This window comes from Lutjanus erythropterus, chromosome 3 (assembly GCF_056507025.1).
Source record: "Lutjanus erythropterus isolate fLutEry1 chromosome 3, fLutEry1.hap2, whole genome shotgun sequence".
In the NCBI taxonomy this organism is placed as follows: domain Eukaryota; kingdom Metazoa; phylum Chordata; class Actinopteri; order Lutjaniformes; family Lutjanidae; genus Lutjanus; species Lutjanus erythropterus.
Genome location: NC_139319.1, coordinates 8,349,306 through 8,470,833, shown reverse-complemented (window position 1 = coordinate 8,470,833; position 121,528 = coordinate 8,349,306). Strand labels below are relative to the sequence as shown.

The 121,528-nt window shown below is 38.9% G+C and overlaps 7 protein-coding genes and 1 pseudogene across 9 annotated transcripts; 4 read left to right on the top strand and 4 right to left on the bottom strand.

Moving 5' to 3' along the window:
* Positions 1-465: 465 nt before the first annotated feature.
* Positions 466-43,994, top strand: mslnb (mesothelin b). The gene is made up of 108 exons (XM_084714443.1): positions 466-582; positions 1,010-1,209; positions 2,623-2,726; positions 3,839-3,951; positions 4,082-4,333; positions 5,295-5,369; positions 5,509-5,744; positions 6,025-6,106; positions 6,210-6,353; positions 6,523-6,725; positions 6,829-6,932; positions 7,237-7,355; positions 7,452-7,628; positions 10,044-10,190; positions 10,341-10,546; positions 11,743-11,837; positions 11,952-12,070; positions 12,181-12,357; positions 12,450-12,481; positions 12,581-12,678; positions 12,989-13,011; positions 13,117-13,138; positions 13,229-13,256; positions 13,368-13,452; positions 13,567-13,713; positions 13,790-14,001; positions 14,129-14,232; positions 14,385-14,503; positions 14,615-14,791; positions 14,884-14,915; positions 15,017-15,114; positions 15,399-15,421; positions 15,522-15,543; positions 15,642-15,669; positions 15,781-15,865; positions 15,980-16,126; positions 16,203-16,414; positions 16,544-16,647; positions 16,818-16,936; positions 17,048-17,224; positions 17,317-17,348; positions 17,450-17,547; positions 17,832-17,854; positions 17,955-17,976; positions 18,067-18,094; positions 18,206-18,290; positions 18,405-18,551; positions 18,628-18,839; positions 18,965-19,068; positions 19,218-19,336; positions 19,448-19,624; positions 19,717-19,748; positions 19,850-19,947; positions 20,232-20,254; positions 20,356-20,377; positions 20,468-20,495; positions 20,607-20,691; positions 20,806-20,952; positions 21,029-21,240; positions 21,368-21,471; positions 21,624-21,742; positions 21,839-22,015; positions 22,108-22,139; positions 22,241-22,338; positions 22,858-22,885; positions 22,997-23,081; positions 23,196-23,342; positions 23,419-23,630; positions 23,756-23,859; positions 24,009-24,127; positions 24,238-24,414; positions 24,507-24,538; positions 24,643-24,740; positions 24,891-24,913; positions 25,015-25,036; positions 25,126-25,153; positions 25,265-25,349; positions 25,459-25,599; positions 25,674-25,885; positions 26,054-26,157; positions 26,912-27,030; positions 27,136-27,291; positions 28,129-28,418; positions 28,471-28,556; positions 28,817-28,953; positions 29,053-29,178; positions 29,260-29,450; positions 29,567-29,655; positions 30,204-30,331; positions 30,457-30,584; positions 30,879-30,996; positions 32,668-32,886; positions 33,020-33,190; positions 34,365-34,514; positions 34,603-34,667; positions 34,790-34,919; positions 36,217-36,302; positions 36,407-36,536; positions 36,680-36,870; positions 37,673-37,763; positions 37,874-38,003; positions 38,088-38,278; positions 39,016-39,177; positions 39,268-39,404; positions 40,983-41,125; positions 41,235-41,329; positions 42,430-42,718; positions 43,799-43,994. Exons 1-108 carry the CDS (start codon positions 529-531, stop codon positions 43,885-43,887), a joined length of 12,579 nt encoding a protein of 4,192 aa, XP_084570569.1. The 5' UTR covers positions 466-528; the 3' UTR covers positions 43,888-43,994.
* A 385-nt stretch (positions 43,995-44,379) lies between these two features.
* Positions 44,380-48,145, bottom strand: LOC146329609 (lipopolysaccharide-induced tumor necrosis factor-alpha factor homolog). 2 transcript variants are annotated; one of them, XM_084714886.1, is made up of 4 exons: positions 46,646-48,145; positions 46,106-46,135; positions 45,324-45,456; positions 44,380-45,233 (listed from the first exon to the last, which is right to left on the bottom strand). In XM_084714886.1, exons 2-4 carry the CDS (start codon positions 46,128-46,130, stop codon positions 45,125-45,127), a joined length of 267 nt encoding a protein of 88 aa, XP_084571012.1. In that variant the 5' UTR covers positions 46,131-46,135; positions 46,646-48,145; the 3' UTR covers positions 44,380-45,124. The 2 variants fall into 2 exon arrangements, with proteins under 2 accessions (XP_084571012.1, XP_084571013.1); XM_084714887.1 differs by lacking the exon at positions 46,646-48,145 and having other exon boundaries at positions 46,106-46,622.
* Positions 48,146-49,069: 924 nt separating this feature from the next.
* LOC146329608 (E3 ubiquitin-protein ligase TRIM21-like) lies at positions 49,070-52,287 on the top strand. The gene is made up of 2 exons (XM_084714884.1): positions 49,070-49,369; positions 50,234-52,287. The coding sequence occupies exon 2, from the start codon at positions 50,236-50,238 to the stop codon at positions 51,880-51,882; it is 1,647 nt and encodes a 548-aa protein (XP_084571010.1). The 5' UTR covers positions 49,070-49,369; positions 50,234-50,235; the 3' UTR covers positions 51,883-52,287.
* A 4,330-nt stretch (positions 52,288-56,617) lies between these two features.
* Positions 56,618-70,599, bottom strand: txndc11 (thioredoxin domain containing 11). Its single transcript, XM_084714885.1, has 13 exons — positions 70,283-70,599; positions 68,150-68,246; positions 67,844-67,963; positions 67,366-67,463; positions 66,048-66,177; positions 65,840-65,933; positions 65,443-65,555; positions 64,882-65,085; positions 63,002-63,719; positions 60,063-60,250; positions 58,847-58,959; positions 58,495-58,575; positions 56,618-57,315 (listed from the first exon to the last, which is right to left on the bottom strand). The coding sequence occupies exons 1-13, from the start codon at positions 70,405-70,407 to the stop codon at positions 56,787-56,789; spliced, it is 2,610 nt and encodes an 869-aa protein (XP_084571011.1). The 5' UTR covers positions 70,408-70,599; the 3' UTR covers positions 56,618-56,786.
* Positions 70,600-71,904: 1,305 nt separating this feature from the next.
* On the bottom strand, positions 71,905-81,152 carry LOC146329606 (bifunctional apoptosis regulator-like). Its single transcript, XM_084714883.1, has 8 exons — positions 80,857-81,152; positions 80,340-80,438; positions 79,394-79,487; positions 77,468-77,640; positions 76,620-76,764; positions 76,045-76,224; positions 74,247-74,443; positions 71,905-73,213 (listed from the first exon to the last, which is right to left on the bottom strand). The coding sequence occupies exons 1-8, from the start codon at positions 81,135-81,137 to the stop codon at positions 73,021-73,023; spliced, it is 1,362 nt and encodes a 453-aa protein (XP_084571009.1). The 5' UTR covers positions 81,138-81,152; the 3' UTR covers positions 71,905-73,020.
* A 7,469-nt stretch (positions 81,153-88,621) lies between these two features.
* LOC146329605 (uncharacterized) lies at positions 88,622-107,506 on the top strand. The gene is made up of 12 exons (XM_084714874.1): positions 88,622-88,771; positions 95,712-95,886; positions 95,997-96,427; positions 98,162-98,351; positions 98,773-98,825; positions 100,980-101,127; positions 101,227-101,319; positions 101,525-101,599; positions 101,711-101,797; positions 104,404-104,475; positions 105,196-105,438; positions 106,376-107,506. Exons 1-12 carry the CDS (start codon positions 88,763-88,765, stop codon positions 107,134-107,136), a joined length of 2,337 nt encoding a protein of 778 aa, XP_084571000.1. The 5' UTR covers positions 88,622-88,762; the 3' UTR covers positions 107,137-107,506.
* Positions 107,507-111,320: 3,814 nt separating this feature from the next.
* cfap45 (cilia and flagella associated protein 45) lies at positions 111,321-117,187 on the bottom strand. 2 transcript variants are annotated; one of them, XM_084714880.1, is made up of 12 exons: positions 116,954-117,187; positions 115,762-115,869; positions 115,315-115,433; positions 114,966-115,110; positions 114,698-114,862; positions 113,618-113,796; positions 113,015-113,144; positions 112,758-112,904; positions 112,529-112,642; positions 112,213-112,406; positions 111,869-112,093; positions 111,321-111,755 (listed from the first exon to the last, which is right to left on the bottom strand). In XM_084714880.1, exons 1-12 carry the CDS (start codon positions 116,954-116,956, stop codon positions 111,689-111,691), a joined length of 1,596 nt encoding a protein of 531 aa, XP_084571006.1. In that variant the 5' UTR covers positions 116,957-117,187; the 3' UTR covers positions 111,321-111,688. The 2 variants fall into 2 exon arrangements, with proteins under 2 accessions (XP_084571006.1, XP_084571007.1); XM_084714881.1 differs by having other exon boundaries at positions 115,315-115,373.
* On the top strand, positions 116,955-120,055 carry LOC146329603 (zinc finger protein 711-like; annotated as a pseudogene).
* Positions 120,056-121,528: the final 1,473 nt, after the last annotated feature.

Here is a 121,528-nt window from a genome sequence, read left to right as displayed (position 1 = left end):
CATGAAGCAGCAACAAATAGCTAAGCATTACATACAGACATGCAAAGCAGTCATAGACCAAAGACATAAATAAAAAATAGTCATTATGCTGATCTTGATAAAATTTTAAAAGATGCAGAAACGTCATGTATTATACCTTTAAATCTACCACAGAGAAAAGAAATATTGCTGGTATTTGTTATGTAGGAGCCAGAGATGACTCATGATGAGACAACCAAATGCTTCATCAGACAATCAGGCACAGTCAGAATTTACTGCTAAAAAATAGCATGCGATGTTCCAAAAGTTATGAAGTGATTATATCAACTCAGTGGCCGACTTATGACCTCTGTTTCAGTATCAGATGTGTGAATGAAGCACTGAAGAAGCTTTGGAGCAAAGCTTCTGATTCGCCTTCAAAGCTTTATGTCAAATTGTTTCCTCGCTGCTCACTCGTCCCTTTTGTCATCCAATTCAAAGGTGCCGGGTCCGACCTCGCACTTCCTCCATTGTGTGGGACTGCCGTCAACAGACACCGGGAGAGACCACATGCGGAGGCTGAAAGGAATGCTTGAGGCGATGATGGACATGTACACCTTCATGGTACGGCTGGTGGTTAACAGCAGGACAGGAATGTTCTTCAGTTGGCACGTAACGGAAGGAATGTTGTCTTAGATTCCAACCAAACTAGTTTGTGTTGTAATGCTGCGTTTGTTGTTCATGGATATTCAGACCGTGACAGATTAATAGTGTGGTGACTTTTACACAGACTACTCCTTAACTGAGTATTAAAGGGATAGTTCACCCCCAAATAAAAAGCACATATTTTTCCTCTTAACTGTAGTGCTAATTATCCAACAAGTCCTGCCAGTTTCGGAGATATCAACCGTAGAGATGTTTCTAAAAACAGGAATGGGACAGCATTTTGCAACACATCACGTTAAAAAGTCACATGTCTTTTTTTTGACCACATAACATAAATACATTTCAACAAACCATCTTTCTACCCCTCTCTCATCAACAACCACAGAGGTCCAGCATGACCGGAGTGCCGATTCTCAGCCTGCAGGGGGAGCTGTCATTAAACCCCAGAGTAGACCCTCTCCAGAACGAGGCCCTGGTCCAAATGTGGATGGAAGTCAAGATAAAACCGCTGCTGAAATCCATCACCAAAAACTTCCTGTCCTGCCTCAGCACCAAGAACTTCAGCTGCTCTACCTACCAGACTGTGTATGTTGTTTTTATTCCTACCTTTCAGATAGAACCTCTGCAGTCACCATAGACAATCGCACATCTTCCAGGACTCAAATTGCCTGTGGTTTACCGCACGGTTAAATTTTAGGTCCAATTTTATTTTCTGTTTATATGCTTCTGCTCAGCCAGATTATCCAGCACCACAATGTGTCTTTCCATTGCGATGCAGAAAACACTAGGGATGGTCCTGACGACAAATTTCCCCTTTGATTAAACGCAAAATTTGATTTAGACTAGTCGAGTAGTCTAACAGTAAGAAAACACCCAAAAGTGGATCAAATTGAGCACAGTTTATTAATTGATAATGTTAAACACTATCTGAAAAAAATTAAGAGCCATTTCAAGCCGTTAATCACAGACCACAATCGCCACAATGCCACTGAAATGTGTGACACTTTATGCTGTGCAACACAAATGTTACACAATGACCTACAAAACATGACAACAACTCACTTAATGCTTAAACTTTTCAGACCGAAGAGGATCACAGTGGTAAATGACCCGGAGCTGACGTTAGCCGCCAGCCTGCTACCATTAGCTAACATTAGCAGAGCTAGCAGCAGCAGCTGCTCTGCTTGCAGGTTAACGTCCGTGTCTGTGCTCAGTGTGGTCATATGTTGCTCCAGTCAAGTGGTTGTATACCAGTTTATTCTGTCACGGTCTACAGTCAATATTATTTCCATTTTCTAGATTAAAACACTGACAAACCACGCTAGTTTTACGACTTTGCTGATAAAAACATCTGTGGTTCCTTGGGCCACTCTGCCACCAGAAATCTAGGACTAATATTCGATTCAGATCTCAGTTTCCAAACAAACATCAAAAAAGTGGTCCAGTACAGTTTCCTCCATCCGCGAACCATTTCTGTTTCCCACACTCTGACCTGGAAAAACTCATCCACGCATTTATATTCTCCAGACTCGACTGCTGTAATTCACTCTTAATCCAAAATCACTCTACCACCTCCAGCTACTTCAAAACGCAGCAGTTAGGTTTTTACATGATGCCGTCTCTTTTTAACATATTTGAATCATATTCTTTTTATTTGTACTTATACTGACATTACATGATGCTGTCTTATTTCATTCCTCTTATTTACATCATTTATATTGACTAGATAATATTATATAATGTCTCTGCCTTCTCCTCCCTTTATTTTCATTCATTCTATGTTTTTCTTGATTTCCTGTTATTATCTTTGCTACAGTTCTGTCTTATTTTTGCTTGTGTCTTAGTTTTGTTTCAATTTTGGCTTTATTTTTTCTTGCTCCTTTTACTTTGTCTGACAAAGCTTATTATGTCTCAGTCTACCCGCCTGTGTCAATAGGCAGGTAGACTGACAACAACATATAGACAACAATATTTTCATGATCCTGTCTCTTCCTGCAGGGTGAGGGAGCTCAGTCATCATTACTCTGAGATGAGTCCAGCCAGACAAAAGTGGATCTACACGTTCTTTATGTACCCCTTTCTGTCTGGAGACAGAGTAGCTGGTAATACTTTGTTTGTGTTTATTTCAAAATTATAATTAGCTTGAAATGACTGAGACGGCACATACCTCCACTAAAGCTGCACCTTCCACTGAATCTGTTGATGTTGTAACAGCTCCAACACTTGTAGGAGAAAAAAAAGCAATTTTATTGTGAGGCTGACTTGTTTCAATGCTGGATTGTAGCCTTCAGCACAAGTCAAAAAGCGCCAGCCTCACAATGACGTTGTTCTTTACATTACAAGTGTTACTGGAGTATGAACTGCTTCATGCACCTTGGAAGAAGGTGAGGCAAGAAAATCCCTACTCTCCATTCATTTTAGTAACAGAAAATGTTTTTTTAATCAATATGAAAAGTGGCTTTGCTAACATCCTCCAGAAATGTGCAGCTGAATCAGGCGCTTCTCAGAACAAACCCAGTGTTTCTGCACTATTTTGTCTTTGTCAGAAATTCAGGTGCCAAAATGAAAAGTGACACTATCCTTTCCAAATTTTTTCACATATTCCAAAAGCTCACAGGAGCCATTTTTTTTTTGCCTAAAAAATAGATTGGTCCGTAGCTGAAATTATTAAATTCTCTATTTTCCTCCAAGATATTTCTTTTTATGGATTTTTACATTTGGAGAATGTAAGATTTACTTCAGGCCCACAACAGTGATGCATACAAATTAAAAAAAGGGGGACAAAAGAGCCTCATGTGTCTCTGGTGCTGCAGGTTGCAGACCCCTGCACTAGACCTGTGTTATATATTTTGCTCAGTTGTGTATACTGACAGTATCCCAAATGTTTCAACAATGTTCAAAACCAGAGAAACTTTATTCAAGCTAAGGATGTGTTTTATTTGGTCGCTACTTGCTATAACTTCTGGGTAAAATCGAGCGATTGTGACTAAATTTAACATTAATTCATTATCTCGTCTGTGAACTCCTACCTGAGTCATGTCAAATAAACTTTCAATTTTCAGTCTTCTGATATTGTTTTAATCTGAGAGAGACTCCTAGGAGCAGAATTATGTGTTGTGTTTTGAACTGGCACATTAAGAATTTTAGATGATTATAAATTATTATCTAAATTATGTATATATGCACTAACTCAGTGTGTGTAATCTCTGTACAGGCTGTGTGAAGCGAGACGAGAGCAGTGAGGAGTGGCTGATGAAGAACTTTGGTGCCTTCAGAGCCATGGCCCGAATGAAGGACTTTTCAAAACTCAACATAGTCTTCAGTGGAGTGAGTTCACTTGAGTTTCCTTCAGGATTTATAGAATTTACAATATAAGTCAACATCAGAGTTGGGGGAGTTCAGTTCAAGTGACACAGTGGATGACTCCTGTGCTCCATTGTTTTCTTCTCCCCCACAGCTGGAGGTTCTCCACCTGCTGTCTCCAGCGCAGAAGGCCGAGCTGCTGCTCAGGCCTGAGGTTGCAGGTTTAGACAACGGCACCCTATCCCTGGTCTTCCACAGTTTGTTGACAGGCGGCTCTGGCCCTCCCCCCACTGCCAGCCCTGGAGGGGGCCACACCTGGACAACCCCTGGATTCGGTCCAACCTATTATCCACAGACCCCGTATAACCCGTACCGACCACCGTCCCCACAAAACGGCCTCAGAGAGGTACTGCAATGTAGCATGGATGCATAGATACTGACTTTAGATTCAACAATACTGTGAAGAATCTGGAAGTATTCCATTTTATAGTCTGCTGTTAGTCTAACTCCTGAGTAAGCAGTACTGCTCAACAAGGTGTCTGCAGATACCTGGTATTTTCATGTGGTCATGGTGTTGCAAAACTTAACCTTTTTAAGCCACATACTGATGGATGCATGCATGCAAACTCATGTTTTGTCAAGTTGCCGTGTTGTGGAAATCCAAAAGTTTCCAAATATGCAATGCATTTTGGTGATATATAATATTAGCATATAATGTCAGGTGATGATGCAACCATACATCAGATTATTTTATTCCACATCATTAGAGCTTCTATGAAGTTTTGGAACAGAAAGAGAGACAGAACAATATAGTGTCTGGTTTTTATTTTAATATTGTTCTGATCAATATGCTTTGCAGCTCCATGGAGCATTTTAACACGTGTAAATTAATTATTTTGGTGTTATGGCTATCGACGTTACTGTTTTGGTTCACTCTCATCATACAACTTAAAGGAATAGTTTGACAATTTGGGAAAAACACTTCAGAGTCCAATTTTGCAAACCCGCACCCAGTTACCCACAATTACCTCAAGTCAAGTCAAATCCGGACCCGCCCGGAACTGTTAATATAAGTCCTGTACTCCTGCAGCTGTCTGTGTGTTTCCTCACTGATGATGTCCATAGCTTGCAGCTGTCAAAAGCTAACACTTTTTGGCACTTTTCACAAGCAGAATTCTCCCAAAATGTATTGTCCACAATTTGGTATTCAACACAAGCTTTTCCTTCATGTCTTTATTTTAGCTAGCAGCAAAGATAATATATTAGTGTTCACATGATTGTGATGCCCCTACAGGCTTTACTGTCTTTATCCTGCAAAACCTTGCGTCTAATTTTAGACTACATCACCTTTTTTGTCACACTTACAGGTTGTAAATGGGTTCATGACAGCCTTCAAACCCATCGGGAGCTTCGTTCACAACTTTGTGTCCTTCACAAAAGAGGTACAACCTCTCTCTCTCTCTCTCTCACACACACACACACACACACACACACACATGCATTAAATTGACATGCAGATATATGTATGCATGCAGTTCATCTGCCAAATGAAATGACTCCTGACCTGCTGTGTTTCTCCAGAGGGACATATCAGAAATAAGAGGCACCTCTCTGACCCAGTTCCTGCTCAACTGGACTCTGGCTGAGCTGGCAGACATGTACCGGCCAAAAAACACATCTGTAGCTCCAGAGAGGTTTGATGTGACAAACGTGGAGGACTGGTACCGGCAGGTCGTGATGCCGTTGTTGCGGAGGTTCTTGCCCAATGAGGCGGCCCTGATGCACCAAAACATCACACTCGCCTTCCATCAAGTGTTGTACGTCACATTAACACTTTTGATTACCATTGTCCAGTATTCATCAAATAAAGGTGCAAGATTTGGGGACAGGTTAGCTCTCCACTAATCTGGTCAAAATCCTGTCAAACCCCTAAGCTCTAACTTACATCAGTCATGTCCTACTCATAAAAAGAATGTGGTTTTATTTAGTGTAGAGTTCTCATTCAATCCACCACATGTCAGTTAATATGTTTCTGTGTTTGTAAGATGGTGTTTTATAATGTCTTGTAATTTATGTTTATGTCTTGTTTATGTGCAGCTATCTGGACCGTGGTATGAACAATGAAACCTCTGAAGAACTGGATGTCTGCAGCATCTCTCTTGATAAGGGACCTTGTGGGGTGAGGCTTCTATGTAGAATGTTGTTTGACAAATTAAGTTTTAAAGTTTAATAGAAATTTGACCTGATCTGATCAAATCTGACCATTTTTTTCACCCTACCAGCTGACTGATGCGGTGGTAAATGTAGCCCACGTGTTGCACTGTGCTGCTCGTACCAACCTGACGATGTCTGAGGCGACGATCATGAGACTGATCGTAGAGCTGACAGGACGTCTGAACTCACTGATCAAAGAGTTGTCCACAGTGGTGAGTATATCAGCTACTCTACCCATTTCTATCTATCTACCTTTTCTAATTCTAACTTTCTACTGTCACACATGTTTATTGTAAATTACTTTTTATATACTCTGTTTACTTTCCTGTTCATGTCACTACTCATTTTAAAATAACTCTTTTGACTCTTTTCCTGGTTTAGGACTTCAGGGAGCTGGGATCGGAGTTTCAGCAGATCTTTCGCGAGTCGGAGTCTCCGTCTATGACCCAGGAGCACCTGAACGACCCGGAGTTCATCAAGCTGTGGTTTCAGGTCAAACTGCTGCCCCTCCTGCCTGACGTACCCACGAGCCTCCTGTCCTGCCTCAGCACCAAGAACTTCTCCTGCCCAGTTTTCCAAACCATGTGAGTCCACAGGCCTGAGGACGTATTAGTTTTGTCACACACACACACACACTGCATGGTGTCTTAAATGTAATTTCTGTCTTTTCTTCTTCACTGTGTGCAGTGTGGCAGCTCTCAGCAAACATTTTACAGATGCTGATCCGATGCACAGTCACAACATCTATCAGCACTTCATCTACTCCTTCCTGCTGCATCACAACACCTCTGGTAAGTCAGCTGTTAGCAGAAAGAAAAGCCTTTAAACAGAAAAGCAAAAGGACAACAAAATAATTAAAAATCCTGCACTGAAAAGGTGAGGCAAAACAAGGTGGGTAACCCTGCTTGTTATCTATTAATGAATGCTTATTACTAGGACCTTAATATAAACTGTTATCACAATTTCAAAGCTTATAATTAGGTTTCTAATTTACTCAGGTAAAGTAAAAAAAAACAACTTAAATTTGTACTTAGATACAGTAAATATACTAGACAAAAATAATAACTATACATTAAATTTGCATGTATGTTTCAGACCCCCAGTGTGTGTCCTCAGCCAATCACAGTGCAGAATGGCTGAATGAGAACTTTGCTTTCTTTGCGAGATTCGCCCCCATCACCAACTTCTACCAGCTCAACCCAAACTTCTCTGGAGTGAGTCTGAAAATCCTGAAATGCTTCGTCTGTAACCGACTCAACTGAAGTCTTTATTTTATCGTAAATCGTTTCTTCTCTTCGTCTCCCGTCCAGCTGGATGTCCTTCGCCTCTTGACTCCAAGACAGACAGCAGAACTGCTGCTGTTACGTCTTCCTACTCCACCTGAGAAAGACGTCGTCGTCAACAGAGTGTTTGACTTCCTGCTGGAGTCCCCTGAAGACAGGAAGTTTAGGGAGGTGCTGCACCACGTGGTCCTGCTCGCCAAAGAGGTAACAGCTTTGTTATGATACAGTAACTTAAATGCTTTTGGAGAACTTTTAACTGTCCTGGATAATTAATTGTAAAATATTCAACTTTTCAGGTCAATCCACCCTGCGGTGTCTACAGACATATGTGAGTAACTTTATTTTGTTTTCTCTGTATAAGCCCAGTAGACAGTTTTTCACAGCTGACAGTTTGATGTGTCAAACACAGGAGTCACTCATAACTTCTCTAAACTACAGAATATCAAAAATCCAAAATACTAACTTCTTCTGAGTTGGTGGCAATTGCTCCAGATTTGTAGGAGGAGTGTCAAGGAAAAAAAGAACAGATTTATTTGTATTGTTTTGTTTTTTTGTTTTTGGTGTTTGATGTTTTAAAAACATTATTCTTGACATTGTGAGACTGACTTTCACATGATTTTCACAACTCTTGTATGACCCGGTGCACATATTTGAATGAAGAAAAAATACCACTCCTATGCAATGATTTTTTATCACTATGTTTATTTTGATGCAGAAAAAAAGCAATTAAGTTGAGGTACAGAAGCTCTAAATGCTGAATAAATGATTTTTCTCTCTATCTGTGTGTCAGTTTTGAGAGACTGTACAGAGCCACACCATCTGTGCCACCAGATGTGGAACCTGTCATCTGGGCTGCCATAGATGACCTGATAGACGTCGCACCAGAGGGTCAGTCTCTTTCTCTAACACACACACACACACACACACACACACACACACACACACACACACACACACACACACACCTTCTGCATAGAAGCATTTGGATTTTTTTATTGCAAGTGTTATGATGTGCAAACAACAGCTGACTGAATATTTTTTTATGTTTTGATTTGAACAGAGTGTGTCCCAGCAAACATCACGGTGAGATTTCTTTAAATCTAAATTTTTTTCTTTTTTTGGTTTAAGCTAAACTTATATTTACTATAAAATTATTTTACCTATATTTTCTATCTTGTGTTTAAATTTTACTGATAAATTCTTTAAATGTTCCATAATTCTTTAAAACTCTGTCATTCACAGTGCCCAGTGACCCAGTACAATGGTAAGACCAGACTAAAGTCTCATTTAATGACTCAATACATGACTGTAAGTTCTTATATAGAGCTAAAATCATCTCTGCTCTTTGACAGCTACTAAGGTCTGCAGAGGAGTAGACAGGTATCCCATTTGTTTCAGTTTTTTTTTTAATCCAGAATTGAACTGTTTGAGTTGTGTGCATACTGATGTGTGTTTGCTGTTTTTAACATGTATCCACAGCTCTGGCCTGAACTCTCACTTGAACACATCCACGGACGTTCCCTGCAATTTTACCTTGGAGACATATGCATGTGCACAGGTGACTATCTCATTTAAAAGAGAAAAAAAGTCAGATTTGAAATACAAATATTCATTTCTGAGAGTGGTTTCTATGCAACATGTCTTGTGCTAAATGGTTAAATCATCTTCAACATCACAATAATTTATTTTATTTAAATCCTTGGAAAATAAATTGAGGGAGAGCCTTCATTTACGATGCTGCTAAGGTGCAAACATACAATAAGAGCAGACGCAACTAAAATCATCTAAGAAGTCCTCAGTTTTGCTTGATCATTTTAATGTGATGCAACTCAGAAAGAACTAAGTGAGATCACATATCTGTGATCAGGGTGATCAAATGTTGCTGAAGTCCTGATAATCCAATTTATAGGGATATAACAACATATCAAATACAGTGATATCACAATAAAACAATCTTCCAATTAAATTTCTTTTAATTTCTTTTTTTTAATGAAAGCAGAAGCACTTTAAGTTAAAAGGAAAAGCATATTTTATACAAACAAAAAATACTGTACACATCAGGTCAATTATTTGATAAAGGATATTTTTTTCCAGGTTGTTATTTTTCTCTGTTTTTTAATATTGCAATAAATGCCTTGTACTTATTATCATGATATTATCATACCTTGAGTTGTTAGTATATTTCCATGCTCACTAATTTCCCAAGAGAGAGCATAAAAACAACCTACCAACTGTCAACAGGAACCAGAAAAAGTGAAAGGGTAAATGGGTACAAGCTTTGATAACAGCAACTCGATGTGGTTCTTATAATAGACCTACATTTTAATATTTAATATTGCACCAGTCTATTATGGTGTCATCTGCACAGTGAATTTCAATCAAAAACAACATACATTTCGTCTTAGCACAGTTTAGAACCAGTTTTAAGAAGAATAGAATAGAATAAATAGATGAATAAATAGAATCTGTACAGGAATAGAAGACGGTATCATCTGCAAAGAGGCAGAAATTGTGGGTAATTTTTTAAATAAAGTTTAAAATAAGTCCGGTCCAAGGACTGAACCAGGAGGAACTCCCTTTGTATGTTGTAAATGACCACTTCCTGTCTCACACACGCAGCTGGAGAACTTCACAGCCAATCAGCTGGTGTCTCTTCTGAAGTGTAATCTGCCTGGAAACAGCAGCCACTCCAAAGTGCTGTGGAAGATGCTGCTGACTCAGCTGTCCTCTGTCTTGGACCCAGCTCTGGACATGCTGTCTAACATGGTCAGTGTCTTTTTAACCCTCTGATGAACACACACGTCTTCAGCTTCTTTTCAGGATTATTAAAGTGAATAATGCGTTACGTTCCGACAAGGGAGAACAGCTCCCGTTATTACGATCTTTAATAATTCGATCAAGCGATTTCTCCCACAGACCATGGTCGTCCCGTCAGCGTCCCAGGTTTTGGATGTGATTGGTGAGATCAGAGTGTCGATGCTGACCGACGAGCAGCTGATGAACGCCAGCGTCATCAGGACGTGGTTCCACGGCCGTCTGAGCGGGTTCCTGCCGTCTGCGTCAGGAGTATTTCTGCGCTGTCTGAGCAGCAAGAACATCAGCTGTCACTCATACCAGCAGATGTAAGTGACTGTTCACAGACTGCCTAACCTGACCTTACAGATCCTCCTTCATATCAACATGCATGTTACTGTGGTTCATTCGAAATCTTTGGCTTAAGAGGTCAGGATTCGGTTTAACCTTACTGTGAACGTGAAAAACATGTTAACTCTTCAAACTCTGCTTTACTACTACGACTGTTTCAGATACTTGTGTAAAAAAGTAAAAGAAAGTATCACAGCTGAAAAGTATAAAAGTAAAAAGTCCCTTTTACTCAGTTTTTTGTGTTGTTACACCTTTGTCTTTTTCTTGTTCGTCCATTTTGTTATGTCTTATTTGGCGTTTTTGTCTTTTTATGTCTTTTTCATCTTATTACATCTTTTACATTGTTTTTTTGTGTTATTTTTTGTATTGTTACGTCTTCTACATTGGGTTCTTTGTTGTTACTTCTTTTCGTCTTGTTACCTTTTTTTGTCTTGTTGCATCTTTTATGTCATTTTTCATCTTATTACACCTTTTCATGTTTTGTTACATTTTTAATGTTGGTTTTTTCTTGTTACATCTGTTTTATTCTGCTACTATTTTTGCTCTTTTTATGTTTTTATGTTTTTTTTTCTTACGTCTTTTGTGTCATTTTTGTCTTGTTAAGTCTTTTTTGTCCTGTTGCATCTTTTACGTGGATTTCTTCCTTATTACATCTTTTTCATCTTATTACACAACTTTTGTTTTGATACATAATTCATGTTGGTTTCTTTCTTGTTACAACTTTTTCGTCTTGTTATGTTTTTTTGTCGTTACATCTTTTATGGAGTTTTTCATCCTGTTACCTCATTTTTAGTCTTGTTTGGTCTTTTTTGTCTTGTGTCATTTGCATCCTTTTTCTCTTGAATGATGAAGCGATGATGAGTTCATGTTCAAAAGGTCAAAGGTCATCTTCACTGCAACATCATAATGTTCAGCTCTCTATCAGTCCTCTGTAAAAAAAAAATATTCTCTAAGTGAAAACAGCGTGTTTCTCACTGGAAGTTAATTCCTGGAACCATTTTTCCAAAAAATACACGTAATACCTTTATTTAAGTCTTCAGAACATATAATTTGATTCTGAACTGACATTGATGTAATGTAATTAGTTGCAACCTCATGATTTTTAGGCCACTTTTATAATTACATTACCCTCATCACGTAATACTTCTCATTCTTCCCTTGGTTTTATATTCAGACTGCAGGTATTTGTCCACCATTTTGACAACATGACCTCAAAACAACAGCACGTGGTCCTGAAGGATTTCATCCTTCGTTTCCTGGCGCACTCAGGTACTCGCTGCACCACCTGAATGACTATAAAGACGTGACTATTTTCAAAACTATTTCAGATTTTTAAACTTGTAGCATTTACAGATATCTCTTTATCTTCATGTCTTGTTCCAGGTCCAGCCTGTGTGTCTCTGTCCAACAGCAGTGCAGAGTGGCTGATGGAGAATCTGGGTCCATTTTCAGGATTATTGTCCCTCAAAGAGCTGCTCCATCTCAACCCACACTTCAGACCTGTAAGATTTAAATTATTCTGACATGAAGAATTTAGAAAAGTGGCCAGTGCTGTTTTTACGTAGTTATTTTCAGTGTCAGTAAACTTTTTTCTTCTGTCTCTTCCATCCAGCTGGAGGTCCTTCGTCTCCTGACTCCAAAACAGACTGCAGAGCTGCTGGTGTTGACTCTTCCAACTCTTCCACACAAAGATGTCATCATAAATAAGATCTTTGATGACCTGACTAAATCTCCTGACACCAGGAAATTCACAGAGTTCCTGTCTGCTCTCGTCATGGTCCTCCCACAGGTAACAAGAGAAACATGATTCCTCTTTACTCAAAGTTTAAACTTTGCATCACTTGTTGAAGGTAATAATCTTTTTGTTTTCTGTATTTGAAGGCAAACCTCTCCTGTTCATCATACAGAACACTGTGAGTTTATATATATATATATTTGTGTTTATATGTTGATTGTTTATAATCATATGAAGGATAATACCGTGGCGTTAATCCCACATGTTGCTGTTTTAGGTTGAACAGACTGAACTTGGCTCTGAACACAGTTCATCCTGATGTAGCTTCACCCATCATATACAGCAAGATGGCCATTTACAAACGCCTACCGCCAGGTGAGAAGCACAGTCTATAACATATTCATACCATTTAGAATATAATGATATAATAATTACTCTTTTTGTTTAAGTACTTTTCCTTAAGTGGACATAGTAGTATTTCCTTCAGGAGTTGGTGGAGACCAAAACTAGAGTTAAAGACAGTGAATATTGGACCTATTCATTATTTAGAGCAGAATCTGTGTCGTTTCCAAGTTTGTTATCTTACCCGAACATGTCTTTATCTCCCTGCTATTGTGTTGTCATAGAAATTAGCAATTTAATATGCACTTTCTGAACTATACCATAAATTTTGCTTTTATTATAGGTTGCATCATACTCACTGGACAGGTAATTAAATGTGATTTTTTTAAATATATTTTTAAAATATTGTTAGTGACATATTGGTTTTGTGATAGAAGATGCATTAATATCTTGATATTTTTCTCCCCCAAGTGCAATGTTACCATGATAAATGGTAAGTTGTCTCACTAAAAACAAGTTAATTTATGAGATAATTCAGTATTTTAATATTAATAATCACCATGAATTCATTTATTTTTCACAGAAACAGACATTTGTGTTGGAGTGAACAGGTGAGAATTATCAACCACTCCCTTGAATCTTACTTTGAGCTTGTTTAAACAGTTCATGTATTAATATGTTGTCAATAAATGTTTGATGGTCTTCTTTTATTTAAACTACAGCACAATGCTGCAGCTCCACCTCGACAGCGGATGGATGAATAGAAGTTTGTGCAGCTATCCTGTTGAGGAATTTGCTTGTGCCTCGGTGAGACACCAAAACATTTCAGACTGACTGTCCTGAAACTTCTGTTGTGTCAAATTGTTTCATTGTGATCATGTGATTATTGGCATGTTGTCATTCTGTTCTTTCATCACACAGCTGTCAGCGCTGAAAGCGAAGGATCTGGCGATGATGTTGATGTGTAATCGCTCCTACAGCCACAGCAGCTCACGACCCGTCTGGAAACTTCTCCTCCTAAAAGCCTCACATGTGCTGGATGAAGCTCTGGATCTTCTATCCAACAAGGTATCAATCAACAACAATGAATCAGTTACAGTTTTCTGATCAGATCTCCACACTGAAAGTTTCTTTTCTCTTGTAGACTCTGGACCCCAGAAACCCCGCCCTGTCAGTGATTTTGGATGTTTTACAAGAAATCCGATTGGACTCACTCAGCGTGGCCAGCCTCAATAATGCGACCATCATCCAGCAGTGGTTCAACCACCGGCTTCGTCCATTCCTGCCCGCTGTTTCGCCTCACTTCCTCTCATGTCTCGCCTCAAAGGGACTGAACTGCAGCTCCTACCAGCACATGTGAGCTCACACATTCACTGTCACCTTCAACCAAACTCTTCTGATATTAGTGCAGATCTGATTCTTTCTCGTGTTGTCAAGGTATTATTATTAACCACATCACCCCTTATTTCCTTTCTGAACTCAGTGTGAAGATTTTGAGTCATCTCCAGCCTCACATGACGCTCCACAGGCAGAGATTTGTCTACACACACTTCATTAATGTTTTCCTGACCAGTAATAACACTGCAGGTAAGTTGTCAGACTTTGAGTATGTTTATTTTTCATCACAAAATATCCTATTCGTTGGGTCATGAGGAGGAAATACTTATTGTTGGATGAAAGATGAAGAGACAACTTTGCCATCATTGGATCCTCATCTTTATCTTCATGTCTTGTTCCAGGTCCAGCCTGTGTGTCTCTGTCCAACAGCAGTGCAGAGTGGCTGATGGAGAATCTGGGTCCATTTTCAGGATTATTGTCCCTCAAAGAGCTGCTCCATCTCAACCCACACTTCAGACCTGTAAGATTTAATTCATGCTGACATGAAGAATTTAGAAAAGTGGCCAGTGCTGTATTTACGTAGTTATTTTCAGCAGCAGTAAACTTTTTTTCTTCTGTCTCTTCCATCCAGCTGGAGGTCCTTCGTCTCCTGACTCCAAAACAGACTGCAGAGCTGCTGGTGTTGACTCTTCCAACTCTTCCACACAAAGATGTCATCATAAATAAGATCTTTGATGACCTGACTAAATCTCCTGACACCAGGAAATTCACAGAGTTCCTGTCTGCTCTCGTCATGGTCCTCCCACAGGTAACAAGAGAAACATGATTCCTCTTTACTCAAAGTTTACACTTTGCATCACTTGTTGAAGGTAATAATTTGTGTTTTTTCTGTATTTGAAGGCAAACCTCTCCTGTTCATCATACAGAACACTGTGAGTTCATGTCTATGTGTTTATTTTACATCTTTTATTGATTGTTTATAATCATATGAAGGATAATACTGTGGCATTGATCCCACATGTTGCTATTTTAGGTTGAACAGACTGGACTTGGAGATGAATACAGTTTATCCTGATGCAGCGTCATCCATCATACACATCAAGATGGTCTTAACCAAGCACTTACCACCAGGTGAGAAGCACAGTCTGTAACATTTATTAACATTTGTTATATAATGATATTATAATTACTTTTCTTGTATGATACTTTTACCATGAGAAGAAGTAGCAGTTTGTCCTTCAGGAGTTGGTGGAGACCAAAAACAGAGCTAAAAGAGCTGAAAGTTTTTATCCTACCTGAACATCAATATGCCTTCATTACCTTTTTACTATGCTGTCATACTGTAATCTCATCATTGAAATGAACATTTTATGTCATGTGAACTACATTATGAACTTATTTTTCTTTTATTATAGGCTGCATCATTCTCAGTGGACAGGTAATTAACTGTGATTCTTACGTTTTTTTAAATATTGTTAGTGACATATTAGTTTTATGATAGAAGACTCATTAATGTCTTAATCTCTTTCTCCCTTAAGTGCAATGTTACCATGATAAATGGTAAGTTGTCTCACTAAAAACAAGTTAATTCATGAGATAATTCAGTATTTTAATTAATTAATATTGATAATCACCATGAATTCATTTATTTTTCACAGAAACAGACATTTGTGTTGGAGTGAACAGGTGAGAATTATCAACCGCTCCCTTGAATCTTACTTTGAGCTTGTTTAAACAGTTCATGTATTAATATGTTGTCAATAAATGTTTGATGGTCTTCTTTTATTTAAACTACAGCACAATGCTGCAGCTCCACCTCGACAGCGGATGGATGAATAGAAGTTTGTGCAGCTATCCTGTTGAGGAATTTGCTTGTGCCTCGGTGAGACACCAAAACATTTCAGACTGACTGTCCTGAAACTTCTGTTGTGTCAAATTGTTTCATTGTGATCATGTGATTATTGGCATGTTGTCATTCTGTTCTTTCATCACACAGCTGTCAGCGCTGAAAGCGAAGGATCTGGCGATGATGTTGATGTGTAATCGCTCCTACAGCCACAGCAGCTCACGACCCGTCTGGAAACTTCTCCTCCTAAAAGCCTCACATGTGCTGGATGAAGCTCTGGATCTTCTATCCAACAAGGTATCAATCAACAACAATGAATCAGTTACAGTTTTCTGATCAGATCTCCACACTGAAAGTTTTTTTTCTCTTGTAGACTCTGGACCCCAGAAACCCCGCCCTGTCAGTGATTTTGGATGTTTTACAAGAAATCCGATTGGACTCACTCAGCGTGGCCAGCCTCAATAATGCGACCATCATCCAGCAGTGGTTCAACCACCGGCTTCGTCCATTCCTGCCCGCTGTTTCGCCTCACTTCCTCTCATGTCTCGCCTCAAAGGGACTGAACTGCAGCTCCTACCAGCACATGTGAGCTCACACATTCACTGTCACCTTCAACCAAACTGTTCTGATATTAGTGCAGACATGATTAATTCCCTATTAGTGTCAAGATATTATCAATAAACACATCACCCCTTATTTCCTTTCTGAACTCAGTGTGAAGATTTTGAGTCATCTCCAGCCTCACATGACGCTCCACAGGCAGAGATTTGTCTACACACACTTCATTAATGTTTTTCTGACCAGTAATAACACTGCAGGTAAGTTGTCAGACTTCAATAAAGATGTGTCAAAGTCAGTGAGTAAAAGTACAAAGGTGCATGTTGAAAGTGGTGACACATGAGGATGAAATACTTATTGTTGGATGAAAGATGTAGAGACAACTTTGCCATCATTGGATCCTCATCTTTATCTTCATGTCTTGTTCCAGGTCCAGCCTGTGTGTCTCTGTCCAACAGCAGTGCAGAGTGGCTGATGGAGAATCTGGGTCCATTTTCAGGATTACTGTCCCTCAAAGAGCTGCTCCATCTCAACCCACACTTCAGACCTGTAAGATGTAATTTATGCCGACATAAACGATTTAGAAAAGTGGCCAGTGCTGTTTTTAAGTAGTTATTTTCAGTGGCAGTAAACTTTTTTTCTTCTGTCTCTTCCATCCAGCTGGAGGTCCTTCGTCTCCTGACTCCAAAACAGACTGCTGAGCTGCTGGTGTTGACTCTTCCAACTCTTCCACACAAAGATGTCATCATAAATAAGATCTTTGATGACCTGACTAAATCTCCTGACACCAGGAAATTCACAGAGTTCCTGTCTGCTCTCGTCATGGTCCTCCCACAGGTAACAAGAGAAACATGATTCCTCTTTACTCAAAGTTTAAACTTTGCATCACTTGTTGAAGGTAATAATTTGTGTTTTTTCTGTATTTGAAGGCAAACCTCTCCTGTTCATCATACAGAACACTGTGAGTTCATGTCTATGTGTTTATTTTACATCTTATATTGATTGTTTATAATCATATGAAAGATAATACTGTGGCATTGATCCCACATGTTGCTATTTTAGGTTTAACAGACTGGACTTGGAGATGAATACAGTTTATCCTGATGCAGCATCATCCATCATACACATCAAGATGGTCTTAACCAAGCACTTCCCACCAGGTGAGAAGCACAGTCTGTAACATTTATTAACATTTATAAAATAATGATATTATAATTACTTTTCTTGTATGATACTTTTACCATGAGAAGAAGTAGCAGTTTGTCCTTCAGGAGTTGGTGGAGACCAAAAACAGAGCTAAAAGAGCTGAAAGTTTTTATCCTACCTGAACATGAATATGCCTTCATTACCTTTTTACTATGCTGTCATACTGTAATCTCATCATTGAAATGAACATTTTATGTCATGTGAACTACATTACGAACTTATTTTGCTTTTATTATAGGCTGCATCATTCTCAGCGGACAGGTAATTAACTGTGATTCTTACTTTTTTTAAAATATTGTTAGTGACATATTAGTTTTGTGATAGAAGACTCATTAATGTCTTAATCTCTTTCTCCCTTAAGTGCAATGTTACCATGATAAATGGTAAGTTGTCTCACTAAAATCAAGCTTATTTATAAGATAATTCAGTATTTTAATGTTAATAATCACCATGAATTCATTTATTTTTCACAGAAACAGACATTTGTGTTGGAGTGAACAGGTGAGAATTATCAACCGCTCCCTTGAATCTTACTTTGAGCTTGTTTAAACAGTTTGTGTATTAATATATTGTCAATAAATGTTTGATGGTCTTCTTTTATTTAAACTACAGCACAATGCTGCAGCTCCACCTCGACAGCGGATGGATGAATAGAAGTTTGTGCAGCTATCCTGTTGAGGAATTTGCTTGTGCCTCGGTGAGACACCAAAACATTTCAGACTGACTGTCCTGAAACTTCTGTTGTGTCAAATTGTTTCATTGTGATCATGTGATTATTGGCATGTTGTCATTCTGTTCTTTCATCACACAGCTGTCAGCGCTGAAAGCGAAGGATCTGGCGATGATGTTGATGTGTAATCGCTCCTACAGCCACAGCAGCTCACGACCCGTCTGGAAACTTCTCCTCCTAAAAGCCTCACATGTGCTGGATGAAGCTCTGGATCTTCTATCCAACAAGGTATCAATCAACAACAATGAATCAGTTACAGTTTTCTGATCAGATCTCCACACTGAAAGTTTTTTTTCTCTTGTAGACTCTGGACCCCAGAAACCCCGCCCTGTCAGTGATTTTGGATGTTTTACAAGAAATCCGATTGGACTCTCTCAGCGTGGCCAGCCTCAATAATGCGACCATCATCCAGCAGTGGTTCGACCACCGGCTTCGTCCGTTCCTGCCCGCTGTTTCGCCTCACTTCCTCTCATGTCTCGCCTCAAAGGGACTGAACTGCAGCTCCTACCAGCACATGTGAGCTCACACATTCACTGTCACCTTCAACCAGACTCTTCTGATATTAGTGCAGATCTGATTCTCTCTCTTGTTGTCAATGTATTGTCACTGACCACGATTCCTCATTTCATTTGTCAACTCAGTGTGAAGATTTTGAGTCATCTCCAGCCTCACATGACGCTCCACAGGCAGAGATTTGTCTACACACACTTCATTAATGTTTTCCTGACCAGTAATAACACTGCAGGTTGGTTGTCAGACTTTGAGTATGTTTATTTTTCATCACAAAATATCCTATTTTGTGGGTCATCAGGATGAAAATAATGTTGGATGAAAGATGAAGAGACAACTTTGCCATCATTGGATCCTCATCTTTATCTTCATGTCTTGTTCCAGGTCCAGCCTGTGTGTCTCTGTCCAACAGCAGTGCAGAGTGGCTGATGGAGAATCTGGGTCCATTTTCAGGATTATTGTCCCTCAAAGAGCTGCTCCATCTCAACCCACACTTCAGACCTGTAAGATTTAATTCATGCTGACATGAAGAATTTAGAAAAGTGGCCAGTGCTGTTTTTACGTAGTTATTTTCAGCAGCAGTAAACTTTTTTTCTTCTGTCTCTTCCATCCAGCTGGAGGTCCTTCGTCTCCTGACTCCAAAACAGACTGCAGAGCTGCTGGTGTTGACTCTTCCAACTCTTCCACACAAAGATGTCATCATAAATAAGATCTTTGATGACCTGACTAAATCTCCTGACACCAGGAAATTCACAGAGTTCCTGTCTGCTCTCGTCATGGTCCTCCCACAGGTAACAAGAGAAACATGATTCCTCTTTACTCAAAGTTTAAACTTTGCATCACTTGTTGAAGGTAATAATCTTTTTGTTTTCTGTATTTGAAGGCAAACCTCTCCTGTTCATCATACAGAACACTGTGAGTTCATGTCTATGTGTTTATTTTACATCTTATATTGATTGTTTATAATCATATGAAAGATAATACTGTGGCATTGATCCCACATGTTGCTATTTTAGGTTTAACAGACTGGACTTGGAGATGAATACAGTTTATCCTGATGCAGCATCATCCATCATACACATCAAGATGGTCTTAACCAAGCACTTACCACCAGGTGAGAAGCACAGTCTGTAACATTTATTAACATTTATAAAATAATGATATTATAATTACTTTTCTTGTATGATACTTTTACCATGAGAAGAAGTAGCAGTTTGTCCTTCAGGAGTTGGTGGAGACCAAAAACAGAGCTAAAAGAGCTGAAAGTTTTTATCCTACCTGAACATGAATATGCCTTTATTACCTTTTTACTATGCTGTCATACTGTAAACTCATCACTGAAATGAACATTTTATGTCATGTGAACTACATTACGAACTTATTTTGCTTTTATTATAGGCTGCATCATTCTCAGTGGACAGGTAATTAACTGTGATTCTTACTTTTTTTTTAAATATTGTTAGTGACATATTAGTTTTGTGATAGAAGACTCATTAATGTCTTAATCTCTTTCTCCCCCAAGTGCAATGTTACCATGATAAATGGTAAGTTGTCTCACTAAAAACAAGCTTATTCATAAGATAATTCAGTATTTTAATGTTAATAATCACCATGAATTCATTTATTTTTCACAGAAACAGACATTTGTGTTGGAGTGAACAGGTGAGAATTTTCATCCACTCACTTGAATCTTACTTTGAGCTTGTTTAAACAGTTCATGTATTAATATGTTGTCAATAAATGTTTGATGGTCTTCTTTTATTTAAACTACAGCACAATGCTGCAGCTCCACCTCGACAGCGGATGGATGAATAGAAGTTTGTGCAGCTATCCTGTTGAGGAATTTGCTTGTGCCTCGGTGAGACACCAAAACATTTCAGACTGACTGTCCTGAAACTTCTGTTGTGTCAAATTGTTTCATTGTGATCATGTGATTATTGGCATGTTGTCGTTCTGTTCTTTCATCACACAGCTGTCAGCGCTGAAAGCGAAGGATCTGGCGATGATGTTGATGTGTAATCGCTCCTACAGCCACAGCAGCTCACGACCCGTCTGGAAACTTCTCCTCCTAAAAGCCTCACATGTGCTGGATGAAGCTCTGGATCTTCTATCCAACAAGGTATCAATCAACAACAATGAATCAGTTACAGTTTTCTGATCAGATCTCCACACTGAAAGTTTCTTTTCTCTTGTAGACTCTGGACCCCAGAAACCCCGCCCTGTCAGTGATTTTGGATGTTTTACAAGAAATCCGATTGGACTCACTCAGCGTGGCCAGCCTCAATAATGCGACCATCATCCAGCAGTGGTTCAACCACCGGCTTCGTCCATTCCTGCCCGCTGTTTCGCCTCACTTCCTCTCATGTCTCGCCTCAAAGGGACTGAACTGCAGCTCCTACCAGCACATGTGAGCTCACACATTCACTGTCACCTTCAACTGAACTGTTCTGATATTAGTGCAGACATGATTCTTTCTTGTGTTGTCAAGGTATTATTATTAACCACATCACCCCTTATTTCCTTTCTGAACTCAGTGTGAAGATTTTGAGTCATCTCCAGCCTCACATGACGCTCCACAGGCAGAGATTTGTCTACACACACTTCATTAATGTTTTCCTGACCAGTAATAACACTGCAGGTAAGTTGTCACACTTTGAGTATGTTTATTTTTCATCACAAAATATCCTATTTTGTGGGTCATCAGGATGAAATACTTATTGTTGGATGAAAGATGTAGAGACAACTTTGCCATCATTGGATCCTCATCTTTATCTTCATGTCTTGTTCCAGGTCCAGCCTGTGTGTCTCTGTCCAACAGCAGTGCAGAGTGGCTGATGGAGAATCTGGGTCCATTTTCAGGATTATTGTCCCTCAAAGAGCTGCTCCATCTCAACCCACACTTCAGACCTGTAAGATTTAATCTATGCTGACATGAAGAATTTATAAAACTGACCAGTGTATTTTCAGCAGCAGTAAACTTTTTTTCTTCTGTCTCTTCCATCCAGCTGGAGGTCCTTCGTCTCCTGACTCCAAAACAGACTGCTGAGCTGCTGGTGTTGACTCTTCCAACTCTTCCACACAAAGATGTCATCATAAATAAGATCTTTGATGACCTGACTAAATCTCCTGACACCAGGAAATTCACAGAGTTCCTGTCTGCTCTCGTCATGGTCCTCCCACAGGTAACAAGAGAAACATGATTCCTCTTTACTCAAATTTTACACTTTGCATCACTTGTTGAAGGTAATAATTTGAGTTTTTTCTGTATTTGAAGGCAAACCTCTCCTGTTCATCCTACAGAACACTGTGAGTTCATGTCAATGTGTTTATTTTACATCTTATATTGATTGTTTATAATCATATGAAAGATAATACTGTGGCATTGATCCCACATGTTGCTGTTTTAGGTTTAACAGACTGGACTTGGAGATGAATACAGTTTATCCTGATGCAGCGTCATCCATCATACACATCAAGATGGTCTTAACCAAGCACTTACCACCAGGTGAGAAGCACAGTCTGTAACATTTATTAACATTTATAAAATAATGATATTATAATGACTTTTCTTGTATGATACTTTTACCATGAGAAGAAGTAGCAGTTTGTCCTTCAGGAGTTGGTGGAGACCAAAAACAGAGCTAAAAGAGCTGAAAGTTTTTATCCTACCTGAACATCAATATGCCTTCATTACCTTTTTACTATGCTGTCATACTGTAATCTCATCACTGAAATGAACATTTTATGTCATGTGAACTACATTACGAACTTTTTTTGCTTTTATTATAGGCTGCATCATTCTCAGTGGACAGGTAATTAACTGTGATTCTTAATTTTTAAAAAATATTGTTAGTGACATATTAGTTTTATGATAGAAGACTCATTAATGTCTTCATCTCTTTCTCCCTTAAGTGCAATGTTACCATGATAAATGGTAAGTTGTCTCACTAAAAATGAGCTTATTCATAAGATAATTCAGTATTTTAATGTTAATAATCACCATGAATTCGTTTATTTTTCACAGAAACAGACATTTGTGTTGGAGTGAACAGGTGAGAATTATCAACCACTCACTTGAATCTTACTTTGAGCTTGTTTAAACAGTTTGTGTATTAATATATTGTCAATAAATGTTTGATGGTCTTCTTTTATTTAAACTACAGCACAATGCTGCAGCTCCACCTCGACAGCGGATGGATGAATAGAAGTTTGTGCAGCTATCCTGTTGAGGAATTTGCTTGTGCCTCGGTGAGACACCAAAACATTTCAGACTGACTGTCCTGAAACTTCTGTTGTGTCAAATTGTTTCATTGTGATCATGTGATTATTGGCATGTTGTCGTTCTGTTCTTTCATCACACAGCTGTCAGCGCTGAAAGCGAAGGATCTGGCGATGATGTTGATGTGTAATCGCTCCTACAGCCACAGCAGCTCACGACCCGTCTGGAAACTTCTCCTCCTAAAAGCCTCACATGTGCTGGATGAAGCTCTGGATCTTCTATCCAACAAGGTATCAATCAACAACAATGAATCAGTTACAGTTTTCTGATCAGATCTCCACACTGAAAGTTTCTTTTCTCTTGTAGACTCTGGACCCCAGAAACCCCGCCCTGTCAGTGATTTTGGATGTTTTACAAGAAATCCGATTGGACTCACTCAGCGTGGCCAGCCTCAATAATGTGACCATCATCCAGCAGTGGTTCAACCACCGGCTTCGTCCATTCCTGCCCGCTGTTTCGCCTCACTTCCTCTCATGTCTCGCCTCAAAGGGACTGAACTGCAGCTCCTACCAGCACATGTGAGCTCACACATTCACTGTCACCTTCAACCAGACTCTTCTGATATTAGTGCAGATCTGATTCTCTCTCTTGTTGTCAATGTATTGTCACTGACCACGATTCCTCATTTCATTTGTCAACTCAGTGTGAAGATTTTGAGTCATCTCCAGCCTCACATGACGCTCCACAGGCAGAGATTTGTCTACACACACTTCATTAATGTTTTCCTGACCAGTAATAACACTGCAGGTTGGTTGTCAGACTTTGAGTATGTTTATTTTTCATCACAAAATATCCTATTTTGTGGGTCATGAGGATGAAATACTTATTGGATGAAATATGTAGAGACAACTTTGCCATCATTGGATCCTCATCTTTATCTTCATGTCTTGTTCCAGGTCCAGCCTGTGTGTCTCTGTCCAACAGCAGTGCAGAGTGGCTGATGGAGAATCTGGGTCCATTTTCAGAATTATTGTCCCTCAAAGAGCTGCTCCATCTCAACCCACACTTCAGACCTGTAAGATTTAATTCATGCTGACATGAAGAATTTATAAAACTGACCAGTGCTGTTTTTACGTAGTTATTTTCAGTGTCAGTAAACTTTTTTCTTCTGTCTCTTCCATCCAGCTGGAGGTCCTTCGTCTCCTGACTCCAAAACAGACTGCTGAGCTGCTGGTGTTGACTCTTCCAACTCTTCCACACAAAGATGTCATCATAAATAAGGTCTTTGATGACCTGACTAAATCTCCTGACACCAGGAAATTCACAGAGTTCCTGTCTGCTCTCGTCATGGTCCTCCCACAGGTAACAAGAGAAACATGATTCCTCTTTACTCAAAGTTTAAACTTTGCATCACTTGTTGAAAGTAATAATCTTTTTGTTTTCTGTATTTGAAGGCAAACCTCTCCTGTTCATCCTACATAACACTGTGAGTTCACATGTGTCTATTTTTACTTAAGATTCATCATCATTCATAAATCATTTTATGAAAGATAAACTTGTTATGTTAATCCCACATATTGTTTTTTTTAGGTTTAACAGACTGGACTTGGCGATGACTACAGCTTCTCTCGATGTAGCGTCATCCATCATGTACAGCAAGGTGGCCTTATCCAAGCACTTACCACCAGGTGAAATAAAATGCTACATTTATAATATAATGATATATTTCCAGTTTGTATAAGATCTTCATCTCCAGTGGCTTTACGGTGATGTAGATGTTGCAGCTGCACCATTCAGTATCATAAACTCACTGGTATATATTTGTGCTTTTATTGTAGGTTGCATCATATACGGTGGACAGGTAATTAAATGTGTTTTCCAAATCGTTTTTTCTGAATATTTAGTCTCTTATTAGTTTTATGTTAAAGACTTATAACCATCTTTTTCTTTTTCTCCCCCAAGTGTAATGTTACCATGACAAATGGTAAGTTGTCTCTTTAAAAAAAGTTCTTGATTCTATATTTTAGTGTTAATTATCACAGTAAATGAATTTCTTCTTCTTTTTTTCCACAGAAACAGACATTTGTGTTGGAGTGAACAGGTGGGATTCATAAAACACTCTCTGGAATCTTACTTTGAGCTCATTTAAACATTTTGTGTGTTAATATTTTTCCAATAAATGTTTGATGTCCTTGTTTTCTTGAAACTACAGCACAATGCTGCAGCTCCACCTTGACAGCGGACGGATGAATGGAAGTTTCTGCAGTTTTGCGGTTGAGGAATTTGCTTGTGCTTCGGTGAGACACCAAAACATCTTGGATCAATAACCAAGTGGCAGTGGGATGATTTCATCAGAAGGAGTGAGTCAGAGTGTAATACCTGCTGTTCTGCTCTCTTATCACACAGCTGTCAGCACTGAAAGCAGGGGATCTGGCAATGATATTGGCGTGTAATCACTCCTCCACAAGTTCAAGACCAGTCTGGAAGCTTCTCCTCTCCAAAGCCTCACATGTGCTGGATGAAGCTCTGGATCTTCTAGCCAACAAGGTATGAACCAGCAACACTCCTCACATTAGTCTGTCTTGATCAAATCTAGACACATGTTTATTCTTGTTTTGCAGACTCTGGACCCCAGAAATCCTGTACTGTCGGTGGTTTTGGATGCTATACGAGAAATCCGATTGGACACATTCAGCGTGGCCAGCTTCAATAATCCTGCCATCATCCAGCAGTGGTTCAACCGGCGGCTTCGTCCGTTCCTGCTCTCTGTTTCCCCTGACTTCCTTTCATGTCTCATCGCAAGGGGACTAAACTGCAGCTCCTACCAGCACATGTAAGCTCACACATTCACGTTTACCTTCAACCAAAATGCTCTGATTTCACTCCAGACATCAACTTCATTGGTTATGCAGTAAGGCACAAATAAAACACACAACCACAGGATTATTTCTATTGTGTCGTCAAGATATTGTCAGTAACCACATGACCCTTCTGAACTCAGTGTGAAGATTTTGAGCCATCTCCAGCCACAGATGACACGCCCGAGGCAGATATTTGTCTACACACACTTCATTACTGCTTTCCTGACCAGAAATAACGCTACAGGTAGGTTCTCACGTTTCCATAAAGATCAAGTGTCGATGTCAATGAGTACAGAATTACAAAGACATAAAACACATTTTATAAAAGACCATGCAGTTACCTAGAATAAATCAGCTGTACCTCATCAGTCATATTTGTATGTAGTGTTTGTTGCATGCTTCCATGTTGGCAGGACACTGCAGGAAATGGCATGTTATTTACACTGCCACTCCAGTTGTCATACATATCAGTGGAACCAGCTGTAAAGACGCTCGTCAAACAAGCTGTGCAGGCTCAAAAATAAAAAAATGTTTGGGTTGGAGCACTTCCTGACCTCAAAACTTTGCTTGAGGTGCTCTTTGGGTAATCACAAAAAACTCCAAGGCACTCTCTTTTAAAACAAGTTTGTTTGTTGTTGTTTTTTTTTTCGACTTCCTGACAAAGGCTTAGTGCTGAAATACATCAGATTCGGTTTTTTTTCAAGGTCTAACATGACCATGACAATAAAGGTATTTTAATAGTTTTAAAAGACTTTTTTGTGACTTTGTTTTTTTAAGTAAACGGTGTGCGCTGTAAAATTTGTTTGTAGTAACATATTTTTATTTGAAGCAGCTATGAAGCAGCGCTAAAAATGTAAAAAATGTATCTATTTTCTTTAGATTTCTACAGAACTTTTGTTCTCCAGTACATCACATTAGAAATCTGCGTTATCTGTACAGAATAAATACATAAATTACACAGTAAAGCTGAATTTGTTGTGTGTGTTTTTGTGTTTCAGACCCCAGCTGCAGCTTACACATTAACAACAGTGGAGTATGGCTGCAGAGGAACTTGGGAGCTTTCTCTGTCCTTGCGTCCTTCCGCGACCTACAGATGCTCTATCCCAGCTTCGCTCCGGTACTTCCTGTTTCCTGTTGTGCCACCTTATGTTTTATGTTTTATTAGCTTGTTTTTCTATTTTGTCTCATCTGCGTTGTTGTGCGTATAATTATCTGTGTGCAGATGGAAGCGTTACCACAGCTGACAGTCAGACAGCTGGCAGAGGTGTCCTCCACACCCGGCCAGCTCACCTCACCTGCTCAGGTTGCCATGGTGATGAGACACGTCCCCAACCAACACCTCGCAGCCTTTTTTGATGACTTCTCACCTGTACTAATGGTGATATCTTTTATGCCTGTTTATGTCTTGTCATGTCTTTTACATCTTGTTCTGGCTTTTTTGTCTTGCACATCTTTTGCTTCATTTTATGTCTTTTTCATCTCGTTACATTTTTAACTTCTTTTTATGTCTTGTTGCGTATTTTTATGTCTTACTACGCCTTTCCATCTTTTATGTCTTGTTACATCTTTTCTGTCTCTTATATCATCTTTTTCATCTTGTTATGTCTTTCATTTCTTTTCTCCTCTCTGTCTTCTTCTTATGTCTTTTACATCTTGTTTCGTCTTTTTTCATCTTGTACATCTTTTCTGTCATTTTACGACTTTTTCATTTTGTCATGTTGTTTTCATTTTTCTTGTCTTTTACATCTTGTTATGTCTTTTATGTCTTGTCACATCTTATTACACCTTCACATCTTTTACAACTTTTTACGTCTTTTTGTCTTGTTATGTCTTTTAAATTGTTTTTGTCTTGTTCCATCATTTACAGCTTGTTATGTCTTTTTGTCCATCATGTGTAATATGTGTGCACAAATAAATAATCAATAATTTTCCTCAGATGCCTCAAAACAAAGGTAACAAGCCTATTTTGAAAATGTAATGAGTAGAAAGTACAGGTATTTGCAAGAAAATGTAGGTAGTAAAACTAAGAAGTTGCCAGAACAATAATACTCAAGTAAAGTTTGGGTATCTGAAAACTCTACAGTACAGTAATGAAGTATTTGTACTTAGTAACTTCCCACCTCTGCTAACTAAAGCCTGTTTCTAAATGGTCCACTGTCTCTTTCCTTGGTTGCTTTTCCTTATTTTATTTCCCCATATTTTGTTTTTCCTGCAGGCTCATCAAAACATGTTCCACAGTGCGGTGAGGGCAGCCATGTTGCACGTTGTGTTTGATCGCGCAAACCTCTCAGATCACTCAGTGGGTGATTCGGTCGTTTCGCTGTGGCTCCGCAACCGACTGCGCCCCCTGCTGTTCAACCTGTCATCGGTCGATGTTGCGCCGTTCTTCGCCATACTGACGGGAAGAAACTGCAGCATCGAGCAGCAGGGGCAAGTGTTGAACCACAAGGACCAAACTAATTTTTTTGTACCTCATCTCTCAAGTTGCCTGAATGTAGCCATAAAACTGAAATTAAAATAATTGATTTCCTTACTTTTTATTTATTATTTATTTCAGAGTCAACGACCTGAATTCAATAATCTCCTCGCTCAATGAAGATACACGGAAAGAAATACACAATCACATCATTCAGAACCTCAAAGGTAAAGAACTAGTTTTACAAAATAATGCATTACTGTAATCTCATCGCTTTTTTGTAACGATTAAAGACGAAGCTGTGCTATTTGTTTGTTTTTATGATCAAATAAAAGGTAAAATGTACAAAAAGACATGAAAGGAAGGAACTGCATCCTGTCCATCTGCTACAGTTTACCCAGTAAAGCTTAAAAACTTTATACCCTTTATTTCCTTCTCTTCCCTTGCAGACATAGCTGACTTTCTCTTTCACTCTCCCTCATTCTAGGACCAATACCTCTCCACTGCTACGGTGACAACTTCAACCACAGTTTCTACACCTTCCTGGAGGGCTCATTCCTGGGATTCCAGTTCCCCAACCTGACCACCTTCCTGTCCCTCATCCCTCACAACAGGACGCATCAGGTGTGTGTCCAGAGAGGATTAAAAACAAGTTTGGGAGGGTTAGTTTTAAGGATGTGAGGAGGAAGAGGATGACTTATTTAACGTTTTCTGTCTCTCTAGCTGGTGAACTCAATGCCTCCGTCTGATCTTGGAGATTTTCTCCGTCGGCCTGATGTTGTCGACAACGACGCAGAGCTCTGCGTCCTCTACAACAACTACATCCAGACGCCGCTGTTCCTGGAGACTGTACGTCCCACGCACAAAAACACAAAGAAATGCAAAAACATATTGATGATGCAATAACATTACTGTGTATATTCACTACAGGAGTCTCTCCCGGCGGCGGTGCGGCGGCCAACACTGCCTTGCGTCTGGCCCACGGCTCTCAGAAGCACCTCGAGGTCGGATGTCAACGCCTGGTTTGACCGACGTCTCCACAACTACTTGGTCTTCCTCACAAAGACACTGATCAGTCCCAGCAGCACACAAAACGCCTCCTGCTTCGCCTTCCAGAAGTTGTATGTGTGATTTACACAACGCTTTATGAAAAATGTAGAGCTTCTTTTTTTTTTTTTATCTCATGTCATTTTGGGTGTTTTCAAATTGTGTGTTTTTGTTTCATTTTGATTTTCAGCGTTTCAGTTCTTGGTGAATACAACTACACCGCTGCAGACTTTACAAGGCGAGATGTGTACGACACCATCCAGTCCTACCTCACCTCAGGTCAGTCCTTCAAGTAACAAGTAACTGAAGCCCTCTTAAATCAAAACTACATAAGAATTATTGTTTTAAAATGTGTATTTTGATCAGCATTAAGAGAACTCTTAACTTTAAAAGACTATGCTGTGAAATGAAAAAAATAACATTTTGCCAGTTAGGTACACATTTAATAAAACATAAATCACTATGAGATTTAAGATTTAATCGAGTATAAGTTTGATCTTTTAAAATATATTTTTTCCATCATAATTGAAGAGTAAAAGTTTTGTCCCAAATCTGAAAAATGAATGACGCTTATCTAGTCTGCATGAATTAACCAGAACTGAGAAGAATTGTATCTGCGTGCACACAGCATTTAGTAAAAGCACTCGATGTTGTTGCAAATTGTCTTAAAAGAGAGTCTTTGAGTCTTTTTGTGATTTTTGATTCAACTGTAGTGAAGTTTGAGCTGCCGGCCACAGCATCTGACATGACAGATGCTCTTTATATAAAAGATGACACCATGACACCATTACCATGGTTACCATTTACCATTTACTTTGTCGTTGTAGCGTCTCAGCCACGGTGCTACAATCCCAGCAACCCAGAACTAAACTCTACAGCCTGGTTTGCTCAGTACATCGGACCTTTCATGCCTTTCCTCACTCTGGAGGCATTTCAGACATTGGGATCAGCGCAGGTACTGAAACTAATTCAAGAAATTTTAAACTACAGGTCGAGTTTTGTTCACTGATTGGAAACAGACTGATTAATGATGTAAAAATCACCTTTTCAGTCTTTATATCCCCTTTCTTCTCTGTGCAGTTTCTCCAGGTGTTCACAGTGAACCCTCTGAACATCGCTCTCCTCAACCACTCCGCCTTACCTGTCAACCTCACCAACTACTACACTGAGCTCGTTTATCAACAGAACAGCAACTTCAACCCCCTGCTGTGAGTCCAAACCCATAAAATGTCTCTTACCTTTCAGCCACAAGCTCACGAACACGTATCATCACAAATACACACCTGCAACTATAGATCACATATCATAATTGGACTGCTGTGCTCACTTCTGAAGACGTAATTGCTGCATATTGGTCCTTCAAAGTAAAATTTTACTTGTAGTGTATTTCACAATGTCGTATTAGTACTATTTTTACATAAAGGATCTGAGTGTTTCTTCTACCACTGCATACCTGAACTATACTAACTGTATGTAACTGACTCGTCTCTCTTCCTCTGCAGTCTTCCTCTGTTGTGTCGGTGTGTCGCTCCTGGTCCAGCGTTCACCCAGCTGACTGCAAAAGAAAGTATTGTAGTTCTGCACAACCTGACCACTGTCTGCACAGACCTGGACCCACAGGTAATAAACACACACAAAAAAACACACATTTCTGTTGCAACGTACATTTTTCACAGTCAGTTTAAAGGAGAAACAGCTGTGTGTTTGGCTGAGCCAGGTTCTTTATCAAACATACCGTGATCACTGGTGGGAACCTGGTGAGGGATCTTGTCCTTTTCACTCCTCTTGAAACTTATCCTGGTTAGTTTGGAGGGATTAGCTCATAGGAACTTGTCAAAGTTGTAATTCAAGGACACATCAAATTGTATTGTTGTCTATTGAATCGTCTGTTCTCCATCCTGCAGAAGGGGGCGCAGCCATTACCCTACGGTCACATATTAAGTTAGCTAACATTAGCAGCATTTTGCTAATATTAGCTATCAGATGTAACTTGCTAACGACCGATAACCATCTTCTTTATTTGGTTTTCTTTTCAAGACTGACAAGACTAGCTCATACTGTAGCATATGTGCATTACGATCGCCTGGTACGTCCCTGTGAAGTGGACTGGAAACCGAAGGGAGAAACACATGCACAGTTCAGAGGGATCTGTGAACTATGCAGGGCAGCCATTCACAAAAACTTCAGACTGCTACGGCCCAAATCTGAAATCTGAAAATCTTCTGCAGCCCACTCAAACCTTTAATCACAACTCTGATCAACAAACAAGACAAATCATACCAATGATGAGATATGAGATGCATTCCAGTGTTGATGTGACTGGTCACCAAATATGCTGCAACACCTGTTAAACCGGGTCTGATAAATGAAGACTAACACAGAATTTAACTCCCACGGCTTTGTTTTATTGATTCTGGTAACTATTTTAAAAATTATCTGGAATGTTTTATGGTAATTTTAAGCTTGTAAAACTGAAACTTAAAAACTTTTTATTTACTTATATTTCATGACCTCTCAAGGCCCATCCACAGGGCCACGACCCATACTTTGGGAATCACTGGTGTAGGTAATACCTTCTTTACTGGAGGTTAACCAGCAAAAGGTTACACATCAGTCATTGTGCCAAAAACAATGGATAACACAGAGGAGTTTATATATGTCTTAAAGTATTTTCATTGTAACTCACATTACCAGTTATAATTATCAAGGATGACATAATTTAAGTAATTAAATAATAATAGTCTGATGTTATTATATATAAAAAAGCACAATATTAATCTCTTTAGGAATGCTGCTGTACATTGAATTAATCAAATCACATTTATTTACAAGTTACATACACTTCATTAGAATAAGTTTCGTAATGGTATCAGTTTTTGTTTTGTTTATTTTATTTCATTCAGTATTTTATTTTAGTTACATAAAATTTCCACAGTTGCCGCAGCACAGCCCACAGGAATGATTTCAGCGTTGGTGGTGATGTTGCAGCCGAGTTCCCTGAACTGACATTCCCTGAGCAGGAAGTTCTGTTTATGTCCACTGCAGAACTGAAACACAGCTTAGAGAACAGGAAAAGATTCTTGCTCAACTGATATTGAAGCTACTGAAGGGGCAGGACATAGGAAGTGTCAGTTGTTTAGAGGGTATGAATGGTAGAGCTACAAAACTGACTTGTGAGTTAAGGGTTATATAGAACTGCCCCCTAACATGAGCTTTTGTACTCTGTATACAAACACTTTACACAAAAATAGAGCTACAACTGACAACATTTTTGCGTTTTTTCCTCTGTAGATTTCTGCAGCTTTGGCGGGTAACCTCGGTGACAACATTGATGCCACGGCCATTACTGCCCTCGGCAGCGAAAGCACCGGCATGTCCACTGGTCAGATCAACATGATAAGGCCTCAGGACCTGTTTGCCGCCCTCAGCACTCTCAGCGGTGTGACGGGCTGGAATGAAGGTCAGGCCAGAGCCATTATCATATCTCTGATGTCTTCAGGGATGATGCAGGTAGCTGTCTGTCTGTCTGTCTGTCTGTCTGTATGTCTGTCTGTCTGTCACTCTGTGTTTTATTGAGCTCAGATTTCATTTGAGTCAAGCTGTCTCACGTGTGTGCTGTTTCCGTCTTCTTCCTTCCTGTCAGATCAACAGTGCGTCGTCGCTGTTCATGCTGGGCTCTCTGGTTATGGGTTTACCCACATCAACATTCAGCAGCATCAGCGGCACCCAGCTGATTGCTGCAGCCAATAATAGTGCATTTTTGACAAACTTAATGACAGCTCCGCAGATTGTCCAGGAGACCTTTGTTACTCAGGTATGACAGCTTCATTTCTGTTCAATATTTGATTTATATAGTTGCAAACAGAGGTGGCCAAGGTACATGCATTCTTTACTCAAGTAAAAGTACAGATACTTGTGTAAAATAAGACTCTGAGCACATTTCAAAGCCTGTACTTTTTCACTTTCACTTGAAGAAGAAGTGAAATCAGTACTTCCACTTTTGCCAAAGTATAAAAACTATTTTAAAAAGTGTAAAAATTAGCCGTACATTTCTACCAACTGTTTCTCTGCAAAGCCGCCTGCAGCTCACCTTTGACTCCCTCTGCTTCACCTTGTGACATCTTTTCTGTCATTTTTGTCTTGTTACATCTCTTACGTTGTTGCAGCTTTTTGTGTCTTGTAACACCATTTTCATTTTGATGCGTCTTTTATGTAGTTTTTGTTTTTCTTTTTTTTTTTTTAGATGTTTTACATCGTTTTTGTTTTGTTGCATCTTTTATATAACAAGACATAACTAGACGAAAAAATGACATAACAGATGAAATTAAATGAAAAACACAAAATAAGACAAAAAATGGCATAATGCAAAAAGATGTGACTAGATTGACATTGAAGATTGAAAATGAAGACAAAAAAATGAAAAAAAGACTAATAAAACCAAAACTGAAATAACAAGACAAACGAGATTTAACAAGATGAAAAACGACATAAACATAACAAAAAAGACATGACAAAAAGAAAAACCTGTACCAAAACAAAAAAAAATGGTAACAGAACTAAAAACATCAACAAAAAGATACAACAAGATGAAAAAGATATAAGACAAAAGATAAAGTAACAAGACCAAAAAAACAATGTAAATATCAAAACAAACTTGAATGTGGAGAAAAAAGGTGAGGTTCAATTAGCTTTGCAGATATACAGCTGGAAGAAATGTTCTTCAGAGGGCGACTTTTTACTGAATCAATACTTCTACTTTTACCAGTGTCTTTTTTTACACATGTATCAGTATTTATACTTGAGTAAAGGATGTGTGGACTTTTGCCTCCTCTGTTTAGAAGTTTACTTCATGACTCCATGACGTATCTGTGCTTCTGACCGCACAACGATCGATCAGTGATGCTGCGTGCGGTCAGAGGTGAAAAAGACTTTTAACCAGAGATGGCAGTGAAACACACATTGAACTAATGTCCCACAACCTCACTCAGATCATATCAGTGAGCACCAGCAATGTGGCGATCATAGAGAACATTCCAGATGATCTCGCCACTGAGATCCCTCGTGTTCGGCTGCTGGGCTTCTCAAGTACCAACACTGTCATCAGAAGACTCAACAGGAAGAAATGGAAAAAGCAGCAGGTAAGGGGATGCAACTCTGAAACACTGCAGCACACACAACTGCTTGAAACTATGTCATCATGCACTGTGTATATTTTTTTTACTGTAGGCTGAGTTGTTCTTTGAAGTCATAGCAGTGGACACTGCGACTGCAGAACTGGGAAGTCCAAACAAGTGAGTTTTAAAGAGGCTTTCATTAAAGCAACAGTTTACACAAAATACCCAATCAGGAAATGTTCTGCAGGTGGGTTTAAGTTTATGCAAATGATAATGTGTGTCTGTGTGTGTGTGTGCAGTTTGTCATCCTCAGTGCTGCAAGGGTTCACGTGCACAGGAGTGAGGACTTTCCGAAGGGTGCAGATCAACAGGTTGATCAAAGCCTGTCGGAGGAGAGGCAGGAACAAGGTCAAACTGGTGGAGACTCAGGTGAGAGAGTGACAGAGTGTGTGTCTGCGTGTGTGAAGCAGGTCATCAGCGTGTTTCTTAACAAAGTCATTGTTGAAACAAGATATCTAGGTTATACTCAGGGGTGAAAGTAGGCCTCAAAAATTAGAAGATGCAGGAGGTGACTGCCAACGCCACACACAACGACCCGTCATGATCACATTTCAAACAAGAAAACAAACATGATAACATTAGGTCAACATCAACAATCTTGTAATTCACTTGCCCGGCTAATTTTGAAAAATAAAAAGCTATTAAACTACTCAGATAATGGAAAATGTTTTCAGCATCTCAGCATCGCTTTTCTTCCTTTATTATCATATTAAACTGAATTTCTTTGGGTTTTGGGCTGACAAGAAAAGACGTTTAAAGATATCGCCTTGGAAAATCTGGGTTTGATGTTTTTCACTTTATGTGGCATTGCAGCCCGAGATTAAACACGACAACAATGCAAACCAGTGTGACAGGGTTTGACTCGGCACAGACAGAAGCGCGGATGGAAAAGCCGCACACTTGCAGACTAAGATGTGAGAGGTAATACCAAAAGTAGGTCGAACTGAACCATCCCTTCGTCGTGTCATGCGTGCAGTGACACAGACAGTCGCTGCAGGCATGACGTGACAGGAGAGGAGAAGACAGACAGTCGGCACGGAGACAGAGAAGCTGAGCAGCTGATGGTGTCACAGAACAACTCTCTGGCTCTTCAGGCTGATGTTAGCCAGCAGCAGACTGCTGCTAACTGACAGAAGATTAAAATCTCACCTCCTGTTCTGGCCAAAGAATAAACAACCCGTGTTGATGCGTCTTCTCAAACATTTTCTCATCCAGACTCGTTTAACTTCTGCTTCTGCACTTTTGGTGAAAATGTAAAAGTTATCCACTTTAATTTTACTTTAAAAAAAAGTTACAAAAATGTTTCTGTATTCTGTCAAATAAAGTTCTAAGAAAATTCAAACACAGCAGATGTGTAAACTGTTAACTATTGATTAATGTATTGGTAATTTTCTCATAATTAAAAAAAAAAAAATCCCAAATTGTTATGATTGTGAAAGTTTTGTCAACATGCACACATTATTCTGTGGCACTTAAACAATTAAAATAAATCATTTTCTATATATGCTTTTCTTTCTACTCGTGTGCTCAGGGATTCAATGAAGCAACCCATGATTTAATTTTTTCACTGCAACATCTTTTCACCTGCAAATCACTGCTTAGTGGAACAATAAAGGAGATTCGTATATAAAGAAGTGATAACAGTTTCTGCTTGTCTCACCAACAGCTGACCTGCATGTACAACTACATCAGAGTGGACTCAGATGCCACCAGCTTCAGCCTCTATCCTCCTGATATGCTGCTGTACTACGAGTGAGTTTAGAATCATTTGTGGACCAACATTAAAACCAGGATTTAAAGGTATATTAACTGTCAGAACAGTCTGTGTTAGCTCCTGTCTCTTTGTTTCTCTGCAGTTACTCTCTGGTGCCACAGGCCAGCTGCAGGTCGTATTTTGAACAGCTGGCGGACGCCAACTTCTTCGTCTTCTCCACCGCCCTCAGCTACAAACTGTCCATTCTGTTCAGTAACGCCAGGAGCTGCCTGGTGAGTCCCGAACAACGAACGATGCATACGTCTCAAATGGCCTGTTTTCCACCTTCCCGGTTTTTCAGACGCTTTGTACGTCTTTTCTTTTAATATTCCAATCTGTACATTCATATCTGGTTTTCCTGTTTTTATTTTCTAAGGGTATAACAAACACAAGTTTGACTAAGGATAATGTATCAGTGTTGGGAAACATGTGCTGCATTCTGGCGGGGGTCTACATCAAGAACTCTGACCCGTCCATCTTGGAAAAACTGAAGAACTGCCCAGGCCTCACTAGTGATCAAGCGGCCGCTGTTCAGTCCCTACTGGAGAGCGGGAGGACGCAGTACGGGTATGTCAACAGCAGCAACACATCTATTTTCTGGGGGTTTTCTTGTTTTTGTTTTTGTTTTTTTTAGAAAAAGAATCATCTCAAACCTCTTTATTGTATGTCCTTTGCAGTACTAGCAGATTTATTTCTTACCAGCAGCCTTTGGTGTCAAATATTCCCCTATTTTTTCTGTTTCTTTCCTAAAAAGATCTTGGTAATGATTTGCAGTAGTTACTGGGGAACAAATGAGGAACTAACTGCAAGTAAACCATTAGTAAAAGGTAACTCCCAGAAAACAACATGAAAGAAACAAATGAGGAACAAATCAGAAACAACTTGTATAAGTACTTCTTTACTTGAACAGACTCAAAAAGAGTAACTAATGGACATGTAATGATGAAGTAGTGATTAAGTAATCACTAACTACCCAGTATTATGTATAATTTTACTTGAAGGGACACAAAAAGGGTAAGTAACCATACAGTAATGAGGGAATACTTAGTAACTACTCAGTCTTATGCATCGCTTCAGTGGACACAGAGAAAGTAATCATAAGATAATGATAAAGTAATGGAGGACTACTTAATGATTACTCAGTATTATGTATCAGCTTACTTTAGGGGACACAAAAGATTAAGTAATTCTAAGATAATGAAGACGTACTAAAACTTAAACTCATCATTATCTCCTACGTAATGTTACCAAAGAAAAGAAAAGGGAAGAAAAAGAAAAAGAATAATGTAGTGACCAGTTAAACTTGGGTTTTGTTTCAGTTTCAGTTTGATACACTCTCTTTACACTCTTTATGTTTTTTGATAACCAGAGCCGTATCGACATGGAACGAGCAAACTCTGCGGGACCTCGGCATGTTACCGCTGTATTTGACTTCAACCTTCTATGAAAACTTTGACAAAGTGAGTAACACGTGAATGCATGTATTTCACCAAAAATAAAAAGTGCCTATTTCTTTCTGGTGTTGAATTGAGAATGGAAACATCTGCGTCTGTTTTATTCCCATGGGCAGAGAACAAAGAAAAGGTTCCTGAGGTACTTCCTGAAAGTTCTCAGGAGAAACGGAGTGAGCAAACAACTGAGGAAGAGGCTGAAGAAACAAATAAGGATGTCCATCAAAAAGAGGTCAACGCGGTCTGTAGGTGAGTCTCCCGCCTGGAGTTATCTGCTCTGTTTGTTATTACTCCATGAATTTAATATTCTAACTTTTTTTTCATATGTTTTAGGAAATGAGTGCACTGTGGGAGAGATTACCCAGGTGACCATCAGCGACGAGGCGTTCCCCTTCGACTATGACGACATAAACCAGTTCAACTGCTGCCTCAGCGCCACCACTGTGAAAGACAACTTGGACGCAATCACGGACAAGGTGGACGATGAGGACTACCTCAGAATTGTTCTCAGCAAGCTGAGAGAGGTAGGTGACGGGAACTGGTGACGATGAACTGAACAGTATAAGTTCAGGCCTGTTCACGGTGGCGCTGGTTTGATCAGTTTATTGAAAGAGCAAAAGTTGACCACAGTGTTTTACAGAGAGATGACAATTACAGTCAGACAGAAACAGAAAAATTATGTTTGACCAGTTGTTGTTTGCTTTTATAGACATATTATTAGTGGTTTACTTAAACAACAGTAGCAATACTGCAATGTAGAAATACTCTGTTACAAGTAAAAGTGTAAGTGTAAGCATCACATTAATGTTGCAGCAGGTAAAGGTGGGGGCTTGTTAATTTCAGCCCACAGATCAATAAAGTCGTATCTAAACCTGTAAAAGTGCATCATAATTCTTTGTTAATTACATTGTGTGTTATTAATCTGAGCCTACAAAGTAACTAGTAATTAAAGTTTTAGATGTAGTGTAGTAGAAGCATAAAGTATAAAATGGGAATACTAAAATAAAGAACGAGTACCATCATAAAAGCTGGCCAGGGCTTTAGGAATTCGACAGTATTTTTTAATGTTAAACATTGACAAAAATCAGATTTACAAGCAAGTGTGGAGTTTTAACGGTAAATGAGACACGAAGTGAAAAGAAAAATGGAGAGAAAACATAAATGAGTTACTGATTATGAGTCAGAGAACTTTTGAACAACTGACTCTGACTGTGATTCTGTGCTCGGTGATAATGTTTTTGCTCTGTCCTATTATTTATAGGCCTACGCTGCCAACTCTACCATCCCAGAAAGTCAGGTCCAGGTCTTAGGCCCGGCGTCCCGTGTGGCCACCATCGATGACATCAACTTGTGGAAAATCACTGAGATCGACACACTCTCTGCTCTGATGGACTCGTCGAACGGGGAGTGGGACCCGAGTCTGGTGAGCAAACGACTGAACAATGAAAATGTGTTGTGTGCGTAGACATATACGTGTGTGTGTCCTCATGAATGAATGTTTCTTCTTGGCCAGGCAAAGGCCATCATCTCTAAATATCTGAGTAATCAAGGGAACGCACTGGGCAGCGCTGAGCTGAATGCCATCGGAGGAGCCAACCTGTGCTCCATGGACGCCAGCGTTTTGCAGAACATTTCCCACCAAAGCCTCAGGTGAGACGTCACGTCACACTAGTATCATGACATCTAAGTCCAAACAGAGTTTCCCATTTTTGCCTGTGAAACTATGAGTTCAAAGGTAAATTTCGTAGACAGAAGGCTTCAAAGTGGAGGTTAAGATTGAGTCAGAAATCTTCGAAAAAGTTTCTGAAACTATATAAAATGCAAAACTTGTATTCACATTAATCTAGAAAATAACTAATTATGATGACATTGCTTTATGTGTGCTCTTAATAATGGTAGAAAAACAAACAATGAGAAATTCTATGAAAATTTTGGCATTTTTAATGTATTAATGCACTAAGCCTACTCAAAATCACATTTGGTTTCATACCAGCTTAACATCTTTTCTAAAAAATAACTCTTAACTGTCTTATCTTTGATTAAAGTTAAGTCATAGTGTCTTTAGGAAAATATATACTGTAAACCAAAATGTAGATTAAACTAAAACTAATGCAGAGGAGGAGGAGGAGGGTGTTTAAGCCTGAAGATGGTCTGCAGGTCGTGCGGTAAGGAAGGAGAGCCTGTATGTAGCCTGAGAGGCAAAACCCAGGCCAAAAAAACGACTTGAAGGTGGCTCAGATGAGTTCATCTACATTTTTATAAATTTTTATTAGATATCCTCTTCTCTCATGGATTTTGGCAGCAGGACAGTCGGAGGATAAAGCTTTGAGTCTAAAAAAAAAAAAAAACAGTCTGAGCTGTGCAGAATCACATAACCAATTATTAAATTCATATAATTATATACAACACATAATCACAAAACTATCCAGTTATAATTCAATGCTATGTTATTATTAGACAGTATTTAATATTACTACAGACAGAGAGAAGATGTTAGACGTGATGGACAGATGGTTTATCCAATCACCTGCCGAGAGTTTTTTTTTTTTTTTTAAAGTGCCTGCCCTTTTCCAAACTGTTTCTAAGGACAACTTTCTAGATGGTTCACTGTAACTGGAGTGTCAGGTTATCTATTTCAGCCACACGTCACCCATCTCCAACCTAGGGAGGACAAGAGACTAATTAACGTGGTTGGGAAAAAGCAGTGCCTTTTATATGATCCACAGCAACCTTTTTATAGGAATATCCTCAAAAAAGATGAGGTTTGTAAGGAAGAAAGTAGTAACAAGTAAGTAAACTGTCCTCCAACAGTATAGAAACTGAGGCTGATTTAAGAAAATGTTGTTAGTAGTGAATAAATAACGTATATGTGGACAGTTGTTTGCTTGCATCGCTTCTACTTAGGAAGCGGTGTTACTTGTTATCAACTGTGGCAAACCAGCTGAGATTCATTGTAAAAGGGACTAGAATTATTCATTATCATGATAACAGTAAGCTCTTGCTTCATAACTTGTGATTTAATTTAATAATTAATATTAATAATAATAATTTAATGGAGTCTATGAATGACTTTGTGTTAAATCAATCATTAACTGACGTTAATTTGAGCAAATATGAATTGTAGTCAAGCCTTCATTCCAAATGTTGTCAGTTTTTTGGTATCTTGCACCTCCTGTGCCCAGTGTTGCCTATTTCTTGTCTCATTTAGTGTGTTTGTGTCTCCCGCAGAGACGCAGAAGCCCTGAACATTTCCAACTGCACTTTAGAGAAAAAGCAAGTAATGTTCAATATCGCCAGACAAGCATTTGACACAAGCGCACGCACTGCAACTGTCTCCGCCTCGACCTACCAGCTCATAACACCTTATCTTGGTAGGCAAACAGACCCACACACACACGCGCATCCATACTGCATGCAGAAAAAAAAATTTATTTGGACAACAACAGCTGACAGTGAACTCACTGTTCATTTCTTTTGCAGGGGGTGCAAATTCAAGCTATGTCCTCATATTAGCAGCCTCCAACATCAGCATGGATTTGGCAACCTTCACCAGCCTGGATGAGAGCGTTATACAGGTGAGGGGCGTGTTTGTTTGTGTGTTGGCAGTCTGTAATTGTTTTTTTTTTATATCTTTGCAGTGCTCTTGTGAAGTAGGAGTCTTGGCTTAAAGCACATATATTACTTATGAGAGGTTTTATGAGAGGACAGCAAAGGTACATATAGATAAAATGCTGCTACCTGCATGTGGCAGGTGGGTGGGTTCACAATTTTTCAAGTCTGGCAGGTGTCCATGTGCACAGACCCTGCTGTGTTTTCCTGGTTAATACGGTTTGTTTGGGCTGGTGTTAAAGCCGTCAGTCAAACCCTGAGGACTGAGACCGCTTGAACAAGTGGGACTCTGGTGTGGGTCATTTTGTGGTGGGAAAGCAAACGAACCAGCCACAAGATTTAAAGATAGACACGTGATTTAAGCATGACTGCAAAACTACAAATAAATTCACCTGCTGATGGTGAAATCTGTTCAGGAAGTGGTACGAGCCATATATAGGCTACGCAAATTCATGCAAATCATTTAAAACCGCATAAATAGTCACTGGCCCAACTGCAGGCTGTCAGCTTTAAAGGGAAAGTTCACTCCCAAATCAAAAAACACATACTTTTCCCCCGGTCTGTAGTGCTATTTATTTATTTAGATTGTTTAGGTCATAGAAATGCCTGCCTTCTCTCCAGTATAATGGAACTAAATGGCACTCGGCTTGTAGTGCTCAAAGCAGCAGCAAAATACATTAGAAAAAATTATAACCAGTGTCTCTATTCAAAAATCATGACCTGCTAATCTACTAGAATTCTCTTTGGTAGAAATTTGGCAGAGACACCCACATAAAAATGTCAAACTTTATAGCTGCTAGTCACTGCATAGCCAGTTCATTTGGCTGCTTCTGCTACATCTATGCTCACCTCCTTGCCCATCTTAGCTAGGAGTTAGCAGAGCCAGGAAGCCAAGATGGTGACGGCTGGAGCCACCACACTCTGAGCTTCACAATGGTTCTTCAGTCTTCACAAACCGTTGGGTGGTGTCATTGAAAAACTTGAAAAACTGTGAACTTTTCCTTTATATAAGTGTTTATTTGCATACAAATATAACATTTATCTGTTGTTTATATGGTCTCCCTAGACCCTGACTGTTAGTGATGTTCAAAGTCTTCTTGGCACCAACTTGGCGGATTTGAAGGCCTATGAAAACCAAACGACGGTACAGAACTGGATCAGAGCGCAGCGCCAGTCAGACCTCAACACACTGGACCTGGGGCTCACGGGAGGCAGGGTCGACTCGACAACCGCCACCATCCCCGTCTCCAACTCTCCAGCAGCCACTGGTGCCCCATCAGCAGCACCTGCCACCAACGCACCATCGGTAACTGTTGGGTCCAGCAGCTCCACGGCAGGATCTGCTACCACCACAGGTGAATACAGGTTGCATGGTGTGAAAAACAGTATTCAGGAAACAATTTACTGCTAGCTGTTCCCCTGGACAGCATTTTTTAAAGAAAACTTTGTTTAGTCAGATGATTTCATTGAGATTGAGATTTCAAGAGATTCCTGAGAAAAAGAAACAAAACAGGAAGTTCAACAGGCACAGCAACAGTAATAAAGGAGGGCTAGGATTAGCAAAGTGACAAATGACTTTTCCTAATGTTGCCCTCATATAGAAATTTGACATGGGAAGTCATGCACCCAACGCGTGAACGCAGAAAACTTGGAATGCTTCCACTTACAAGGTTGAGAATGCTACAAGAGGGGGGAAGTTCCTGTGCAACCCTCACTTTAAGGCAAAAAGTCTGGCCCCTTTTGGATCCTTGGTCAACTTTCTTCTTTCCTGTTTCCTTTACTTATTATGTGCATGTGGAAAGAAAAACAAAGTTTAAAGATGGTTAAACGATGTTTCCAGGATGACCAGTAAAACCTGCATAGTCACATCATAAGTTAGCTAATATTATATTAAAATGATCACTGATCAAAACGCACCTCTTAAGAATTGCTTTTAACTTGTGATTAATGCAGTGATTTATGCTGTATATTATCTTTTATATGTATATTTTTAACCCATGAAAGCGCTTTATAAATATAATTTTTAATTATTTATTTTTTTAGCTATGATGTAAATTAGCGAGCTAGTAAGCTAGCATTTGCTAACTGATGTAACTAACTAGCTAACTATTGTTATAGATTAGTTAGCTAGTTAGCTTTGCTACAAAGGAAACACTAGCCAACCAGCTACCTAATCTACATCAATAGCTAGCTGGCTATTTAGCTCATGTTTGCTCTGTAGCAAACTCTTGCAGAACTCTATTAGCAGGCATTAATAAAGGGAGGCACGTTTTCTAAAGTTTTCTAAACAAAATGAGGAGCTGCTTTTATTCAGGAAGTTCCGAATAACGTCTTTCATGTCACCACAGAACAACGAGGACACCAAATGCTGATCTCAGTTAACATTAGACTGATGACTGATGCCTTAAGTGAGTTTTTGTTTGTGTTTGTTTTAGGTGATGGATCCCGCATCAGAGCAGACGCCGGCTTCTCCTTCCTTGTTCTCCTTGCACTTCTCGTCGCCTCTCCGCTCTTTCTTGAATGAAGAAACAGATGGCCCGTTATTGTAATAATATGATAAATAATATGTCTACTAATAGAAGGAAACACTGCCAAAGAGATGATGCAGACAGCTGCAGTTACCTCAAACTATAAAGGAAAAAAGTAAAATGGGTATTTGCTATATGTTTAAACTGTATTGCTTACTATGAAGAATTTATGTGGAGTAGACGTGAATAATGTATTCTTGATTAACTGATCCTTGAGTAACAAGGATGTATGCTCTGAAACTTTTTTATATATAACTTTGAGGCTCATATTGTTTCTTAACTTTGTGTTTTTTTTCCCTGGTGGTTCAGTTGTTTTAACTGTTAAAATGAAAGGTTAACAGAAGAATGAAGGTGACAGTTTCTGCTGTATTTTTACTGATGTAATCACATTTATCCATTCTGGAATAGCACTTTCTTCAGGCAGACGCACCTTGAAAATTAACGGCCTGCCAAGCTGTATGAGATTGATAATAAATGCACATTGTACGTAGACGCACAACCTTTGGTTACAGTTTAATAATATTCAAGGGTTTGACAGAGTCACATCTGGATTTCATCTGCACAGTAAAACCAACACCAACAACACATTTAGTGACAAAATCAGCATGCAGGTCTGAGCTGTAAGTGAACAACATCTGTTCCTCCAGTCTGACTCGGTAAAACTCTTAAAGGAGCAAATAACAACCGAATAAGAGGCACGAGTGGAAGTATAACAGCGTCAAAGGCAGCCTTCATCACCGTCAGATTCACTGTAATCACATTTTCTGAATTCAACAGTGCTTCATTCAGGAGGAGACAGCTGTCTGTAGTGTGGCATCCTGATGGATGTGCTGGAAGTTTAACCCTATAACAACGATACTATATCAGTGATGGCAACCACTGGTTATTTTCATTATTGATTAATTATTTTTAATTCTTAAAATGATTTTGTTACCATTATTTTCTCAGTTAATTGTTTGATAATTCTGTCTATAAAAAGTCAGAAAATAATGAAAAATGCCCTGTATAATTTTGTGAAGCTAAAGGTGACATCTTCAAATATCACGTTTTATCTGACCAACAGTCCAAAAATCCAAAGCCTATCACTTCACAATCGTGTATGACAAAGAAAAAGATCAAATTCACAAATAAGAAACATTAAACCACCAAGTGTTTGTTTGTTGTTGTTACAAAACAGTTCTTCTCAGGATTAAACTTCTGTAAACTGACTAATCGCTGAAGCTCTGTTATCAGTTATAAGCGTTTATACACGCCAAGTACAGTCTTGCAGGTAGGACAGGTGTGCTTCGCATCTCTCAGCCGGTCCACACAGAACGGGATGAGACAGCAACCTAAAACAAAGCTGGAGAGGACAGCAGCTAATGTCAGCATCATCCACTCAAAAAATATACATATGTATATGTATATATATGGAGCAAATGACGCTACTTACCCACAGAAGAAGAGTCCTCCACAGAACAGGTAGGTGAGCAAACCAGGTGAGTAGTCCACCTTAGAGAGGACTGTCTGATGACATTTAGGACAGGCAATCTGAACTGGACTGTCTCCCAACGGACCGACTGTCACTAGACCAGATTAGGATGGAAGAATTAGGAGAAAAATGGTGATTATTAGTAGGATTTCAATTATAAAACAAAGACATACCACCATGCACAGTGCACAGTTCATTATCATGGCTTCACTGGGTGGAAATTGCATTAATCAGTTAATCAATCAAACAATAAATTGCACACATCAATGGAAGGAACAGCTGAACAAACTAATAAACCAAACAACGAACATAAAACACTTACAGCTGCAACGATTGACCCATTTTTAATCAGCTATTAAATTAATCTGCATCTATGTTGATAATCGATTACTTATGGTTTCTTTACTCCTCTCTGACAGTAAACTGAATATTTTTGAGTTGTGGACAAATCAAGACAATTGAGGATGTCATCTTGAACTTTGAGCAACATCTTTCACCATTTTCTGACATTTTAATGGAGGAAATGGTCGACAGATTAATCGATAATGAAAATAATCGTTACAGTGAAGACTTGAAATATAGATCCAAACATATGGAGAACACAGACGTACGTTCACGTGGACATATTTTTCAAGTGACAAGATTGTGACAGGATTAATTGTTGTTAATTGTTAATTAACACTGTAAATGTTAATTGTTGTAACTGAGCTCCTCAGAATCACAGACAGACAGTACAGACTCACCAGCAGGCACTTGTACATTTGCCATGGTTCCTGCAAACAATTCATATCACAGATGTCAGTAAATACAAGCTACAACATGTGCATATAAGAAACAAAACCACAATACACAAATAAAAACAACTAGATTTAAATGTGTATGATTATTTGCAAATAAATTATGGTGATCACAAATGCATCTTATTCAACCGCTGATTACTGTCTGCCTCTGTCTTCACATAACAACAAGAAACTTTAATTTGAACCCAGTATGAGGAATGAGTTATTTTTCAGCTGTGAGTTTTTTGTGTATTTGTTTGTGTAGAGGAAGATGCATTTGTGATCATAATTTACTCACAAATCTCAAACTCTCTTGTTTAAACATGTATTTACCTGTAGTACTGAGACTTACAGATTAGGAGTCAGTATCATTGCTTGGTCTAAACAAGTTCATACTGTAACACTGACAACTGTCTAACAGATGCCAACTAAAGTCCTATAAATACCAACATAATCAGTGTAACAAATTAACTGTAACTTTTTCAAATAAAGCAGAGTACTCACAGTGTGTGTAGAGGAATGTCTGACTGCAGAGAGGACAGTTTTCCCAGTGCGGGCTGCACCTTCCCTGCCAACCTTGTTGACTTCCACAGGAGTCATGAGATGCTGGAATTGTCTGTGTGAGCTTCACTGACCCAACCCTCGTACAAACCCAGTGAGCGAGGAAAATATAAATACAACAACCTTCCACAAGCGTATTTTTCATATCTGTGAATGAAATCAATTCTTTAATATATTGTCTCCTAAATGCAATTTGACTTCTAACGTGATACGGATTTATCATAGTTTTATCACAGTAAATTGGGTGACTTGATGATTTTTAAAAATCTTTTCTATATTTCTGGGGCTTTTATGCCCTTAATTTACAGGAAATCTGAATATGTAACAGGACAGAGGGAGAGAGAGTAGGAGAATGACATGCAGCATGCAGTTTAACAGACAACATCACATCACCCCAATCCTGGCTTCCCTCCACTGGCTTCCTGTATGTTTTTGAATTGATTTTAAGACTTTACTGATCACTGTTGAAGCTCACTTGGGTCTGGCCCCTAGTTGCATAGCTGAAATGTTAACCCCTTATGAGCCACTACGCAGCCTTAGATCCTCGGCCGGGGCCCTCCTGGCTGTTCCAAAGTCGAGGCTTGAATCTAAAGGTGACCGCGCTTTTTCCACCAGGGTCCCTCGACTTTGAAACGACCTGCCCGAGGACATAAGGCTTGCAGAATCTTTTCGTAACCTTAGGAAAGATGTAATATTGTCATACTGTGTAAACTGATGTTTAATGCACACATGTAGATCTACATAAATGCAACGAAAGTAATCTATCCATCTAGATTATTTTGGTGTGAGTTGGCAAGTTTTGGAGATATCAGCCTAGAGATCTCTGCCTTCACTCAAATGCAAAAAAAGCTTTAAAACTAAACAGCAGTGTCTCTTTTCAGAAATCATGACCTGGCAAGATAATCCACAGACCTTGTTGTTAGCAGTTTCATGTAGGAGCTGCTTTCTTTCTACTGAACTACACCCACCAACAGTTTGACCGAGCAGAATGAAGCGTGCATCTACTCATGGATGAGAGGCTCGCCCTCGCAACAGTGAAAAACATGTAAATATTAATGGCATCTTCCTGTGAGGTTAGTGGGTGTAGTTCTGTAGAGAGAAATGAAATGAGATGAGATATGAAACTACTCACAACAAAGTCTGTGGATTATTTTGCGTAACCAGGTCAGGATTTCTGCAAAGAGTTCTAGTTACATTATCAGACATTTCTATGGCTGATATCCCCAAAACTCGGGGTCCTTTTACATATAATTTAAGAACTAGGGAGTAAGGGAAAACACTGTGTGCAGTCTTTAGTGTTTTTGAGAATCGCAACAAAGATGTAAAAATATCTGGTAAACAGAAAAACATATAAAATGTCTCTGTGGCTGAGAGACTTGCACTACATGAAACTAAAGACAAATAACCTTCCATTCAGACTGAAATTAACAGCACATGCTCCTGCTGCTCCAAATTAGATCTGGCATTTAGCTCTGCTGAACATAGTGGCACCGTTCATGGTGACACAGTAGGAATCCACCATCAGTCTACGGCACAGCTTTAAAGGATTTTCACATTTTTATATTTCACTCAGTCTCATGAAAAGACAATCAGCACCAAGCCCATTGGCTGCTACAGAAAATGTAAATCTTAAAAAAAAAAAAAAAAAAAAAAGGTCACAAATATAAAGTTTCATTTTCATCTCTGCCTGCCGAAAGTTTGTGTGTGTGTGTGTGTGTGTGTGTGTGTGTGTGTGTGTGTGTGTGTGTGTGTGTGTGTGTGCCCACGCACTTGTGCTACTGAACCGGTTTTGTGCACATTTATGTCTGTTTGCTCAAGGACATCTTGTGGTTGTGACTCACAATTTTTGAAAAAACTACACTCTTACAAACAAGGGTTCCATAACGGTTCTTCCTGAAGCCTGAGGTTCTACCGAGAACCATTTGCTTCCAAAGAACCCTTTCTTGAAGGGTTTATCAAGGGTTCTTTGTAAGACTAAGCGTTCCATTAAGAACTCAATTCATCCAAAGATCCTTTTTGGAAGAAAGGATTGTTGAACCCTTTCACCAAGGGTTCTATGTACTATAACATAAAAAGATTCTCTGTAGAACCCCTGGGTAGGATCTAGAAAAAACCTTGAGAATATAAAAAGAACACCCTTGTGGATTCTTGTTAGCACTTACAGAAGGTGCAAAGGTTCTGGATAGAACCCCCAGAAATGGTCCAGGATGGAACCATAGAAGGGTTCCCTGTAGGACCTCTCAGAAGGGTTCTGAGTGTAACCTTTCACAGATGGTTGTAGGTATAGCACTTTATGTGTGGTTTTAGGTAGAACTCTCTGAAAGGGTTGGAACCTTTATAAAAGGTTACAGTTACTGAAAAAATATGTAATTAAATTACAGTTACTAATCAAAATGTTGGTGATTATAAAGAGTTACATCCAAATATTATTTTTATTCTGACCATGCAATGCCCTTTCACAAAGCTTACTCCTCCCACCTGTTAGGTAAGTACCACCTTTGCTCCGTATTTATCATAAAAAATCCCAGGTACAAGAGATAAGGGAGGAAACCTCACCAACACTGGCACCCACGCAGCAGTCAAGACAGGTCTCTGTTTCTCTCGCCAAGAAAATTCAAGTTCATCTGGTCTTTCCCGACAACACAGCAGAGTCTCTGCCAGATACTGGTGAGTAAAGCTGATCATATCATTCAACACCAGGGATTAACACAAAACTTTGCTCAAGCAGGAAGTGTCACTCTTCTGATGCCATACTTTTGACCTTGGTTAAAATATAACTACGGCTCTTTGTTCACAGAGCCACTTCAGTCACCCACTTTAACTGCTTTAAACTTTATCCGTGCGTCAGCTCCAGTAAGCAGAGCTTTGTCAGCAGCAGTATTCTTTGATACAAATTGGTCTACACCACACGATATGGGTATATTTGATGCTATTTTGGCAGAGTAGTGAGCTTCAGCATGTCAGCATGGCTTAAGTGGTTGTAGGTACTTACAGATTGGCTTGGTTCAAGTCAAAGCACTGCGTATATTCATTCATTCATTTTCTGTAACCGCTTATTCCCGAAGGGTCATGGGGGGCTGGGGCCTATCCCAGCTGACATTGGGCAAAAGGTGGGGTACACCACAAGTCAACAGTTCATCGAAGGGCTGACACATAGACAGACAACCACTCACACTCACATTCACACCTACTGGCAATTTAGAACAACCAATTAACCTAGCATGCATGTCTTTGGACCGTGGGAGGAAGCTGGAGAACCCGGAGAGAACCCATGCAGACACGAGGAGAACATGCCAACTCCACACAGAAAGGCCCTTCCCTAGCCAGCTGGGGGATTTAAACTCAGGACCTTCTTGCTGTGAGGCAACAGTGCTAATCACTGCACCACTGTGCCGCCCCCAATGCATATATGACTCAAATATTACCAAATATTATGTTATACTGAAAAGAACAGCAATCACACTTATTTCTTTTAGACAACAATTTTGAACTGTTTTGAATAAAAGTGTCTCTTTCCTACTACATCTGTAGATATGGCCTCTGCGAGCAGTCTGCTATCTGAAGATCAGTTTCTGTGCTCCATCTGTCTGGAAGTGTTCACTGATCCAGTCAGCACATCATGTGGACACAACTTCTGCAAAAACTGCATCAATGAACACTGGAATACTAATGACCAGTACTCATGTCCGCTGTGCAAAAAGGTTTTCAACAGAAGACCTGAGCTGCACATCAACACTTTCATCTCTGAGATGGTTGCTCAGTTCAGACAGTCAGCTCAAAAGAGAGCCAGTGGCAGCAGCTCAGACCTTCAAGCTACCACACTAGGAGAAGTTCCCTGTGATGTCTGCACTGGAACCAAACAGAAGGCTCTGAAGTCCTGCCTGGACTGTTTGACCTCCTACTGTGAGACTCACCTGGAGCCTCATCAGACAGCTGCAAGTCTGAAAAGACATAAGCTGATCGACCCGGTGGAGAACTTGGAAGGCAGGTTGTGTACAAAACATGATAAGCCTCTTGAGCTGTTCTGTAAGACTGACCAGACATCTGTCTGCATGCTCTGCCCTGTTTTAGACCACAAGACCCATGAGTTTGTTCCTCTGAAAGAAGAATATGAAGAAAAAAAGGCAGAGCTGGGGAACACAAAGGCTGAAATTCAGCAGATGATCCAGGAGAGACGACTAAAGATTCAGGAGGTCAAACATGCAGTTGACCTCAATAAGGAAGGTGCAGACAGAGAGATGGCAGAAGGTGTTCAGATCTTTAAGTCTCTGAAGAAGTCTGTTGAGAGATGTCTGAATAAGCTCATTAACACAATCAAAGAGAAGCAAAAAACAACAGAAAAACAGGCTGAAGCTTTCATCAAAGAGCTGGAAGAGGAAATCTCTGATCTGATGACGAGAAGCACTGAGCTGGAGCAGCTCTCACGCTCTGAGGACCACCTCCATCTTATCCAGAGTGTCCAGTCTCTAAAGTCTCACCACCCTCCACCAACCAAGGACTGGACAGAGGTCAGTGTCCGCTCACCGTCATATGAGGGAACTGTGGTGAGAGCTGTGTCTCAGCTGGAGGAGACATTCAGAAAAAAGATGAAGATGCTGCTTGCAGCTGAGCTGAAGAGGGTCCAGCGGTATGCAGTGGATGTGACTCTTGATCCTGAAACAGCACATCCACAGCTCACCCTGTCTGATGATGGGAAACAAGTGAATCATAGTGAGGTAAAAAAGAATCTTCCAGACAACCCAGAGAGATTTTCTACCTGTCTCTGGGTTCTTGGAAAGCAGGGTTTCTTTTCAGGCAGATTCTACTACGAGGTTCAGGTTAAAGGGAAGACCAAATGGACTTTAGGAGTGACCACTGAGTCAGTCAACAGGAAGGAATCAATCACACTGAGCCCTAAGAGTGGTAACTGGACTCTATGGTTGAGAAATGGAAATGACTATGAAGCTCACAACAACCCTGCAGTCCATCTTTCTCTGAGGTCTCATCCTCAGAGGGTGGGGGTGTTTGTGGATTACGAGGAGGGTCTGATTTCCTTTTATGACATAGATAATGCAGCTCTCATCTACTCTTTTATTGGCTGCTCCTTCACTGAGAGAGTCTTCCCATTGTTTAATCCCTGTCTTAATGACGGTGGTAACAACTCTGCACCTCTAATTATCCCAGCTGTCATTAAAGACTGATATTATTACTGATTTATTTCCATTCCAGTGTACATATTTTGTTGAAATGCCATATAGTTTACATGTTATTCTCTACAGAATTTGCTTACTGTTGTGAATGATTGATTTTTTTTTTTTTTACATACATCCAATTTCATGGATACCACATAAGTTTGATGCACTTACTTTCACTTCCAGAAGAAATGAAGACACCTTATCAAGATGAATTTTCACAATTTCTTCCTCAAACCGGAGGAAGAAATGCTGCACAACATCTGTTTTTTTTATAATCAATAATTGTTAGGCCAAAGAAAATATCTATCTATCTATCTATCTATCTATCTATCTATCTATCTATCTATCTATCTATCTATCTATCTATCTATCTATCTATCGTGTCAATCAAATACAGTAGTTAGTAGTTAAAAAGTTTAGAATATATTCTAATGACGTTATCTATTTTGTCTGAAAAGTGGTTTGGTTAATTACCAGTCTGTATTTGTTTTTGAATACTTGTAAGATGGATTATGAGCCAAAGAAATCTGTAAATATGTGATTCTAAAAAGAAAACTGTAAAATAAATTAGTTGTTGAACTGAACTGAACTGAAACCCTGAGTAAGCACTAAACAGAAAAACTCGGTTTACACTTAAGTTGTGTTTCATTAGTAATAAAGTTTTAAGTTGTAATTAGGCCTGGGTGTTATGTATTTTTTTCATACCCTCATGCCTTTCAGACACTTCACTTGAGCTGCTTTTTGTAGGCTACTTCTGCTGTGTTTCTACTGCAGACGGTACCCCGTCAATGCAGGTGGAGCTGATCATCATTGTTACACTAATCCAGCAGGAGGGAAACAACACACAGGAGCTTTAATGATTTGTTTTTCTGTTCATCCTTTCTTCCTCTTAAATTCACTTTATTATCCTTGGTTCCTTGTGTGTATTACATTAAATCAGCTGAGGTGTAATTACAACAGAGTATGAACTAACTAAACACCTGTAGCTACCAAGTGCTGCCAACCTCTGGATCTATTCGTGAATTTGTGAATATTTTACTCCAAAGTGCAGTCTGTCATATAAAAATCTATAGAACACATTTTAAATAATGACCAGAAGAACAGTTAACTCTGAAGCACTCAACTATTGACCAGTTGTTTTAGTGCAATTTAACACCTTAACATATCATTTTCAAACCAATTGGAGTGAAAATCTGTTGATGCCTTTAAAAAGCAAATCAAAGATTTGTCTTTCTAGCCTTTTTTAGGCTTTATGTCTTTGGAGTGTGCATTTTACCTTTTCCTTTTTACCCATAATTGTAAAGCACTTTGTCACATCAGGACAAATATAAATAATCTTTCCTTACCAGTCTGTAAACATCCAGATAAGTCTTAAAATTGAAGCTGATGCAAGGAACTTTTATATTTTGTTAATTTTGCAGGCAACTGTGGACAAAACTGGTAATGATTCCACTGTAATAAACATGAAATATAATGTAAAAAATAAAAGAAAAATCTCCTTCTTTCTAACTGGCTTGTTAACTTATATACTATAGGTCACCTAGAGTCCTCAGTACTAAACTGAGACTGTTTACTAACAGCTAAAACCTCCTCGTAGTAGCTTTAAGAATAGGTGGAAGAATTAATTTGATGAAGAATCATGACTGAAATTCAGACATTGCAATGATTTTTAGACATCTTTAAATTAAAATCTGGAAAGCTACACCTTGTTATGTGAAGGGAGAAAACATAACAGTGTAGGAGTCATTTGTTGAGTATGAAGAGGAGGAATTATCAAAAAGAAAAAAAAAAAGATCAGGTTGAATCTGTATTGATTGCATGGATTTATATGTAAAACAATCCCAGACATCAGCCACCGAAGACAATAAGTTGTAAGATTTTTAATCAGTAAAAACAGGTGCAATATTTCACATGTAAACAATTGCAGCATCTCATTCTTAATACCTGAATAGTTACATAGAAATAATATTTTAGTGACTCATGGATTCCTGTAAAAATAGATCAGTTTACCAAAAGAACTAATTCCCCTTCAAAAAGAAAAGAAAAAGACAGAAAAATCTTGCGAATTATTCCAAGTGCTCTTAGGCTCGCCTGCAGATCGGTGAGCAGGTGCCACATCTTCAGTATTAAATAAGTCTCAGCTTCATTAGTAGCCCTCTCTTCTCTCCCTGCAGCCAGATTCAGCATCACTGACCTGTGCTCATGAAGGTGAGTTCATACTGCCTACTCTCAATCAGAGAAACAAGCCTTTGTTTCTAATATTTTGCAAACTCAAAACTTTCTCCATGTTTACCTTTTGTCCTGGTAAATTTAGTGTAATGTACATTTCCACAGCACAAATGCCATGACTACAGCCAGTCACATCAGGCGTCCCACTTTGATTTTTTTTCTCCTTAAATGATTTTAAAGGCATAGTCGGGTTATTTGATGTAAGACTGTATGAGGTGCTTATTGATGGTGAGTGTATTACCTACAGTAGATACTGACTGGCATGCTTCCAATTGGGAAAAGCAGAGAAGCATACTGGAAGCAAAGGAATGAACTACTGTGGACAGCAGCAGGAAGAGACATTTTAGGTGCTTACAAAAATATATATTGGTTTGAGTTTAAGCTGTGTTTAGAATAATTTCACCGCTTCACTTTGCTGTTAGACAGCCTTTTCTGACAGGAAACTGCCGTTGCACAAGCCAAACATCACTCTCTCCAAACCAACCAAACCCCATAGGCTAAATCTGTTACTTTACCTTACAGGACACAGGAGTTGCTGGTCTACCGCTGCCTTACTTTGCTGGTTTACTTGTGTTATTGTGTGACTTTGGTGCTATAAAAGGATTAGTCTGGATTCATCAAAGTCACACAATAACACAAACAAGGCATCAGTAGACCAGCAGCTCCCATGGTCTGTGAGGTCAAAATCACTGGTTTTGCCTATGGAGTTTGGTTGGCTTGGAGAAAATGATACTGAATGGCTTGAATAGCGACGGCTTCCCATCAAAAAAAGGCTGTTTGATAGCAACATAAAGCAGCGAAAATACTCTAAACATGGTGTTCACTTAAACTGATCGGGCCTTAAAGACATTTTGTTGATGACTCTGTCCACAGCAGTTCATTGATTAGCTTCCTTGCTGGTGCTCCTGTCTGCTTCTCCAAACTGGGGACGCGTTGACTGCCATCTACTGTGGTGAATACACAATTTACAGGTAAGTACCTGATACAGCCCCGCTTCAAATAAGCCAAACTCTCCCATTAAGCTACCATGAATAAGACCCAGCACTTCCTCCAGCGTCTTACCTTTAATAGTTAGGCTTGAGTTTTATTGATGGGAGCTTCAAATCGATCAGGCGAACAGCAAAGAGGGAATGACTAGAGTATGAAAAAAATATTTCTGTTAAAAAAGTGAGACAGAGAGCAGCAGAGTGGTGAGTACACTGTAACATGATTCTGTCGCTGTACTGATGGAATTAGTGCTGTGAATTTACCATGTGAGCTGATAAAGTCAAGTACAGGTGAGTTCAGCCACCTCAGTGTTTTTCTTTTAACCTGACCTTTATTTGTTTCTGCAAGCCACAAACCAGGCTATTATTAGAGACTTGACCATTGAATATATTAATTGTAATTCAGGGAAAGTTAAGAATTTGGCTGCAGGGTCTGGGTAGTACGATTAGAGACATTTCACATTATTTGAAGAGGGGTTGTATGAGGTACTTATCAATAACGAGTGCATCACCGACAGTAGATGGGAGGCAACACGCCCCCAGTTTGGAGAAGCAGCAGGGGTACTGGTGTAGGAAGCTAAGCAACGTACTGCTGTAGACAGATCCAGCAGCAAAACAAATTTTAGCCACTTGAAAAAAGGTCCAACTAAAAAAAAAGTATCAGTTTAAGTGTACGCTTTATTTTCACTGCCTTACTTTGTCGTCAGACATCTTTTTCAGACAGGAAACCGCTGTCATAAGACCAACATCGCTCTCTCCAAAGCCACTAAACTCAGGAGTTGCTGATCTGCCACTGCCTCGATTGGTTAGTTTCTTTGTGTTATTGTGTGACTCTGGTGAATTCAAACGAAGCCTTTAAAACATCAAAGTTACACAATAACACAAAGCGGCAAACCAGCAACTCCCATGTTCTGCAGGGTAAGAGAGAGCAACATGTAGCTCATGTAATGGCAGTTTTATATGTGAAAATGTTGTCTAACAGCAAGGTAAAGCGAAGTGAAAAAGTTCTAAATAAAGCATAAACTTTAACTGATATTGATTTTTTTAGCAGGCTGAAATAAATTTTGCTGTTGATCCTGTCTGCAGCAGACCATTACTAAGCTACTCCTGCTGCTTCTTCAAACTGGAGGCGTGCCGACCACCATCAACTGTAGGTAATACGCTGACTTTGGAGAAGTACCTCATACAATCCCACTTCAAACAATCCGAACTGTCCGTTTAACTCAGGTTACGTCTACGCCCTTCAACAGACATTACATTTTTGCAAGCGCAGCATCAGAACTGAGTAGTTTTAATTGGACAGTTGGCACTTAATTTTCATACTAACGTGTTCCTACGAGTGGATAATCCCACTACGATCACAGCACTTTAGATTATTCTGTCCGACAAACTCTGCCGTTTACCTCGCTACTCATCCGTGTTGTTCTCTTTGAGGTGTTTCCTTACTTCAGTCCTGACTTAGCAGCAGTCTCAGATTTTCCTCTGACATAACTGTCATTTCATCCTCATTTTGTTTAATGACAGAAGTTATTAGGTTGTTGCCCGGTGGGTTTGACATGACCTCATTTCAGCTTCATTTAGCTTGAAAATCTCAGGTCTAACCACATTTTTTTTTCTCCTCCATGTCAGTCCTCCTTCATTTCCTGGCCCTCTTTCCTCCCTGCTCTGCTCTCATGATTCCCTGCAGACTTGTTGTCAGGAGGCCATATGGCTTCTTTTCTGTTCTGCCTCTTTTCTCTCCACCTCCGCCTGCTCTTTCGCCTCCGTCCTGTCCTTCAGCGCCCTCAGCAGGACCCTGAGCAGCGTGTTCTCGTTCAGCAGATTCTCTGAGGTGTCTGCCAGCTCCTGCAGCCGCCTCACCGCCTCCCCGAGCTGCCGGCTTTTCTCCCGATGCTGCTCCTCTAAGCTCTGCCTCTCTTGCTGCAGCTCAGCGTTCTGCGCCTCTAAGGTGCGAGTGTCAAATGTTAGTCGCCGGTTGTCACGCCACAGCTGCGCGAGCTGCTGGGAGAGACGTTCGCGGGCGTTGCGCAGCACTTGCACCTCATGCTGGAGTGCCAGAAACTCTGCACGGAAGACGGCGCTGGCTCCTGCACCCTCTGCCTCACTAGAAGCTGCCACCGGTTTGTCTGCGTATTGTACAGAGCCGGAGTGCTGCAGGATGAAGTGGAGCAGGTTGGGTAACGTGATGGGCAGGTCGTCAGGAAACTTCACACTAAAATGTTTTCTTAAAGGGAAGCAGAAACAGCAAATCAGTTTCCCTTTGGAGACAATAAAGTTTATCACTTAATTACAGGTGTCATGATTCTCTAAATCTACAATTGGATTTGACTTTCCATTTTAAGGTAACAATTCAGTTCTATTTTTTCTTAGACTACAAGCCTTGATTTGTAAAGATCAGCAGATCATTAAGGATGCACAAAGTGAATTTCAGCTGATGTGATAATTACCTGCTTCTCATGGCTGATTCCAATAAGATATCCAATAATTTCACATTTTTGTATTTTAAAAAGAAGTTAATATAACCTGTAGTTTATGAACAATTGATGGTAAGAAAGTCCGACCTGCAGTGAGCAAAGACGAATGATTTAATATTTCACAGCTCTGATCGAACCTGATCTAACTGATATCACTATTATAACAAAAACAAACAACTGTTCTGACTCTTCAAGTGTTCATTTATTTTTTCATGTAAAATTCATCAAGAAAACTTCACAAATATACTTTGGCTTTTACAGAGCATTTGCCTAATAATTCAAATGAAATGCTTTGACATAATCTGTCAAATCAGATGTTATTATAGCAGAAATTTATTGGCAAAAATGTTAAATAAAATAAATGTCCCATTACAGGCCAATAATTTTCCAGTTCCAATATTTATCGCGCATCCCTACAGATCACTCGTTTTATGCCCTGAAAAAGAAAAGAATCTATTCTGCCTTTGACTTTGATTACAAAGCTTGAAAGCTAATTTTGACTGATTTTTGATTTAATTTGTGACACACCTACACATAAATCAGTTTACAGCATTGAGGTTTTAATGTTTTTAATGTTTCCAACTACAGCTGCAACTAACAATTCACTTATTATCAGTTAATTGTCATTTTGTCCTCAATTAGCTGATTAATTATTGGTCTATAAAATTTCCTTAAGTCCACAGTCTTCAAATTCTCTCTTTTGTCTGACCAACAGCCAAACTTGAAGAAAATACGTTTACTTTCACTTAAGACAAAGATTCAGTAAAAGCTTGCCTGTGAAAAGCTTAAAAGGATGAAAAAAAAATCACTGATTATCAAACTAGCTTCCAAGTTCAACTCTTAAAAAAGTCCTCTGGTCACTGTCAGCCACATGTCCTGGGATTACTGGGAAATGCAAATATCCGTGTGTTTGTGTGTCTCTCTCTTACCTGTATTTGGGGAAGAGAAGAATAGAAGGAACATGATCCACCATGAACTCCCATGGAAGGTCATTGCGTGCAACATTCACCCTGCACAAATAAAACGTGGTTATATTATTTCTATTTTTTCTTTAAAAGATTCTGCCAGACAATTAATGTTGAACTGTCAATGAAAGAGCATTTTGCATTGAACTTAAAATTATAATTCAACAAGAAATCCACATTTAACGCACAGTACTGCCGCAATACTTGCATCAGCAGCAGGGCTGAACAATTAATCGAAATATATCCAGATCACAGTATGGCCTACTGCAATTTTCAAATCGCAGGACGCACAATATGTGTTAAACTCATACAGTACCTGGCGACAGTGATGGTGCTGTTTCCCTGTAATAACTTGGCCAGCTGGATGATGATGTGGTTGAGAACGGAGCAAAATCCACACCACTGAGTGTAGTAGAACAGCAGCACATCCTACAGGAAAAAAGAAAATAAGAAAAATGGTGACCTGTTAATTTGGAACTATGATTGTGTTTGCTTATGCTTTTCACCAATAAACACTATTTTTTTAAATGTACAGTTTTTTCACCGTTCAGTACAGTTCATCTTCAGACTGAACTGTGAGCAAACTGAGGTCCTTGCTCTTTGCACTACAGAGTGTCTGGTTTGGTCAGTAACCTGGATGTGCTGCCATTTTGGGGGCACTGGAATTTAAACAACAGCGTGGATTGTATGCTGAATATTCCATGCAAGCCGACTTTATGATTTTGAAAGTTCAGGAAAATATGTGGAAGCTGCTAAAACTCCCAGAGAAGGAGCAGCAGGAAGGGGTGCAATATTTTGAGAAACTGAGGTGAACAGGTGGTCCGTATGAGCCTGCTCCTTAGTCTTGGAATGACGAGCAGGTAATTTTGCCTTTGATTTGCAAACCCAACAGAATGAGCTGCCTGATCTTTTCATTAAGCCCACACACAGCTGAAGACCTTAAATGTTGCAGAGGTTTCATGGTGTGTGGACGGTAAGAGAGGCACAGAATCAGACCATCAATGATGTGACTTTAACTAAATATTTAAGACAAAGGATTATGAGTCGTGAAACTTTTTGGATCAAAATGCTGATCTGTCAAAAACATAAAAACTTAAACAGTTGCTCATCAACCAATTTATTAGCAAAACTATTCTTTCAAGCATATATTTGGGTGACAAAATTGACCATTTCAAGCGACAACTGCTCGAAATGGTAGATGCAAAAAATCTACAGAACGAGCATCAACTGTAAAACATGTTTATTTACTGCAAGATAATGGACACAGGGAAGTGAACTAACTAATTTATTTATTTAGTTGTATTTTAGCTTCAATACATATTGTGAATTATCTGTATGATTTTAAAATCTGTACATTTTTAATTTTATATGATGTTTCTTCCATTCTAGTGGTACTGAAGTATGATATATCAGTAGCAGGGCTATTTTCTCTCAGAGCGTTGTGTAATCTACGTCCATTCATCATCAGCTGCTTTGAGACGGTGCCTAAAATGCTGATAGGTGAAAAGACTTAAAGCAGAGTCTTTTGTCACCTTTTGGAGGTCCATGACGGAGGGCAGGAAGGAGGACGTGGTCAGTTCTGTGATGAGGGGACGCGGTGATGAGTGCTGGTGTTTGTCTGGATGCCTCGTGTCCTCCTCCCCTCTTCTCCTGTCTTCTTCTCCCACCAAGTGTCTCTGCAGGAGGCTGTGTGGATTACTGAAGTTCCTGATGAAGGCCTCTTTAATAAGATAAACACAGGAGATTACTATTAGGATCATACTGAAATATGACACAACTTTTAACCAAATGATGTGCTACAATCAGGTCCTCTAGCGACTGTCAAGGTGCACAGAGAAGACCAATAATCATAAAAAAGATGTCTTCTTGAGGGATCTTCTGGCAACTATTGTCTGTAGTATTACAGTCGTGTGAATAATTGTGAGCCACATGAGAATGGAGGAGGCTGAAGATTAAAAACTAAGGCAAAAACTTTTCATAAATCATGACTGCTTTTCTTTCTCTCTGTGCATCACTTTTTGTGCCCATTTTTAAAAAGTTTTGCAGGTGTTCATCAATAAGCAACCTCTGCCAGTAACATAACTTGTAGAAATATCAGGGCATTGATATGACAGCAAATAAATAAAACCATATAATAATTAATATTTTGTTAACTGATTTTTGCTTAATAAAGTCATATCTTAATCTCATACAGCCATATCACCATGACTAAGACTGTAAAAATGACAGAAAAGACACAGAAAGCACCAGTGTGCGTTGCGAGACAACAGACTTTACACAGTAAACATATAAAATAAGAGCCCCATGAATACAGTCAACATGGGCCATATAATTAGGCAGTGTAATTTTAATTCTCTTTGTAATAAATGAGAAAACACCCTGAACAGAAGGTCAGGATTCACAGGTCTTGTCTTTTTTAAGGCATCAATCAATAAGCAAGCGAATGCTGCAGCCTGGTGCCTGCAGATCACAGTGGAAGAAGAAGCTTTCTGTTCATTTACAAACATCAGAGTCAAAAATAACATAAGTTTATTTTATTTACTCTGAAAATGTAATCACATATAACTGAGAAGGCTACAACAGCCTTTGTCCAGTCAGTCATTCATTCAAAATGTCTCTGCGGTGACTGTTCGCTGAAACCACGTGCAAATGTTTGGCATGCAAAAGACTGTGACGCTAAACTGCAGGTAGCCTGCATAAAATGCAAAACTGTTCTTTTGTCTTTCTTTGGTGGTGTATTGGATTTGCATCAACTCTGTACACAGAATTTGTGAATCTCTATAGATGTAGTAACTACACATTCAGTTTCTACAAAAAATGACACATATTTGTGATCAGGCTCTAAGCACGTCTACCAAAGTCTGCCCAAATCCATCAACAGGAGGCAACACAAAACTCAAAAACATTTCTAAACTATAACTGCACCCAAACTAGTGGAAAAGACCTTCTACTACGCATCTAACATCGAAACTGTGATAGCCTTTTACAAAATAACCAGGTTTCAACAGATGAGTATAAACTCTTCATCAGAAAAACATGGGCTTTAAATACATTAATCATCACTTTTGTACTAAATTTGTAATTTCTGTAATCTGTAATTTTGTACCTTTGTACGAAATAATGACCTCAGAAACTGAAACTGAAATTTCATTGACTCACGAGGAGTGTTGGGGTCAGTGTGCTTCAAACAAAATGCTTGCTGGATCATTACACAACATCTGAAGCCCCCTACCTCCCCTAACAGGAGCATCTGTGTAGTGGAGGGTAAACCCAGGTCCACTCAGTTTATCCTCCTCTTTGAAATGAGGCTGAGAGTTTATTCGTCTACCTTCACATCAACTGTATTAAAGTCGGTAAACCTCTGTATTTACCACTACACCCCTGAACAGCAGGGACAGAGTTCACGACTTTCTAAAGTTGACAATCCACAAACTTCACCCAGTTATTGGCCAGGTGTGTGAAACTGAGAAATCAGATTTGAACTTTTCTCTTAAGATCTTGTTTTTAATTTTTCACAAAACTATTTCCACCATTTTTCATGAGTAAAGCTGAGAGCAACACTATGAATACAACAAAACAACAAAACACAGTGTGTGCTGTTAACTAAAGCCTGACTGATACCGGCCTATCACAGAGTTATTGATATGTCTCAATATGCAACTTTTTTTTCTTTTTCTTTTTTTGACACAGAACTTAATCTATAAAAATACACATTGGTAATTAAGATCCATTAATTCAATTAATTTTTTTAAAATATAATTCACCGTCAAGTTCGCTGTTTCATTGCACTGATCGTCATCATTTTGGACAATAAAGTTTATTCTTGAACTGTAACATATCCTGCCAACATTACGTATCTTTGCCACAAATGTTTGATCGCCACACTTGAAGGATTAAATGCTGATACTTTTTTACTCTCCAATATGTGTCTTGGCCCCAATATCCAGTATCAGTCGGGCTCTACTGTGAACCTTAACTTAAAAGGGACAGTTCACCCAAAAATCAAAAATACATAATTTTTCTTTGGCATGTGGAGCTATTCATCCATCTAGATTTTTTTGGTGTGAGTTGCAGAGTTATGGAAATATTTGCCGTAGAGATGTCTGCCTTCCCTCCAGTATAACAGGACTAAATGGCACTCAGTTCGTGTTGCTCAAATCACCAAAGAAATATTTTGAAAACTTCATGTAGACTCTAAAATAAAAAGATTTGTGGGTCATCTTGAGTAACCGAGTCATGATTTTAGACTTTTTTTTTCAAGTCTATTTTTTGCCATTTAGTTCTGTTATATTGGAAGGAAGGCAGACATCTTCATGGCTGATATATCCAAAACTCTGCAACTCACACCAAAAGGATGAATAGCACTTCAGGCTAGAGTAGAAATATATATATTTTGGGGTGAACTGTTCCTATATGAGCTACAAACTAAATAATACCATGTGATATGAATAAAATACCGTCCTGTACTTACCCAGAGACTCCGTCAGTGTGGCTTCTGGGCTGCGGTGGAGAACATAATGAACCTCATCCTTCAGGTTCACGATAGCTGCAAACGACCCGTCACCGCTGCCATCGCCTTGTGCGCCGGCCTCCTGGTGAAGAGAAGCACTTCTGTTGCCTGTTGCTCCCAGCCTCATCGCCAGAGGCCAGTTCAGAGCAACGTCCAGCACATAAAACCTGAGCGTCCTGTTGGTCTGACATCGGAGCCCTGTTATGCCGTCTCCTCCCTGCTGAGGGCCGGGGGATGGAGGGGTGGACGAGGGGTGAGGCGTAAGGGGAACTGTTTGCACGACTGGCTCCTCTTTGGCTTGTGATTCATTAAGTTGAGGTTCTACTTTTCTACAGCAGGCACTGTATCGACTAAACGGGCTGTAGCTGCTCAGAAAGTTGCTACAGCCCTCTGAGGTTGCGGGGTTTATGGACACGGGGGCAGATTCTTGGTGTAGGCAGCAGTGTCTGAGAAAAGACTGCAACACGTCTCCTCCCCGAGCCATGGAGGGGAACGAGCAGCGAACACGGGAGCTGGTCAGGCTGGATCGTGACGAGCTGAGGCACACCTCACACACGCTGGTACTGGACTCTGGGAGAAGAACTGACTGGCAGCACAGCGAGTGGGAGGTGAAACTTTTGTCCAAGCCGGAGTGGTTATTATTGTCACAGGAATGATAACGCACAGCAATGTCTGCAACCTGAAAGAAAAAAGAAAACGGAATAATAATAATGTAATCAATGACATTTTTAAACTAATTCTGAAATGAAGTGTTAGCCAGTAGGAAGGCTACGGTAAGGGTGATGTGATCATGCTTTCTTGAGGATCCTTCCTGCCACATTTTGAAACCAACTACTGGCTTTAAGCACGTAAACTCCAACAATTGATGGAGTTACAGCAGTGTAAATCAGGAGAGCATAGAAAAAAAATATTTTGGATATTTTTATATATGGAGTAACCAGGACTGTACTTCTTGTATCTTGACTTGAGCATCAAAAATAACTTTACAGTCTGAGATTTCTAGCTACAAGTTTAACATTTATTGACAGACTGCCAGGGTTAATACAGCTGAGCTGAATGAAGTTCAGCAGACTGAATAACACGATCTCTGATGTGCAGGGGCGTCCCAAATATCATTTTTGGAGTTTCAAAGCTTCAGTGAGAATTACCCGTGAATCTTCAAAGCTTTGTCGGCAGCAGCAGGGAGGGGAGGGGAGCATCAGCCACAGTGCGTAAGGAGACTCGAGCTTGAACATTAATGTATGTGGAGCAGAAATGCTCCCTCGCACCCTTATCTCAGTTGGTAGAGTGTGCGCCCCATGTACTGAGGCTGCCCTTTACTGTCCTCTCTACAGCTGTCCCAACCATTGACATTTTACAGATGAATACAACAAATCGATTAATCGAGAAAATAATCGAGAGATGAACCGCTGATGTAAATTATCCTCAGTTGCAGCCCTGTTCTATTTTTTTTCTTGACTCCCATGTCTAGAGGTAACTGGTCTGCTTCCAGCTGGCTTCTTAAGGTTCAGAGAGCATGCACATTGAAATCATCAAAACAAAATAAAGTCACTTCCTCTCGATGAAAAACATTGTCTCCTCTTGTGTCCGACTGCCAAGAAGACGCAGTCTACGCAAACAACAAGAGACAGTCTGGTAGTGATGGAGAGAGAAAACAAATTCAATGGCTGAGGTAGGATTGGAACCAGAGTAGAGCACTATCAAAGCTGCCTTTGCATCTCAGAACAATTAAGCAAAACGCTAAGGTCGATTGTATCAAATGCAGCATTGATGTACAGGAAGTACTGGAAGTAAGTGAGAGCAAATCTTTGTTCACCCTCCGTGATTTATTTCCTGCTCACCTGCTGTAGTATGGGATTGGGATTGGACCCGAGTGGATTGTGCGGCAGAAACAGCAGCAGAGCGGGGCCTTTAGTCAGCTCGTGTTCCAGTAGGCGGGACTTTGTTCCTGGCGGCTGCAGCCAGTGGAGGACGGTCTCGTGGTGTTCGAACACCCAGCTACAGATGGCCTCTGATGTGAAGTTACGCTCCCTTCGTGGAAAAATCTGACAGAAGAAAACGTTCAGAACGATGCCACTGAATTCCCTTAAAAACTCCCCTCCAGTGAAAATCATGTTTTTAACCTTGTTAACATGTGTTACAAGATATACCAGGATCGAAATAAGAGGGCGAGGGCTATCTGCATATTCATGAATCCTTAAATACAAAACGAAGGCAAGGTGCAGAGCTACAAGTAAACTGTTTTAACAAGGTATTTGAACTTATTTTGCAAACAAATGCATATCAGACATAATTCTATAAAACATGCTTTAAAAATACTAAAACGATATTCAGCATTCATTTCCATTTTCTAAACCTGGTGTTTTATGTACTGTCACTCATGACCTGGTGACATAACTTACCAAAGAGGAGTTTAATCTTCTGTAGAGGTAAACTGTTTCGTCTTCTTCTAGTGAAATAGCCTCTGCCACCTGTTTGTTGGTCACAACCCCGAAACGTACAACACCACGGAAATCTGCACCAGAAAAACAGAGAGACTGAAGACTGAAAAGTTTCCGTCCTTTCTGTCCTCACTTACAGGAGATTTGATAAAGATAGAGTGCACATTCGTCACAGACAATACACATGCTTTACCCATAATTGTACGTTTATTATCTGTAGTTTACGCTCTGCTGTCTTCACTGTTAAAATGACCAATTTCCAAACAACACGGCCGTTTCTAATCAAATCTTATAGACTAGATATGATTAAAGCCTTTTACAAATAGAATGGCCTCGGTGTCATACGATCTCTTCTTACCCCTTTTTAAGGCCTGCAGGGCAGAGGACAGATATGTGATGTACCCTGGAGGCTGAGGAGAGGAGTTAAACTGGAAGAAACCCACCACTCGAGGCTAGAAGTACACAAGAAACAGCCGATTACAATATATCCTAGAAATATTAACATATAGCCTTATTCAAAGAAGACACACATTATGTAATACAACTCAACATCAGTAAAACTTTACCTCGTGGTAGGAGAGGAACTCTTTAAGTGTGGCTTTGGATGGGAGGTAAGTGAGCGGTGTGATGACTCTGAGGATAAAACTTTCCACATACGGAGCCACAAACGGACCCTTGTACTCAATAGGCCCAAACCTGCAGCACGGACGCACACAGAAGAACAATGTAATGAACCAGTGTGGTGATCTCCTGCAAACAGCTTAATGAACAAGTTGCACACATTCTGCAGGAAAATATCTGCAGGAAAATTACAGGTGGACTTAATAACAGTAACGACGACTTAGTTCAATTAAGTGTCCTGGTAAATATGGCAGTGAATCAGCAGGCACAACAGCAGGACCTCCTGTAAGTGGAATGCAGCAATAATTAATGTGTGTGAGTTTCACGCTATGTAAAAATGTCTGCTGTGCAACTGGTCCACTGTATCAGTTAAGATGCTACAAAGTCATAAAAAAAAGGAACACTCGGGAAATAATTAATAGTTAATATTTCACACAGGAAATTCAATAAATGGAATGAGAGTTGCCATCAGTAAACTGATCACGAGACGAGATGGATCAGGATTTGAATGGCTCGACTAAACAATTTCCTGTGGTAAACCGTGGACACATCGACTGTAATATCACAAACCACATCACCCGAAAAGTCAACTGGCATGCACTTGTAGCACGTCTTATAAACTTGTGGAAATGAGAAGAGCAAAACTATAAAATATGGATAAATTTGAAGTGGACAAAAACAAAACTGTGTGGGGAAACAATCACAAATGCAACAAACTGCAAATGTTCAAGCTAAGGTTATTTTATCAGCTGACATGTGCTGGTGTGTTTTCACTAAACTGTAATTAAAATATAAGTTAAAAGAAAGCACCTCTGTCCTGTACTAATTAGAAAAGGGAGTCATCCAGAGTCATAAATTAAAAAATTGATTTTCACGCTAAAGAAAATGAGTGTTTCACTGTACTCCAACTGAATCACATACGCAACAAAAAGAAGAACACTGATTTGATAAAATGTTATATACATATGACGGGAGCAGAAATACATCCTGAATCCTAGAGAAACAATTAAATGCATTACACTTTAACTAAACCTTTATTTTATCCTAAAACGTTATATTTAGTCAACTAAAACTAAGACAAATCACATGACAAAAATCAGACTAAAAGTAAGTAGCATTTAAATCAAAAAACTAAAATTGAATTTAAAAAAAAATTGCTGTCAAAATTCTGCAAAATGCGTGTTTTCATACATCCATTATTCAACATCAACCCTTTCAGTTAAAAACAAATAACTTTGAAAAAATGAGCGTTCTCTGTCTCACCTTCTATAAAACAAGTGGATGGTCGGGTACTGATAGAAGCGGTTTTGCTTCCTGCATTTCCCCTGACTCCACCAGCAGTTAATGGCCACAAACTGCACCTGGTTTTTTTTTTGCATGTGCAAAAGAGAGAAAGAACCAAGACTTGAATAAAGAAAAAAAAAGACCACTGACAGGGAAACAGTCTGTTCTCATTCTCAGTCATGCATTTCATTCTGTCTAATTTACATTACAAGTGGACCAAAACAGAGCCTGACGAATCATTTCTCAACAGTCAGACACATTACGGTTATTCATTTTACAAGCTACATTCACTCTTCTAAGTGTTTATCGTGGCATAGTATGTTGACGAGCACGTTACCATAACAACAAGCCCTAGTTTTCAGCTACCTTGTCAGTGGTGATCTGATATGGTGTCAGTTAAGCTGTTTGTCATTGAAACAATGCTGCAGAGCGCTCGTTGTCTTCAGGTGTTCTGTACCTGTTTGGCCAGCTTCTTAGCGACCTGCTGCACTTCCTGCCGGGCAGCCATCGAGTGAGCGCACCACGGTGCATAGAAGAAGATGAGAGACACCTCCGCCACACTCCTGAGACGCTCCACCTGGAGACAAAATGTTATTGACATGTTATTGACCACTGTATTAGATTGTAGTTCTGTATGATCTTGAATTTATTACTACCAGGGACTTGTAGTTTACATGCATAATAAAATAATGAGGGAAACTGCAGTAACCCCTGACTCATGACTAAGTGTTTCGCATCAGGTGTCTGTGTCTTTGAATCTCACCTGGTCTAGCTGACCCAAGTAGAGGTCCACTACCGGGGCCTCGGTAGAGAAGAACCGCACCGGAGGCCGAGCTGCTGCCACCACATTCTTAGCTCGGCTACAGAAAGAAAAGATTTCAATGTCAGTCATATCGTCAACAAAACTGCATAAAGCTCGGCACCGTCCTCTCTGAGGTTGTCACAGGTGGAACAAAGCTGCCACAGTCAAGAGGCAGGGTGTGTTTGGGATAATTTGTCTTTGATTTGCTTCACATTTGAGTTTTCTAAGAATCTCCACAGCAGGGGTCACTGGAAGACAAGTCTGTGTCGCTTAGTGCTTAAATGATTTGTCAATTCATCAGAGAACATAAAGTCTCTCCTGTAGTGGAATTAACATCTTATTATGCTCCCATTTCCTGTGACGGCCCGCTGGCAGCTGCAGAGATAAAATCTGATGCTTTTTAAAAAGCGCACATTCACTGAACAAAATAAGAAATTAATTCTGACAGTTTGTTTTTGCTTGCGCCTGTTTCTCTTTGTTCTTAACAAATTCGTCAGAATGATCGGGGTGACGGCTCTAAAGATGATCAGTTAAATTTGCTGTGTTGAAGGAATGCGATTTGGCTCCTCCTCGTATGACTGACACGGAGAAATCACTGCATATAACAAGCTTGCGGTCTGTTTTGGACACTTCAGACAACATTCACACCACAGACATAATGGCGTTGCATGTGCGTAATTAAAGCATCATTTTATTGGCCTGTCATTATCAGCAGAAATGTTCATTTTGAGACAATACTGATCGGATCATGCCGAGCTGATATATCATGCATCCCAGTTTACAGCCGCAACTATCAACTAGTCTGCCAGTACTTTTTGTTTTCTCATTTGGTCTATAAAGTGCTTATTACAATTTCCCAAAGCCCAAGGCAATGTCTGCAAATTTCCTGTTTTGCATTGTATAGTCATGATTGACATGGAATAACAGCCAATTCTCTGTTTAAAGAAGCTGGAATTAAACAATGTTTGTTTGTACAGCTTGATTAGGACAGTGGGAAAAAAAATCACATTGGAATTATTTTGACAGATACTACAAAAATGACATGATTCGTGATTAGTGGGGATGATTATTCTTGCATCACAATTTTCATTTTCAGTGACAAAATATATTAAAATCATGACGATGTGTCATTTGTTGGGGTCTCTACCAAACAAACATGTTTTCTTGTAGGCCAGGACATCTCTGCAGCAGTACAGTACTAAAATGCCGTTTGTCACACATTTTCCTTCACCAAAAAATTGCAGCCTCTTTGGATTTAGATATTGCACTTGGCCATATCTTTTATCTTTTACATCTTTTATCTTTCATTTCTTCTGTATCTTCTTGACATCATTGTAAATTAGATTAAATCAAGACAAACAACAAAAAATAATAATAATATTGTAATTTCTATATTTTGGATTAATTGTGCAGCCCTATCCTTGATTAATAAAGTCAAATGACTGATCAGAATGATTGATTATATTTTTTTGTTGATTTACACCTCAGTTCATTGAGTTATTATTTCAGCTCTACAGATTTTGCTGATTATACTTTTGTTCGTAAGTAATATTTTGATTGAAGGGGTTTTACTTGTAGTACAATAATATTACTACTTTTACTCTTTCACTTGACTCTTCCTTCACTACTGACGGATAAGAAGCAGGATGTGTCTGAGATCACTTGTCTCCAATTTACTTCAAGTTTCAGTGTGTGTGATCTGCACAGCTGGATTCACTGGAGGATAACTGTGTGCTGTTCACTACAGAGCAGTGGTTGTTACACTGTTGTCTTAGGACTCATTTAGACGCAAAAACCTTAATGAAACCCTGACAATGAAGGAATGATACACAGAAACACTCTTGGATAGTAGATCACTGTCTGTACAAACGGTTTAACGCACTGGTTAATCCTCTTGTCCTCAGTACACGTCAGTTTCAGATCATAACGAAGACAGTAACTGCTTACAAGTAAGTAGATTATTATGAGAAGCAGCTAATTTGTGGTATATTAATGCTAGAACATTTATCTCTCAGTAAAGTAATAATGTGTTCAGCTGTCAGAGTGACATTAACGGAATATAAACAGGAGCTGTTATCGCTGCTTGACTGTTACCTGCATGTGAATTTGACGGCCAGGACGAGCAGGACGCCGAGCACGATAGCCCCGCAGCACAGAGCCGGTCTCCGGGCCATCAGAAACAGCACCTGCCGGAGAGACTGCCGCACCCGGCGCAGCATTACAGGCTGTCGTCGGCTCTCCGTCCCATTTATACGCCCCGGCTGCTGCTCAACGCGTCCATTTGCCTAACGGGGGCGGGGAAGAGGACTGCTTCGACTGGGGACACACAGCTAACCTGGATTGGACATCGGTGCTGTTAGTGTGTAAGGTATTCAAACGCGGTCAGACCAACCTTTCTTCCCCACGTAGACTTTTCACTTCCGCAACAATGACGTAAGGGACAGACCGTAAAGTGCTGTCGGCGGTTTAAAAACGCGTAGTGCTTTTAATGCTGTCATGGCAACTTAGGTGAAAAATTAGTATTTATATTTCTATAGACTTACCTAAATTTCAGTATAAACGATCTAAACAATTATTATATTTCTATTCGTCCACAATCGTTGTTTTTTGGGTTATTTTTGCGTATTGAGTCTTGCATGCTCTTTTGAGATAGTCCCTACGTTGTTATGGCGACAACCGTTGCTGCCACAGCGGTCGCTGAACACTAGAGGGCGGTAGTTTTACAGATTTCAATCAAACAAACTTTATTTACAGAGCCGCTTTCGACATACAAATTAAATTAAATTATATTACATATGACAGACAAACTAATAATAACAAAACAATACAGATATACTAAGTAAAACTTCCCCCAGATTTATAAAAAAATGTATGTATAATAATAAATAATAAATAATAATAAATAATTAAATAATTAAAAATGTAGCTGTTTTAAATTTAAACAGGTTTTAGCTCAAGTTCAAGTTTTACTGTCATCTGTATAGGAACTACAAATATCTACAGTGAATGTTTTCTCCTCTCAATTTAAAATAAAAACAAAAAAAAGAAAAACTTAAATAAAAAAAAAATCTTAAGAATTATGTAACTGAAATAGTTTGGACTATATGTAAAATATAAATTATGTAAAAAAGATGTTATTGACATGTCTTAAAGCATACACAACACTGAACCCGCCCAAAGGACCTATGAAAGTCAATAGTATTTATAGATTTATTTACTTAGATGTGACGCAGGAGCATTTTAAAGGTCAAGCAGAGATGTAGTGAGTTAAATATAGTAGGAAACATATCTTTGCCTAAACAAATAGTTGATTTGCTCCAGTACAGCAATAGTACAAGAGAAGAAAATGCAGAGTTATATTTTAGATACAAAATGTTTAGAATGTACACACAGTAGCATTATAGAATATAATTTCTTAACAATTTAATCTGAATGATTGTTTTAAATGGTTCTTCTGTCTTTTACCCCTTTAGCCTGTTTCTTTTCCTGATTTGATGTGAATTCACAATTAAAAGTTTAAATAATTGTGAAGTGGGGAGAGACTACTCAAGTTTTTGAGAATACTGGAATTTGTTCAAGAAGTGATATTTCTATTTCTTAAGTTCTGATCACCTAATCCTCAGACTCTTAATTGTCCTTATCAACATAATTATCCTCATTGCATTTAAATCATCTGGTGATTGCTACGTAATATGAAGACAAACCCACACAACAGGAAAATCTTTATTTTGTCATTAGAGAACATTGAAGAACGGAATCACAGTGTGGAACTTTTAAGTGCAAATGAACTATGTAAAAAATAAAAAGTCTTTGATTACCTCTACCCACCCATCACATGGAAATGTATGCAGTGAACAAAAAGTATTTCGACAGTAAGAAAATGTGCAAAGCAATATTTGTCAGCAAATAAAAGCTGCTATGAACAGTTTCTCCTTAAAACCATAAAAATTAGAAAAGATATATTTTCATAATCTGAGAAAAATTAAGAACATACATTATATTTCAAATATAAGTGCCACATGTAATGTGAGATGTTTTTGTTTTCTCTTGAATCAACTGTAAAGCTGAACCAGAACTACAAACCTTAATATTTGACACATTTCATAATTTCATCATGTCGTCACACCTCGCAGAGTGAATTTTCAGACAGCTCTGTAGCACAGAGACCAAAGAATGCATGGAGATTTATGCAGAGTAAGGATTTACATACACTCAATAGAATACTGTTTCATTCAAATTCATATTTTAAAAGCAGCAGTTTTCATTTAACTGCTTGTGAATTGTTGCATTCCATTAAGACATTTAATAGAACAAGTCGAACAAAAATGACTTTATTGATACTTCGTTTGTTCTACCTTCAGTAGCCAAGTCTGTATAAAAACACACAGCCATCCCAGTGCTACAAAGCTGTCAGAAAACTCCTTCTGAAGCCCGTCTTCACCACCACCAGCGATGGACCATGACTTATCATTTGCATAACAGCCCTCTGGACCATTTAGGCAATGTGGTTTGTGAATGCACTGTGCACGCAGAGAGAGAGATCTCAGCAGTCACATCTCCTAATCAATAATATCACAGATATTCCAGCGTTTCTCACCTCAGCGGTTTTTATTCTCTTTCAACTGCTCAATGCCTCTTGTGTTCCACGTGGCAACCATCCAGCCGAGAGACAAGACAGGAAGCAAGAAGGCTTCCCTTCCAACAGCAAATAAGCCAGTCTCATGTGAGTTCACTGCTAAAAATAAACACCTGTCCTCTTCAGCAACTGGATTTCTGGGTGTTGTCATTTGCTGTTGTATGGCATTAACCAGGCACTGCCTACATGCAGTTTGTTACAGTGCCTGTGTTTCTGGGTGCATTAGCTGCTGCACTACCAGGTCTATGTTAATGATGGGACTGAAGTAGAGAGCCCAGTAGAAGAGGCAGTTGCACACAAACTGAGGGACAAAAGGCCACAGGAGGGCGAAGGCAAACCCCTGAGATAACATCTTCCACAAGTGGTTCCACATCTTCCGTGGCAGAGACCTAAAAGAAGTGGAAGATACAAGTTAGTGGATGTACACGACCTGTGAACGTCCATTACATTTGAGACCTCGCCAAACAAGTTCACAGAATGCTGATTAATCCTATCAATGACAGATTAATCTCTCTATCTGTACCGGAGCTTTTAAATCTGGTGTCCGTGCAAACGTTTCTGCGCTTGTGTGCCACACATGATGCGTTTTATGTCAACCAGTAATGACTGGTTTGCCAGAGCTGAGGGAGTGAGCAACCATAGCAATGGAGAGGCTATTACTTCTTTCCCATTCACATGCTGACCTGGCTTGATTCTGCTCAACTCGGCCTGTCAGCCCAGCATAGCAGGAATTTACGTTTCCAATACAACAGAGATACCCACTTGAAGGTGTGTCTTAACTGAAGACGAGCTTGACAAAGCTTGTGTTGAGCAGCTGTAAAGTGGTGGATAAACACTTTGTTTCCTATGAATTCTTCACAATAAAAGTCCCCTATTATTTTGTTATTAAATGCTTTAATAGGAATCAGGAAATGTTTTCATCAGCAGTGCCTTAGCATGACTCCTATCCAACAAAACCTGAACACAAGAGATAAACTAAACCTCGAGCCACAGAGAGATAGTTAGAAGCTACAAAATACTAAGAGTTGAACAAACATGCTATAAAAAATGTCCTTCTCTCTGCTCACCTGCACATATAAATTCAGTCTCAACATACGCTTGTTTGAGGGGTCACCATAGCCTGCTTCGAGGCAGGTCAGGCACACTCAAAAGAAGGTCCCTCTTGTGTGTGACTTGGCACAACTTGGCACGTTAAAAGTGGAGATAAATGCAAGTCTGCATGCCAAAGTTTGACTCGACTCTGCCAAAAGTGGCAATGGAAAAGCCACATATGGTGAAAAGCCTTTGAAAGTTCTTAAGAAGCTCCTGCTTACGGGTTGTTACTCTAGCGGAAAAGGTCTATATGTGACTGTGTCTATCAAAAAGAAAGACAAAAAAAGAGACAGGAAAAGCCCAGCTTTTCATCTGTGTGACTATGTCTACCTGATGCTGGCTCTTGTCCAGAGTCTCCACAGGGCGCAGCCTTCCAGCACAGAGAGCAGCATGGTGTTAACAATAATGAAGCGAGATGTCCAGTAGTGGACAGCCAGCCAGTCCCAAGCAAACTCTGCTATCAGCTGGTATGGAAGCAGGAGGTACTTAACAAGGAACTCTCCCCACTGTCGCCAACTGGGCTCCATCTGACAAACACAGGAACATCACATTAAAACAGAAGGTGATGTCAAAAAGTGCTTTTAAACAATTTATAAAGTATTAATGTACAACAGATGAGTAGGTTATTTTTTACATTAAGACCACCATCATTCTGTCATATTAAAAAAAAAACTGCCTCAGTAGGAACAGTTATTTGCACACAGATTTTAAATTAAGATCATTCTAGCTGTGATATTTAGTGTAACTCATCACTGTTAACATCATGCAAGTGTTCACATTTCTCCAAGTTTTATTATTTAATTTTACAGTGTGTGTATGTGTCAAGAAGAGCATAGAGGAGGAGGATGGCCTGGATCAACCAACTGTTTGCCGACATAGTAAACATAATAAACTTTTAAGCTGAACCAAGTGAAAGATATAAGAAATTCCATTTAAAGCCAAAATAAATTGATCCTACCGACAAATATTCCCAATATAGCCAAAGCCTCTGTTCTACAGGGCTTCACTGTTGTCCAGAAACAATTAAAAACACATCAATGAGCCACACTATACACGGTGACATGTTCATTAAGCACTATGAACACAGGCATTGTTGTTTATTGAAGTCAGTTGCAAATACAGTACACCTCCCTGCTGCCATAATGAATTAATGCACTAAATCAGAAGCTGAAAATAGTCCCCAACAAAGACACTATTTCCTCCGGTTTGAGTAAACTTTACTAAAAACTACAGATCCCAGCTGTTTTCTAAAGTTATCAAGCCTTATTTTTTCTTTTTACTTGATAATGTATATTTTTTTCAGCTCAACACAGACTCTAACAACTCCTTTGCTTGTACAACTGTAATTATCTGTCTGTGCATATGTCTGTTTCCTGTCCAAGCCAAAAATCTAATTGCCTTTGTTGATTAATAATGTTACATTGAACGGAATTGAAACCAACTGATTTTCTAGAACTGAAAGTATCTGTTTGTGCCCCATTTAAAAGAGTTGCATCTTCAGTAGGAACAAATTGGTGCGGAGCTGAGAGCCAGTGACAGAGAAGCAGGATTCAATAGCTTTTTAAAAGTACTTAAACCAAAAGTTTCCGGACTCCAGAAGCCTTTATCGTTACATCTAAATTCTTCCTATATATACAATTGATTTACTGTATTTCTATTTTATTTGTTTATTTGACAGGGACATTGCACAGCTCCTAAGATGTACCAGAGTTTGCCATAAGCTAATTTTCTTCTGTAGTCCCTGAACAAGAAACATCTAACTGCAACCCCAACTACCTTCATACCCACAGCAATCAGTGTATACTGTCACTTTATTTTACCAGCTGTTCATGCCAAATGTATGTAATTGGCATGAACAGCTGGTAAAATATACTATATTCCTAACTTTGAAAATAATAGGTAAAATTAAGTATTATCCAGAATTTCAAGACTTGATAAAGGCCATGGTGTATAAAATATAACCAGCCTTACCCTTTAAAACCAGCTTAAAGCTAACAGCTAACAGCACTACATTAATCTAACTATCAGCAGTAACACGAACATCATGTGCATGAATGTGCCTTCTATATTGTAGCTCTTACAACAGATTTAATGATACTGTATTAGCTGTCAGTGTGCAAAGTTTCACCTGTGTGTTGAGGAAGCTGCTCTCCACTGTGTGGTCGATGTGTGTGATGGCCGGACAGCAGGTGTGCAGGAAGGGCAGGAAGGTTTCTGAGTAGTCGAATAAATACAAATAGAAGAGCGTGAGACGAGGGGAGCGCTTCAGTGCATACAGCAGGAACAGTGACTTCCCGGCATTGGCAGCCTGACAGAAAGTGACAGAAACACAAGTACACAGAGTAAGTGGACAGTAAGAACACACTGACAGGAGACTCTGTTCTTATAATCTTACAATTTAAATAGCACAATAAATATTGTATCATGTACTTTTCATCCTGGAATTATGTACCTTGAGTTTTTGGTATCATTACATCCCCACCATCCAATGTAACAACATGTTTAAATAGTACTATCACTTCCAATTTATCCTATTTACTCATCTAAAGATGCACAGAAGTACTGAAAGTCCCACGAGCATGGGAAGTATTGAACAAATATTCACCAATCAAAGAGAAAACTTTCGGCACTCTGAACAGGCTAAAGATCAGCAGTTTCTTCATGATATAATCAAAGTTCTGGAGCAGACAAGAGACACTTTACCTTGTATTCCCAGAGGTTCTGCGGAGGTTTGACTCCCAGGGCTTTAACTCTGTCCAGTTCAGCTAGAACAGCCCGTCGGTGAGCCTGATTTTCAATGCTATAAGGTGCTTTTAACAACTCTTCTTCCCCCAGCATCAGCAGTAGCCTAAAGCGAAGAAATCAACAACACATGGCATGAACAAAGACTGTGTTTACATGTGGACGAGTATCCTGGTTATGAGACTTATCCAGAGAGGTTTTCCATCAGTGAGGATAAAGGAAAAGCCTGGCTTATTTTGATAAGTCTGGCTAATTTAAGTGCGAGCTCCGTTCCACAACTGTGGCTTAAAAGAATGGCTGCTCAGTAACCAAGGTAGCTGATGCAACTGAACTAACTCCACTAGATCAGAATAGAGGCTCTTTAATTTGTTAACCTATTGCCATGGTGAATGACAGTATCGGAGCTCCACTGATGATGGCTTTCATGCACGCGCTTAGCTCCGAGTGAACATACTCAGAGTTGATTGAACTAATTCTGATCAGCTGTTCCGGAAGTTTCTCATCTCAGGCTCAGTCAACTCAGAGTTCACTAACAGTACTCAGGCTTGTGATCATTTTATGCAGTTTATCTTAATCTGTCACCATGGCAACCACTCTGTTCTGTACCAAGGTGTTGGTTTTCCTGCCACAGTATCCTGGTTTCTACTGGACTACTCCAGGGAACATATCCAGGTGTCTCAAAATCAGGATATGACATTTACAGGTGTAAAACATAACCAGGATACTGTGAATGTAAACACACTCATAATGGCAGTCAAGTAGAGCAAACAAAAACTGTGCTGAAATAATGTTCCATGTAATTTTTCTACCTGCCATTGACGTTCTCCTGCTGGAAGGATTCTCTGTAAAGCTGGGCCCAGGGACCCAAGTGATCTAGCCAGGACACAACTTCCTCCGGCGTCCAGCGAGACACGGGTTTACTGATCAATGGGTCATGCTGGGTGACCACACCGCTGCTCCAGTGATACACCAGCACCATCACCTGGAAACACACATGAATAAACAGTGCAGTGAACGGTGCGGTGAACACTCACTTATCCTGCTTACATTGCACCAGGGGTGCATTATGTATTTGGACCAAAGAAAATATTTAATTCACAAAGCTGTTGTTGGTGTGGAGAAGGGGATTAACAAGTTTGCATTGTGGCTGGAATTCCTCACAGGTCAGACTGGTGCCAACTTGTCACACGGTGGCAGTTCACAGCTCTGGTCCTCAGTACATCCAGTTACTGTTTTGCATAAATCACCCACAGCCATTTTAGGTCACTATACGTGTGCAGCAGCATGACTGATGACATGACATGCTGTCATTTAGGATGGAAGATGTGTTAATATTTAGAAAAGACAATGGTGACTGAGGAAATTTAAGCAAACGTTTACAGCAGGAATGCATGAAAACATTCTTTTTCACTGCTTTCCCAAAACTCATGAGCGTTAGCACTAAAATGATTCCACAGCAGCCACACTGACAGCGCTACCTGCAGATGTGTCTGCAGACATTTTTTGTTTCTGGCCTCATGAGCACAGGCATTGACCGATGCTGATTTTGCCAGGTGCCAGGTAATAAGCTGACTGATTAATCGGTCTATCATCGAATTGGTGGACATATGAAATTAACCTTAAGATGTACTGTAAATATTGATTAAATTGAAAGTCTATGTAAACTTGAAAAGAAAAATGAATTTTTATTTTGGGATTTTTTCCCCCCAGAATGGCAGACTTTGATAGATTGACATTCATCAGTTACTCAATGATAAATCTATCATGACTCAGTTTGCAGGGATCGCTGTTTTCCAGTAAAATTCATGTCATCCAATGAAAATACAGCCAAAAGCATCTACAAGAAACTGATGCTTGGTGCACACAGGCTCAGGCTCCTGTTTATTAAACAAGCAGACTCAATCACGATATTCATTAATGAACTGGGGTCAAGAACATTCTCCCAGCAGCACACACACACACACACACACACACACACTCACTTACTGCCACGTGGCAAAACACACACTGACGTTGCTCCCGAGTGCCACATGAACAAAATAAACACGGTCTGTCTACACCAGGTCTGTCTACAGGATATGAACAACTGACCTCTTCATCCACTACTGTGGTGACCTTAAAATAATTTGCAACATCATGTAGTAAAAGAGTGAGCACAAAAAAAAATTAAGCAAGACATTATGTGTAACAAAATAGCACTGACTAACAATGCAATGTACACTGCAAAGTAAGAAAGTACCAGATGGATACTAATAATGCTTCCTGTATCTCACAGAGTATGAATCTTATTTCGCAATCCAATAATGCAAACTGATTAAACTAATCTAAATTTTGATCAACATTTGGTTTGGTTTGTTTGTAGGTATTTAAAACAACAACTTACAATGACTGTCAGAGAAACTACAGGTTTGTATGCCACACTTTGTCAAGAGCAAAGTCTTTACAACATGATTACTACTTCCCAATAAGAGAGGAAAACCAAAGTTACACAATTCACTATAAAAAATGTAAGAAAATAAGGTGCTCTTAACATGCTTAACATCCCTTGCTGCCTCATCAATAAATCATCCTAAAACCTGATGAATCAACTGATGTCACCATGGTAACACTAACACACTGTCAGTGGTGCCTGATAGGCAGGTGAGAAAGTTAAATCTACCATAGCATCAATTTTGAGGGCTGGTACCATTTCAAGTCAGACTGCACCAGATAAAATGGTAAACATGAATACTCACAGCTACACACGTGAGTGCAGTCAGGACACCAGAAAAGAAGAAGCCTGCTCCTTTGTGCTGGTTCGTCCTCGATCTACCCAAGTTGTCGCCATACCTAAAAACATGTAGATATTTAATGGACGCTGGCTGCTTTTGCTTCAGATCACAAGGGTATCAACCACAAGTAAACAGATCAGGTGGAAAGTTCATGGGGATAAATCAGCTATAATAATATCTGATTTGATAGATGAAGTCAAAGCATCTGAATTGTTACGCAAAAAACTCTATAAAAGCCAAAGTACATTTGTTAAGTCTTTTAGATGTACTTTATTAGAAAAAATAAATGAACATTTTAAGACTGTTATTTGTTTTTATTGTAATAGTAATGTCAGTTAAATTTGGCTTGGTCAGAGCTATGGAATATTAAATCATCCGTCTTTGCGCACTCCATCTAAGATTTCTTACTCTCAGTTGTGCAAAAACTACAAGTTATATGAACTTCTTTTTAAAAAACAAAAATGTGAAATTATTGATTACCTTCATGGCATTGGCCGTGAGAAGCAGGTAATTATTGGTTATTGTATCAGCTGAAAAAATCCACATCATGCATCCATAATATCATCATATCATCATTGACCACCTTTATCTGCTTGAGGTTTATGCAGGTTAGAATCTATGAATAGCTGTGCTAAAAATAAGGTGACAGTAAAGGAGCACAAGTGCTTCTGGGTGCTGGCTACTTAAGAAGCACTAGTTAAGTGTCCACAGTACCTGCTAACACCAAAGAAGTTGGTACAAGGTTTGAGAAACCTTGCTGCTCTGACCAACTACGGGAGTGAACCAAAACAGTGATTAATGAGTTGCTTTGCTATTGGCAGGTGAATGAAACGAACCGTGGGGACTGAAACAAGACTGTCCTTCTCATCAGTAGGGTGCTAAAACTGAACAAATCGTCTACAGGTACTACCTCTGGAAGGCCAGCAAGCTCCGGGAGATTCTGGGGTTAGCCTGGATCTCCACTCTCCTCCGCTGAATGATCTCAGTGAACAGCTTGTCAGTTGCATCCCTACAGAGAAGAGCATCAAGTCAACAAGTGCAATTAGTAAAAAGTGAAAGACAAATGGACAATAACTAGCCAAAAATAATTGTTACTTCTTCTTTACTCAGATATTTAGATTTAAATTATAACCTTGCTAATTTTAAAACTGTGTTATTGAGACAGAATTCTATTGCGATTACTTTTACATTTTAAATTTGAATTTGGCTTATTTGGTTGTCTTGATATTGATACAGACACACAATTATTGCATCACAAAGTTTCAAAAGATATCCAACCTTAGCTTCATGAAGGTGTATTTGAACCACCATTGTGTCTTCAGAGATTAACAGTAGGTCTCTGTTCTCTACTGTACATGAGAGAAATGTGGAAACTGTCGACAGAAAATCAAACATTCCCTGATATGGTCTGGCTGTGAAAATCATACCTCAGCAGTATGTTGATTTTAGGAAAGCCTTCCCACTTCTCCCGGCACTCTGGGCACTCATTCTTGTGGGATGACTCCCACCACAGAGCCAGACAGTGGCGGCAGAAATTATGGCCACAAGTCAGGGTGGTGGGGTTGACCAAGATGTCGTAGCAACAGTGACACGAGAATTCATGTTCTGATATGTTGTTGGTGAAGGGCGTCAATTCAGGGGATTCAGATAAGTGAGGGGAGTCATCCATTAAAGTTCCCCAAGCGTCATCTGATGAATCCCACTCCATCTGGTGTAAAATATCCAAGTCTGAATAAGAGGAGAAACAAGGTTACAAAAGAAGAATTAAATGGAGGAACTGATTTAAGTTTAAAGGTTACAATATGGGTACAGTGTCTAAAAGCTTCTCAAAGACAACTGGAGATTTAAACGACTATGCCACAGGTTTTCTATGTTTTATCCTCCTTCACTTATATTTCATATCAGAATTAATCATTTTGTAAACCATGCTGCTGTGTTAAAGATTTGTTGTTTTTTTTTGTTTTCCTGGAATGCAAAACAAAATGCAAAGGAAAAATAAGAATTATGTTTTATCATTGGTAGGTAATGCTGTTTAGGGCTGCAACACTTTTGATACTGATTAAATTATCAATTATGTTTTCAATAGTGGTTGACAGATATGAGTTTTACAATAGCCATTGCCAATATTTAGAGCGCAAGGTGTCCAAAGGCCAATATATAATGCTGATATTGAAACATGGAAAAGTCATGTAGAATTCCATTATTTCATGCACATTACAGTCTAAAATACATAAAATACATACAATTTGCACTCCTAAACCTGTGAAACCTACTAAACCTAAAGTTCAATTTAATGCATTTCTATGTTTTTTGCTCTTTTAATAACAAGTGCTGCATAGTTTATGACAGCCTTGTGTAACCTCACACATAATACCACCACCACCACCACCACCACCAACAACAACAACAACAACAACAACAACAACAACAACAACAACAACAACAACAACGTTCACGAAAAAAAGAGGTATTGAATCGTGCATCTCTACTGTTAATCTCAAAATGCAAGATTAATCATCTGACCAATTTCCATTATCAAACTAAGCACTTAATTTATAAAATGTTTTAAAATAGTGAAACTGTGTATCACATTTCCCAGAGCTACACGTCTGGTCTTTAGATTGGAAAGGCCAGAGCCAGAAAGAAAATGGTTTGGTATTTCTGCTTGATAAATGATTGAAACAATTTAATGTCTCATTATGGGATTAATTAACTACTAATAGGTAACTACATTACAGGTTGATTTGAAAGGTCTACACTGTTTTACTCTACAGAGTTAATGTAACTTTGACATTCAGACTAGATGTGTCGCGTGATGGGTTTGACAGCTTTACTGCAGCTGGTTTATACGAGTTTCATTCTAAACGGAAACAAATGAAATCGAAACGTTAGCTGCCTCTAACAGTAGTAAAAACAGATCAGATAATATAAAACTACACAATCAGCCAGCATTTGAAAATGGCCAGCATGGATGTAAAGCACAGAGTTTAAATAAGCTGTGGTTAATGAGTTATAATAAAAGGACACAGTTATTATAGTCCTTTAACAGGTGTAAAACTCATCACATCCGCATCTGGACGTTAGCTGCACTCTCTAACTGTTAGCTCGTCGTTAGCCGCTAACGTTAGCCAACGTAAGCAGCAACTTCTATTACTATTCTTACATTACAGATACCAACATTAACTATCGTTAGCTTGAGGTGTGATATGCTAGTTAGCGAGCTAACGACAGCTAGCTAACAGTAAGTTACCTTTGCTAAGTTAGAAACGTCATTGAAATAAAGTGACAGTTTACCTCAGCAGCGGCCTCTGACAGGTGACCAGAGGGAGGGTCACATACTACCTGCTCCAGTCTGTTTCTGGTGAGTTAAACCTTTAAATTAAACCGTCCATGCAGCGAATAATAACAATTCTGCCAGAGGAGCTGTCGCCATGGCTGCGTGGAAACCCCCACGCACGCACGCACGCACGCACGCACCCACGCGCACGTCAGCGCGTCATGCGGATGCCTGAAAACAGTCGTCATTGGTCCCCCTCTCTCTCTCACTCTCACTCTCTCTCACACACACACACACACGCAGTCACTCACCTATCTGCAGATGTGTGTGATGAGGACAGAGGTTGTTCTCGGTGATGACGTTGTACAGTTGATTTCAGCCATGTGGCTTTTAAAAGCTGCTTCAGTTCAAAGTTCAGATGAGGTTCTGTCGCTGAAGTCTGAGGGATAATGGACCACCGCACTAATAAAACAGTAACCTATTAACTTACACGTTTGCTCTTCATGTACAGAGACCATACTACATTTATAATGATTTAGTGAGTCTTCAAATAGTCCTGAATCACCAGTACGCACACAGGATAAGACTTTAATAAGGCTACAGTGGTGGAAGAAGAATCAAAAACATTAATTATGTTTTCAAACATAAAAAAAAAAGTGGAAAAAACAAAACAAAACAAAATATTGCTCATCTGGCATAATCCAAGTCTCCTAAAGTCCTAAAATGCTGTTTGCACACCATCACACCACATACACACAGTTCAGATTGTGCATGCGAATGCAGCGCCAAGCTAAGGATCTACAGTGAAGATTCAGGTGATGCTTTCATGGTGTAAAAAATATTTTTTTTAGTCAATGGCATGTTGGGGCTTGAGGTGACTTGGATTACACCAGACGAGCAGCATGAAAGCATTTTATGTTTTTATTCCGTTTTCTCATTTGAAACCTGGTCACCATTCACTTCCTTTGTTTGGGAGATTCTACAACGCTGTTTTCCTGTGAAACTCCAGCAGTGTTTCGTGGACTAACAAACTAAATTAGACCTAGAAGATACCAAGTAATGAATTTTCATTTTTTGATGAACTATTCCTTTCAGTACAACCTTGATTAAAAAACAAAGTTGTGTAAAACGCAAATAAAAACAGAATGCAATGATTTGCAAAAAAAAATAGACTTAAATTCAATTGACTACAGTAAAAAAGACATTTAATGTTCAGACTTATTTATTTTATTGTTTTTTGTAACGATACACTCATTCTGAATTTGATGACTGCAACACATTAAAAAAAAAAGTTGGGACAGTGACAACAAAAGAACGCGCTTTGAAACATTCAACAGGTAAACAGGTTAACTGATAACAGACATGATTAGGCATCAAAGTGGCATCCTTTAAAGGCCGAGTGGCTCATCGCTTTGTAAAAAAAAAAAAAAAAAACTGCATGAGCAAATAGTCCAACAGTCTGAGAACAGCGTTTCTCAGCAAAAAACTGCAAAGAATTTAGGATTTCACCATCTACAACCCAAAATAATATTAAAAGATTCAGAGAATCTGGAGAAATCTCTGCACGTAAGGGGCAAGGCTGAACACCAACAATGAATGCCTGCGACCTTTGACCCCTCAGGCGGCACTGCATTAAAAACTGCTTTAAAAACCCACATTATTGTAGGATAGGAAAGGATACCACATGAGTTTAGGAACACTGGAACACAGGAACAGGAAAACTCTTGTCTGCTGTTGCTGCATCTACAAATGCAAGCTAAGGCTCTACCATGCAAAGTGAAAGCCATATATCTGAAGCCAACTGAGATGGACTGACACAAAGTGGAAAAGTGTGCTGTGGTCTTTTTCACAGACGTCCCTGATTGTTTCAGTAAGACTGTAGCGACTTCAGGGAACACAAAAGTCACTGAGAGGCTGAGGTCGGGCCTGTTATTGTCTGATGCATTTAACAAAAACATTTAACTCTTTATTAACAGTAAAGAATGATAAAGTTATGATAATATGCACAAACTCATAATCAAAGTGATCAAAGAAAATAGCAGTCAGCAAAGAACACGGCAACCCAGCTCACCCTCTCTCTCTCACTGATCACAAAAGCAGGTGCCAATATGAACTTAACATCCCCGCCCATATCCATGTGACCTTCAAAGTCCCTCATCAGCATGATCACAGAACAGCCTAAATGACCTAATAAATAATAACAAACACAAATATATAAACCATAACACACTTACTACAAAACTTTACCTCTGTGAATTCTGTCATGGCTCCTACAAAGACAAAGCTGAGACACATTCTGCAGCAGCGTGGCTTCATAATCAAAGAGTTTAGGTAGTAGACTGACCCGTCTCACACTGAAAATGTGTGGCGCGTGATGAAGGACAAAATACGACAACGGAGACCCTGGACTGTCGAGCACCTGAAGTCGTATATCAAGCAGAAACTTTAACTGTTTGTGCCCCCAATTCCCAAACTGAGTTTTGTTAAAAGAAAAGGTGATGTATCACAGTGGTAAATGTGCTCCTCTCCTAATTTTTTTGGAACATGTTGCAGATATCAAATAGAAAATAAGAGAATATTTACAGAAAACTATAAAGTTTAGCAGTTTGAGTATCAAATATCTTGCCTTTGTGCTGTATTCAACTCAATACAAGTCAAAACGATTTTTATAAATCATTGCATTCTGTTTTTATTCACATTTTACATCACAGCTTTTTTGGATTTGGGCTTGTAGAAATGCCAATATATATATGTTTAAAAAAACTCCATTACAAGTATTAGTCCTGGACTGTAATTTGCGTTTAAGTAAAACTATAGAAGTATCACAAACAAAATATACTTCAAATATCAGAAGTAAACATTCTTAGAATGCGGAGTAGCTAAGGATCATTATTAATGATACATTATTCTATATTAATTGGTACTTTAATATTGTTGCTGGTCAAAGTGGACATAATTTTAAGTAGTTCATGTACTGTAGGGAGTGTAATCTGTAACAATGCGTCATATTTTATGAACAGATCATTTGTTTTGAATGTAAAATTTTAATTTGAAAAGTAACCGAAGTTGTCAAGTAAATGTAGTGAAGTGAAAAGTACAATATTTCTCTCTGAAATGTAGTGAAATAGAATTATAAAGTAGCATAAAATGGAAATGCTCAATTTAAGCACAAGTACATGAGTACTTGAGTAGATGTACTTAATTACGCTGCACTACTGGTGACATACATACATACATACATACAGTAGAGCAACTTTAGCCAACAAATGGGGCAAGTATTGGGAAGACTTTTTTTAGAAGGTGAGAGAAAGTGCTCAGGTATAATAAAATGTGTGTATACATAAGTAGATATGATATTCCCATTTATTCTTCCACAACATATTTATGTGAGTGTGCAGTTGTCTCTTTAAGTATATCATGTGCATCATATACAACATCATATATCATGGATCAGCTGCTGTGTATTGTTGGAGCTGTCTGTGTTTGTGTTGAAAAGCATAATAAAGATGTATTTAAAACTTCAGCTATGATCCTTGAAGTAAATGTAGCATTTTTGGCCAGGAACTTCTCCTTTTGCTTTAGTTACATTAAGTCTGTGATCTCTTTCCGAGGTTTAATGAAGCAGAAAGCCATGAAAATTAAATTTCCCTCTGAAATGTTCCGTAGACTCGCGCAGACTTCCCTGAGGCATAGGATGGAAAATCTGCATCATCCTGCAACAAATAAAAGAATATAGATGATGGCTTGAATATCTAGTGAAATGTTAACAGTGGTGCATTTCTGGAAGCAAATAATTAATGTTGACTACCATTATTTGAATTTATGTGGTCTAAATTCACCTCTGAAATTTTAAGGCTTGACTATCCTGCTGATTCAGACATTCAGATCTGAATTCTTATTTAATTTTATTGTATTTTATTTTTATTGTTTATTATTTTTTTTTATTTGAGCAACAGGATTTTTTAAAAACTTTTCTTGACTTTTCATTACTGAATTATTGAATTTGAGCAATTGTAATATAGATTTTGAATGCTGGGTTTGAATTGCTGTCTGAAGTTCTGAACCACACAAAACAAACATGTCCAGAATAAGGTTTTTGAAATTGCACAACTGAAAATTGACTATTGAAACTTTCAAAGAGGGAAACTCAGACCGTGTAATCTTAGGTACGGTTTTAAAATAAAATATAAACCATCAGTCAGTACTGATTCAATTTCAAATTCAGTTGCTTAAAACATTAATCTTCATGGTTATTATTTGCTTCTTTATCTCTCTTAAAAGGACTGAAATAACAAAGCATCCTTAGATTGGCTGTTTTCAGCTGGCAGTTTGTCATGTTGTGGCCACCATCAGGATCCCAGTACACCCGAGACAGACAAGGAGCAGGATCCAGCAAACTGCACAGAATATAATACAAACTATGCCAAATTAATAAGATTTACAGAAGAGAAATAATTACTTTGACCCTGAAAAACACGACTAAGTGAAATTTAGTGTTCTCAAAGCAGGAAAGAGATCAGTTATGCCACAGAAAGAGAACACTTTACAGTTGGATCTTTGTTAATTAATAAGAAAGAAAATTAAGACAGATGTTCTTCTTTAACAATATTTATCAGGTAAACTCTAATTGTTTTCTATCACAGACCCTCCACATTGTTACAGCCAGTCACTTGAGGGATTAAAGAAACGTCCCAGCAGAGTTTGTTTGAATAATGAAGTTCTGAAGACCAAACTGTTGTTAATGTTAAACGTAATGTTAACCTCTCACAGTCAAGTGCTTTTTTGTGAAATGATGATCATACTTCCTGAAGTTTTTGCAAAGGTTTACTTCTTCCTCTTCCTTTTTTTCCCTTTATTTGTTTGTTTCTTTTATTATTTTTTTTTTTTTTAAATAAAATCTGTAAAGCTTTCTTCTTAGCTTCAGGTTTTCTGGAGTTACTGCTCTCTGCAGTGTAGAGCAGTGTAGCTCTCTTTAATGTCAGTATGTTGTTTTGTCTAGTTTGTTTATATAATTAAACAAATCGCACGTGTCAAACAACATGACAATAAAAACAAAGTGTAAAATTAATACATTTGAACAAACAAGCCAGGACGGGCTTTAATTTCAATGTTGTGTGGGTTTCTTTTACAAGCTCTCAGGGTTTTTTCATCCCACTTGTGCATTTTTCTTGTTACTGTATATTTCAAGTCTTTTTGTTTGTTTGTTTGTTTTTATGTTATTAAACAGCTATAAAATGTGCATATAAGAAACAGAAAACTATAAAGGATCCTTACTGACAGAAATCATTAATTCAGTCACATGATAAAAATGGCATATAAATTCAATGTTTTGATGGCTTTCTTATTTTGAGAATATAAGATCGAATTAATGTATTGATTGACTTTGCTTTCAGATTTTACAAAAGATGGTTTATAATCAGTCGATTTAGATTCATGGATATGTGATTTTGCAAGTAATATAATTAAACTGATATATTGATTTTTTTGTTTGTTTGTTTATATGTTTGTTTTGGAGGAACAAACAAAACCAAACCACACATTTTCATAGGTAGTTGAAAATTCAGAATCAGTGTATTGTTAAATGTACGTTTTTTTGAGCACATATAAAACCACTATAAAATAAAATAATAAGAGAAAGAAAATATGTGTCAGGACACGACAGAAAGACACAGGCTTATGAAAGGGGATAAATATTTAAAAAAAAAAAGTAATAAGGGGTTATTACTATTTTTAAAATATTTATTTTAAAAGTCACTTCCTGAATTCTTTTTATAATCAGACATTTACTCTGTCGTCTTATCTCTGAGCAAATAAAGAACATATTTCCAGTAGGTGGCGGTATGCGCCTTCCAGCTTGTGACCTGCCATTACGGACCGATGTAACCGCTGAAAAAAAAAACACAAGAAGAAGAAGAAGTGGTGGCGCAACATATTTAGCTAGCAGAGACTGAAGGATTAGCTCATGACAGCTGCCCTCATCCTGGACAACGCTACAACTTAGCTTCATTTACTATTCACCCTGCTTCTCTTATGACATCCCTCAAACCTGGAGCACTATGTTTGAGGTAACATGCGACACTGTACTGCTGTTCGGGCTGTTATTGTGCAGCTAGCTGTGATTTTGGATTTAGCTTAGCTGTTATAGTTAACTAGCTAACAGAGACAGTTCGTTAACCTGGTGTGCAGATAAATAAGAAGTACCTTGCTAGGTGTGGGTCAGCTGAGGTTACATTGCTCTGAACATTAACCTCTTTTCGCTCCTGCAGTTTATAAAAGATCGTTTTTATCTTATGAGAAAAGCTTGGTAGCTAGCTGATTAGCTAGTGACGTTTTTTTTTTTGTTAGCGTTAAAGTAACTAACGTTAGCGATGCATTCAGTTAGATATAGCTAGAAGTTATCCGGGGAAATGATTTATTGACTGCTCCTGGCTGCCGGGAAGTGCTACAGCCTCTTTTATATCTAAATTTTTGTGAGGAAAATATCAGACTAAGGATAATGTTAGCTATGGTCAGTCTAACAAAACATAAGTTTATTTTAGGCAGCAGCCGACTGTAACATTAATGCTTTTATGCATTTCATATTGGTGTCTGTAGTAAGATAAAATCTCAGTCGCTTGTGCCGTCCATTAAAGGGCTGCACAAAAACTGACAGTTCCTCATAAATATATTGTTTTTTTGCACTATGCTTGTTATGCACTATTCATTTGCTAAATATCAGCATATCAAATGTTGATTATCTATCAGATAGATTGATAATAAGGCTGCATGGTATGCTATAAACCTGCGACGATTAATTGATTATTAAATTAATCGCCAACTATTTTGGTAATTGATTAATCGGATTGAGTAATTTTGCAAAAAGAGAAGTCAATTGTCTGATTTCAGCCTTTTAAATGTGAATATGTTTTGTTTCTGTATTTCTCTCTGATAGTAAACTGAATATCTTTATGTTGTGAGTAAAACAAGACATTTGAGGATGTCATCGTAGGGAAACACTGATTGACCTTTTCACCATTTTCTCACATTTTATAACAACTATCCTAATGACTCCTAATGGGTTTGACAAAACAAGCATGTTTTCATATATCTGGAGAATTATTTTTGTAGGTCATGGCCTTTCTGCAGTAATACAGTATGTAATTATAATGCTGTTTTGTCATTTTTTTAAAAATCAGAAATCTTTTATTAAAAAAAATCAGCTTCTACAATTTGGATATTGCAATTTCAGTAATATTTGATTAATTGCACCTGTCAGATGGGTTGACAGAAATAAAGAATAATATATGGTAAAATGCTCCTCTCTTTAAAAAAAGAAGAAAAAGATAATGTCACCAAATGGGGTTGCAACTAACGATTATTTTCATTGTTGATTAATCTGTTGATTTATTTTTTGGAATACTTTATAAGTTGTTTGGTTTATAAAATGTCAGAAAATGGTGAAAAATGTCGATCATTGTCTCCCAAAACCCATGATGACGTCCTCCAATGTCTTGTTTTGCCAACCCAAAGATATTAATTTTATTGTCACAAAGGATAAAGAAACCAAGCATACTCACATGTAAGAAGTCAGAGTTTTTTATACTATAATTACTCAAACTGAGTAATCTATTATCAAAATACTTTGTGATTATTTAATAATCGATTAATAATCTATTAATTGTTGTGTAATTTCTCACTTTTGAGAGACAATCATAACCACTTTACAGGAGAGAGCATGGCAGATTTCACACCTTTTCAATTTAATAGTCAAATGAGCAAAAACACATTTCTCTACAGTACAGTGGACTAGTCTACCCATAAATCTGGAATTGATTACTTCAAAGAGCACATTTAAAGTAGCCTTAGAGTCATCGCACAAGCACAGTGTAGCACACAAATTTAATTCTTAGCTTTAAATGACCAAAATATCAAGATCATTATTACACAAGGCTGTGCCTATATATTATTATGTGGAGTGTATTGTCTTTACATGCTGTCTTGTTGTTGTTTTTGTTTGTGACATGTCAAGTGTTATACTGGAGGACCACAGTAGAATTAAGCATTTTGGTCTTATTGGATTTTCATCCTCATGATTTTTTTTAATCTATTAAATGGATAGATAGATAGGTAAAAAAAACAAAAAAACAAAACAATAATTTAAGCCTTTTAATAATACATATTAAATAGAACAAAAATTAATGAGGATAGAAAATAGAAACTCTGTTCTCATTCATGGTTACTCTAGGTAATGTTACACTTTGTATACATAGTGCCACCGTTATACACTATATATTAGGGCAAGTATTTAATATTATGTACTATACACCAATGTCCTGCACTGAGTCTACGTAGATCAAAATAGAGTCAACTGCACATGGAAGATGCCGTATATCTACTCACATTACTCAGATAGCGCTGTTATACAGTGCTTTGTCTTTATGTTGATCTGCAGCAGATCAGCCAGGGAATCAGTGATATTAAATTTGGATTTATCAAGTAATCTTTTTTGTTGTCACATCAGATTTTTATGGTTTGTCATTTCAGTGCAGACTATTCAGATCAGTCTGTGCCTACAGCATCATTATCACATACTAGTGGCATAACTAATGCTATGCAATACATTCATTTTGATGTTTTTCTTTTTTCAAGCAAGTCTCATATTGCTCATTCATACAAACATGAATAGACAACAGTGGTGTCAAGTAGGAGATTACGTGCAAGTGAATTTTTGAAGACAACAATATGTCTCATTTTGTCATTATTTTTTTTAGGATTTCTGCACCGTCAAACTAAAATATGTTGCAGAATGTTTTCTTGAATGATTTCTTTAAATCCTTTTTGAAAGTTGCGGAGACGGAATTGTTGGGGTGTCTGTGCATAAAGGGTAAATTGAGTTATTTTCAACCTGGATCCTATTTTCCCCTGTTTTTGTGTCTGAGTGACTAATGGAGACAACAATTTTTGAAATTGGTCCAGTACTGAAGGAGACCACTGCAGCCGTCAGCCATGAAACAGGCTGCAATTTAATCCTTGTGAGCAATTGGGCCCATCAGAGAACATCCACCAAAAGTGCTTGTTTTTGCCACAGACAGGCTCAGATTGTTATTCTAAGTGTCTGACAGCATTATGGAAAGGATCACTACAGAGATAGACCTTTTTGTTAGACAGTAAGATTCTTTTTTGTTCAAACAGAAACAGCTGTGTTATCACGCTCAAAAAAAAAAAAGCCGCCAGACTCCATTTAAAGAAACGGTAATTTTGTCATCATAAAACGCACTTTATTCAAACTTGACAGAAACAAAATAAAACTCACCAAAACTGTCTTGGTTTGTCTTTCCACTGTTCATAATCATCAACTGTGGTTTGGTCAAAATTAACCCTTAGCCAAATTCCCTGAGCGAGAGGTAAAAAGACTTGGTGAAACCTGTATTGCTGGACCGTCCTCAAATTCAAAGGGTTGCTGTGACATATAGATGAATTTTTATTACTATTACTTTTTTGTTCCTTTATGTGATAGTGTTAAAGGCTCTCCCATACGTGGTCCTTTTTAATTTTAAGTCATTGTGTTGAGATACTAACTATTTTGTGTCAATATCTCATTATTTTGATAAAGTTTCTCATAATGATGTACAGGATCTTAATTTTGTCCATCACATTGGCAGAAATGGGCTTCCATAAGAAAGACAGGGCATGGATGTGCATGCATGGCAATACAGACTTTTCATAGAGGTGTATATAACGCGACTCCAGTCTGCAGCCACAGAATTTTAGAGTCACATCAGGCTTCATGATCACAATCATGATATCCCGTCAGCACTTCTGTCCATATTCACACGCTGCATCTCCCGTGCTCTCTGCTGGGAATCATCACACAAAACAGCCTGGTGGTTTTCCAGAAGTTCATACAGTGTGGGCAGAGCATTGACGCCGCTGTGGCCGCGGGGAATATGATTTGTTTGAGGGGCGTGAGGCCGAACTGAACGGGCACAGCCACCATGAAATTCCTGGCTTGATGAGCTATGTCCGATTTGAAGAGCTTATAAAGAGCGACATTGTGTCTGAAACACAAAACTCTGTCTTTAGGCGATCCTGAGTGAGGTGCTTTAGCTGCAGCTTGTTTTCTGGGTGAAGTGTGCTGACCGGGTGCAGCTGTGCTGTTGTCGATGACATCATGACATACACTTGTCTGACCAATGGTGTAACTTCACTCAGCTACTTACTTCTGCTGCGTTCCAGACAACTCAGAACTCATAAAACCCTAAAATAATAGATGCTATCATATAATTAAAGCAGTTCTGCATGTAAATTGATGTTTTAATACATCACCAACGCTAAGTGCCATAAAATAAAATGTAAAGTGGCTGTGTTTTCTCAGGCGTCACGTTTCCTCCTGTGTGTTGTCTATGCAACAATGCATTGCTGAGGGTTTGGTTGAGTGCACACTTATCAATAAAACTGAACAATTTCATCACGGTCAGCCATGGTTTTTGTTTACTTTAGGCGTTTTGCACCTGGAGGGCTTTGAGGATAGAAGCTGAACATTTCAACTGGGAAATTCCGACCTCCGATGTTGTCTTGAATGCAGCATTACTCAGCCACCCAGCGAACCCATAGGGCTGGCCCCTGCGGTCCAGCCAAAAATATCGGGAGAGGAGCGAGAGGGATGTCAGGGAAGCAGCGGGGAGAAACCAGCAGTTGCCCACAGGGATTACATTTCAGCCGTTTTGTTGCTGATGGCTGCAGCGGACTGGCTCAATACTGAACCTGTTTCAAAAATTGTCCCCATTAGTCACAGAAACATAGGGTAGGGTCCATAATACACTTGATTAAGTTAATTAAAATAGAGCTTTATTGCCAATATTGTTTGTTTGTTTCTGCTTGAAATATGGGACACAACTAACTTTACATTTTATATTGTGTAAAAAAAGGGAGTAAACTAATGCACACTGTACACATGGCACTAAGTTTACTGAACACACGAGACCTTTGGCAGACCGCCAAACAGAGAAGCAGTCAACTTACAAAATATTAAGACAATTAAATAATCAGTAATTTATAAAATATGAAAAAAATGAGACTAGCAAGGGATGGTAGTAATCATAGATCTAATAGAAACCTGGAAATAGAAAATACTGCATAGGCACAAAATTTGTTATATTTATTAAGATTAGTTTGAATTGAAGATTTTGTTGCTTCATATTTTGAATTTAAAGGGTAACTTAAGGTATTATTCAACCTGGACCCTATTTTCCCATGTTTTGTGTCTGAGTGTCTAATAGGGACAAGAATTTATGAAATTGGTCCAATATTGAGTGAAACCCCTGCAGCCAGCTGAAGCGAAACTGAGCTGCAACTTAACTGTGGACCATCAAAGTGCATTCACTAAGAAAGCTGTCTTTTGACCATTAATAGCCTCCAATTGTCTTTCTAAGAGTCTGACAGCAATATGGAAAGGATCGATACAGAGAGAGAACTGTTTTTTTCAAGAGATTCTTTTTATTTAGTGAGAAACAAACATTATCAACATCGGTTTTTGACCCTTTAAAACACCAAAATCACACAATAAAACAAACAAACCAATCACGTCAGCAGTAGAACAGAGAGGTATATTGCTGTTTCTGTAAGGAGTTTGGTCATTTTGAACAGTGTGATATAGCGTCTGTTTCTGCTTAAACAAAACATATCTCACTCTTTGTTTTTTGTTTTTTTTTTAAAAAAAAGGTCCCATCTCTGTAGTGAGCCTTTCCATAATGTTGTCAGACACTTTTAGTGGACATACTTTGATGCTGTGCAGTTGCCCATAGGGGTAATGTTGCAGCTCAGTTTTGCTTCTGCTGGCTGCAGCGCTCTCCCACAATACTGGACCAGTTTCAAAAATTGTTGTACCCATTAGTCACTTTGACAAAAAAAACATGGGAAAATAGGGTCCAGATTGAAAAATGCCAAAGTTACAGTAAATGCCTTGCAAAGGTTTATGATAGAACATTACTTATATAGTAAACACAGTGCTGACAGTGTGCAGGAGTTCATTACCTTCTTTTGCAGTATTTCACTCTCCTACGTGACGTCTACCAGGTGTGCATTAGACAATAATAAATTTAATGTCAGACTACAGGACTGGCAATGCAGGTCACATTCTTGGAACCATAAAATACATGAACGCACCCAAGTTGCAACAATAGGACGTTTGTCTGAATCTGCTGTCATGAATGTGGCATTACATGAAATTTTGTTGTATAAAGCTACAAGGGGCCTGTTCGGTGGATTTTTTTTGCATATGCAAAATTTAGAACGTGTGTTTTCAGGATTATTTCTTCTAAATTAAGCTTTTAGCTGGCCACACACTTTAAATAGACAGTTTACCCCAAAATCAAAACTACATATATTTTCCCTGGCCTGTAGTGCTATTTATCCATCTGTTTTTTGTGCGTTTTGAGTTGCAGAGCTTTGGAGATATCGGCTGTAGAGATGTCTGCCTTCTCTCCAGTGTAATAGGACTAAATGGCACTTGGCTTGTAGTGCTCAAAGCCTCAATACACTGGAAAATTCAAAACCGGTGTCTCTTTCCAAAACTCATGACCCACAGACCTTGTTGTGAGCAGCTTTATGTAGGAACTATTCTGTTTCTGCAGTAGAATCTAAGTGGTTCCTACAAAAAACTGCTCACAACAAGTTCTGTGGATTATTTTGAGCAACTGGGTCATGATTTGGAAAGAGACATTGCTGTTGAGTTTTTCAAATGTATTTTTTAAGCTCTTTGTGCACCACAAGCCAAGTACCATTTAGTCCCATTATATTTGAGAGAAGGCAGACATCTCTTTGGGTGTTACCTTCATAACCTTTCAACTTGCAGCAGAAAAACCTAGTTGGATAAATAGCACCCCAGGGAATAGCAAGCCAGGGGAAAAATGTATATTTTTGATTTTGGGATGAACTGCCCCTGTGAAGGTTTCTGAGGTGTGTTACTGTATGCCTTGCAGGTGATGGTCACTGAGCATGAGTGTCTCTGTCTTTATTTTTCAATAGGATCCTGAGCTCCAAGATCCCTTGTCACTAAGTTTAAATGAAAATTATGATGACCAGAATTTGCCACATCATGATTCAAAAAAAGGAGCACCGAGTCCTGACTATAATTGTGAGACACCAGAGATTCAAGTAATCATCAAAGAGGAAGAGGATGGCTGGACTGTGACTGAAAATCGTGAGTAGAAAATCTTAAATATCAGCAAATTCTTACTGGATAACACATGCACACAATTACTCGATTGTGACTTTTTACATTTTTGTTTTGCCTTAATCTGTTAAACACAGATGAGAGCTTCAGCTCAGAGGGAGAAAATGAGGACACTTCCACACACACTTTTCATCCCCACCTCAAAGCAAGCGGGAAGGAGAGCTCCATTTCATACGGAGTAAAGAGACACGAGAGAGTATATTCTGGTGGCCCGACTCTCTACGGGCAGAGCTCGTCTGCCAGGGAGGGGCGGCAGAGACACATGCTCATGGACTCTGATCAGAAACCTAAGATTTCCTGTGGAAAAGCACCCGGAAATGTGACTGTGCAACAGTGCAATAACGCAGTACACGAGATGACCACCAGTCACAAACGGAACATGAAATCCCATCAGAGAACAGCGGATGAGTGTTTTGCTCAAGACCAGAGCCTGGATGTAGAACAAAGCACATCTTTGCCAACAGAAGCAGAACTACATGAGACCAAAAGACCAGCACCTTGCCAAACAGTATGTAAAAATACCTTTTCAAATTCGTGATACAGTGTTATGCAAATATGTAGCCCTGTACTGAATAGTTTGACGCTTGACATTCAAATTCTAAACCACTATTCAAATGCTGTGCAGCAGTTTTTTCTGCATGCCTATATAAACTCAGTATTTCTGCACACTTACAAAAAATAGGTTACAGTAATATTATTAGTTTTATACTATTTACAGAATTAGATTTCAGTAGGATTGTTTCCAGTTCATGTGATCCAGTTATTTCCTGTAACTTCAGAGGCTGGTAAAGATGGACTTAAGACTTCAGATAGACATCTAAATTTATCCATTGCACAAGGCAGTTTAGTTCCTTTTGGAGCAATTCAACATTTACAAGGATGTTTTACTTGGAAAGTTGAGCAAAGATTGTAACAATACCAAAAAAAAGTCCTGTGACAGTAAACTCTATTGATCCCACCTCTGAGAGAAGCATCGAAGATGTTCAAAGAAGATACAAAAATATGGTACAAGATGCAAAGAAATCAATGCTCTTTCCATAGCAGTGTTAGCAAGCAACAAATTATGAGCCATGTTTTCCTCTTTTTTGTTGTTGTGTGCTACTGATCAGTTAGTGGCACTGATTGGCTTAAGACCCATGTTACCATGGTAACAGAGTCAGTCTGGGGATAAGATGTTTAATATTTTGGCTTTCAGTCAGTCTTTATTTTTGTGAAATGGTCTAACTTGCAGTAGACTAATCTATGAGCAAAATGAAGACTAGCCTAATGCTGCAGACTGATCTAAAATATCTTTGTGAAACCGGTCCAAAAGATGTTTTCTCATTATGTTTTTAACAAAATATTCTGCTGCAGTCAATATTTGTTGGTGCTTAGCCTTTCAAAATAACATTTTTATTGCAGTGAAAAAGCTGTTTGCTCTCCTGCTTACCACACGCAAATAGAGGCACACACCTGTATTAAGGGTGACGTCTAGCAGCAACATAAGGAGGATTTTTTTTCCCTTTAGGGTGATGATGTCATAAAATATGAAGGTTATATGAAGGTATGAGATGAATAAATTACAGTTTTTTTAAACTTGTCATCATCTCAGCTATACATTTGCACAGCTGTCATATTTGAGTGTTAAAGGTCTGCAAGAAAACAAATGAGAGATGCAGACTTTGCTACAAAATTGATGGTAATTTGCTTAATTCTGAGTTTTGTAATACTGATTAATTTGTTAAATTCATTTACTGGCGGCAGATTTAATCAGCTGTATGATATTGTAATTAACAAGATGTTCAAAAAAAAATAAAAATGTTTAAAAATTGAGATGTATGGACTTATCTTCCCTGTTATTGTTTCCTTAAGTTTATACGGTCAGGTGAACCCACGATGCTCAGTTACAATACCATTACGCTATTCTAAGCATCTTTAAGAAAACTGAGACTATACTATGCACAAAACTTTATTTCAAACTTTGCAAATCTCTGCTGGTTACATCTGGCAGTTGTGGTGGCATTGCAGTAGGTGTTTCACCATCTGTTGCCTGGCGGAGATCTGCACTCTCTTCTAGTTTTATTTTTAGTTTAAGTTTCAAGCAAAGTGGGATTAATCCAAGTAGACAGGTGCTATTTGATATTTTAATGAAGAGAAATGTCCAAATCTGGTGACACTAAATCTTCTCAAATTCACTTTTTGGATAAGTACTCCCAAAAAGATGCAGAAAAAAATGTCTTTTCACACTGTGTTGTGTGTTTAGGACTCTCCTGAACATAAGGCCCTGATGTCACACGGACTGAAGATGGCATCTGCAAACTTAGAGGACCAAACGCTTCATTTGACTGTCAGATTGCAGGCAGGGGAGGAGGAAGAGGAACAAGAGGTGGAACAAGATGAAGAAATTGGCGGTTTAATCAACTCCGATGGAGAAGTGGTTGAATGGGATGCCAGTAAGTGATTCAGAGCAGCATGTTTACTGCATAACCACGACTTGTGCAAGCAGTACACTTATTTACTCAAGAGACCACTGTTGTTTCATGTGAGTTTGTTTGGTAAAGAATATTTTAGGTAGTAGTTCAAATATTCAACATTTTCTCAGTATTGGGAACCAAATATATTGAAGTGTTCTCAAAAAAAGACCTTTTTAACTTTAATTTTAATTTTTGTTTTCTTTTATTATTTTGCACACAACATATTCAGTATTCTGTATACACTTTATCATTACATGAACTTTATTATACATGTAGAATGTAGCCATTAATGTTTGGCTCGAAGGCATGAACTACAGCTTTAAACTACTGTAGTAATGTTGAGTATCAGTTGTCATGTTAGGTATCCATGAACCTGAGTCAACTATCTTGATTTTCACAGGAGACAGTCCTGACCGAGGCTTTGATCGCACAGAAAGTCCTCAGCCTAGCAAGGTAACTTGTCTTAAAACATAGTTTATTAATTTTGTGGTACAAAGACACAGATGAGGGCTGTCCCCTTCAAGGCTCTTCAAACCTCTGATTGCATATATAGCATATAATAATAGAGATGGGACTGATCCAATATTGTTGTTGGGGCACGATGTTGACCTAAGGCACTCATCAGGTGTTGGACATGCAACACTGATGTGTATCTTGATCTACATTCCACAACGCCATATGTTTTCTATTCATAAACACTACATTTTACAGTGCACACGAGTGCTGATTTGTGCTTTCCATTCTACCCAGGAAATATGTTCCATATTACTGTGAAACAACGCAGCTGGAGTGAAGAAATGTACTGAGGTGTAACAGTAAATCAGCACAAATACAACAATTGCATAAACCACCATGTTCTGAACAAACAATTACAAACAGTATCATTTACATTTTGGAGTATAAAGTCTCTGCAAGACACCGTGGGAAATTATCCAAATGAGGGCCACTGATGAGCTGCACATGTGAATGTCAAAAGCCAGAATCCTACAGCCCACAATGGTTCAATGGTAGTCAGTAAACAAAGTACACAACCTTTCCAGCAGATCAGTTTCAGACTCATGTAATCTAATAGTAGTAGTGATACAGTCATAAACATCAAGAAAAAAGAGCGCTGATATCGGCAGAAAAGGAAAATGAAAATTTTAACTGAAAAGGTGTAGGCTGAAGCTATTCCTTATTGTACCTACGCTTTATATCGAACCATTTCTGTTAGGCGACCCTTTAGCACCTATTTACAAAACAAATGTAATATTTGCATCTTCTTATCTATCTTATTCAATAAGCCATACAAAAAACAGGCTATACAAACAATAAAGCATAAGAAAAACATAACTTTCAGACATATCATATATAATAATATACAAACAACAAAACAGAAGCATAAAAACAAAGTTCCAACCTTTTACAGTGTTTTAATGAATTGTCCTAGGTGTTCCTAAAGCCCCTCCCAGGTTTAGTTTTGGACTGATGTCCCTGCAGCAGGTCTCTGCTAAAATTAGCGCTTTTGTAAGGATGAAGGAGAGTTGAAGTTTGAAATCTTCACACATAAATTAATCTTGAGATAATGACTTTACTGTCACAATTTACTGAAATACCACAGTGAAACTTCTGGTGTATTTCACCTTTTTAAATGTCGACATCAAAATGTAAGAGTAGACCAAAGCTTAATTACCAGAGAGGAGTCTTAATTCTCACTGCAGGGTAGATAAACAGGCAGGATTACTAATCAACAGTTACCAGCTGCCTGCAGTTGTGCAGCACCATGCCATCCTGTACTGCTTCCTACCCCGCACAGATAAGAGAAACGACACTTCACTGCCACAGAATAGTTTGGAATATATCCTGTAACTACTTGTGTAAAAGTGCATTTATCTCTGACATGTTTTAATGGGATAGCTGAGATTTTTTGAAGTGGGGTTGTAGGAGGTACTTAAACAGAGTTGGTGTATTAAAAACAGTAGATGGTGGTCGGCATGTCCCCAGTTTGGAGACGCAAAAAGGAGTACTGTTGTATTTTTAGTTTTATTAAGTAAAGCAATGAACTGCTGTGCACAAGGTTATCAGCAAAAATGTATTTTAGCCACGTAAAAACAATCAATCAATTTATGCTCTATTTTCATGTCTTTACCTCATCAGCAGACAGCCTTTTTTAGTGGGTGTTTTAAAAGATAAGTTTGGATTCACAGAAATGACAAAATAAGACAAACAAACTTGGCTTTGGCTCTGGAGAGAGCAATATTTTCTTATGTAACGGCAGTTTCCCATCGGAAATGGCTGTCTGCTGGCAAAGTAAAGTGGTAAATATTCTAAATATAGCACACACTTAAAATTATATTGATTTTTTTTTTTTCAGCTGGGTCTTTGTTTAAGTGGCTAAAATATATTTCCTGCTGGGCCTGTCCACAGCAGTTCATTCCTACATCAGTACTCCTGCTGCCTCTTAACCAGTGGTGTGCTGACCACTATCTACCATAGGTAATAAACGGATTATGGATAAGTACCTCATACAACCACACTTCAAAATCCAAATGATCCCTTTTAAGTACTGTTACCCAGTGAATGGTTAGTGAGTATGTTTCTGATGGGTTTAAATGATTATGATCACAGGCTGCCATCCTGTCCGAGTCTCAGCTGCAAGCCCCACACCGGAGACACTGCAGCAGTCCAACACTCATCATGGAAGTTGTGGGGGATGATGAAGAGGAGGAAAAAGAGAAAGTAGTGAAGGTGGCTCCTGTCTCATCCTCACATCGAGGTAAACACAAGTCAAATGAAACTTGAAAACTGTGCAGGTTGTAGATAATAGTTCTAGTTTTTAGTTCTGAGGTTATCTCTTTGCACACAATGCCACTAGGAAAGAGACACAGAAGAAAGAAGAAGGTTCCACAATTGACTGCGGTGCCGGCGGACGCCCCAGACGCAGAGAAAGAAGCTCCTGCAAAACCTGGTCAGTGCAGTGATGGAAAGATGAGAAAATTATCACCATAATACATGTTCACAATATCGATTTAAGTAGTATGTGTGGACGATACGCAACAAGAGTTTCGGTTTCATTGTCTTATTTTAAGCTGGTATTTAGAATTCAGCATCAACATAATAGCTGTTTTCTGTGAATATGGTGATATTTTCTGCTGTTTTTCTTTGTCACAAAGTAAAAAGAAGGGGCCGGAGAAAGACGTCCGAAATTCCACTGTTGTCTCCTGAAGACCTGGAGGCGGAGCCTGGAAGTGAGTGTTCCTCTGGATTTTTATGATGATTGAATGCATGTTTATGCATGTGAAATAATAATTTTGAATGTGTTGTTTTGTAATAATAAGTCTTAATTTTGTATCTTTTAGTGTCAAGGCGTACTCGAAGAAAGAGAAATGCCTCTATCATAGAGGACACAGAAGACTTTGAGTCAAAACCTGTCCGCCGTGGCGCTGGTAAGACGAGAAAACGTAAGGGTCACAAATGGGGTTGAGTATTGTTTTGATTTAGATGATGCTCATTGATTCTGGTTCATTTCATATTATTTGAGCTAGAAAAGAGGCTCTACAGTACGGTAAAGATGGGGCCATTTGTAGGGTTTCACTTTTAAATATTACATAGTGGAACCGGGGTGGGAAATTAACGATTTAAAATATTAAAATTTACCAGCCGCTCAATACTAAATCATAATTTTATGACTGAAATCTACCAGCCAATTTTATATTTTACAAGCATTTGTCTGGTGCTAATTTCCAACCCTGAGTGGAACTAGAAATAGTCATAGAGGGCTCATGATCAAAATAGGTAACACCTTTTTCCATGTCTTGAAGTTTGGTTACAGGAATCGTTCATGTTTATTGGGTGGGGTTGTGTGTGGTACTTATCCATAATCAATGTTATACTAGTCTAACTCACCAGATGTACACTGTGGCTGTAAGCCTGCCATTGCATGTTACTATATTAAGAGCCCTGCTACTATGTTGTACTTATTTTTACAAACCTATTTTCTATTTCTTATTGCTCTGTGCTATATAATACTAGGGGTGGGAATCTTTGGGCACCTGCCGATTCGATTACGATTACGATTCAGGGGCTACGATTCGATTATAAAACGATTATTGATGCATCTTTATGTATATTGATGCACTTTTTCACAAACACATTTCTTTTTGTCTCACTGAATAAGCATTCGTCACTTGCAATTTTTAAAAACAGCGCATTTGTAATAAGAATTCATTTCGATTATATTTTATTAAACTATTGGAAATATGTGCAAACTGGAAAGTACCAACAGTAGCCACTAGTAGCCGCAGCAACAGCAGCCTGCCGTCTCCCCGACTCCTCCGTCGGGTGGAATCGAGTTACGGCTTCTCATGTTTGTTGTGTTGCCAAAGTATTTTATTTTAGCTCGACACAGCTTACATATAACGTGGCTCTTGTCCAGTTCGCTTCCGCCGTCGACGTTGTAGAAGCCGAAGTGTTTCCACACGGCTGCTTTTAAATTAGAAGGAGCTGTTCGGACCTCATGGCGAGGTGGCTGCCGGTCGGCCATGTTTGTTTTCCGCTGTGCGCGTGTCGCTCCAGGTGCGCGTCCCAAAGTGTCCCGGCGATGACGCGTACCGCGCGTCTTAGTTCCACATTATTTAGAAGGTTCTGTATCACTTTAATTAACAGATTTAAATAATCGAAATTTGGACGTTTGTGAATCGATTCAGATTCGTCCAAGTCCGAATCGCGATGCATCTAAGAATCGGAAATTTCCCCCACCCCTATATAATACACATATAATCATTGCTCTATGCTGTATATTTTTCTATTCTTGAATGGGAGCATCTGTAAAGTGACCAATTTCCCCCGGGGATCAGTAAAGTATTTCTGATTCTTAAACAACGACCTCTGAGCTGGCATCCTATGCGCAAGTTACCCTAATGTATGAACATAAACTAGCAGCTGTTAGCTTTTTCTTTTGCCATTTCAATGCCAGTGCGCACCTCTCTTCATGCAAATGTTCCACCAACATGAGTTACCCTGACACTATTTTGCAGGGGCACCGTTTCTGCATCCTGGTCTTAGCACCACCCTGGATGCTTGTGATCGGTTTAGGTTTGGAGAAGCAGAGATGAGTACTGATGTAAAAAGCTGTGCAAAGTACTGCTGTGGACAGGTTTAGTAGCAAAATGTACTTCATTCACCAAAAAACAACAGTATCAGTTTTAGTGTACCCTAAATTTAAAATATTTACATTACATCTTGCTGTCTGGCAGCACTTCCTGATGGAAAACTGCTGTTGTGTAAGTCAGATATCACACTTTTTAAAGCCACTAGACTCATCTTGCAAAATCAGCCATTTTACCTTGCAGAACACAGGAGTTGCTGGTCTACTGCTGCCTTGGTTAGTTAATTTATTAGTGTTATTCTGTGAATTTTGTGATTCCCTAACTAATTTTAAAACATAGAAGTCACACAATGCCACAAATGAACTATCAGATCAGATCGAAGCAGCAGTAGACCAGCAACTCCTGTGTTCTGTGAGGTAGAATTACTGATTTTGCTAAAGGAGTCTGGTTGCTTTGGAGAGAGTGATACAATGGCCTAAATAAAGATGGTTTTCCCTCTGAAACGTCTGTCCGACAGCAAAGTAAAGCGATGAAAATGTTCTAAATATAGCCTACACAAACTGATATTTTAACTTTAACTGCTGTTATCCAGGGAAGTTTTTTTGTGTTGTTTCTGATGGTTTTAAATGATTTAATGATTATACAGGCTGTCATCCTGTCTCAGACTTTATGGATAAGTGCCTCATACAACCCCACTTCAAAAACTCCAAACTTTCCCTTTAAGTTTCAGACTTTTCTTTTTGAGTGCAAACTTCTCTTTCAGAGCTTGACGAGCTGAACTGCAAGAGACATTTCCTAACAAATTGAAATCACTGGTTCTTAAACATTTGAATTCAATTTTCACTCGCTTTTCACCACCCAGCCCATATTCATCAACATCATATTTCAACATCTGTGTCATGTTTTAGACTAAAGCAGTTCACTTTATTTTTTTCTTTTACCAGCAAAGCGACCTTACAGAAAGAGGAAAGATCCCAAACCATCTGCTGAAGGAGAAAACACAGCTGTTTCTACTGGTAAGAGCAAATAAAATGGTCCATTAACCAACGCAGTAAAGCAGCTGCAGCTAATACCACATTATCTCATGGTTAGCACACTTTCACCAGTGTATAAACTGGACCTGAATGGCATAGTAAAAGTATTGCTGCTGTGTCTGTGTGCAGTGATTTAAAACAGTGGGGAGGAACTATGATTTTAATGTACACCAGAGTTGGGCTATATCCAGTGTCCTCTAAAGCAGTCATTAAAACAAAGAAGACAAATTGCACAATCATCATCATCTTTGATAGTCATCCAAATACAGAGCACCAGCAGTTCCAGTCCAACCGGTTTCACCTATCAGCAAAAAAATGGCAGTAACAGCAGTTTAGATGTTGACATGCTAATGTGTACCATTTATAGGCACGAAGAGTGATTGAAAGAGAACATAGATGGTTCTAAAAAGAAAAAAAGGGAAGTATATGTGATCTGCACCTTGCTTAACATGAGGGAGTGACTTTGAGTTTGTGAGTCAGTTTCATGAAGTATTAAACACCTAAAAAGAAAAAGAGTACTTCTGATCTACTTTTGGTGAAGAAAAGAGCAAGTTGTCAAGAATTTTAGCAGCAAATTAGAACTGGTAACTCAGTCAGTTTGGTATGTGATTAGTCTGCAGCCTTACTGTGTGAGCATAAAATTAACAGCCTAACATAATTATTATAATTTCACCTTCTCTCTCTCTCTCTCTCTCCACACAGAGAAGAAGCGCCCTGGCAGAAAATTGGCTCGGTTTCCAATAGAAATCCCTCCTGAGCTCCTTAAGAAGCCCAAAGAGAAGATAGAGTACCACTGCTCAGTGTGTGGCAAAGAGTTTCCTCATGCCTACAAACTGGAGAGGCATGAGCTGATCCACACCGGAGAGAAACCCTACTGCTGCTCCATCTGTGGTCGTGGTTTCAACCAGAAGGGAAATCTCAAAACGCACTACAAAGTCCACTTTGGTGAGACTGGATTATACTTTATTTATAATTTATTTACATTTACAATTCTAATATATTATATAATACATAATAACAACACAGTAATGCAGCTGCAGCTAATACCGCATTATATTGTCAATATATTATATAATATATATTTGTTGTCTAGTCAAAGAAAATTATTCATACAGTGTACTGTTGTATCAGTGCTCATTTTCATAAAAATGCAACAAAAAAAAAAAAGATTCTCCTTTATACTTCTTTTTACTTAAGAGTCAGTGCCAAATTTATAAAAAGTCATCTTGAGGTTGGTATTTTGTATGGATGACCTGTACTGTATATTTATAATTGCCCCAATAATTCATCAATCTAGGAGCCTCTAAAGCCAACCTCATCCTGTCAGTTGAATAATTGGACTTTTTCCGGCTGCATCATCGTACAGAGGGCAACAAAGGAAAACTAGTATGGTGGTCTAGAAAGTTCTTTTGTTTTTAATCGAGTCTTGTATTAACTGTACTGATGATGTAAAACGAAAAGCAAAGCAGAGCAGTGCAACAGAGATCAACACAGTTAAAGCTACAATATGTAACACTTTTGCCTTAAAATCTCTAAAAACTTAAGACACATCTTATATAATTTTGTTGTGTACACACATTATTCAAAATGTTTCCAACAATAGTCAAACCAGAGAAATCTTAAAATTCATTCAAAATACCAAGGTATCAAGTTTGCTCAATTGTCATTGGAGCACAGAGTGAAAAGGGGTGGGACGTAGGAACTGTCAGTGGACCCAAAACTGGTAACACAGAGTCAACTGTCAAATCAACAAAATAGATTTAAGTACAGTACATGACTCATTGTAAACCACAAGTGAAGTCTTGCTGAAGTCCTATAAAATGCAGCTATTTTTATACTTGACGAGTGACTTATGATTTGTCTCTCCTTTGTCTCTGTGAAGGTCGTAAGGGCGCTGCGGACTTTGATGATGACGTGAATCCCATAGCGTCAGAACTCTCCGAATACTTGAAGTCCCTGCCGGGGGAGTCCAGGATCAGATCATCCCTCCGTTGTTTGGAATGTGGAAAAGAGTGTGACAGTCAGTCAGCTTTACAGGCACACCACATTACCACACACACAGAAACAGCCACTGAGTCACAGCTCTACTTCTGCCGCCGCTGCGGCATTCAGTTCGATGTGAGAGAAAAGCTGGAAGAACATATGAAAACCCACATGAAGGAGAAGCCCTACTCATGTCCTGACTGTGGCAAGCGGTTCATCAATGAGAGCTACATACAAGTTCACCAGCGCATCCATACTGGGGAGAAACCGTACCTCTGTGCTGAGTGTGGCAGAGGATTCCACACAGCATCCTCTCTCAAGCTGCATGAGATGCAGCACTCCGGGGAGAGACCATTCGCATGCTCCATCTGTGGGAAGACGTTTCGGATAAACTCATACCTAACGGCACATTATCAGACCCACATTAAAGACAGACCGTTCATTTGTAGCGTCTGTGGGAAAGGCTACTCCAGAGCGGAGGAACTGAAGGTGCACCACAGGCTTCACACCGGAGAGAGACCCTACGAGTGTGGGGAGTGTGGGAAGAGTTTCATCTACCGCCAGGGTCTGCGGCAGCATCAGCGCACACACGCTGGAAGGCGCATCGGACCGACCAGACAGCTCGGCAGACCGAAGCAGGAGGCCAGGCTGGACATCTAACGGTTGATCTATTGATACATTTTTCTTGTTAACTGTGTTAAAATATTACAGTAAATTCCGCTTCTTTCCTGATCTTCTTCCTTCCATTCCTCCCACCTACAGCAGAGACGATTACTGTGTCTGAAAAAATGCGCTACAGAGTCGCTGTGGATTGCCAAGAATAATTTGGAAGCTTTCTGTGTTGTCTTTCTCGTATCAATGTTTTGTACCCATGTTTTTATGTTTACTCTTCTCTAGTAGCCCATCTGTACAATTTGAGTGCCTTTGTATCCTGCATGCCAAATACTAATATTTAATGTTAAAAAATATGCACAATATCCCTGTTATTTTAAAATCCATTATGATGGAATACAGAAATTTTTCATAAACATGTCTGTGTTTTTTCTACATTTGATATAACAATGCTTTCGACAAACCTGCAGCTCTGGAGCTGCATGTGGCTCATTGCTCCTCTTCAGTGGCTCCAAGTGGCTTTGAAAATTATATGGAAATGAATAACGTTTTTTGTTTTTTTACATTTTAGTTTATTTTTGTTGTAGGCCTAAATTAGAGCTGAACAAGTAATTGAAATTGTATTGAATTTTTTTGTAGCCAAAAATGGTCATTTTGGTAGTTAAAGTTGCTGACCCCTGCCATAGCCTCTTGGCAGCTGAGCCAAGATAGCCTAATGTTACTGTAAAACATATGTTCAGTTAGGCTGGGAGGCTCAGTCATCCATGAGGAACTCGGGAGTAGAGCCGCTGTGCAGAAAGGAGCCAGTTGAGGTGGTTCAGGCATCTCATAAGGATACCACCTAGTCACCTCCCTGGGGAGTTGTTCCAGGCACAGTCAGCTGAGAGGAGGCCACGGGGCAGACCAAGGACTAGGTGGAGGGATTCTCCACCCTGATCTGGGAACGCCTCGGGATCTCCCAGTCAGAGCTGGCTAATGTAGCAGGGGAAAGGGATGTTTGGTGTCCCCTGCTGAAACTGTTACCTCCACAACCCGATTTCGGATAAGCAGTTGAAGATGGATGGATGGAATATCTGGAATATCGAATATCCTTTTGATAACTTGTAATACCTAATGTAATATTTCTTCTTTTCCATTCTCTGAGTTTCCCCTGAAAGAATTTGGAGCCAGGGAAAGCCTGCCTCTCACTCTAAATAATGCAACATACTGCTCCAAAACTCCACCAATCATAAATAGATGGCCCAGTTACTTCATCCTGCAAAGATAATCCATTCAAAATCATGTTAGTATCAAATCCTCATCCCCTTGTTTCTGAAGATGACTGTTTAAAGTTAAGAGATCACTCCTCAGATTCAAGTCAATTTTATTTACATAGCGCAGAGACAGTGGCGCTGAAAAACTTACTTTTAAGAGGCAGAACCAGGCTGGCTGGCTGCCTGCAGCTGGTTGGCTGTTGTCAACTTGAGCCATGCTTGCACCATAATAAGCTTCTCCGCTGTCCGTCAGTCTACTTCAAATTCTCAATTGTTTGCCAAAATACAGCTTAATACTAGACCTCCATTTGCCTTTTACAAATTTCACTTACCATTTTACAGCAGATTTGTAAAATGAGATGCTAGTAGTCCCTTAGGCTACTCACAAAAACAGAGTACAATACAGTTAATCGATTTTCATGGTGGAGCGCTGAGGATGAATAAAGCAGTCTCAGCCTGAGTAAATAAGCTGTTCTAAAGTCTGGTGGTACGGCAGCGAATACTTCTGTATCTCTTGCCAGACGGCAGTAAAGGTGAACAGGCTGTGGCAGGGGTGGGTGTTGTCTTTCAATATTTAATCACAGTGGATGCAGTTAATTATTATAAAAACAAAAATCTACAAACTGATATATAAAAACAAAATCATGGAGATCAGAGGCATTTTCATCTGTCTAACCAGCTGTTTCATCCTCCAGATAAAGTGATCTGCAACTTGAATACTCACAGGTGAGCTCCATTGAACTCATGTTGCTTCTAAATACTGCTGGCTGTTTTACTTTTGTCATTATTTATCTATTTATTTATTTTATCCTTCATCGATTTCAATCAATCTATTAAACTTTGATATAGCACTTTTCATACAAACAAAATGTGCTTCAATACCCCCCCACACACTCACACACACACACACACACACACTACACCACCCTCCAGCCTTCACACACATATACAATGGTGCAATGACTTTGTAATTAAATAAAGAACTAAAATAACAGCGTTCATTAAAACAGGAACAAAAAGGAAACGGGAACTGAACTGAGGAAATGCTAGTGAGGAAACACCAGATGCAGAATAAATAAAAAAAGAAACAAAGATAAATAAATCAAAATAAGTGAATAAATTAAAAACTTAAGCAGTGGGTAAAAAGTGAAAAACAGTTTAGAAAACACAAATAAATAAATAAGATAATAAACAGGTTTAATTTAATGCCAAGCTAAAAAGGTAGGTCTTGAGTATCAACAATTTGAAGAGGTTTGTTTTTACTTAGAGTCCTTTTTCAGTCGATCGGTGTAAAAAATAATGCAGCTGCACTGACAGGATTCAGTGTTGTAAAAGAAAAGCATATTCAGTGTCCATAGTAGTCATATTTTGGTTAAAGTATAAGTGTCTGAAGCATACTGAGAACACAGATGGACAGTTGAGAAGGGGATTATGCAGCAGGAGCTGTTGTAGAGGCTAAAAACTAAAAGTTGTACCCCCACACTGAAAAACACTGGGTTGAAAATTATCCAGTCTGCATGCAGAGTCAAGTTAACGCAGCACTGCATCAGTTTCTGTTCTGACCCCACGCTGGGTTAACTTTTAGCGCGGGAGTCAGTGAGCGTAAGAGGAAGTAATGTCTCAAAAATAACTTTGTTGTTCTGTGTTTGCAATGTGCTTCCATTGAAAGAGCCATCCTAAATCCGGTTTTGGAGCGACATTTGCCACCATTCGGACGACGTCTGTTTCAGAGACGTCCCTGACTGTTTCCCCAAGACAATGCCAAGACACATTCTGCACGTGTTACAACAGAATGGCTTCATAGTAAAAGAGTTCAGGTACTAGACCAGACTTCCTGCTGGCCAGACCCGTCTCACACTGAAAATGTGTGGTGCATTATGAAGCACAAACTATGACAACACAGACCCCAAACTGTTGGACATTTGAAGTTGTATATCAAGCAAGAATGAGAAAGAATTGCACAATTAGTGTCCTCAGTTCTCAAACGCATGTTGTTAAAAGAAAAGATGATGCATCACAGCTGTAAACATGCTGTCCCAGTGTTTTTGGAACGTGTTGCAGGCATCAAATTCAGAACAAGTATATACTTTCAACAAACAATAGTTTAGCAGTAGTTGTCTTTGTATTGTATTCAACTGATTATAGGGTTTATAAATCATTACATTTTGTCTTTATTTAGATTTGACACAGCGTCCCAACTTTTTTGGAAACATACTGAGCACACAGATGGATAGTTGAGAAATGGATTATGCTGCAGGAGCTGCTTCAGAGGCTAAAAACTAAAAGTTGTACCCACACTAAAAAAGACGCTGGATTAAAATTTACCCAGTATGGGTTCAATATTGCACCAACATAATTTCAGCCAGTACAAAAGGGTAGAAACTCACACAACAGAGGTGCTGTTTTGGTCCAGTAACCCAACTGTAATATACTGTAAAATTAACACCAACTCTGGGTCAAGTTAACTCAGTATTGCATTGGGGCTATGTTGACCTCACGCTGGGTAAATTCCTAACCCCATGTTTTTAAGTGCACAGTCACCTGTAAAGCGTGAGAGGGAGTAGGAATGTCTCAAAAAGTCACTGTATTTTGTTGTTTTGCAGTTTGCAATTTGTTTCCACTCAAAGAGCTATCCTAAAACACCAAAAACTAGTAAAACGTGTACATACCAGTGATCATCAAATTATAAAAGTGCTACAGAAACCTGTATTGGTTGTTCTCATACATGTTCAAGCAAGGCTGTCACTTTTTTTTCTTTTCTCAGCACTGACAGCTATGCCATTGTTAGACCATAGACTCTTGATTTGAAAAGATCAACAGATGATTGGTTTTACTCCCCAGACATCAACAAACTTTACATTTACATTTATATATTCTTCTCTAAAAGATAGAAAAGTGCAGCTGCAAGCTACTGGTAAGCTACGCTGAGTTGTCTTTTCGTGTTGATCTGATTTTCCTTTGGATAAGTGCGCAAGCAGGTGAGGTCGTCTGAATGAGTGATTTTATTAATGGATAAATATTTTTAAAACAAAGCGATCAGAGGGATGTTTCCAACGCAGCCACCATAAAACAATAATCAGCAAGCATCCTATAAATTAAAAAAACACACACCGACAGAAATAGAAAATGACAATGAAATGAATTTCAAATATCTGTCCTAGTATCCCCTTTTCATTTACTATTCATCTGAACTAAGAACATTCTCAAAATCTATATGCTGAGGGCTGAAAAGCACAATTGTGGTGCGGTTTGTTCAAGTTAATTTCCTAAAACTTGTTTTTACTTTTTAAAATAAACCCTGTAAAATGCGATGACTTCACATCGTTCTGGATCCAGTTGTGAGAGAATCAGAATATGTCGCCCCGGGCCTTCCTCTCCACTTCACTGCAGTACTTCTCGGGGAGCCCTGTAGCCCTGCACAGTGACAAACACACATCAGGTTTATTCAGTGAATATACACACACACTCACGGTAGAGTTTGTATGTCCATATAAATACCATCATTGCATTAGCACGCCTGTACTTACTTGAGCTCTTTCAGCTTCTTCTCCTTGATCTCATCGAGGCGCAGACGTCTCTGTCGGGCCTCCTCGGCCAACCGATCGGCCTCCTTGAAGGTCTCTCTGCGCTTATTGATGGCCGAGAGCTCGCGGTCCTTCACCTGGTGTCGGATGGCCTTGGCGTGCTCCTGCGCTTTCTGACGCTGCTTCTCCTCCTCCTCCTTCTGTTTGGCGATCATTTCCTGTTGCACCCTATGTGGACAAAGGTAGACAAGGCAGGAGAAAGTGATATTAATAAAATGCTACAGCTACATGTTTGAATCAGTATGAATTAAATGCATAAATGAAAAAGAGTGAACGAGGCGTCTTACTTCAGCACCCTCTCAAACTCTGCCTTCTCGCGCCCGGCCTCGATGGACAGGAAGTGCTCCTTGCAGCGAACCTGCTCCAGTCGGGCCGCCCGCAGCATCGCCTCCTCCTCAGCTTTCTTTGCAGCCGTCTCCTTCTCTTTTCTCCTCCACTCTCTGTCTGCGCTTTCTTGGTTCCTCCGAGCACGGAGCTCATCCTTACAAACGCACAGACACACAAGCACGGTAAATTTGGACATGCCTTCAAAAACGTGATCAAATTGTGAATTTTAATCTGCTATAAAGTTAAATTCGGCACATCGATGGTTTTATTCCTGACCTGCTCTGCCTTGTAGTCTTTTGCTTTTTCTTGTCGGGCCCTCAGCCTGGCGATCTCCAACTCCTTCTCCTTCTTGATGCGTCTCTGCTCTGCTTCATATTCCGCCTCCCTCTCCTGCAGGGGTCAGCAAAAAAAAAAATCCAAAATGTGTTGAATGCTAAGACTTACTTAACTGAACTGTAGGGATAGTGGTAATCTGTCTGTGGAGATAATTTGCTTCTCATCTGACCAGTTTGCTCTGGATGTATTCCATATCTCTCATGTCTGCAAGCCTCTCCTCCTCTCTTCTCTGCTCCTTGGCCCTCATCGTCTCGGCATTGATGCGCCTGATCTCCTCCTGCAGACGCTCCTGCTCCTCCCTCTTCTTCTCCAGGGCCTGGAAGAAGTCAACAGGTCAGAGAAGAAACTGACTCTGCACATCTTTCTTTGAGCGTGTGTGTGACCGTGTCAATGGCTGTGTGTGTTACGTCTGTGCACGCGCTGCACCTGGAGGTCTTCCAGGTTCATTTTCTCCTGATTCTTTTGTATCTGCCGTCTCTCGCTCTCTTTCATCTCCTCCTGAATTTGCTTGTCCTCCAGGCGTTTCTGGATCTGGTCATAAATTTGCTGCATCCCACTATAATATAACAGGCACAACACACACATGATAATTATGCTACACTGGACTTGACAGAGGACACACATGATGACTTTGCCTTTACTGCTCACCAGTAGCCTGATGATAAGAAAAAGGGGTCTGATTAGAAGGATGGTGGTGGTTTGGGTGGATCAAGTCAACAACAAAACTGTAAAGATAATTCTTTCAACTGCCTTCATCACATCAAATCAATCCATGAAAGATTTTGTGAGTATTTTCCAGTAGAGCTCCCTTCAACTAAAATGGGAGAAAGTATCTGGACTGGTTGGATCTGTGCCCTGAACAGTCAACTTCTACAGATTCATTCCTCTGAGAGAATTCTGTTGGCGAAATTTGATTAGATATTTCCTAACCTCCAGATTAAAATATGCAGATGACCGACCGTTTTCTCCATTTGTTTCGTAGTATTTCTGTTTTTCTTTAATAAAGAATCAAAAAAGAGTTGCCTTCACCTGATCCTCTGGTGTTTGCGCTCCTCATCGATCTGCTCCTCTATCTCCAGGGCTTTGCGACGCTCCACCTCCATCATGGCATCCAGACGCTTCTCCTCCTCCGTCAACGCCGCCTGGATCTGCCTCCTCTCCTGGATTTGGTCGTCACGTGTAGCTTGACACTGAGCACCGAGGATCAGCTGAGCACACACACACACACATACACACACACAAAAGTATTGAAACATAGAAAAGTAAAAATTAGCAGTACAGCCAAAGATTGTCAAGATCACTTTTGTTGTCCACATATCCACAGCTGCTTCCTACCTTGTTTTATTTTTACTCAGTTTTTTTTATTGGGATTTGAAACCATGCAAAATTAAATAACTCACCCCTCCATGTTTCTGCTGAAACAGAACCCCATTCCTATTAATGTACTGTTTAGTAATTAAACAGTCAGTTTCATAAACAAATTACATATGCATATAAATAAATACATTGTGACAAAAATTGTAGGTGAGACACAAAATAAATAAAATAAAATAATAATGATAAAAGGCAATACAAATTAATAATAATGAGTATAAATAGATAAAGAAAATCATACAGAAAAAAATCAAATAAAATGTAACACATGTAGTTTCATAGTTGATTAATTGGTTGATTATTCTTATGATTAGTTGATTAATAATTTTTTGCTTTAAAATGACAGAAAATGGTGAGAAATGTCAATCGGTGTTTCCCAAAGCCCAAGATGACGTCCTCAAATGTTTTATTTCACTCACAACCCAAAGATATTCAGTTTACTGTCAAGAGAGGAGTTAAGAAACCAAAACATATTCACATTTAAGAAGCTGAAATCAGAGAATTTTGAGTTTTCTTCTTGAATTGATTATCAAAATAGTTGGCGATAAATTTAATAATTTATTGATAACTGATTATTCGTTGCAGCTCTAAGGTCTTTAATCCACAGACTAAAAGTTGGAGGGAATTCTCCCTTCCATTGAAGCAAAAGAGATGCCAAACCTATCACATTTTCTGCCTTGTGACTAAGATGTTTGTCTGGTGGAGCGACTTGAAATACTGCCAGCTGCTTCCTACCTTGTTGAGCTTTCTGATCTCCTCCTCTTGCTCCATCCGTAAGGCGCTGGCCCGCTCCACCAGTTGCTCCGCGCGGTCCTGTTCCTCCAGCTCAGTCAGAGCCTTGTTCTCTTTTCGGGACAGGTCTGCCTCAAAGATCTGACGCTTCCTCTCCTCTGCAGCTTTCTGGATGAGTGGTTACATTAAAAGAAGAGTGAGGGGCGTATTGTCTTAATGGAACTGTGCAAGTTAAAGGACCGATTTGATTGGAGTTTTTCATGTTTCCTACAATTTCCTCCTCTTTCTTCTTTTGATAAGCCTCTTTCAGCGCCTCCTTCTCCTCCTTGGTGACAACCCGGGCCTCTGAGGTGATCCGCTCGAACTCAGCTGGAGACAGGATGATGGACTCTCCTGAAGGATCCTTTAATGGGATCCTGGAGTCATGACAGGCAGCGGTTTTCTACATTATGAATCTGAGTTAACAACACTGTGACATTCAAGTAAGTTCACACCTTAGTACCCACTTTTCAAATTTGCTTTATATTATTTTGAATTTAAATTTAGCTACTTAAATTTCCATCTATTAGAACAGGTAACATCCTTTAATTTTTGGCATTTGTCAGAGAGCACTGGCCTACCTGAGGTTGCGAATGAGATCTTTGGTGATGATTTGAATGGTCTCTTCATGTTTTTTCTCCTGGGACAGATTGTTGGCATTAGAGGCTGAGTTTCCTTGTTTGTCTGCTTGTGACATTTCCTGGACAAATTTTAACTTTAGTTTATTAGGATCCCAATTTGCAACAGCACAAGCATTAGCTTTGCCTCCGAGGGTCCCCACATATAATCATGCACATTTATACACACTATATCCACATAAACACAACAAACAAAGCAGCTCTTTTCTTTGAGTTAACAACCAAATACAAGCAGAGCAGAAACAAATCCTTTTCAACATTTGTTAAGTCAAACACAGAATTATAAATCAACCACAATTCCTCAAGAAATCATAGCAAACTTTAACATTTCTTCATACATTCACGCAAACAGTGTGGGAGTGGGCTTTAATATGCACCACATTCACTCACAGGTTTTGGGTTCCCAAACAGGGTTTCGTCCACCTGTGAGGTTGGGGCCCGTGTGCGGTACCGGCGGGTATAAGACCTGCTCCTCGAAGTCCTGCTGGATCCCAGTCTCTACAGGAATTAGCATTAACTTTACTTGAGTATTTCTATTTTATGCAACTACACTACATCTCAAAGGCAAATATTAAGTATACTCCACTACATTTAGTTGTAGTTACTAGTTATTTTTCAGAATCTTCCTGTTCAGTGTAAACCATGTATCTTACTACATACTTTGAAATGAACTGAGTCTTTTTAATAACTGAAGGATTAAGTGTTGCTTTGTGTGCTCAGAAAAGTCTCCTACCTCTTAAGCTAAGTCATTCAATACCAGCAAGAACATTTTGCAGACTGTTTACAGAAGTCTTTGTTGAAAGTGTTTTATTTTTAACATGTGTACATGGTATGGGCACCTGGGCGCTAAGAACAAAAACAGACTGAAACAATCACAGGTGAAACAAAAAGCCAAACCAATTGTGTCTGATCCTGTGCATCCCTTTTTAAAGAATTCATAAAACTGCCCTCAGGTAGACGTTAAAGAGCTGCTGCAGCGAACAAGAATATTTATAAAAAATCTTTCACACCAAACGCAACAACTCTGCTAAACTCGTTAACATGATTCAGACTGGAATGCACAGACTGGCATGGACTTCACTGTGCATGTTCTGTTGTTATTCTGTGTATTTTAATATTATGTGATTTTTTTTTATCAACCAACAGCCGAAGGAGTCTGTATTTCTGAGACCAAGTTGCCTTTCCAGACATTTGTAGTTTTCGCTGGGCAGCCAAACTTATGTTGATCTTATAGAATATGATGCATTACTGTAAATTAACCTACCCAACAGTATGAAGTAGTAAAATTAGTTCAATATAGAACATTAATGCACCAGTATTAGTTATTAATCAAGAAACATCATGTATATGTCTAATAGTAAAACACTGTCAATAACCATTTTACTGCAGAGTAAGTAATTTTACCTCTGATGCTTGTGGTATATTTTGCTGATAATGCTCACGTACTTTTACTTAGCTTAAGTTTTGAATGCATATATGAGAGTATTTTTAAGGTGTAAGGTAAGTCTTATTGGAAAAACTAGGATTTCGCAGTAGCATGGCATTAGTTTTTATTTTACCCTGATGTTAACACTTAGCTTACCATGGTCCTTGGTCAGTGGTGTCCAGGTCAAGTGAGAATTAATTGATATAATTAATATAACAGCGTTAGTTGCTCCAGAAAAGTTTTGTTTGCGTCTTCGTTTTTGTCAACAATTTACAAAGACTGATAACACGAGCTAAATGTTTTATCATAAAAGTAGCTAGTTCACTCATAAACTTGACAAATTCGAGACATTTGTAAATGTTTGTTGTCTGTTGCCGTAGGAACAGATGCGCGGGGTAAAAGGAGGCGGTGCTAGCTGACGCAGCATCAGGTTCGTAATCACGTTCTGGGCTCGTGATTAAATCATGGGAACCCTAGAGTTGCGAAAGTCTCGCGAGATTTGCAATTTCTCTTATGCACGTTGTACAAATCAATTTTACTTTATAATGCGACAACGCTGCGAGTATCTGTTTGGGGTCAAGGACAAAAACGATACTTTTTTAGGATTAGAAGAGGTCACGGTTTGAGTTAAAACAATCACTCTCGCGAGATCCGTCGCAGGTCTGGGTTTCCCAAGTACCGCAGTACAGCTTTGTGTATATTTTTTGTGTATTTTTTGAGTAAATAATTAATAATTAAAGACTAACAGCCATTTCATGATACCAGAAATATTGAGAGTGTCTGTTCTAGACTTTCCCATCTTAACTATTGTAGCCTATTTCTAAACGAAGCAGAACAGCTGGACTATATTAAAAAGTGCTGCTATTCCAAAATGGGAATTGGGTTTATAAGCTATTTGATTATTTGTAATGGAATTTAAGTGATAATCATTCACATCAGTGTATCTTTAATTGAGTCTCTGTTATAGTTGTACAAGGTAAAGCAGGTAATTGTTGCTATGAGAGTGTAAAAACTGTTTAGTTCAGTTGTTCAGTTTGGTAGGATTAAATGATCTACATGCTGTGTTTATTGCCAATATAAGCCTAAGTAAATGCTGTAAATGGAAATGTTATTTTTGAATTACTGTATAATTCAAGACAAGAGTGGAACGTGTTTAGACATTTACTTTAGATCATCTCTGTAAGTGGTTTATTAGTTGCAGAGAAAAAAAAGTGCTTCAAAAGTCACCAGTTTTATACGCATTGCTAAAGTGTTAGCTATTTGTTATATCACTTGACCAATGGCCATATTACACTGTAATGAATATGAGTGTTTGTATATACAGGAAGTATGCCCCAGCATCACCTTGGCAACCAAGAAAATCATGGTGCAGAGAACTGCAGCCAGGTGAGAGAAATATCATCCTGTAGATGTTAAAATTAACTTGCTGCCTCACATTCATTTGTTTCATATTTTACAGACATCTCAGTGGAGTTATGATCACTCTACACCGTTCAACCTGCGGGAACAAAATACAAAAACAACTGACTGGCGAGCAACAGAGGGCCACCAGGCTTACGGTGCTCCAGTAGGAGCAGGCATTGATATGAGTGCCCTGCTCAGAGGCACTCTGCTCTGGTTACCCTGATGTCACAGGTAAAGTGGACAAGAAAAAACCACCTGAGGTGCAAGTTACCGTAAAACTGTCAGTAGATGGTGCTGTAAGTCCACACATCTTCATCCTCAGGTTCGATTTTGCTTCACATTCACATTTTTATATCTTAAACATTTAAAGGAAAGAAGATACAGTACATGGCAAATAGTAAAAATAGGTCTGTTTCCATCAACAGATTTTTATGCACATTTGGAAAGGTTGATGACCGGTAAAATGTGAAAAAAAATGTCCTCACTTTTTCTGATTTACTTGAAATATGTCTAAAATTTGGTATAGGATGGAACATGGGACACACAAATAATTTTTTGAGTCTGATTTTTCCATTGCTCTCAATGTACTCAAACAAGAATAGAATAGACATAACAACTAAGAACAAGGACAACAAAAAACTAAACAAATCAAGGTAAAGATAACACAAAAGATAATACATATGATATGATAAGATACTATGTTGCCAGTATTTGAGCTGCTTGCTGAATATTTTATAAAAAACATTATTATTTGCACTCTACCTTTATATGTTTTTTTTCTTTTAAGAAGACACTTTAAGAGCACCAGAACCTGAACACAGCAGCTTCCCATAAACAGCCTCAAGAAAAGCCGTTTGAGAAGCCAACACCACTCTGCAGTGACACCTTGTGATCCACTCAGGGAACAGACCTTTTGAATGTTTCATATGTAGATGAGGATTCACCCAGAATGAAAGCCTTAAAACACACATGAAAGTTCACAGAGGTCAGAGGCAACGAGAAGCCCCTTTGTATTTCTTCCTTTTTTTCCGTTTGTAAATAAGATGCCTGTGTAAAGTGTTTGCATCCACTTTTCTTGTTGTGCTAAATACATTTTTTTGTGTATTTGTGTTATAATATATATTATTTACAAGTATTATTAATCTTGTGAAGGCCTAAAGGCAACAAAATTTAAATGTTTCAAATGCTCATGTGACCGTGCCTTAACAATGCAACACTGTCTGAAAATAAGTGTTTTTGTTTTTCTCACAGGAGAGTTACCAAATTGTACTTTAGTTCAAAAGAAGAGACCTCCTAAAGAATCTCCTGTAACAGTTCATATGTGTGGAGAGTGTGGAAAAGACTTTCCTCAGAAATAACAGCTGGAGGAACACCGCCAGAGTCACAGAAAGCCTTACGCGTGTCCTGACTGTGACAAGACATGCAAAAACTAAGATTATTTTAAACTACATAAGCTTGTTCACTCAGGAGATTCACGTTTCCTTTGTTCGGAGTGCGGAAAGAGTTGTTTCACAGCAGATTCACTTAAAAAGCACGAGTTGACACACACGGGAGAGAGAAATTTCCACTGTGATCAGTGTGGGAGGGTGTTTTCACAATCCTTCCATCTCAACATGCTCCTCAAGACTCACGCTGGCGGCCTCACTTCTGCTCGATCTGTGGCAAAAGTTACTTCAAAGCATGTGATCTGGAAGTTCATCTGCAAGTTCACACTGGAGAGAAACCCTATACTTGTGAGAAATGTGGCAAGTGCTTCTATTACTCCCAAGGGCATTGAGTGCATCAGAAGATTCATGACAAGAAGCTAAAAAACCTCCAACAAAACCACTAGGGAGACCAAAACAACAGCTGTAAGTGGTAAATAATCAATAATGTCACCTGGGAATTCACATATGAGGGGGAAAACTGAATAGGTTAAATGGTTTGTTCCTCTATTACTCTGTGAAATAAAATATCCTTCATATGACTGGAGTGATTGCCTAAGCAATATGATAGTAATCGTGTGTATTATGTGGTCTGCAAACATTCAAACATCAAAATATTCAGTATAGGACATTATACCTTTTCGTATTCATACCATTCATACTTTCTGAAATATTTTTTCCTCATTTAAAATGAATGACCGGAATGTGCCGACTCTTATCCACACATTAATACTTTCAGCTAGAAACTTTATTCAGGTTAAAATGTTGATGACACTTGGGACTTTCTCACATTATTTCAACTTTTTTACATCTTTCATACTTTATACACAATCACAGTTCAAAACGCACACAATTTTTTAGCCTTTCTGACATTTTTGAATTAGTGTGTATGTGACAGAACAGCAGTCACACCTGCAATTCTTCTCGAATTACATACTTTTAGTGAATTATTGTTAATTGTATTTGTTTCTGTGACTCTATTTGTAATTCTCTTAAAGTTCATCAACCATTGTTGAGAATGTTGTGTCAAAATTATGGTCATGCCTCTATTTGAAGCTAAAAACCATGAAAATATTAAATATATTTAACATGACAAAATATGAATTTTATAAAACAAAAATTAGCTAAATTAGAGTTTTGTTGAAATAACACAATGAAATACTTTTTTTTCCGTCGTGTTGATAGCTTTGTCAACAGCAGAGGATTTTCTGTCTTTATAGAAACGTTTTGTATTGTCAAACGGTCCCTTCCAGCTGCAGGAATCATCTACACTGCATCATTCCTGCAGGGAAATATAGTACTTCGTTTGAAAACAAGTAAATGATATAATTATAAATTTTCACTAACCTTCATATAGAAACACTTTAACATGTTTTATCATATAACATGCATTTGCGAATACACATTAAAACATGCAATCATAATAAATAACTCACTTATCTTAATTTACTTCCCCCCCCCATACTTGGTCTAACCCGATCACATCACCGATTACGTCACCCAGTGTATAAATACAGGACATCGGCTGCTGTTGTTTCTCAACATGGTGAGTAGCAAAGAAAGAAAACAATTAACCAACGGAACACAACACAGAACCAATAAACAATAACTAAACGTATCTATACACGTCCGTGTTTCACTTGAACTAGCAGTGTTAATGGTTTATGAAATGAAACCAGTACTGGGGAATAGTAAACTAATTAAACCGGTAGTTTAACTTCATTTTGCTTTAGCCTAGCTTGCCAGTAGTAAAGTTTAATTAATATTTGCTTCGTAATTCAGTTGGTTATTTTATTTGCCATTTATTATGTAGTTAACTAATGAAGCTGCAAACGTTTGGGCCACAAAAGGAAAGGAATTAGTGTTTGTTATTATGTTTTCTGTTGCTTTTCTACCATAATAA

Coding starts and splice junctions, on each gene's coding strand:
- mslnb (XM_084714443.1), top strand. CDS start 529: ATGCGGAGGCTGAAAGGAATGCTTGAGGCGATGATGGACATGTACACC. Junction 20,953..21,028: donor TGGATCTTCTATCCAACAAG/GTATCAATCAAC, acceptor TTTCTCTTGTAG/ACTCTGGACCCCAGAAACCC. Junction 41,126..41,234: donor GCTCATAACACCTTATCTTG/GTAGGCAAACAG, acceptor TTTCTTTTGCAG/GGGGTGCAAATTCAAGCTAT.
- LOC146329609 (XM_084714886.1), bottom strand. CDS start 46,130: ATGGCAAATGTACAAGTGCCTGCTG. Junction 45,457..46,105: donor AAATGTACAAGTGCCTGCTG/GTGAGTCTGTAC, acceptor AATCTGGTCTAG/TGACAGTCGGTCCGTTGGGA. Junction 45,234..45,323: donor GGAGGACTCTTCTTCTGTGG/GTAAGTAGCGTC, acceptor TGTCCTCTCCAG/CTTTGTTTTAGGTTGCTGTC.
- LOC146329608 (XM_084714884.1), top strand. CDS start 50,236: ATGGCCTCTGCGAGCAGTCTGCTATCTGAAGATCAGTTTCTGTGCTCC.
- txndc11 (XM_084714885.1), bottom strand. CDS start 70,407: ATGCTGCGCCGGGTGCGGCAGTCTCTCCGGCAGGTGCTGTTTCTGATG. Junction 67,964..68,149: donor ACTTGGGTCAGCTAGACCAG/GTGAGATTCAAA, acceptor TTTTGTCTCCAG/GTGGAGCGTCTCAGGAGTGT. Junction 60,251..63,001: donor CACACTGACGGAGTCTCTGG/GTAAGTACAGGA, acceptor ATCTTATTAAAG/AGGCCTTCATCAGGAACTTC.
- LOC146329606 (XM_084714883.1), bottom strand. CDS start 81,137: ATGGAGTGGGATTCATCAGATGACGCTTGGGGAACTTTAATGGATGAC. Junction 76,225..76,619: donor AGAACCTCTGGGAATACAAG/GTAAAGTGTCTC, acceptor ACTTTCTGTCAG/GCTGCCAATGCCGGGAAGTC. Junction 73,214..74,246: donor TGGACAAGAGCCAGCATCAG/GTAGACATAGTC, acceptor CACTTCTTTTAG/GTCTCTGCCACGGAAGATGT.
- LOC146329605 (XM_084714874.1), top strand. Junction 95,887..95,996: donor CTGGACTGTGACTGAAAATC/GTGAGTAGAAAA, acceptor TGTTAAACACAG/ATGAGAGCTTCAGCTCAGAG. Junction 101,798..104,403: donor ACCTGTCCGCCGTGGCGCTG/GTAAGACGAGAA, acceptor TTCTTTTACCAG/CAAAGCGACCTTACAGAAAG.
- cfap45 (XM_084714880.1), bottom strand. Junction 113,145..113,617: donor CGCAAACACCAGAGGATCAG/GTGAAGGCAACT, acceptor GTTATATTATAG/TGGGATGCAGCAAATTTATG. Junction 111,756..111,868: donor AAGAAGCTGAAAGAGCTCAA/GTAAGTACAGGC, acceptor GTCACTGTGCAG/GGCTACAGGGCTCCCCGAGA.